Source organism: Camelus bactrianus, chromosome 3, assembly GCF_048773025.1.
Source record: "Camelus bactrianus isolate YW-2024 breed Bactrian camel chromosome 3, ASM4877302v1, whole genome shotgun sequence".
Classification (NCBI taxonomy): domain Eukaryota; kingdom Metazoa; phylum Chordata; class Mammalia; order Artiodactyla; family Camelidae; genus Camelus; species Camelus bactrianus.
This window is the reverse complement of record NC_133541.1, coordinates 103989188-104131825: the sequence shown is the minus strand read 5'-3', so window position 1 is coordinate 104131825 and position 142638 is coordinate 103989188. Positions and strand designations below refer to the sequence as shown.

Below are 142638 nucleotides of genomic sequence, written 5' to 3'. Positions count from 1 at the left end.
AGTATGTGTCTGGATTAGGATTGTGATTGTGGGATGGGAAAAACAGGATGGATTTGAGAGATGTTCAGAAGGTGAAAGGGACAGGAATTTGTGATGAATCTAGTATCGATCTGGCATTGCCACTTATTTCTTAGAAGGTTCATGATCTGTGCATGGTCATTGCACGAGAGCGCAAAGATTGCCAGTTTCCTTGTGATGTCTTAGGGGAAGAGCATGATAATAGCCAATGGGCAGATTCTGGTGTCCCTGGGAGGTGAGGTGGGGAGCTGAGTCTGGGACTGGAGACTTATCGCAAAGCTTAGAAATAAACTAACTTTAGTGGAGAACCTATAATGTACCAGATAATATATTATGGCATTTACATATACTCTCGTTTAATATTCCAGCTACTCAGAAAGGTAAGCAGTATTGCTCCCAGATCACAGGTACAGAAACAGACTTAGGGAGGTGAAGGGAACTGTCCAAGGTGCGCAGTTGGTGTTAGAGGCAGGCCTCAGTTCCAGGCTACCGGCTCCAGAGCAGAGCTCTTAACCTCTGGGCCTTTTCACAGTTCTCAGAGTACAGACAGAGTGCTGCAGGAATTCAGGGCTAAGCTTTGAAGGATTGTAACGTCCATCCATTCCTCTGCTCCGACTCTCGGTCACACCGAACAATCCCCCTTGAGCGCCTGCTATGGGAGACCTATGACAAGGGGCTGCTGGTTGTCACTAGGAGCTTGAGCTCTGGCATCTGACTGCTTGGGATCCAAACTGGCCTTCGCCTCTTCAAGCTGTGCGACCCCTGGCGCACAGCTGAGCTTCTCTGGGTTTCATGTTCCCATCCGTAACATGGGGATGGTAATACTTCCACCATCCACTGGGATGTTGGGAGGATTAGATGCACTGATACAGAGAACGCTCTTAGGACAGCGCCTGGCAGGTCCTAGGCGTTGGACAAGTGTTCGCTCTGAGTGTTTGGCAGTGAGGAACATTAAGTCCTGCCCTCACAGTGCGTACAGGAGTAACATGTCAGAGGGGAATGAGAGATGAAGATCAGCTGGTGGAGTGCATGCCCTGGAGGCGGGGCTGCTGTCTTAGAGGGGTCCAGCAGGGAAGTCTCTGATAAAATGCGGGGATTATCCTGTGCCTCCGGCCAGTTCTCTCCTTGGCATTTGTGGAAGCATTTCCCTCTATTTCTGCCCCAGCCTTTGGCCGCCTCATACTGTTTTGACTTGTGTGTGAACGATGGCCTTGCACTGCTGCTGTAACTTAACCCTGACCTGTCTCTTGCAGGAAGGGGAGCTTCCCGAGGACAGCTGTTTTCACTGCCGAGGGTCGGGCAGTGCCCCCTGCTCTCTCTGCCACGGCAGCAAGTTCTCGATGCTGGCCAACAGATTTAAGGAGTCCTATCGGGCCCTGCGGTGCCCTGCCTGCAACGAGAATGGCCTGCAGCCTTGCCAGATTTGCAATCAATAGCCCGTGGCTTTGTATGTCCACTTTTACCGCATCCTCCCTGAAGTCTTTTCTAATAAACTGCCCCTCCTCCACCTCCTCCTCCCTCTCCTGGCAGGGAAGCCACAGTGGCTGCGATCACTTCCTCCCCTGGTGAAACTCCATTGCTTGATGACTTTTTGCGAGGCTGGTAACATTTCCTTCTGGGTCTAAGTGGCAGAGGCATTTTTTAATTAGAAACTGGAAACTGGCTCTAAAATGATCCGTCCAAGACTGTGTTCAAGTATCTCACTGGAAACAAAGCAGGATGTCCGTGCTTCTTGCTGTTGAGGGGGCCTTTCTTTCAAAGTCCTGAGTCTCTCCTGTGTGATGTGTTTGGGTAATGCGCATGCAGGCAATGAACAATGCTACTTCTTAGAACAAGATGAGAGAAGACATTTCTGTGTGCCTCCAAACTCCTGAGGTTGTAAGCCAAGTCAAAACTATTTATGATAAATTTGGTGCTTAAATACATGAGTGTGTGTGATATGATTTCTTCCAGCCCCCAAGTTATTACCAAATAAATAAATCTATTTTAGGGCTAAGTTACAGCCACGATGTCTTCATAAAGGACATCAGGTATTTTATAAATATCTATTGGAAATTTCTAGAAGAAAAACTAAAAAAGGCTGATTTTTAGCAATTTAGTTTCTACTGACTATATATACTATTTCTACTGAATACACATACTAAGGATAATTTTTCCTCTTAAAGTTGTTTGTAAAATTAGAAAAATACTTTTGTTAATGCACTTTTGTAGCCCTCCCAGTCACTCCCGTATCCCTTGAGAATAACACTGTAAAATCTATCTGTTGAGACACGTTGCTTTTCTATGGTAATTATTTTGATTTTCATAACTTAATTTTGTCAAGATTTGTTTGTTATTCTCTGATATTTGGCTATTAAAATAATTTAACAGTGGAGTGATTTTCAGGCAACATAAATACTTCCAATAAAAAGATTAAAATATTTTTTGAAATCACAATCATTTTGCTTATTCCCTCTTAGCCAGAACAATGGAACTATTGTTCTCCAACATTCTTTGCTTCCTGTTCTTAACTATTTCCTAACTCTGTTTATGTTTCCTCATAGCTGTGGACTCTTCTGTCTTTCCAGGATACCGCAGAAAGGAACAATGTCAAGAAACCTTAAGTAGTCTTCTGATTTTTAACACGAACTCTCGACAGCAGAATCTGTTGGTTGGATGTGCAGGACAGCATTGCCAGGTTCACGATGTGCAGTGTTACCCAGATGGGTACCGCCCTTTGCTATCTCATGAGAGTTACAGCTATACAGACAGATATTTACAATATAGTTTGACAAGTTCTGGGAGCGGGGAATTACAGGGAGCATTTGGACCATGTAGAAGGGGCACCTAGCGTAGCCCAAGTGGGGTTAGAGAGGTTTCCCAGAGGAAGAGGTGTGAGCTTGTTGGCTTATTTTCCTTACCCTTTAATACTTTTCATCTCATAATAAACACACCTACTAATGATTACGTTTATTTATTCCGTCAACAAGTATTTATTGAGGACTGCAAATCTGGAGCTTACATTTTGGTAGGGGGATATTGACAACTAAAATATATTTATTTAGAGACAACTAAAAGATATGTATATAATACAGAATAAAAACATATATCTGATAAAAGTATCTATGTATGTATATAATGTACAGTGTGTTAGAAAATGATAAATGCTTTAACACAAAAAAAAATCCTTCTGGATGCAGGCGTGGGGAGTTGGGAGGGGGTGCAATTTTAAATTAATTTTGAGGGAAACCTCATTGAGAAGGTGTCCTTTAAATAAAGGCTTAACGGAGGTGAGGGAGTGAGTTGTGAAGGTATCTGGGGTAGGATTATTCTAGTCCATGGAAACAGCACAGGAAGGAGAGTGACGTGTATTTGAAGAGCAGCAAGGAAGCCAAGGTGGCTGGAGCGCTGTGAGCAAGAGGACAAGTGGAGGTCAGAAAGGAAAGCGTGTGTGTGTGTCTGTGTGTGTGTGTGTCAGTGGGGCAGGCAAGCAGGGAGACAAGGTAGGGGGCCTTCCTCTGAAACCACTATAAGACGTGGGTGTTACTGTGAGTGAGGTGCTGCTCTGGATGGGGTCTGTTTTCTGAACCCCCTCACACTCTCCTTCAACCCCCTCCTCTCACTGCTGGGGCAGGACACCTGCAAACTACACTTCCCAGAGTTCCTCGCGAGCAGGCGTCCTGTTAGTTTCTGCACTGGGAGGTACTGGCAGGACTGGAAGATGGGAGGAGGAGGAGCCTTCTGTGTCTTTCCCGATGAGGATCCTGGCAGCCTTCCCCACGTGGCAGCTGCACTAGCAGCAGGGGCAGCTGGGAACTCCGGCAGCTTGCTCCCAGCCACAGTCGCTTCAGCGTCTGAGTGCAGATTTGATGTTGCGCCATATTCCTTCTGCTCCACATCCTGGGGGAGGTAGTGGCTCCCTGCAGTTACTAAGCTTTGTCAGCAATTCCCTATAATATATATTCCCTCTCTTTGAAATACCTAGAGTGGTTTCTGGTTGCCAACTGATACAAATGTTTTGAGCAGAAGAGGGTCACCATCTGACTCATGTGTTAATAAGCCACTCTGGCTGCTGTGTTGAGAGAAGACTATAGGGCAAAAGTGGAAGTGGGAGGCCAGTTAGGAGACCACTGCAATAATTCTGGTGACAGCTAGCGGTGGCCTGGGCCAGTGTGGTTCCAGGGGGAAGTGGTAAGAATGGTTGGATTGTGGCTATGTTTGTCAGGTAGAGCCGTGAGTTCGACCTGCTGTCCTTTGTACTAGAAATACTGCTTATGACCTACTGTATGCAAAACATATCTGAGGTTTTTGCCTATGAGTGGAAATAAGTTTGCACAAAAAATCCACTTTCTGATTTGTGTACCACAAACATTGCCAGTGTGGTGGGCAGTGTCAGGGGTAAGTTTAGGGTAAGGCTAGTCAATGAAGACTCCTCTGACTATAGGAATTCCTTCAGCCTTAGAAACAAATGAGGTTAAAAATAACATTGTGATGCTGTGGTCAAAATAAAAAGAATGCTGTATCCTTTTAAAAATGTTTTTTAAAGTTTTTTAAAATTTCAAAACATTTTAAATGAATACATGTTTTCAAAAGGCACAACATTTATCCATTCATTAATTTTTTGAGCAATTTTTCACTGGATTTCTACTGTGTTTCAGGCATTTGTACTAGTTCCTCCGGACTCAAAGGTAAAAACACACTTAGTACTTATCGTTAATGAGATTACAATCTCAGGCCTCTAGTCAGCATAATGAATGAATCTGGCTTCACAGCTTGCAGAAGGCACTGTTGCCACCCTTTGCTGCTTCCTCCAGTGACTCTCGGTTTCTCTGCTTGGCTAGCTTAACTGGGCCAGTGTCGGGGCTTTATTGCAGAATTTGTTTACTTTCTTTTTTTTTAACAAGCCTGTATCAGCTGTACTGTGTGCAAGACACTCTTCTAAGCACTCCACACTTAATAATACCTTGAATCGTTCCAACAGCTGAATTAATTCGGTTAAGAGGTTACCTCCTATTCTCACACATGCTGTTCCCTTCCGTTCCACACCTACCCAGACTATAAACCCGCAGGCCCTTTCTGTGATCCTCAGAAACATCTTGCCTTGCTAGGCCTTTGTGAAAGTAAGAGCCTGTATGAAAATGGGAGCTGATACTGTCTGGTAGTAATGAGACAAACTAACTTGGCAAGGCCTTTTTTTTTTTTTTTAACTGAAGTATATAGTAGGTTACAATGTTGTGTCAGTTTCTGGTGTACAGCATAATGCTTCAATCATACATATACATACTTATATTTGCTTTCATATTCTTTTTCATTGTAGGTTACTACAAGATATCAAATACAGTTCCCTGTGCTATACAGAAGAAACTTGTTTATCTATTTTATATATGGTAGTTAGTATCTGCAAATCTTCAACCCCCAACTTATCCTTTCTTACCCTCCTTTCCCCCCAGCAGCTATAAATTTGTTTTCTGTCTTGAGTCTGTTTCTGTTTTGTAAATAAGTTCATTTGTGGTATTTCTTTTTAGATTCCACATATGATGATCTCATATGGTATTTTTCTTTCTCTTTCTGGCTTACTTCACTTAGAATGATAATCTCCAGGTCCACCCATGTTGCTGCAAATGGTATTATTTTATTCTTTTTCATGGCTGAGTAGTATTCACACACACACACACACACACACACACACACACACACACACACCCCTTCTTTATCCAGTCATCTGTTGATGGGCATTTAGTTTGCTTCCACGTCTTGGCTGTTGTAAACAGTGCTGCTATGAACATTGGGGTGCATGTTTCTTTTCAAATTAGAGTTCCCTCCAGATACATGCCCAGGAGTGGGATTGCTGGAGCATTAAGTAAGTCTATTTTTAGTTTTTTATAATTCAGCAAGACTTCTTTTGCTGATGGTGCTGGCCGCTTTCAACCATCCTGCTGGTTCCTCCTTCCTCTTCTGCTTTTCCACCCCTGTTCACCCTCTGTTTGTATTGCTCTGTTAGGTAGAATGACTCATCTTCAGGGCCCCTGTTCCCAAACATGGCTGGGCCTCAAGGCCCATCTTCTCCTCCACACAAAGAACTGCAGGGCCAGGGGTTTCCCTTCAAGACCCCATCCTTCTTGGAAGATACTTGTGATTTAAAATGGTTTATCTCCCCCTCCCTTCCTGTCCAGAAGATTCTGTCGGGTGGGGAGGGCAGAGTCCATACTCCTTAAACCGTTGTCCCTAAAACAACTCTACCTTTTTTGTTTTTATTTTGGCTTCTTTTTTTTTTCCCAGGTAAGATCCCTTTTGAAGAGAATGTGGCATGTTTAAAATATTTTTTGAAATCCACATAATTTACCTTTCCAAAGACATCAATTAAGCTTACATTTATAGGAAATGTGATGTTGTTCTTATGCTAAGTCTTTTGAAAATATGAACCACTGTATAAAATATTCATTTAGACCTGGGCCAGTGACATTTATAAGACATTTCTGGGGTTCACCAGAGCTTAATCTGAGTGAATTTTATGGTAAAGGTAAAGTTGAAAGAAATGTTCGCAGTTGTTTTTATCACCTGTCCTCATAAGTTGCTTCTCCTCATTTTCTAATTAAACACAGTAATTACAGAGTGTTCACATTCATGCAATTATGTGAGGGAGAAATGGAGTTATGTCAGGTGTTGGAATTACGGCATGTAATTACTGCCTGTGTTAAGGGACATGTACAGCCCAGAGAAGAAAAGACCTGGAACCATGATGCAGTAGAACTTCCTCATTGCTTGGGGTGGGAGAGCGGGGTAGGAGGTGGGAATGGGGCAGTTAAATTGAGCCTCGACAGAACTAGACTCAACACTATCTCCTTTAGCACCACGACGTTCCCCTTAGCATCCCTTTTGTCCAGCGGCTAAGCACTTCTTTCCCTGTCAACGATTGTTTCTCAGAAGATTGGGCCACTAATTCACACTAAAATGTGAATGGCTAGTGGATTGTTGACCATGTCTGCTTTTAGATTCAAAGTGTTTTATTATTGAAGGTGTCCTGAGAGTCAGGCCATGTGCAAGACACAAGGAGCCAGAAGATGAAACAGACAGTGTACCCTCTCTCAGGCACATTATAGTCTCACAGGGAACCAGAGATATAAATAAAACGTTGTGAAATAAAATTAGAGGTGCCCTAGGAGAGGAAGAGAGCAGAGAGTGAGTGACTCACCTTTACTTATGGGTCTCCTTCTTTCAGCCATGAGCTCCTTTAAGGGCAAGAAGCGTGCCTCATCTATCACCGTATCCCCAGCGCCTCCTACAGCGCTGGCTGCATGGACGGTGTTCAGTCAATATTTGGTGATTTGGTGTTTGCAGAGACAGGACATTTGGTTGCACACACAGGGCCTTCAGTGTCTTGTCTTATGGGCCAGTGACTTGGGAAATTTCACAGGTAGACAGCTTCTAAAATGGGTCCTAATGGTCCCCACCTCCTGGTATTCCTGCCCGTGTGCAGTCATCCCCTTGAGTTGAACTAGACTTAGTGATTTGCTTCCAACAATAGAATAGGGCGAAAATGATGGATGCCACCTCTGAGAATGGGCTGTAAAAGACCATGACTCTTCTCTGGCTTTCCTTGCTCTCTCACCCAGTGCCCAGCTGCCATGCTGTGAGCTGCCTTGTGGAGAGGTCACATGACAAGGAACAGAGGGTGGCTTCCTGCCAATAGCCAAGAAAGAATGGGGGCCCTCTGTCCAACCACCTGCTAGGAACTGAATCCTGCCAACAGCCAAATGCATGAACTTGGAAGGGGCTCTTTGCCTCATTGAGCTGGAGACTCAACCACACCTGATGTCTTAATTGCAATCTTTGTGGGAGACCTGGAGCCAGACCCACTCAGCTAAATGCTGCCCGGATCCCTGGCCTCCAGGATGATAAACGGAAGATCATAAATGTTGTTTTAAGCCAGTAAGTTTGGGGACCATCAGTCCCATAGGGATAGATAATCAGCCCAGGGTACGTCTACCTTCTGTCTAGGTCCTTATTAATAGATCCAAAGGGTTTCCCCATGAAGATGAATACTCACAGTCATTTGTTCTTTGTTTAATGCTCCATTTATTAAACTCATAAATCTAATACCCCAAACTGAAAACCAATTTTTCTTGGGGCTTTTAAACATTGATTACAAATTTATTAAGCGTATCATTTTAAATAATTTGAACTAACTGCTACTATATATTTAGAATGGCAGATCCTTTTAAACACTTCAAAGCCTTAATTCATAAACATAAAACGAAGACTATAGAACTTGTTGCTATAGTTTCACTTAAATTTACTCTGAGGCATTCATATCATGGGTTTTAATGCCTTTCTTATTTCCCTTCTTGTTTTTCTATGTTTGTTTTGACATACTGTCAGGGAATCAGTATTATGACTTTTATTCCTTTCCTTGGGTCACAAAATTCTTAGCGGCCCCTGAAGAAAAGATTACCTTATCAGAACAGCTTAGACTGCAGGACTTGGTTTATCGACTGATTAGTTCTTGGTTATACTTACTTGTTTCTCACAAGGTGATTCTAACCCAAACCACCTTTGTTCAGTAAGCTTTTCTTTAGTTAAATTGTATCTGTTAATGTCAGTGAGACTATTTCAGGCCTTATCTTATGCCTCAGGTTTTAATTTTGCAACCTGATATCTAGCTCTGGTTTTTAAAAATTATCGCATGGCCATTGGGATGTAAGCCATTATCTTGTCACACTCGAACATTGATTTTGTCTCTCGGCATTTAAACCTTACATCTCCCTTATTCTCATTGAGACTCAGTCTCCTAGGACTTGGGAGGTTGAGTCTGTGTAGTTAGCGCTCCTTTGCAGGTCACTGGCCGATGCATCCTACTGGCCGACACCGCGGAACCGGCTTTCTGGTTGCGTACCGTGGGCGCCCACCCAGACGGAATAGTCCTTTGTGTTGTTGGCATCTGCTTTTTCTGGGGCTACGTGGCTTACAGTTTCCAATGTTTCTTCTTCTTAACAGGTAGAGCAAGCATATGACTGTGTTCTACAAACATACAAGATTAATCGAAGAAACAGCAAAGCCTCCTAATTATTAAGCTCTATACAAGATAAACATGATCTCGTACAGCCACCATTTTCTATTGCAGTGATCTCTTGGGCAGGCATCATATTGACTTTTCTATTTTGAGTCATTTTGAATTCATGCTTGTTCACAAGACTCGTCCTATAAACCATGATGATGGTGGTGATGATGGTGATGGTGATTTTATTGCTCAAATTGTACCTTCATCTTAAGACATATTATCTTTTTTTCAAACGAACCAGACTAAACAATAGTTTTAGGGTTGTACATTTGGGTGATAAAGACCATAAAAGAATACAAGAAAGTCATTATTCTAAAAGTGAGGATGTGCAGAAGGCGAAGGGGGTGGGGTCAGAATGAGGCTCATGGAGGGACCTTAGGGAATAGGTGGCAAAGTTCTAGTTTTTGACCTGGGCAGATATTTGATGTGTGTGTGTGTGTCTGTGTGTGTGTGTGCGTGTGCGTGTGTGTGTGTGTGTGTGTGTGTGTTGTATCTGTGCTTTATTTTTACAATAAGAATTTTATTTTAAAAACTGTCACCGTATGGTCAGTAGGGAGCCCTTTGTGTTGACTTCTTTATCCTTTATTATTATTATTTTTTGACTCCTTTGTCCTTTCTAGATTGCTCCTGACATTCTTAAAAACATTCTTGCTTTTTGGCAACAATAGGATGTTGGAGAAGTGTTCTGAATTTTTTTTCTGTCCTGCATCATGAAATTAGCTGTCTTTCAAAGGATTCTGTTTCCTCTTAATAGGAAATAATTCTAAAGACCAGGAGCTAGGCTCTGGGGGTGCACACGAGAACGTGTGGTGAGCAAGAGTGCCTTGCTGCTGCTGCTGGGCCACTGAGAACTGAAAACACGCTTACTCAGGGCATCATTTCACAGTGATATTTCCAATTTAACTTATGGTATTGCTATTCTGTACTTTTCTTGTATTATATAAGGTTTCATCAACTATAAGCCTTAATCCTGAATTGACTTTTTTTTTTTTTTTTTTTTTTTTGGTATGATGAAACTTCTGAAAGGAGTCAAGACATGTTTTATATCACATTCTCCTCTTTGGTACAGTAATTCAGAAACTTCTGTCATTCATATAATTCCTTTTTTTTTTTTGGCAAATTTGCCAAGATCATCATTTTGTATCACCTATGTTATCGTTTTCTTAATATTTTTATTGAATCAACATTAAACTGACCCCTTAAGAGAATTATTTTCATAGTAAGCAGTAATATCTGTGGAATTATAGGGTTTCCTTAATGAGATGTATACTCTTCTAGTATCCATTAAGATGATGATATATGAGTATTGGAATTTGAGGGGACTCAATAAATGTCATCTTCCTCTCTCAAGTTTAGCACCACCTGAAAGGTAGACAAGAATCAGGAAAAAGGTACTCAAAATATGAGGTTTATTACTAATAAAATACGTACATGGGAATTTGCTTGGGTGCTGGACGATTGTGGTCTCCCTAAGAGTGGACCTCAGGCCTGGACAGACACAGCCTCCTACAGGTCATCCTGCGTGTGGCCCCATTTCCCTCACAGCCAAGGACAGAGCACAAGTGTCTTCCCTGGAGGAAACAGACTCACAAAAACGAGGAGAGAAAGACTGAGCTACCAAACTCACCAACTGGGCAGGAGCGAGTGAGGGAGCAGCGAGGGGCCGGGAACACTAAGCTGATGGATGCTTCTATAAATAAAACACAAAGTCAGGGGAAATAACTACCAAGTTGCATGTTTGTCCATGTATTGAGTCAAGACATCTAAATACACCTTTTGGGGAGTCCTGCTCTTGTGAACTTTATCTGTTATACTTAGAGGGACAGATTTAATGTAGAAGAATCTGTCTGAATCCAAACCAGAGTGAGTCATATTGACAACATACGTATACCATCTGGGCCACTTTTCAGACACTATCGTTACAAAATCACAATCAAAAAGTTCTAGCCCTTCTTATGTCACTGGTTGTTTTTTGGCTACACTTGGGCAAAGTCTTACGAGTTTTCATTCTTCACTTCCTTAAATGAGTCAGGAATATTTATCCCATTTGTACATTTTGATACGGTAGCTTCCTATGATCAAGCTCCATAGAATGACAGTGCTTAAAGGAAACAGTAGAGACACACTAAGTCTCCCTTGTACAGAGATGAAGAAGCGAAGGTCTGAAGAGGCAAAGGGCTTGTCCAAGATCACATCCTACTTAACTGACTTAACCCCAGAATTGGAGTCTCATTAATTTTTTAATGCTGCCCCTGGGCCTTTTAAACATTAAGTCAAAATGGGAAAGCAATGTGTCTTGGCAGAGAAAAATTATTTCATATCATTTTCTATCTCTTATATATATATAGTATTTTTCCTCTTTAACGGAGGCACTGGGGATTGAACTCAGGATCTCGTGCATGCCAAGCACATGCTCTAACACTGACTTACATCTCCCACTCCCCTAAAATACATTTTGAATCTCTCCATTCTTTTCCTTATTCCATACCATTACCATAGTGCAATCAACACCACCTCCTGTTTGAATCACTGCAATAACCTCAAAACAAGTCTTCCCCATTTCAACCTCCAATTAAATTTCTTCTCTTCACATGAGTTGTTCACTGGGATTTTTTTTGTTGTTGTTGTTGTTGTTTTTCACCACCTTCCTTATACTCACTGTATTTCTGTTGCAAAAGACAGAAAAATACAATTCACACGGTGGATGTAAGTCAATTTGGGCTAAGTTACGCTACAGTGAAGACCAACTCCAAGATGTCAGTGCTTTTATTTCTTCATCTTGGTTGATGGGAGCTCTGCTGTCGGTGATGTGAAGATCTTGGGTTGACAGAGTCTCCACTGTTGGGAATGTATGTGGTTGCCGTGGCCAGGGAAATAAACGTGATGGGGTGTGTGCCAGCTCTTAAGGACTTCTGCCTGGAAGTGACATAAGTTGTCTGCTCACATTACATTGGCCAGATCAAGTCTCATGTCTGACTTAAAGGATTGAGGAAGTGCAGTCCTACCAAATGTCCAGGAGAAGCAGAACCAGGAAAAAAAAAAAAAAAAAGACTAGCACTAATGACTCTTTCACTGGCTTTAGCTAGAAAGGAATGTGCTGTGTGTGTTCACATGGCTGAACAGTTCATGGGTAGATACCATCAGGCACAGTCTAAACCAGAGCTTGAAGAGTGACAAGGGGATCCGTTTCTTGATGGAGCCGTCTCTCTGTTGTATGTCATCCCCCTCCTTTAGTTTCAAGGTTGTATCTTCACAACACTCAGTGCGGTGGATAGGATAGCTTAAGCCAAACCCCTAGATGGAGACTTGCTGCTACGATTGGTCTCACAGAGGTCAGGTTCCCATCCCTGAACCAACTGAATGCATCACTGGCCAGGGAGGTGGAACATGCTGTTTGGCTTAGCCTAGGTCTTGGCCCCATCCTAGCACAGAGGGATGGCAGAGATGTCTCCAAAGTACCACTGCAGTGAGTGTGGAAAGACTGTGCCAATATTCTCCGGGAAGACTTGGATTATGGTTATAGAAGACTGTGGACTGATGCTGGGTGAGACACTAACCAAAGATATCTACTGCTCTTTTCTTTCAGGTCCCATGCTTAATGTCACTTCCTCATGAGGGCTTTCTTTGGCATACACACCAACCGTACTAGATTCTCCTTTTACTGTCTCCCACCAGTCCCTTTACTTTTCTTTCTAGGCAAAGTATGTAATTTTGTATTTATTTGTGTGATGATTTGTTTCATATTCGTTTCCCTCCCTTGAAGGTGAGGTCCTTGAGGGCGGTAACCACTGTTGACCCTTGAACAACATGGGTGTTCAGGGTGCCAGCCCCATGCGGTCAGAAATTTGCGTACTGCTATTTCTCCCTAGAAAACAAAGGAACTGGTGAATAACTCCCCCAAGAGCAGGAAGCTAGAACAGTTTGGATAGAATCAGGACTCAAACCCTGGTTCTTTTTATTCCCCATACGGTGATCTTCAATAAAACACCAACTTTCCCCTGCAATTGGTTAATTTGAACATCTGTAAAATGAAAATACAGGTACTGTATTTAATGAAAAAAATCTGCCTGTTAAGTAGACCCACGCAGTTCAAACCTGTGTTGTTCAAGGGTCAACTGTATATCTATTTTGTTGGGTGCTGTTTCCTCAGCATCTAGAAAACTGCCTAGCATGTCATAGCTCCCAAAAAACATTTATCAAGAGAAGTAACAGCAAACACTGCATGTTGGGTATTAATAGATTTTCTTTATTTTTTTTTTAAATTGAACTGTAGTTGATTCACAGTGTTAGTTTCAGGTGTACAGTAAAGTGATTCAGTTATACAGATACATACACATATATTTTTTCAGATTCTTTTCCATTAAAGCTTGTTACAAGAAATTGAATATGGTTCCCCGTGCTATAGGTAGGTCCTTGTGGATATTTACAGATTTTAAGATAAAGACCTGGGGCAGAATTTTGGAGACTTGGGCTTAAAGATACAGGGCGTGGTTTGTCTCAGTTAACAAGTAGGTACATTTTGTTAAGACGGTAGGTAACAGACTGGACTAATGGCATGGGTTCTCAGATACTTCTGCAATAACCTTTAGACTGTAACAAGATGAGAAAAAAAAACAAGTCTGTAAGAATCTATAAATCAACATAGCATATTAAAGTGTTATAAAAAACTAAGCACATCTGTACTTTTCACCCTTCATCCTGTCTAGAAGATGAAACAGAGTCCTGTTACGAACTGGCTTGGGTAAGTCCTATTGGTTGACTTACCTAAGATTTTAAGAGACTTTAAGATTTTATTTTTATTAATCACTGTTGTTTAACTACTGAGAATTTTCATCTTAATGCAAACTTTCTTGTATGTATCTGAGTAAATGTGTTGGGCGTCAGCTTCTTCATCTGCAAAACGGGTAATGACGGTGTCTGGCTGCTGTGGTGAGGATGAAGTAAGTTAGCTCATGCAGAAGACTGCTCAAAGCAGCTCCACAAGGAACAGTGCCTGGCTTGCATCAAGTGCCCAAGGAATGTTACCTGTTATTGTGAACAGCTTGTATTAGTGCTTTATTTCCTTTATTATTTTACTTGAGTAGCAATTTCCTATACCAGAGAACTTGTTTATATATTGTCTTATCTGAATTGCAGAAAAGATTCAGCACTTAGGGTTTGTAGGCTGCCAGAAATACGTGAAATGTTAGACCGAGCCCCATCTTTGAGAAACTGGCAATCGTGTTTCACCAGAGTACTTTATCCTCTGGCTTGATTTTAGAAAATACCTCTCCAGGGGGCTAAATTTGGATTGTTAGGGTTTTGGGGGGGTTTTTTGGTTTTTGTTTTATTTTTTTGTTTTTTTTACGAGTTAGGATTCTCTAGGTTGTAAGTAAGCCAGCTCAGACTGGCTTAGACTACAGAGTGGATTTGTTAGCTTATGTATGGGGCATTGAAAATTGCGTGGTATTCGGTCCACAGTGCTCACCGAAGGCCCAGGTTTTCCCATCTGTTGGCTTCTGTCATCGCAAGAGTGGCATCAGACCAAGGCTGTCTCCCCATAGGATGTCTGCTGGCCAGAGTGAGAGACACTTCCTTGCTCATATTCCAGGGGAGGAGGAGTTAATTAACAGAAATCCCCAGTAAACCTCTCTTCATGCCTCATTGGTCCATTCTGGGTCAGATGCCCATTCTATTGCTCATTATTGGCAATGAAGGTCATCCCTAGGCCAGTAAGGCCCACCACTGAAGCTAGGGGTGCAATGAAGACCTGAAGGAAATCAGGTTCTATTTTGAAGACAGAAGGACAGAATGAAGTGGGGAGGTTATAGCTCAGTGGTAGAGCAGATGCTTAGCGTGCACGAGGTCCTGGGTTCAATCCCCAATATCTCCATCCCATAAATAAATAAACAAACCTACTTACCTCTCCCAGAAAACAAAACAAAAAAAAAGAAACGCAGAATGAATGCAGAGTAAACCAGTTCCAAGCCCACCACCCTTTGATGGGAGAACCAAATCCTACTTTTCCTTATGTTCTAACATGTTCTCTGCCAGCTGCACCAGAGATGCTTAATGAACACTGCTGGAAAGAACGGATAGTAAATAGACCTATGGAAGAATTATTTATTCCCCTTATGTAAGCCTCTAGAGTCCTAGGAATGTTTGTCTCAGGAACTAGCATGACCAGTTTTTTTCTTGTGTAACCGCCTTCCTTCTTGGCAACAGGACCACAGGCTCCCTCCAGTCCCAGGAGTGCTAGAGGGGAGGTTCGCACTGGCCCTTTCTTCTGGCGTCCCCTGGCTGACTAATTATAAGCTGTGATGATCCTCATTCGTTCCCAGGTCATGGGGCATCTTTTGGCTGGTTGGTATCGTATGTCACAGTAGATGAGTCGGTCTCTTCAGATTTATGCCCAGAGAAAGTGGCATTTAAGCTTCCTCTTTATTCCAGCTCAGAGGTCAGGGAAGCAGATGCTGATGGTCTCATTAGCATCTTGGGAGGACTAAGAATGATCTCCTCATCCTTTACCTGTCGTCTAATCTGTTGTCCCAGGGAGACCGTGAGAGCCTCACTGGAATGTTATCTCATGGAGAAACAACAGGCCGGCCTCGCCTCCTCCTCACCATATGTAATCACAGTGGTAATAACTACAGGTAAAAAAACACAAGTCTGTTTTGCTTAGTCACAAGTAACGATAATGTTAGGGTGCATGTGCCATAAGTAAACTGGTCACATCCCTGGAATTAACCCTTTGACTTGCATGCTCAGTGTCTGTTTAATTTGTCAGTTTGCTGGGGCTGCCATAACACGTAACAAGGAAGAGTCCATGTCTTAAGGGCAGGCTTGGGATGACCAAGTCCAGACAACTACTGCGTAACATCACTGGTAATAGTCATTTGAGCTCTTGGGAAGCTGAAAGCAAAGTCAGGACGCACTTTATTTATTCTGAGACATCACTACCACACCAATTAGATATGCTCTTACTGGTGAGATTAGCCTGACTGGTGAGCAGACAGAGGTGGGAATCAGGCAGTTGCTTGATGGCTTAGGTTAATCCTGACCTGACCATTTTAGGAAAAGAGTATTTTTTCCAACCAGGAAAGAATTATTCAAAGTCCTTGTACGAGTCATCTGTTTCTAGGGGCAGTTTCTCCAATATCTATGTTTCCCTCCTGAATTTCATTTTCTCATGCTTTCAGAAGTCACTGATACCTCTTTCGATTGACTTACTCTTTCTATAGAAACGTCAGTGCCTTTAATCGGAAAGCTCTTGCGTGCTCTACCATCAAATCATTTCAGTTTTCTCCCAGTGACTTTGTATCTGTTAGTTCATACTTTTGCAGATAAAAATTTGAGGAGACAAGATTCTCCTCCCTTCGGATGAGTTAATTCACCTCTCCAAGCTTCAGTTTACTCGTCTGTCAGCTGTGGATAATAATGTTGATGGATGGGGTGGTGCTCCCCCCAGACCCCCTCTTGAGGTCCTGGGCTCCCCCCAGCCCCCATCCAAAGCTGTGCCCCTTCCTGGGAGCGGTCCTCCACTGTGCCTCACCCAGCTCCCTTGCCTCAGTGGGGGCTACCCAGCACCGCGGCTTCCTGTAGGGCTGGCTGAGATGTAGTTGGAACCATATTTTGGGGTAGTTTATCTCTTTGCCCAATCCTGCGTTCTTCACTTCTTTATGATTTTATCTCCTCAAGGTACTCCCGGTTGTCCTGTATGTCACTGAATGAGGATAGTCTCATTTCTGCCTGGTCTCATCAACCAGACAGCCAGTCCTTTGAGAAAAGCAGTAACTAGCTCAAGGCTTAGTTCAGCTGTGTTAAGTTTGCTACTTGTCTCTAAACCCACTCTTCCTTTGCCCTGGGGCTTCCGTGTTTGCTTCCTTTCCCTCCCACCATTCCAACTCTCCAGTGCCTCACTGCTCACACCTTCCCCTAGAAAAATAGGTGGGAAGGGAAAAGATGGTAAACTTACGCACCCCAAGGCTGAGTAACCAACAAGGTCCTACTGTATATGTGCAGCACATTGAACTACATTCAATATTTTGTAAAAGCCTATAATGAAAAAGAATATATATATATATATATGAATCACTATGCTGTACACCAGAAAGTAACAACAGTGTCAACTCTATTTCAATAAAAATTTTTTTTAATTAAAAAAAAATGAAGCACACTGAGGCTATTATGTTACCCCATAGCTTTCTAAGTTACACTTGTTTATGAATTCTTTCTGTGTGCCTTTGGTTTTATTGTTACTATTCTCTGTATTAAGACCACAATGGCCCTTCAGTAATTTCCAGTCTTTAGCCTGGTGTGAGATCAGTGTTTCAAAACTGGTCTTTCCAGACGGGAAATATCTTAGATTCTTTTAAAATGCATGTCATTAATTGCTGCTGCTATCACAAAGAAAATTTCCCCTTTGTACTAATTCCCTGAGGTGAATTGGCCTTAAAGGATGCAATTTTACCAGAAAAAGTGAATAAAATTCTTGTTGGATTTCTAAACAATCAAGGTGGAAAAAGTAAAAACAGAGAGTTGAAAATATAAATGTGAAAGCTCCGATTTTGAAAGTCTCAGGAGTTGGGTTGATTCGCAGATGGAATAAGGCCTGGCAGGCAATAAAGAGTTCTCTTTTCTTTTCTTTTTTTCCCTGGCATATAAACTCATAACAGTTACATTTTCCCCCCACGTCATATTAGGTGTGAGTCTCAGTTAAAAGTGATAGAAAACTCAAGTTAAGTTAATCACAAAAGGAGATTTACTGGAAGGATTCTGGAGAAACTCAGAAAATGCAAAGAACTGTAGGACACAAGGATTCAGGGACTAGAACTGGAGATCTGGTTCCACCAGACCCTCTCTTCATTGTTTATCTGTGCTTGTTTACGTCTGGTGTTGTGGGTTGATTCCATCCTCCAAAAGGTGCTGAAGTCCGAGTGCCCAGCACCTGTGAATGTGACCTCCTTTGGAAAGAGGACTTTAGCAGATGAGCAAGTTAAGATGATATTTCAGTTTGTTGGGGCCACAGATGGGGTGGCTTCAACAACAGAAATGTATTAACTCACATTTCTTGTAGCTAGAAGTCTAAGATCAAGGTGCTGACAGGGTTAAATGGTCCTCAGAAATGATCCTAACTTTTTACCCAGTAACTACCCTTCAAGGACTCTAAAAAAGAGCAATGAAACATGCTGATAAAAATTTACCCACAAGGGTTTTCATGACAGCAAGAGTCCATATCCTGTCCCTCCCCAGCTCAAAGTTCTCAGTAGCTTCCCATTTCGCACAGAGATAAAGCCGAAATTTTCGCCCTTGGCCTAGAAGGCTCTCCGAGACTTACATCCTTATTACCTTTCTGATCTTATCTCCCAGGGTCCTGCTCCAGCCACCCTGGCCTTAGCTTTCAAATGCTCTGGGTAGAGGAGGGCTGTCTTAGGACCTTTGAACTTGCCACTCCTTCCCTCTGCCTGGAGTGATCATGCCTCAAATATGGGCATAACTTTCTCTCTTCTTTCAACTCTTCTACGTAAATGTCACTTTGTCTGGGAGGTCTTCCCCTCTGTCCTATCCCAATTTATCATCCTTCTCCCCCATTTTATTCTTTCTCCTTAGCCCTCCCACTTGGGTAATACTAGATGTTTTCGTATTTCTTTTGCTAGGCATTGGAATTTGACGACCTTCTAGGCCCTCGGTAACATATCAGATGGTAGGGTGACCTGCTGGCTCTTTGCCCTGAAACGTTTCCTCTCTGCCTGACTAAAGTTCTCACACTTACTTTGTGTTGGGCTGCACCCCACAGGCCTGCAAGCCCCGTGCTTGCCCAGCTTCAGGACTGAAGAAGGAGCCCGGAGTCAGTGACAGAGACCTCAGTGGTCTATTGCACAGGGGATCTTACATCTTGGGAGGCAAGGTCCTGGAGTTACATCCCACCGTGTGCAGCAGGTGGAGGGTAGGACAGGGCAGCAGTCTGGGAGAGGGAGAGTAGGGGAGTGTGTCTTATCAGTTATAGAGGGAACTGACCTCAGGTTACCAGGCACACCAGCACAGGGGCACACCCCTTTGGTAAACTCTCTTAGTGGAGATAGTGCTGATCTAAAGATCAGAACTCTCTGGGGCTAGAGGCAAGTATGTAGGCATTTACTGATTAGGCTCTATGATGTAGAGGCAAGGGAGGCCATGTGAGTAGGGTGTAGGTGAAGGAGGGACTGGTCGAGCAGGGGATGTACAGAGAGCAAGAGAACCACCATCTTGGGTGGCCTGATCATATACTTTGACTGTCTGATCAACTGCATCCTTACCCAGGGAAACAGAAGTCTGGTTCAGTGGTGCCATGGGCCTGACTTACCCTCCATTGTAAACTTGTTCTGAGGTTTTGCCTTGTTCTCCCTGCAAATTTCTGCTTTGTACCCTTGTACCCACCTTACCTGCCTGGAGTTCCTGGTCCACTTCTGAAATCTCAGAGAGCTAGAGGGGAATTGAGAGATCATGTTGGTCCACTTGGTCATTTTGTTGATGGAGAAACTGAGGTGCAGGGACAGGAAGGAATCTGCTCAAGGTCATAGTCTACATTAAGTACATTCATGAATTTATTCAATATATACTGTGTGCCAGGCACTTTGCTAAGCACTTGTGAAATAAGAGGTAAAAAATCCATATTGGTTTCTGCCGCCCTCCCCTGTACCTCTCTCTCTCCTGTCTTGACCTTCTTGTGGTATGAGTTCCTAAGACCCTTGTAATATCCTCAGTGATAGGAACACTAGGAGCATCCTTTACTCTAATATTTGGTCTTTGCCTCCATTCCTGACACCAAGTTCCTAAATCCCTTGGAATTTCCTGGGTGATAAGGGTGTCTTTTGTTCTGATGAGGTGACTCTGGAGGAACTCCTGGATGGGAGTTGATCACCAGAAAGACCAAATCAGGATTAGAAGCTTGGAATTTTCAGCCCCCCCCCCCATTCTCCAGAGAGAGGAGAAGGGCTGGAAATGAAGTTAATGATGGGTCATGCCTACCTGTGATGAAGCCTCCATAAAAGCCCCCAAGGTATGGGGTTTGGAGAGCTTCCAGGGAGGTGAACACATGGAGGTGCTGGGGCAGTGGCATTCCCCAAGAGGGCGTGGAAGCGCAGCGCCCGTCCCCACCTAGTCCTACACATGTCTTCTATCTGGATGTTCATCTCTATCCCCAAACATGTCCTTCTACAATAAACTGGTAAACAGTAAGTAACCTGTTGTCCCCCCTGACTTCTGTGAGCTGCTCTCGCAAATTTAACCAAACTGAGGAGGAGGTCGTGGGAATCTCCGATTTACAGCCCATCACTCAGAAGCACAGGTAACCATCTGGACTTGTGATTGGCATTTGAAGGGAGCGGCAGTCTGGTGGGACTGAGCCCTTAACCTGTGGGGTCTGATGCTGTCTCCAGTTAGTGTCAGAACTGGATTAAATTGGAGGACACCCAGCTCGTGTCACAGAAGTGCTTGGTGTGGGGAACAACTCCCCCCAGTCTGGTGTCGGAAGGCCTGTGATTGTGGTAGTTGTGTGAAAATAAAGGAGAAACACAAGAGGACTGAGATTTTTCCTACTTGGCACTGGATAGGGAAGAGTGAAAAACACAGTTTTTTCCAGTTCAGTGGAGAATTTACATTATAAGACAATTATAAGATGGGATTAAAAAAGATCAGTGATGGTGATGGTCAGAAGAGAGAACTGAACCAGCATGAAAAGAGCGAGAAAAGCAAAAGGGCAAGAGGACAAGGAGAGAGGGTCAGAGCTGAAGCTCTCCATCCACTTAAACCTCACAGCATGTATAAAGGGCCAGTCATCCACTCATTCCACCAAAATGTGGATGTTCTACTACTGGGCCTCACCTTGAAGATACGAAGATGAGTTTGGTATCTTAAAGACCAAATAAGGTCATGAACTTGTGAGGCTGGCTAGCAGATTTCCAAGCTGAAGTCCCTGACTGCTTAAGCCACCCAATTTCAAAGCAAAGGGAATTTGTTTCACAGGCCTTCTCTCTTCCCTGGGGACACAGCAAGCAAGATGAAGGCGGTGCAAACTTGCTGTGATTCTGACCCACAAGATTACTTGATGGTGGCCTCCCTTGTCAAGCCTAGCACTCTTTTTCAACTTCAGGATTCCCAGGTGTCCTTGGGACGGGCAGGTGGCATTTGTTTTAACACATGTTACTCAGCCAACCAGTCCAAGTACAGCCAACAGGTGCTGGGTCCTTTAATCTTTCAGGACATGGCTTTGGCCTTCTGTGGCCAGATAATCAGGAGTGGGTGAGCAGCTGTCCAAGGACACATTCTGGAAGAAATTCGTGGTCAAGGTGGAGTAGGGGCAAAGGGCCTAGCTTGGCGGAAGGGATTCCATTTCACACCCAATCTCCAGCTGCTGTCGGGTAGCAGAGTCAGATAAGGACATCATAATCTCTCCAGGTAAATAACCTCTCTTTTGTGGGCCTGTGTAATCCCCCAGGGAGAGTGGTGTTTATTTCCTGTAAGGAGGGGTGGGTGCTATAGTAGAGTTGCTTTATACATACATTCAACATGTACTGGCTTTGGTATCTGACACTCCACCCCCACTTCATTCAGTATTTCAAAGAAAAGCTGCTCATAGGTTTAGTAAGGTGGGGATTAAGAATTAACTTGTGGGTTTAGCAATTTGGTCATTGGTGACCTTCACAACAGTAGGTTCTGTGAAGTGACAGGGACTCGAACTGACTGGAATGGGTTCAAGAGATCATAGGAGCAAAAATGGAGCAAAGAACTGGAATAGAGCTGGAAGAAGATAAGGGATTAGCAGTGGGTTTGTTTTTTAAGATGGAAGAAATCACAACGTACTTGTACGCTGGGTGTAATGATCCAGTGGAGGCAAAACTGATGATGCAAAAAAGTGGGTTGGATATGGCTCAAGATGTCCTTGAACAAGAACGAGGACAAAGAACCTTCAGGAATTCAGTAGAGCTGTGTAAGGGAGGAGGAAGAATTATTCCTTGACCTTGTTAAGGTCCCTGGCTGGATCTGAAAGTTAAAATGACAAGGATGGAGTAAGAGGAAAAAAGCATACACATTTATCATAAGTTTTTTAAGTAAGTGTAAGTGACATGGGAGCCTTCATAAGGAAATGAGACCCTGAACAAATGGTTAAATCTTAGTGTTCTTATTCTAGGTCTGATGAAGAGTGGGCAGCTGTGGAGAAATATGACAGGACAAAGGGTGTGAGCTAAGTGCAGCAAACTGTGGAAACTTGGCAGGGCCTGTTTGTTCGGATTCCTCCTGGTGACCCTTGATCCTGGAGATAAAGATGCTTCTTACCTCCAGGTACAGAGTGGGCTCCTGTCACAAGAGCGTTTTATGAGCTGCTTCAGGGAAAAGGGCAGGGGAAAGCCAGAGAGGTCTTCCTGCTTCTACTGTTTTGTTTTGTTTTAACTCTTTCAGCTTAAAATATTCAATATGCTAAGGTGCCACATTTTAGGGTACTTTGTTCTGAATGCTATCCGTTGTTTTTTAAATATTGAATATTAACATATAATTTTCCAACTAAATAAACTATATTTAAAAAGGTAATAGGTATTCAAAGGCATCGCTTCCTAGTTACGTTATTATGTTTCCAGGGTCTGTGTTCTCACAGTTAGGTGTATTGTATGTAGTTGGTAGAAATAACACCATGCCAGTTGTTTGGAATTGGCCATGGTGGCAGTATTGACACCACAGAAATCATAGCCATTAGAAGTCAGGGACCTTTTTTTTTTTTTTTTTTTTTTTTTTTTTTAAAAGGAGAGCTGTTTGCTAACCATCTGCCTGCCCACAGCTGGATTTGGTGGACACGTGGAGAGACTGGCCCTAAACTAAGTGCTGAAAGTTCGTCCACAAGAGCAGCATTGAAAGCAGGGCATTTGGACAGGTGGGTAGATAGATGTGGTAGAGAGACGTTCCCTATTTATTAAGTGGAAAAGGAAGCAAGGTCATCTCTTGAGAATAAGGCTGGGAAGGGAGGTGTTGGAGGTTTGAGGTGAGAGGAGCCTAGGACAGTAAGTGGATTAGAGAAAGGTAGTATTTTTGTCTCGCACCATTAAAAAGCCCCTTGAGGTTAATGGTTATGAATTTAAGGAGAGGCCTGTTACAATGGCTGTGTATTTTCCTCCAGTCTCTTTCAGTGGCTTAGTCGAGTAAGCGGAGAGTGGATTTATCCAAGGCTAGGGTTTTGCCAGATAAGTATGCCAGGGCCCAGGCACAAGCGAAATTGTAAAATTATAAATGTAAAAGCCACCACCAGAGACCTTCCTTATTCATCCTAGCCAAAAGCATGCCACCCACCTGTACCTTTAACATTATCCTGTTTATTTCCCTGTTTTGTTTATTGAGTGGTAAGTCATCTGGCTCACTCATCTTACTGACAGCAGGGGCTGTGCTTTACTTACTGCTGAATCCAGTGTCTGCGACAGCGCTTGGCACATAGTAGGTGCTCAGAGAGCAGTATGTTGCATAAGGTATTGGATTAATGGATTCACTTGCTCGCTCTCCTAAAATCTGTATGGTTGACTGAAGAATACTCAGAATTCTTTTTATACCCCTGTGTTCTTGCTCCATGGTGTTTAAACTTTAGTGAGCATAGGAATTTCCTTACGGAGTCAGATGCAGATATGGACCATTTTTAAGTACTTGAGACTCAACCTAAAGCCTTAGAGGCAGCTGCCCAGGTCGTGCGAGTAACGCGTTTGCTGTCCTTTGTCATTCCGGATTTGGCAACCGGAGGAGGGTTATATTACAACCCCTAAACTTGGACGGCGGGTAGTTTACGTATTTATTATTACTTTTTCATTGCTGCAAATAGCGGCTTAAAGCTCCAGGCGAAGCTATGACAGAAAAGCCCCAGTAGCAAGGTCCAAGGCTCAGGGATACGTAGTGGCGGCTCGCGAGCGGAAATTTGGGTCTGCGAGCGTGGCCGGGGCCGGGGCGTGGTCTTCCAGGGGGCGGGGGCGGGGCGGGGCGTGAGCAGCCGGGGCGGGGCGTGAGCAGCCGGGGCGGGGCGTGAGCAGCCGGGGCGGGGCCGCTCCCGGAGCCTCCAGGCCCCTCCAGCCGACACCGCCCGCGGCCCCGCGTCTTGAGCGCCTTCCGCGCGGGTCGCCCAGACTGTACGCCGGCGGAAGGGGGCGGGGGTGTGACCAGCTGTCTGTTTCTCTGAGTGGACAATAAAGTTTCGAAAGTTTGAAAAAGGAGGAAAAAAAAAAACCCCCCCCCCCCCCTTTGGCTGCCCGGGCGTGGACGCCTGCAGCCAGGGACAGACAGCTCGCGCGCCGTGTGCTCGCGGAGGCGTGGTTCGCGCGCGGGAATGGGGATCACCGTGGACGTGCACCAGGTGTTCAAGTACCCCTTCGAGCAGGTGGTCGCCAGCTTCCTCCGAAAGGTACTCGCCCCACCCGGCCGGCCGGGGCTCGCGTTCTCGGGCGCTGCCCCCGTGGGCCCTGTGTCTGCGCGCCGGGCGCCCGCAGCCCGCCGCTCGCGTCTCCTCCCTCCCGCTCCCCTCCGCCCGCGCGGAAGTCCTCACACACCGTCGGCCCCTCCAGCTACGGGTTTCGCTTCTGGAATGTGCCAGGCGAGGGCGGCGGTGGATTTCCTCGAAGGCGCCCCTTCCAGGATGAAGGAAAGTCTCCGGGCATGGCACCACGTTCACACCCTGCCGCAGCTGGAAAGAGAGGCTGCAGGGGAGGGAGAGTCGCGGGGAACCGAAGCCCTGGAGCCCCGTCGAGGTTGCACACGACTTGTGGATCTTTCCAGTGTATCGTTAACTCCTTCAAAGCCCTGGGCGCCGTTGAAGCCTAGTTTACGCAGCGCTGTTCTGCCACCTCACTGCTTTCTCTTTTATCAAACATTTGTGGGTGTTTGGGCAGATTGCTTAGCCTCTCGGTGCCTTAGTTTTGTAACCTGTAAAATGGGGGAAATGCTAGTACCAACTTCAGGGGTGGTTGTGAGGATTCAAGTGAAATAATTTCTGTCAAGTGCTTATTACAGTGACTGATGCTTAATTAGTAAGTTCTTCAGAAAACTGTTAGTGTCTTTTCTGCTGCTGTAACTCTGAACCCTCGGCTCAGTTTTCAGTGGTCCCAGGGCTCCTCCTGGGACTGTGGCTCCTGGTGATGGTAGAATGGGAAATTTCTTTGAAAAATCAGAAGCACCCAGGTCTGGAAGGTGGGACCCCCAGATTCTATTCTGGTATCTGCCTTTAGTTGGTTCACTTGATGACCTTGGTCAAGCGTCATCTTCTCTGGGATCCACTTTCTGCATCTAAGATGTGTTGACGTAAAAAAATGCACCACCTAAAAGTTGAGAATTATATTTTATTTAGCGGACTTGCCGAGGACTTCAGCCCGGGTTACCGCCTCTCAGGTAGCTCTGAGAGACTGCTCCGAGGAGGCAGGGAAGGAGCCAGGGTATGTAGGAGTTCAGACAAAAAAATCAGGTAGTTAGATACTGAAAGATTACTGCTAATTAAAGAAAACCAGACATCTCAAGTTAAATGAATTTAATGCTTTTCTGTGTCTGGGAAGATGCAAGAGCCTGGGCTCACTGAAATCATTCCTTTGATGTGCACCTTCAGTATCTAGGGCCAGTGTCCAGTTTCTCTCCATCCTGAATCCCCTCAGGGTTCACCGTTGGGAGTGGCTGTAGAGGATGATGACTTAATGGCCACAATATACTTTGTTTACTTGAAATGGCATGTGGCATTCTTGGTCCACAGATAACAGTGTTGTATCTGAAGATCTTCTTTCAGCTTTCACATTCTTAAGCAAGATGTGCAAGAATTGTAATTTGCCTTGGGCATCTGCCACTGGCACTGCTCTCCAAGTGCAACCTGGAAGCTAAACTGAGGGAGATGCATTTTTTAAGTGATAAGACCTTTCCTCTATTAGAGGAAGTGATGCGGTTGGGAGCCCAGGTCACAGAGGAGTGAGTAGGATGCTGGTTAACATGGTGTTGCCATGGAAGCCTTTTGGGTGGGCAGGGGGAACATTGGCTTGTTGGTATTGTTCATTCATCTCTAGTATCTAGAATAGTACCTGGCACTTATTAAGTTCTCAAGACAAATCTGATGAACGATGAATGAATAAGTGAAAGAAAGCACGAATTACAGATCTGATGTAGACTTTGCCTTAGGCCAGGCTTCTGGCCTGAAAGAGAAACACCCCACACCCCATTTTTGTTAGGACTGGTACTTTTGAAGTGTGGAGTCCCCAGTGCCACTGCTCCTTTGGAAAGCCTTTCTGAATTGTCCTCATCAAAAGGTGATCTCTGCCTTGTCAGAGGGGCTCTTTCTCTGGGCCTGGGTGACCATCTTCTCCAGTTATGCAGTGGATAGTTACTTCTGCATGTGTCTTTTCCCTCATCAGACTCTATAAACTTTGGGGCTCACTCCTGCAGAAGCACGGGGCACAGTGCCAAGCTCTCATTTACAGAGTACTTGGCATGTGTCAGGCTTCCGGGCTAAATGCTTTTCTTTCACTCAGTAGGTGTTTAGTGACACTTTCCTGCTGTGTGCCAGGCTCTGTGCTGGGTGCTAGGGCATCAAAGACAGACCCTCTTCTCATGGAGCTGGTAGTCTCTAGTGGGTGAGACCAACATTAATAAATGATCAGCAAGCGAGCCCACACCTGAAGTTGATGATGTGAATTGACACAGGGCAAGTTCACGGTGCTGTGACTGAGGATGGGGGGAGACCAGCTGAGGTCCCCGAGGACAGCCATGAAGAAAGGCTTCCTCAAGAAAGTGGCATTTGCGAAATGATGGTGGAAGCATGAGTAAGAGTTACCTAGGCAGGAGGGGCAGGGGGAGGAAGTGCTTTCACAGACTGTCATGTTTACTCCTCACAGCAGCTTCAGGAAGTAGTTATGATTGACTTCCAGTCCATGGTCTGGAGAAACTGAGGTTCAGAGAAGTTTGAGCAACTTTTCCAAGTTCTGACAGCTAGAAAGTGGGAGAGCCAGGATTTCAACACATCTGAATCCAAGCCCACACCCCTAATCACCAGGCTGAGCTGCTTTGCACGCAAAAGGTACTCAGATGATTATTGAGAGACTAGAATGTTGCAGGCTCAGCTTTGCCATGCCCTTTACCCGTTCTCAGTTTCCTTTTGTCCGTAGTCTTCTCTCAGGGTTTATTCATCTTGGTGAACCCACTGTGTCTGACATAAGGGTGTAGCTTTGAAGCATGGCACAGTGAGAAAATACAATGTTTCAGTTATCTATGGCTGTGTCACAAATCACCCTTGTGATTGAGTGGCTTAAATCGATGAAAGGCTTTTAATTCTCATGACTCTGCTGGCTGACGGGGCTCAACTGGGTGTTTTTTGAGTGCCATGTGTTATAACTGAGGTCGTTTCCCTAGCTGCCTTCAGTTAGGGTCCAGAAGAATTCTTATAATTAGCAAAGTGCTTGGGACATAGTAAATAAAGACTGATGACGTTTTGGAAGGTATGGCTAGGTTTAGAGAGGAGAATATTTGCAGAAAACGTCTAGGATGGGACAGTGTTATCTCCTGGGACTCTCCTCATGCATTCTTTCTATTCGCAAAGCAGTCTTTGAGAGATCCTGGGTGGAGCTGTATGAATGTCTCTAAGATATCATTAAATCCATTTGCTGTGAGACTTTACAGCTTACATTGTTTAAAGCCATGAACTGGAAGTCAGTAGACCTGGATTCCAGTCATTGTACTTCATTAAAAGCAGTTTTGGGGTGGCTTTGGGAGACTGTTTTCAACAGTGTATACTATGCCCTAGTGCAAATTAGAAAGGGGCATCGTTTAGGCGGTCTGCCCCATAAGCTCACAGTAAATGGAACTAAGGGGAAGTATATGGGACTATTCATCATGTTAGAAAAAGGTTCTCCTTCCCCTAAGTGGCTGTAGCCTTGTGCCCACTAGCCTGCTTGACTGGAAGACCTTGTGCAGTGAGCCACATGCACAACTGTATAAGACAACCCTACTGTCTTAATTTCTCATCTGAGAAATGAAAGGCCTTGTACCCCACCCGACTCCCAGGATTGTTGTGAGGATCAAATGTGTAACAGTTTGACAAGCATGTGTTTTTTTTAAAGCATGAGGTAGTAAGAATGATCCTTTTGGCAAAAGACACTTTCATTTATCTTTTAGTCTTTATGTATTTTTTTTTTTTATTCAAGGGAAAGCACTTGGCAGAAGGGACAATCATATGAGGATACCTGGGAAGCATTTAATCTGATTTTGCACAATGGTATGTTTGAGGCTGCTGCAGCAATGAGGAAGTTCTGTTTTAAACAGAGTCTACTGATCTATGGCTTTTGGTATGTGAGGACTTGCGTTCTGAGTTATAATATACTACTGCTTTTAAAACCTGAGAAATGTTTGCTCCTTTTACACCTGCCTGTTGGATACCACAGGCAGACTATTAGCTGCGTGTTTTCAAAGCTAAGTGGCACCTTGAAAACAAATACCACAATAGTCTTTGTTCATGGAATACAGTTTCTCTCAATGAACTCTTCACGGAGGAATGCTGTGAAACCTGAAATGGTTTATTCATCAGATGCTAAACTGTGCTTTCCGTGAACTGTTGTGTCAGTGCTCTTGACAGTGTATTTTGGTTTCTTTCTTTGTATGACTCTTCGCTTTCTAGCTCTCATCACGTATACAGCTGTTTCCTTCCTTTTACTTAAAACCATCTGCAAGAGAACACACTGTTGCGTAGATGGGTTCACTCTTCTCTGGCAGCTCACGTGGGTCTGTTCATAATGGGCTTGCCTCATATCAGCTGGATTCAAAGACATCCTAAATTTTGACAATCTGAAGTTTAAAGTCATTAAAGGACCCAGAGAGCCATTGTCTGGCCTGGGCTTTTCTTGTTTATATCTCAAATGAGGCCGGAGGAGGTGTAATTTTCCTTACAATAGAGTTACTCAGGTTGATTTTCTTCTTATGCTGTAAGTGAAAGAGCCATTGTGAATAGTGAGTGTAAGCTTCATGGGCAAAGGTTTTTATCACCTGTTTTTGATGTACCCCGAGAACCCCAGGAGATCCTGGAACATAGAAGGTACTCAACGAATCCTTATTAAATGAAGGCATGAAACTGCACTCTCCTGGGATTTAGCCCTGCGTGGCTTCAGACGAAGTCATTGTGGGGTTCTGTAATGTGTCCTTACTTTGGGTGCTGTAATAAAATGGGCAGGTTAAAAATTTTCTTTGCTTCAACACAGTAGCTTCAGGTTTTGTTTACTCTTGCCAGGAGCCTGATGTTCTGAACAAAATGGTTTCAGTGTTTACCCTTAAACTCATAACGGGATTTATGAATGGCTATTTCCATTTAGAGTAGAAAGTGGATTGGGTAATTAATAATGTTTCCATTTCTGATCCTGTCTCTTCTCTTTTGCACGTCTGAGACTTCCACGTGTGGCATGTCTCTCCCTGCTGAGCTCTTGATATATTTGCAGGGGGAGGGGGAGCACCCACATTTCCAAAATAAGTGGTTTGAGAAATGATAGACCTAGCTTGGTATAATGGTTATTTATTCTTTTGCTCACACTGTAATAGTCTTTCTTCGCTTTTATCTTCCTTTCCTCAGTTCAACTAGAAGATTAGCACGACAGGAAGGAGGAGGTGAGGAAGGGAAGAACACGGGCTCTGACATCAGTTGAGGGACTGAGGGCTTCTCGCTGTGAGTTTGGGCAAGTCTGTTTATTCTCTGCTTCAGTTTCCTCATCTGCAAAGTAAGAATAATAATATCTTCTGGAGTTGTTGGGGGAAATTCAATGGGATAATGCCCACAGTTGCATACAATATACATAGTTTAATGTTGCCACACAGTAGATGCTTTTAAAGTACTTGTTAAAAATCAAGATAGTAATACTAACAAAAATAATTCATTACATGTATTCCATGCACTTGAAAATAAAAGGCTGAGAGAAGTAGTCTGTAGAAATCTTTACTAACTTGAAGTAATAAAGGGGAGAGTGAGCATGAATTAAAGGTGCACATTTGAACTGTGACGAATTTTAAATGTCATTTAAATAATATTGAAGTGTACCAAGTAAGTTACCGGTGGGGGCTGTGGCTTAATCAGCGCCTGAAAGATAGGAGATCTTAACTCTCAAAGTACTAGTGGTTAAATATTCATTATCTGCTTCCTAATAGACATTCATGCTAGATCTCTGCAACATTTGGCCCCTGCGAGATGAGCAGATAAATAAAACATGGCCCTGGCCTCAAGGAGCTCACTGTCAAGGGCGAACAGAGGGAAACAGTAATTTTTGTGATAAGTGCTTTCTCAGGGGCATATCGCAGATGCAGTGTGGGGCAAGGTATGCTTTAATTATAAATCGATAAGGGCTTTTAGAGTACTTAGAAAGTGTCTTGTTGCCTTTTTTTTTTTTTTTTTTTCTGAAGAGGTGAATATTCTCTCTAGTACTCTTAATTCTCCTGTGTGGTGCTTCCCCTAATGCTAGTGGAGAGGGATGTGTCAGGCGTCTTCGTCATGTCTCTCCCAAATTCTGAATTGGTAAAGCCTGAGTTATGAGGTTTTACTGCTCCAGGAAAAGAAGAAATACTGTCTGATAATTTTTGAATAATCATTTAACTTTATCTTGAGTGCAGAATGGGTACTAATAGTATACTTAATGTCACACCACAGAAAATTACAGGATAAAGGCTGAGGTCTTTAAAGTAAATTTTCAAAAATGTTGATTCATTCTTTAGTAGCAAAACCAACAAGGTGTTACACTTTACATAAAATTATTTTCTTTGATTTCTGTAACAGCTCTTTGAGGTAGGGTTTTTTGTTTTTGGTTTTGTTTTTGTTTTCCTTCTAATTTTACAGATGAAGAAACTAAGGCAGACAGAGATGAAAGTAATTTGCCTAAGACTTTCACAGGTGGGCTTCAGACAGAGGTAGCTTGGATTCTAAAAACCTGGATTCTTGAAAACTCATTGTTTTCAACACTTTTATTTTAATGAGGTTTTTTTTATTTCTTAGCTTTTCATTTAGAAATAATTTGAGTTGCAAAACGTTGCAAAAGCAGGCAAATAATTCCAGTATACTTTTCCAGCTTCCCCAAACAGCTGTATAACTTTTAAAACCAGGGACTTAACATTGATACCATGTTAACTAATCTACAGACCTTCCTCATTCAGATTTTGGCCGTTGTTTACTAATAGCGTTTTTCTGGTCTGGGATCCATTCCAGGATCCCACATTGCTTTTGTTGTTGTCTTAGTCTCCTCCAGTGTGGGACAGTTCCTTAGTCTTTCTGGACCATAGTGCTTTTTAAAAATCAGTGGTTAGTTAGTTTGTAGACTTTGTATCTTTAAATGCATTGGGTTTTAGATAAGAGGATTTTCTTTTACAATTATGTGAACTATTCCTTTCAAAAAACTTCATTATGCCATTGTCAGTTACTGGGGTATTTTAGAATGAATGAGGGTGAAGTGACCATGGTTGGCCTTTGTTTACAGTCATAACTCTTCCCAGGCTGATGGGCCTTCGAGGAGCATCTGGTGGTCCACTGCCCTGGCTTCCTGGATGGTAGCATCATGGCCTGCCTGTCTTGGCTCCTTATCTTTTGTTCTTTCTGCTTCATCCTCCTACTGGACCCCAAAGGCCAACGAACAGCCATTCAGAATATCTGTTGACTTCAATATGTTTAGTCTTTGATCGTCGACGTTTTGATTAATCATTTAATCTTGGTATAAAATCAACTTCGCTTTGTTTCTAAGAGACTATTGCTTGTAGCTCACGAAGGCAATCTGGCACAGCCCACGGTGATTTCTTTGTGTAGCTAAATACCAGATCTCTTTTCAGTAAGCTTTGTCCCTTTTCATACACGTGTTTGGCAGCAGCCTGGGTAGCGAAGATTCCCTTAATGCTTGTAAAACCAATATGTTGATATACCAGACTTGCTTTAGGTCCCTTTGGCCTTCTTTGCAGGACTGATACAGATGTCAGCTCCGTGGCTTCCTTGTGCTCTTAGATAATGTCGTTTGGCAGTAGGTAAACAATGGCTACTTGGGAGTTCACTGACTTTTTTTTTTTTTTTTTAATATTATATTATAAAAGGCAGGCTTTGATTTCTCAGCTTTTTTAAAAGTTGATATTTTAATAACTCCTTACTGTCTTAATAGTAGGCTTCATGACAACTTATATATTTTTCCCCCGGTAAATAAGAAAGGTAAATATACCCCATCTTCATGAATCTACTCCAAGAAATGCATTGAATGTGATTCCTGTAATTAATGGGCTCCGTTTCTTGGCCCCTCACTCTTCATAGCTGTGTGTTTGTTTTAATGTATGTTGTGTTTTTTACCCATTATTTTGCAGTTTTGGCCTCTTGCCTTTTACTAGGTAAAAAAAATATGAAAGCAAGGTCCATGACAATGCAGGAGAGTCTACATTTTACCCTTGTTAGACTGTTAATGTACATATACTGTATGCATGATATTTGCAGCAGATTTACATCTTGGGGAAAGGAGAAAGGAAAGGAGTTAGTTTATATGCTCTGTGAAGAACGTAAGAACTGTAAGTAAATCCAGAATGAAGTCAGATGTACCTTGAAAAATCCCTTGCGTCACCCAGAGTGTACGGCGTGCGCGGGGAATGTGCACAGCCCCCTGCAGTAATTCTTATGCCACTGAGCTGGGTCCAAGGATGGCAAGGGTTTTTGGCAGACATCTGGGTCATCAGAACACTTTGCTTCCATGAGAGTCCCTGGTCTGCAGCGGGGACTGGAGAATCCCGGTGGCAACCCACTTGTGTGCAGGCTTTATGCCATTATGTTTTTAACACGGAGACTCCTTTTGGGTGTACTCATTTGGGGGAGCATGAAATGAGATAATACACGTGGCAGCCTCTAACACAGCACCCTCCACTGGCAGTGGATGCTCAGTAAGTCTTTGATGGGCTTGATCCTGATCTAGCTTGATCCTTTCCATTGTCACACTGTGTTTGAAAAGGTGTCCAAAAAACCTGGCCACCTGCTTCCTGCCTTCCCCAAAGTGGCAGCCCTCTCCGAGCAGCCTGCCTTCTCTTGTGCCCTTATTATCTGACTTCAGATAAATTTTCGTGAATTAGATCAGGAGTGCTCAATTTACCCTAAGATGATGTCAGATCATTTCAAGTAATGCCAGGCAGGGGGCGCCTCAGCACAGTAAATCTTTAATTTAAAACCATTTAAAATGTATGCTTCTCATGTCACGGTGTTTAGCTACTGTAAGTAAACCTCTGATTTCTTTTCCTAGTCTCCTGCGGAAGGAAACTTGAGGCTCACATCTATTCAATTCCAAAAGTAGTTGCATAAGAAAATGACATGAATCTTGCAAATGGGTTTACTAGAGTGAATAGTAAAGGATCTCTTGTGTTTGGCTAAGAAAACTTCAGTTTTACTGTTGTAATTTACAAGCATTGTCTAATGAGTGACCCTTAAATATTTCACAGTGGCCCCCTTCATGATTTCCCATCCCCTTTTATATTTTATTTTAATTTTTAAGATTTTTTTGTTCATTTTCTTTTGGGAGGGGGTTGGTTTGTTTGTATAAATGAAAGTACTGGAGATTGAACCAGGACCTCATGCATACTGAGCATGTGCTCTACCACTGAGCTATTACCCTCCCCGCTTACATTTTATTTATTTGTTTGTTTTTCCAACTAACATGTGAACTCTAGGAGGCTACAGTTTTGTTTCATTACTGTATCCTTAGTTCCTGGAACAGTGCCTGGCCAGGTAGGTAGTCACAAAACTGTTAAATGAAGAACAAGTCGTTTTCACTATTTTTAAAATCAATACCTTTCACCTTAATAAGCAAATATTAAAGTTATGCAAAGTGTCAATAAACTGAGTTTATAATCTTTAGGAATTTCGCTGATAACTTAGCGAAGTAATCAGAACTTGGGAAATTTTTATCATTATCCTTCTCTGGTGATTACATTTCCACCCTCTTTCATAATTTAGTTCAGTAATCTTCTTACAATTTACAGTGTGTTTATAATACTCAGTCAGTCAGGGTATGTTGACGGACAGAAAATGAGAAAACTAGAACTGTAGTAAAGGCGGTACTTTCATATTCTCATTTTATCTTAGTATAAAAGTTCTCATTTACACACATGCACGCACACACACACACAGGCACACGCACAGAGGCACAATACAAATTCAGGGTCTCTTTGTGAGTCTCAGATTTCTCCCTAGCTTTAAGGGTGCTGTGTAAGTGAGGCTCCTTGCTGAGGAACAGAATAGCTAAACCTGACCCACTATAATGGACATTGTCTTCAAAAAAAATCCTGAAGGCTAAACTTCAAGAAGACAGTCATTGTAATTTTGAGCAGTTTTTTTTTGGCGGTGGGGGGGGAGAAATGTTTGAATGAGAGAATGAATGAATATTTAAAAAGCCATGTTTTTGATTAGTTCTCAAGATTGCAGTGGCCCGGAGGGAAGTGTGAATGGTAGAGTTTATGGCGAGTTCGGGGCCCACTGCTCACTTCTCTGATTGATCCCCGAGCCAAGTAAGGTTTGGTTTCCACATTGGTCCCTGAGGTCAGCAATATTTATCTCCAGATTGTTCCTTCATCCAGTGAGGATTCACCAGGTATGTGCCAGGCACTGTGTTAGGTGGTGGAGATACAGAATTCCTGCTCTTGTAGAGCCTGTCTTTGGGGCCTCAGATATCTCTAAGCACGTGTGAAGGTGATGGACCCTTTTCCCTGAAGTCAATCAAGTCAGCCAGGCAACCTCAGACACACAAACGTGTGTGCGCATATGTGCACACGGCTGCCGTGGGGTGGGGGAGACCCCCCCATGCACTGAGTTGTGTTACCATTTCCTGGGTTCGGAAGGCTTGAAGCTCAAGCTCACCAAGTGGAGGCTCCTGTCCCCTGCCTCCAGCTTGTTTGCTGCTCCCACGTCCCCCTCAGCATCTTCTGCTGTTTTGGGTAAGGCTTCCCTGTAACTTCTTTTCAGGTTCGATCACATGATGAAGCAGCAAGCCTTTGGGAATGGAGCCTGAGGTTCTTGTCCTCCTGCTTTGAGGACGATACTTTGTTACTTCTGCTCTGAGTCTCCTTTTGCGTCTGAACGGTGGAAAGGGGAGGATTTGAGTCACAGAGGTGTTTGAGGGTCGGTTAGGTGGGCGGGCTTTGGGTGCAAAAAAAAAATCTGTGGATAAATTACAGTCTTGATGCTCATTAGCTGGGTGATTTTGAGCAAACGGTTTATCTGAACCTTATTTGGCACATATGAAAGAGAAAAAGGCCAGCATATATCTCAAGGAACAGTCTGAGGATTGATTTGAAATAATGTATGTAAACTGCCCAGGAGAAAAATGATAGCTATTATCAGCTTTGTTACATCCAAATTGTGTTTCAGGGGAATTTCATCAATAAATAAACTATTTATTGAGCACCTGGCATAGACCACTTCTGTGATTCTACTCCCAGTCACCAGGCAGTAATAAAGAACGTTAGTGGAGGAATTTGCTCTGTATTACGCCTGATATAATTTCCTGGCTCTGCCACTAACTAGCTGGGTGACTCTAAACTCTATGATTTTACTTTGTTTCCATTTCTGAAAGGTGAGATAGTGACATCACATGACCCAGTGAGGCTGCTTTACACAAGATCATGCAAGCAAAGCATTTGGCACAGTGCCTCATACAGAGAACACTCTTGGCTGATGCACAGCTGATTGAGTATTAGTAGTATTAATTATTAATCAGCTTAAACTAACCTCATCTTCTCCACCCAGAGCTAGGTTAACTCTAAAGAAGGTTTCCGGGGGCAGGTATAGCTCATTGGTAGATCACATGCTTGACATACACACGGTCCTGAGTTCAATCCCCGGTACCTCCATAAAAGAACCCCATAAATAAATAAAGAATGTTTCTCCTAGATTTCATACAGGTCCAGTTGATGACAGCATCTCACTTACTTATGCCCAAGTAGTAAAATTAAGACTCTTGGCTGAAAACTGGCCTTACAGATTGCTTGGAAATTTTTTATTGTTCCTGCAAGTAATTGTGGTTACTAGGAAACAATTCACTTGGGCCACAAATGAATGGTAATTTTTCTTTATGTGTTTTCATTTAGTATCCGAATCCCATGGATAAAAATGTCATCTCGGTAAAAATTGTGGAGGAAAAAAGAGGTAAGTTCTCCAAACATACCTGACTTCAGGGATGATCGTTAAGGGATACTAATCTTTGTGAAGATGTGTATCTTTGTGTGTGTCTGTGGCCTGTTACATTTTAAACAGGTGTATTAACAGGCATGGTCACTGATGGAAAATAGTGCCCAGTTTTTCCAGCAGAAGACCTGTCTAATGCACTCTTGTCCCTTTCTCCATTAAGAATTGATGACAGTTGTAACAACTAACATTTTTGAACACTTAATATGTGCCTGGAACTCTTATTAACTTAGTCCTCAGAGCCATGTAAGAGGTTGGTGTTATCACTCCTATTTAATGAGTGAAGAAACCACCACGGAAAGAGGTTGAATAACTTGCCCAAGGCCACATGGCTATATCCCTTACTACATTCATGTGTGATTTTATTGATGGCAAAATAGATGTGACTGATAACCTGTTTATGAGATGTGACTGTAAAGTGATTAGATTATGGAATGAAAACTACGCTTAGTAGTATGGTTCAGTATTGACTAGAGCCGGGATTGACAAACTCTGCTTTGTGTTGCCTGTTGTTATAAATAAAGTTTTATTGGCACATAGCCGTGCCCATTTTTGTATAATCTGTGGCTGCTTCCTGGCGACAACAGTAGAAATGAGTTGTTGCGACAGAGACAAAACCTGAAATACTTCCCATCTGGGCCTTTACAAAAAATGTTTACCCACCCCCGGAGTGGAGCACGGGAGTCTTCCCTGTCCTCTGTCGTTCACATCTCCGGGGGAAGTGTTTTCACTGTCACTGTTTGAACTTGAGGACTGGGCAATGCGGGAAGCCATGTGATGCATATCATCCATGTACAACCTTTCGAGACACCCAGGCCTGGTCTAACATGCTTGTGAACCTTCTGAGAAAACAGGAGATGCAACCATTCATTGTGTGACTCTGAGGCCTTCTCTGTACTTGGTGAACAGAGAACTGTCTTTTGCTTGAGAGGGTATTTTCTGCACTTCCATAGCTCTATAAATAGATATTAAAAAAACATTTTCTCATGTACCGGCCCTCGTGGGAGAAACTTGTTATATGGTATTAGAAAAATCTGATTTCAAGTCCTGATTTCCTTACTGCCTGCATGACCCAACTTCTAGGAGGCTCCATTTCTTCATCTGTTAAATGGGAAAGTGATAACAACCTGCTTTTAGATGGTTGTGAAGATCAAATGAGAGAACAAGGTGCATATTCCAAAGTGGTTTATTCTAATTTCTACCACTGATGGGGGCATCTTTGCTCCCAGGAGGGGCTAATCCATTTTCAGTATGTGTGCTGCAAACGCTGGATGAAATGGCAAAGGGGTGCCAGTTCCTCACCCTACCAACCGCTTCTGGGCAGTCAGGGTGTTTGCACAAAGGTTCAGGGCTCTTAGAGCCAGAACTTGAGAAACCCTGTCAGAGCTGAGTCACAGTAACTCACAGGGCAAAGGACATTAGAGTTTATCTTTTTCTCTGATTTGGTTGCTTTTTTTCCCAACTCACATTTATTGTGTGTTTTTTATATCCCTGGTGCTATTCTGGAACCTTTATTCCAACACAGAATAGTTTCAGTCACAGGGAGTCTGCTGTCCTATGAAAGACAGCCATGCCTAATATAATTAATTACAGATATAAATTTGTAGCTGGAATCGGTGCTTGAAAACATGTTTGGTGTTGAAGGTGGCAGAATCAGATTCTCCATCTTTTTGGTAAAACGTTCTCTTAGTCGGAGCTGAGTGGGGGGCTCACTGGCCATTGTCATTGGCGTGTTGACATTGATAGTCCAGAGCAGTGAAAAATTTTCCATTCTTTTTTCTTTGACTTTAGAATGAGTAGTGTGAATGGCTAGCTGTTTTATTCTTACTCGTTGCTCACAGGTATTTGGAAAGTTTTGGACCAGAAACGTGGTCAGAGACACTGAGTTTTGAGTTAAAGTTTTTCTTTAGCATTTCTACTTATAGAAAGTTGAGGTTGACATTGGAAGTTTTGTTGACATTAAAACAGGAATACATTTCCTTAAATTTTTTTTTTTTTTGAGTGTAAACATTTTCTGTTTCTAGATGTGTCAACAGGGATCATCTATAGAAAGAGGATTGCAGTCTGTCAGAATGTGATTCCAGAAGTTTTAAGGAAGGTAAATTTATTTCAAAATTTCATCAGATTTGGTGTAACATTGGGTAATTTTCCAAATAGGCATGGAAAGAGATAGCATTTTCCGATGTAAAGGAACGTCAGAGCTTTCCCGGTTCTCCTGCCTCAGAGCCCTTCAAAGGAAGAAATCTCTCTCCTGTCCACTTTCAGTTTATACAGATGCACCAGAAACAGTTTTTTTCTGCTTCGTCTCTCTTTTGCGGAGGGCGCTTAGTGTACATAGAGATGGTCCACAATTGTTTTAAAAGATACTTTGGGCATTTTACATGAAGTGACCATCTTTTCTAATCTGTCCATGGTTAGCTATGCCTCTTAGGTAAGAATGATCAGAAGTGGGCAGATGGTAAATATTTAGTCTGGTCTTCAGTAAGGAAGAGAAAGCTTTCGTTTCCATTTCACTGTCAGAGAGAGTGGTTATTTCAGGGAGTGTTAAGGTTCTCAGTGCTCTATTTAAGTATTTTTTTGTTTGTTTGTTTCTGTAAAGCAGTGGCATGGATGATGAAAACTTCATGATATAGCACATTGTTTTCTCTCTTTTAAATCCTTAAGCACTCGGGTGATTGCTGGAGAAAGGTGAGTGGAAGTTTTTAATCACATTGCTTTAACCATCAAGGAATTATTGACAGGAGTCCTTTTAGAATCATTAGGAAATAAGAGGAGCACTTTTTTTTTTTTTTTTTTTGATGGCAGAAGCATTTATTTTCATTCATTTTCTGATTCAAATCTTCCCACAGCAAAAACTCTAGGCTGTAGATGACTTCGCTGATGAAGTCTATCAAAAAAGAGATAAAACCAAATGTGTGTAAATTTACTGAAATAAAAGGAATGCAACTTGATGCTCACTTTTAAAAAACGCTCAGATGGTCGTTCAACCCGGGAAGCGATTCGATTCTGTGTGTGATGTAGAACCTGGGCACGGGGGCTCCCACCGATCAGCTTGCAGATTACGCTGCTGTGCTGTATGCATTAAAAACGGCTGCTTCTGTCACTTCCTGATCCTGGATTAAGACTCTGTCACTTTCTTTAGTGGAAAGAAGGCTGATGTGACAGTGAAAGTGAACTTCCTTTTGTTTTCCAGATGGTAAAATATATTGTAGTATATGCCGCAAATTATTGCTGGCTTTTTCTACAGTGTGTACCCTGCCTTTGCCCTGTTTCCGCGCTTTGAATCTATTATTTAAAAAGGCGTTCAACTTTGTCTTGTATCTCAATTCTTAAATAATTTAAGGGCACCTCTGACTTGTACAATTCTGCCTTTGTAGTTTTTCCATGTTTCTTCTGCCTAGGAAAGCATAAATTTCTAGGTATTGGACAGAGTTTAAAATGAAGAAAGTATTTTATCTGATATTGTCCTGTCTGTGAGCCGGTAAGTGGGCCCAATTAGAACTTGCCAATTTAAGATGGCCATAACCAGCCCTAGACGAGACGCGAAGGAGGCTGATAATGTGCTTAGCATTCAGCAGTTGGGGAAATCAGGCCCAGGACTGTGCAGCCTGCGTAAATCCTGGGCCATCTGCATGTCCTCACCAGCATTAGTAAGGTCACAGTGTGTTTGATTATCAAGGACTTGCAGCCACTGGTGAGCCATCGTCCATACATCAGGGTCACCTGTCCGCTTAAATACACAAGGCTGAGAGCAACTCTGGACACAGTCCTTACGTCACTTGCTCTTCATAAATTCAGAAAGCCATCCTCCCTTTTTTGGACAGGTGAACATTTTAAAGGTACCTGATATCCGGTTAGAAGAGGAATCATGGCTCAATCCTCAGGAAAGGAACATGGCTATACGGAGTCACTGCCTTACGTGGACACAGTATGCATCCATGAAGGAGGAGTCTGTCTTCCGGGAAAGTATGGAAAATCCGAATTGGTAAGTTCGCCTCTGTGTGTGTGTGTGTGTGTGTGTGTGTGTGTGTGTGTGTAAGTTGGGTGCAGGGATGCACAGATGAGCACATATATGAAAAAGCTGTGATTCCATACTTATAAACCTGTTTACCACTTGTATAAATGATATACTATTAATTTTTAATCACACAAGTAATCGATGAGTAGATTTCCCTTTGGGGGAAAAATGACAGCTCAGCTCCTTTCTGACCACCCTGTCCAATCCTGGTGCCTTTGTGCCCTGTCCAGAGGCAATGAGTGTTACCTCTCTTCCAGACCTTTCAGAGATACCTTTAGATATTTACATGTGCCTGTATAGTATGGTTTTGTTTGTCTTTTTTCCTTACATGCTTTCATTCTGTGTAAATCATAATGTACTTACCTTTTTTGTTTAATAGAATGTTCATAAACTTTATCAATTTGATAGCTATAAAATCCAGATTATTCCTTTGAACTATTGCATAGCATGTGATCCTGTGATTATTCTACATTCTATTTAACTTTTTTCTTTTCTGACAGATGCTCAGATGGTTTCTAGTTACTCTTTATTATACATAGTACTTTACTATTTGTGAAGCATGTGATCCTTGTATAATTATATTGAAGGTTTCTCTAAAGGAGAATTTTTTTATTATTTAAATATAGCTGGCAAATGATACTATGTTAAAGGAGAATTTTTAATTGTTAAGTTTATTGAGTTATTACTTACAACAAAATGTATTCTTCTTACTGTACAGTTCAGTAAGTTTTGACAAATGCACACGTATACAGTTGTGTAACCACTGCCGCAGTCAAGCTATAGAACGTTGAAGGTAGATTTTAAAAAGCTGTATGCCAAGGGGAAGGAATATTCTTTTCAACACATGATATTGGTATAACTGGATATCCACATTCAAAAGAATGAAGATGGACCTCTCCCTCACACCAAATACAATATTAACTCAAAATGGATCAAAGACCTAAATGAGTAAGTTAAGACTATAAACTCTTAGGAAAAAACATAGGTGTAAATTTTTGTGATCTTGGATTACACGGGGATTTCTTAGGTATGACACCAAAAGCCCAAGCAACAAAAGAAAAAAATAGGAAAAACTGACTTCGTCAAAATAAAAAACTTTTGCACTTCAAAGGACGCTGTCAAAAGTGTGAAAAGACAGTCTAGAGAATGGGAGAAAATATTTGCAAACCATATATCTGATATGGGTCTAGTATCCAGAACATACAGAGGACTACTACAACTCAGTAATAAAAAGACAACTCAGTTAATAAACAGGGAAGACTTTTGAGCAGATACCTATCTGGAAAGGTACACAGATGCCAATAAGTGCATGAAAAGATGCTCCACATCTTCAGTGTTTGGAAAATGCAAATCAAACCCACAGTGAGATACGACTTCAAACCTGCTGGGCCGGCTGTATGAAAAAGGACACACAATAACAAGTGAAGGAAAGGATGTGGAAAAATTGAAACCCTTGCACACTGCTGATGGGAATGTAAATAGTTCAGCTGCTGTGGAAAATAGTTTTTCAATGCCTGGAATAGTTAAACATAGTTACTGCTTGACCCAGCAATTCTACATTGTACTGAAACATGTGTCCACAGAAAAATTTGTAAAAGAATGTTCATAGCACCATTATTCATAATTGGCAGAATGTAGAAACTAGCCAGATGCCCATCAATTGATGAATGTGGTATATCCATGCAATAGAATTTGGCCATAAAAAGAAATGGAGTAATCATGTTACAACATGGATGAAGCCTGAAAACACTGTGCTAAGTGAAGGAAGTTAGTTACAAAAGGCCGTATTTTGTTTGAGTCAGCTTATTTAAAATGTTCATAATAAGCAAATCCATAGGGATCAAAAGTAGACTAGTGGTTGCCAGGGGCAAGGAGGAAAGGGGAGGAGGGAGTGACTGCTAATGGTGCGGAATTTCTCTTTGGGGTGATGAAAATATTCTGAAACGAGTGTTGATGGTTGCACAGCTCTGTGAGTATACTAAAACCATTGACCTGTACACCGGGAAGGGTGAATTGTATGGTATGTGAATTATTTCTTGGTAAAAGAATATAGCTTGTTCTCAGGATGTGCGTACATTTAGTTTATACAGATTCTGTCACCAGTGTGTTCATGCATTAATTTACACTCTCATGAACAGCACATGAGAGTGTGTTTCCCTGCAACATTGCCAGGAATTAATATTAACATACTTTTTTATTTTTGTCAGTTTAATGGGTGAGAAATGATTAATTCCTTTGAGGTAGGCTTAAAAACAAAAGCAAACTGTTTAGCAAGCACCGAATGTGGATAGTGATTATTGCTGTGAACTGTGATTTTAGAGGAAAATTTACTGTGTGTTTTGGCATCATTCTGTATGGCTTGAGTTTTTTATTCACCTATCATTTAAAGATGATATAATCTGAATAACTAAAGGTGACTCAAATCTGAATAACTAAAACCGAGAAATCTAAAATCCATTCTGAAGCCCCATCACGTGTACAGATCATTTCTGCTCCCCATAATTTTGGTCCTGGAGTGACAATTCTAGAATGCTCCAGTAGCATGCTAAATGAGTGAGAATGCCAAGTCTTATTAGCGTCAGAGGTGGGTTTGCTGTGAAACACCCATGAGTTTTTTTTTTTCCCTCAGTGTCCCTCATGACAAGAGCTTTGCACAGAACATGGATGTTTGTTGGGATTAACTTAAAAGTTGTGGGTAAAGAAGAGAGCTTTTTTTTAAAGTACATAAAAGTCGTAAAAGGACAGAATTCTGATTTTATACAAAAAATACGTAAGTCTTTCAGTCCGTCTACCTCTTTTCAGCCTCATTTTTCGCAGGTATCTGGGCTTTTGGCTAGTCTGAAAAGCTATACTAAACCTTCATCAGTTCCTTATAAAATGATAATTGGCCCTGGGAATCCAGGGAAAACATCCTTCAGGACCTTTTCCCTTTGTGTATTTTTAAAAGTTATTTTTTAGTCACTCTGATTCTGGAAAAAAAATGATATATGTATTTTGTAAAAAATACTAAACAATTCAGGAAGAAAGAAGCAATTTTGATCACCTAACATTAGTGTCTGTTTACATAATTTTCTTGCTCCAGTCCTAATGGCATTTAGATCGTTTCTGAAATTTTTGCTGTTATACACATTGCTGTGGTGAAATCCCTATGGTTACATATTTCCCCACTTACTCGATGACCTTTTAAGGTAGATGGACAGTGTGGGATTCCCGAGTCAAAGGTTATGTGCATTTTGTATTTCGATACGTATTCCCAGATTCCTCTATAAAAAGGTTTGACCAAGTACACTTTTTCCTTTCTTTGGTTTGTTATATTCTCATCCTCTCCAAAATACTCTCTTTTCCGTTATTGACACAGCAGGACGGTATTTATTGACTCCTAGTATGTCAAGATCAAAGCTAGATCCTTCACCCGCAGTATTTTGAAGCTCGGGTTCAGTAACTTACCCGAAGTGATACAGTTGCTAAGCTGCTGAGCCAAGATGAGAGCCCACCTTGAGCCAAGTGCTGAGGCCAGAATATGGGCATTTATAAAGGATGGACTTGTCCCAAAACTGGGGACTCCAGGTTATGGACAATGGGTTTTATTCTTTCAGCAACAAGCAGCCACACACAGGTTTCTGAGCAGAGGTGACGTGATGAAAGCTGTGATTCAGGTGCTGGGAAGTTTATATTTTGTTAGGTCATGACATGGATTTAGAAAGGCATTTTAGGCAGGCATTCTAAGTGAATGGGTAATTTTGGGGGGAGGTCAGAGAAAGAAGGACACGTTATTACTTCTGTCCCCCTCTTTGCAGGGAATGTGAGAGTAATGGCTAGCCACTGTACCCAGAAGATGAAATATGGACAATTTTTTTAAAAGAAAAAAAAGCTGTCATGGCTGCTCACTCTGAAATTAGACCTTCAAGCTGTATGTTGCTTGGCAGGTGTGGGTGTGCGGTGGGAAACCAGATGTCATTCCGTCCCCGTGCGTGGCCTGTCAGCTCAGTTCAGAGCTGGCTCAGAATGCGTTTCCTGTGGAATCTGACTGAGCCTCGCTCTGTGTCTCTTTGCAAGGATCCAGTTTTGGCTTCCTGCCGATGTCTCTGTAGACGAGGCCCCTTCCTGGGCAGCAGCTCTGTGGGTCTTTCCGCATCTGTGTGTCCCACAACTGGATGTTTCTAATGTGCTTTCTTCCTTTGCTGAGTTCATCAGACATTTTCTTCCTGCAGTTTTCCTAGAATGGAATTGACACCTTTTTTTGGAAGACAGAGTGATGTGATGTTTTGCACTCAACTCCATTTTTCCTGAGTCCAGCATCGCACTCCATGCCTCAGAGAAGTCCTCCTATGTTCTGTCGCTTCTCCTGTACCAGTCAGGCCACCTTCCATAGCAATTGACAGACACCCTGATTAGATGACACCAGCCATCACTTACATGTGTTTACTCTGCCAGGCACTGTTCTTCTTCTTTTTTTAATTATTCTTTTGTGGGGGGAGGGAATTAGGTTTATTTACTTACTTGTGTATTTATTTAGTGGAGGTACTGGGGGTTGAACCCAGGACCTCGTGCATGCTAAGCACATATTCCACCACTGAGCTATACCCTACCCTCCAGGCACTGTTCTAAGTGCTTGACATTTGTATGTGTGTGTGTGTGTATTTATGCATTTAATGTATGTAATTTCATTTAATCCTCATAGCACGCCATGGGGTTGAAACTATTATTACCCCCATTTTACAGCCTGAGGCATAGAGAAGTTGGGTAACTTATACCAGCTAATCTGGCCAGTGAGTGTCAGAGTCAGCTACATGGTGGTTGTTCTTTTGGCTCCACCTTTCCCTGTGTATCCAATTATTATTATTATTATTTTTTCAGGTTGGGTGTTCTCATTGGCTACTAGGGTCAGCACACTTCTTATGTCCTCATTCAGTGAGGGAAGGCGATCTGTGAGAGCAAGAGAACCCATCCTAGCGCTGAGGGGCAAGGCCTTCCTCTGAACCTGTTTGAGTGACCTCGATCACCCGCTTCCTCTTGGACTAGTGAGAATGGTCAGAGGCTGATATGGGCTGAGTGGCTGGCCCTCCCCAGTCAGGATCTGCCCCTGGAGCCAGGGGTGGGTCTCTTCCCTCTGAAGCACAGGGCTGCGTGGCAGAGAGACGGGCCCCTGGACACATCACTGGAGTGTAGGAGCAAGGACCACTGCACACCTGTTTCCCTCTCACACTTCCGCTTTGGCAGGCACCCGTGTTGTCTTTGTTATGCTTCAGAAGTAACAGAAACTTATTACAGCAAATGAATACAGGGATATCTCTGTACCAGTGATAGGGCCTCCCAAAGGACAGGAACCAGGAACTAGAAAGCCAGCAGGAACTAAGGCAGCCTCACAGTCTCTTGTCTTTCCGTACCCGGCTCCTTTGTCTACAGTACAGGTGTACTTCATTCACACAGCCAACCTGGCTCCCCTGGCCCGGACAGGGTATCTCATGCCCTACATCCCAGGAACTGGATTCTTTGGTTAGAAACTCACCTCTGAAACTATCATTATATGTCCTTCCACAGTTTACTTCACTTCTCTGAGCCTCAGTTTCCTCATCTGTATGATGGACATAATATCGCTACTGCAGAGGGTGGTTGTGAGACTTGAATGAGTTTGTACATGTAGAGAGCTAGAGCAGCGCCTGCCCAGAGTGGTCGGTAAATGTTAGTGTTGTTAAGCATTATGACGTTTTTTGTTGTTATTATCCTCATCTTCTTAAAAACTCAGACCAGACTTTTGGTTGTAATCCTTAGTGTGTACAATTTAAAGTAGAAACAGCATTTATGGTTATTTACCATTACACTGAAGAAAGATGGTCCACATTGTTAATTTGCATTCCCTTGGCACACCATTTCTGGGAGTGTTAGCTCCCAAATTTGAGAGCCATGGGGGTGAGAACCCTTCTTTTCTACTTCCAGAGTGAGATTTAATCGCTTGAGAGCATGACATCCAGAGGTCAGTGTAAGCAGTGGGCATGAACTGCAGTCCCGCAGATTTGGTGTCCTCTTCTCGGTGCATGGTGTGACTGTGGCTGTTGTAAGCTCAGAGCCTTCATGCACAGAGGACCTCCTGAGCTTCCAGGGTCAGACACCCTGGAAGTGATGTACTGCTTTGCCTTGGGACACATGGGCCAAACCGGGAAAATGACCTTAATCCAAAAATAAAAAAATTAAAAGTTAGCTCTTGTGGGAATGTGCTTTGTTTATTATGAACAGCTGGACACAGGCATTCACTTTTGAAAGCGGAGAATGGCATGTATTGTTTTAGAATTTTCAGAAGGAAGAGAAACCTTACATTTCTACGAGAAGCTTATTCATTTCTTACTCATTTGTGTTTGCTTCTAGACTTTAAAATATATTTATTTGTCAGTTTCTGGTTCTTTTCCTCATAAAAATAGATTTTTTTATTGTACTGTGTGGGAATATAATTGATATCCACTTGAGTTGGCTTTAATAATGTTACTTTACCCGTGTAATGAAATTCTAAAAAAAAAATCATCTTGTAAAAGTATTTTCTTAGGCTTTGCCCTTTCACCATAACTATGTGTGTTTTGGTGGTTAGTGAAAACTTTTCTGTGATCTTGAAGCAAGATTTGAGTTACCACCGTCAGTGGAGACCATTCTGGTCTTGTTGCACGGCTGGGTTTCTCTTGCTTTTTTCATTTAACTTAATTTTTTGGATTTGTTTATCTTTAAAAAATCTTTTAATTTAATTTTTTCTTTTTTTATTTGCCAATTATTTCTTTTTTTAAAACTTTTTAAATTAAATAATTGTCATTTTACAATGTTGTGTCATATTCCAGTGTAGAGCACAACTTTTCAGTTATACATGAAGGGAATACGTATATTCATTGCCACATTTTTTTCACTGTGAGCTACCACAAGATCTTGTATATATTTCCCTGTGCTATACAGTATAACCTTGTTTATCTGTTCTACATTTTGAAATCCCAATCTGTCCCTTCCCACCCTCCTGCCCCCTTGGCAACCACACGTTTTTATTCTATGTCTATGAGTCTGTTTCTATTTTGTATTTATGGGGTTTTTTTGCTTTATTTTATTTATTTTTTTATTTTTTAACATTTTTTTATCAATTTATAATCATTTTACAATGTTGTGTCAAATTCCAGTGTTCAACACAATTTTTCAGTCATTCATGGACATATACAAACTCATTGTCACATTTTTTTCTCAGTGAGTTATCATAACATTTTGTGTATATTTCACTGTGCTGTACAGTGTAATCTTGTTTATCTATTCTACAGTTTTGAAATCCCAGTCTATCCCTTCCCACCCTCCGCCCGTCTGGTAACCACAAGTCTGTATTCTCTGTCTATGAGTCTATTTCTGTCTTGTATTTATGCTTTGTTTTTGTTTGTTTGTTTGTTTGTTTTTGTTTTTGTTTTTTAGATTCCACATATGAGCAATCTCATATGGTATTTTTCTTTCTCTTTATGGCTTACTTCACTTAGAATGACATTCTCCAGGAACATCCAAGTTGCTGCAAATGGTGTTATGTTGTCGGTTTTTATGGCTGAATAGTATTCCACTGTATAAATATACCACATCTTCCTTATCCACTCATCTGTTGATGGACATTTAGGCTGTCTCCATGTCTTGGCTATTGTAAATAGTGCTGCTATGAACATTGGGGTGCAGGTGTCATTTTGAATTAAGGTTCCTTCTGGATATATGCCCAGGAGCAGGATTCCTGGATCATACGATAAGTCTATTCCTAGTCTTTTGAGGAATCTCCATACTGTTTTCCACAGTGGCTGCACCAAACTGCATTCCCACCAGCAGTGTAGGAGGGGGTTCCCCTTTCTCCACAGCCTCTCCAGCATTTGTCATTTGTGGACTTTTTCATGATGGCCATTCTGACTGGTGTGAGGTGATACCTCATTGTAGTCTTGATTTACGTTTCTCTGATAATTAGTGATACTGAGCATTTTTTTTCATGTGCCTATTGATCATTTGTATTTCTTCCTTGGGGAATTGCTTGTTTAGGTCTTGTGCCCATTTTTGGATTGGGTTGTTTGCTTTTTTCTTATTAAGTTATATGAGCTGCTTATATATTCTGGAGATCAAGCTTTTGTCGGTTTCGTTTACAAAATTTTTCTCCCATTCCATAGGTTGTCATTTTGTTTAATTTATGGTTTCCTTGCTTTGCAGAAGCTTGTAAGTTTAATTAGGTCCCATTTGTTTATTCTTGCTTTTATTTTTATTGCTTGGGTAGACTGTCCTAGGAGAACATTTTTAAGATGTATGTCAGATAATGTTTTGCCCATATTTTCTTCTGGGAGGTTTATTGTATCTTGTCTTATGTTTAAGTCTTTGATCCATTTTGTGTTTATTTTTGTGTATGGTGTAAGGGAATGTTCTAGCTTCATTGATTTACATGCTGCTGTCCAGTTTTCCCAACACCATTTGCTGAAGAGATGGTCTTTATTCCATTGTATATTCTTGCCTCCTTTGTCGAAGATTAGTTGACCAAAAGTTTGTGGGTTCATTTCTGGGCTCTCTATTCTGTTCCGTTGGTCTATATGTCTGTTTTTATACCAATACCATGCTGTCTTGATGACTGTAGCTCTATAGTATTGTCTGCAGTCTGGGAGAGTTATTCCTCCAGCCTCTTTCTTTCTCTTCAGTAATGCTTTGGCAATTCTAGGTCTTTTGTGATTCCATATAAATTGTATTATGATTTGTTCTAGTTCTGTGAAATATGTCCTGGGTAATTTGATAGGCATTGCATTAAATCTGTAGATTGTCTTGGGCAGTGTGACCATTTTTAACAATACTGATTCTTCCAATCCAGGAGCATGGGATATCTTTCCATTTTTTAAAGTCTTCTTTAATTTCCTTCATCAATGGTTTATAGTTTTCTGTGTATAATTCTTTCACCTCCTTGGTTAGATTTATTCCTAGGTATTTTATTACTTTGGGTGCTATTTTAAAGGGGATTGTTTCTTTGCTTTCTTTTTCTGTTGACTCATTGTTAGTATAAAGAAATGCAACTGATTTTTGAACGTTAATCTTGTAACCTGCTACCTTGCTGAATTCTTCGATCAGCTCTAGTAGTTTTTGTGTGGACCTTTTAGGGTTTTCTATGTATAGTATCATGTCATCAGCATATAGTGACACTTTTACCTCTTCTTTTCCAATTTGGATCCCTTTTATTTCTCCCTCGTGCCTGATTGCTGTGGCTAGAACTTCCAAGACAATGTTGAATAGGAGTGGTGATAGTGGGCATCCTTGTCTTGTCCCAGATTTTAGTGGGAAGCTTTTGAGTTTTTCACTGTTGGGTACTATGCTGGCTGTAGGTTTGTCATACATAGCTTTTATTATGTTGAGATATGTTCCCTCTATACCCACATTGGTGAGAGTTTTTAACATAAATGGGTGTTGAATTGTATCAAATGCTTTCTCTGCCATCTGTTGAGATGGTCATGTGATTTTTGTCCTTTCTCTTGTTGGTGTGATGTATTACATTGATTTGCGTATGTTGAACCACCCTTGTGTCCCTGGGATGAACCCCACTTGGTCATGATGTATAATCTTTTTTATGTGCTGTTGGATTCTATTTGCTAATATTTTGGTGAGGAGTTTTGCCTCTATGTTCATTAGTGATATTGGCCTATAATTCTCTTTTTTGGTAGTGTCTTTGTCTGGTTTTGGTAGCAGGGTGATGGTGGCTTCATAGAATGAGTTTGGGAGTATTCCCTCCTTTTCAATCTTCTGGAAGAGTTTAAGAAGGACTGATATGAGTTCTTTGTATGTTTGGTAGAATTCCCTGGTGAAGCCGTCCAGTCTTGGACTTTTATTTGTAGGGAGGTTTTTTATTGCTAATTCGATTTCATTTCTAGTGATCGGTTTGTTCAAGTGGTCAGTTTCTCCTTGATTCAGTCTTGGTGGACTGTGTGTTTCCAGAAACTTGTCCATCTCCTCTAGGTTATCCAGTTTGGTTCCATATAGTTTTTCATAATATTTTTGTATGATATTCTGTATTTCTATTTTATTTGTTGTAATTTCTCCATTTTCCTTTCTTATTTTGCTAATGTGTGCTCTCTCTTTTTTCTTCTTTGTGAGTTTGGCCAGAGGTTTGTCGATTTTATTTACTTTTTCAAAAAAACAGCTTTTTGTTTGATTGATTTTATCTGTTGTTTTTTTAATCTTTAATTTATTTATTTCCTCCCTGATATTTATTATTTGCTTCCTTCTGCTGCCTTTTGGGGTTTTTTGCTCTTCTTTTTCTAATTCTTTTAGCTGGTGTGTTAAATTGTTTATTTAAGATTGTTCTTCTTTTTTGAGGAAGGCCTGTGTCACTATAGACTTCCCTCTTAGCACTGCCTTTGCTGTGTCCCATAAATTTTGTGTAGTTGGGTTTTCATTTTCATTTGTCTCAAAGTATTTTTTAATTTCAACTTTGATTTCCTCATTGACCCATTGGTTTTTTAATAGCATGTTGTTTAATCTCCATGCTTTCCTTTTTTTCTCCTTTGTTTCCCTGTAGTTGATTTCTAGTTTCATGGCATTATGGTCAATAAAGATGCTTGACATGATTTCTATCTTCTTAAAATTGTTGAGGCTTCTTTTGTGCCAAGTACATGATCAGTCCTAGAAAATGTTCCATGTGCACTTGAAAAGAATGCATATCCTATTTTTGGGGAGTGTAATGCTCTGAAAATATCCACCAACTCTAGTTTTTCTATTGTATCATTTAATTTCTCTGTTGCTTTATTTATCTTCTGTCTGGAAGATCTGTCTAGTGATGTAATGTAGTGTTAAAATCTCTGACAATGATTGTATTCCCATCAATATCCCCCTTTATCTCTGTTAGTAATTGTTTTATGTCCTTAGGTGTTCGTATATTGGGTGCATATATATTAATGAGTGTAATATCCTCATCTTGTATTACTCCTTTAATCATTATAAAATGTCCTTCTTTGTCTTTCTTTATGGCCTTTGTTTTAAAGTCTATTTTGTCTGAAATCAGTACTGCTACACCTGCTTTTTTGGCTTTTCCATTTGCATGGAATATCCTTTTCCATCCTTTCACTCTTAATCTATGTGTGTCCTTCACCCTAAAGTGGGTCTCTTGTATGCAGCATATTGAAGGTTCCTGCTTTATTATCTAGTCTGCCAGTCTATGTCTTTTGACTGGAGCATTTAGTCCATTAACATTTACAGTTATTAATGACAGATGTGTGTTTATTGCCATTTTGAACTTACTTTTGCAGTTGATTTGATATTTCCTCTTTGTTCCTTTCTTCTTGCTTTTGTAGTTTGATAAGTTTTCTTTGTACTGTCTTGGATTTTATTCAGTTTTTGTGACTCCCTTGTGAGTTTTTGGCTTGTGGTTACTCTTTTCTGTAAGTCTATTGACCCATTACTATAACTGTTTGTATTAAACAGGTAGTAATATAATCTCAAACCCATCCTACAGAGAACAAAAAATTTAAAAAAGAAAAAAAAATACTCTATATATTTCCTTGCTTCTGTCTCCCACTCTTAATGATTTAGATGTCTTCTTTTACAATTTTGTGTTTATTCTATTTGTAATTCATGATAGATATCACCTTTCCAGTTATGAGTTTCTCATTTTTGTAGCATCCTGCTTCTTTTCTATTTAGGGTAGACCTGTCAATATTTCTTTTAGCATGGGTTTAGTTTTGCTAAACTCTTTTAGTTTTTGCTTGTCTATGAAATTCTGTATCTCTCCTTCTATTCTAAAGGATAGCTTTGCTGGATAGAGTATCCTAGGCTGCATCTTTCTTTCATTCAGGACTTTAAATATGTCTTGCCACTCCCTTCAGGCCTGTAGTGTTTGTGTAGAGAAATCAGCTGAGAGCCTTATGGGAGTTCCCTTGTAACTCACTCTTTGTTTTTCTCTTGCTGCCTTTAGGATCATTTTTTATCTTTGACTCTGGCCATCTTGATTATGATATGTCTTAGTGTGGGTCTGTTTGGGTTCATCCTGTTTGGGACCCTCTGAGCTTCCTGTACTTGGATATCTGATTCCTTCTTTAGGTTTGGGAAGTAATTTAATTTTTAAAAGTTGTTTTAGTTTATTTTTAATTTTTTGTATTTTTTTTAATTTTTCTTTTTCTTTTCTTTTCTTTCTTTTTTTTTTTTTTGGCGGGGGGTGGGGGGATTTCTCTTGCTTTTGCATAGTAAGACTATTCTCCCATATTCAGTGCTGAGCATCTCAATGGCTGGATGTCTTCACCTTTCCATGTCTGACAGCTTCTGATTATCCATTGATGCTTGCAAACCTTATTTCTGAGATTTAAAGATGTTCATTCTAGTAGAATGTGTGTTAATAACATTGGTTATGTTGACTCTATGTTTATAAAATATCAAAGTCAAGTCCTTCCTGAAATACAGGAAAAGAAACCAAAAAGCCCAAATCAAATTTTACACACAGTTTAAATTAATAGGATGAGCAGCTGTTCTTAGTTCAGTAAGTTTAACTTTTCATTATTATTGAAGTTGCTTGTGTGAATAATCTTCATTCTGTTAAATAAGGTATTTTGAATTTCTTATTTTTCAATTTCAGGATTAAAACAGCCCGTGTCTGGAGTATTTATCTGGTGAATCACAGATAGCGTAATTTACATGTTTTGAGGGCCTGATTTTTGGGCATTTTCCTTTGTGTATCTGTTTTTCCCCTGCTCCATCTTTTTCTTCCCTGGGAACAAATTTGACGGTTTGGTGGCTTCCATGTGTTTGACAGTGGCCTTTTTAGTCGACTTCCCAACGTGGTTTTACTGAAGTATTAGAATATTCTGGCTTTGTCCACTTTCTTTAGGAATTATTTTTAAGCCTCAGTCGTGATGATAAAGGGCTTGAGTGTGCAGTTATCTAATAGCCTGAATAAAAACTCTGTATTCATCCCCAAACAGGTCTCCCTATGCTCATACTAACCTTGATTTCCAGTGCTCCAGTGGGTGATGAAACAGTTACAGAACACGGAGCAACATGGCCCTTTCTATAACTGTGACATCTGGGCAGGAGCCCGATTTTTGGCTCAGGAAGACTGCCCTCTGAAAGATACATGTGTGTCCATATAATCAGCATCTTTTCTGCTTTTCCATCCTGCTGGAGCCCTGCATCTAGCCCAGGGCTGGGCTCACCGAGGAGGCTGTGTAGGAGGAGGCTGCATGGCTGTTGAATGAGTGGCAGATAGGCTTCTTATGGGCTAACATGGGGATGTGCGGAGGGAAGTGAAAAGGGAGGGAGCTGGCAGGGGGACAAAGTGCAAATTGGGAAAGTCTGATAGAACTTGGTAGGAAATTCATTGCAGACGGAATCTTGATTTCAGTAACATAGATGCTTCTCTTCTGGTTTCTGCTACTTGGTTACTTACGTGTGGTGCCGTTTGACTCTGGGAAAAGCCATAAAGCTGGCCTGAGCTCCCCCACAGAGTGATGTGAAGATTTAATAGGATAATAAATGGGAATGCTCTGCACTTGGAGAGTATAAGGCGTTAGATAATGTAGGTTCTTATTGGAACTAATGGTGAATAAATGCTGTTTTCAAGGTGGCCTGATCCCTTAAAGGTACTAACTTTGTAAAGTGGAGTAAGTTGTCTGAACTGGGAACAATGGTGTTTAGCCAAGACAGCATCCTGTGCCGTTTACAAGTACGAACTTTCGAAGTGTCTTAGTGAGTGCTTGTTGATTTTTTTCCTTCCCATCCTCCTTTGCCCTTTGGTTTTGAGTTTGAATTAGTGCAGGTTTTGGGAGGGAGAGACTAAACAAATAGATTCATTGTGGTGATTCTAGTTTTATAGGCCTTGGTTGGCCTCTGGTAATCAACATTTTAACATTTTTCCTGGTGAATCTGTTGAGCAGCCAGGTTTTGAAATCCCTGATAACTAGTCAGTATCCTGTGGTTCTAGTGGAAACCAGACCAACAGCTGGCATCCCTTTTGGAACTCCGTTTTGTGCAAAGTTCTTATTAATCTTATAAAGCATGACTAGTTGAAAATCTGGCTCTCCAGCAAGCAGTAAACACTCTTTGGCAGAAACACCCTGCCGAAAAGTTTAGCAAAATTTGGATGAACTCTTCTTGCATCTCTTATGGAACAGAGATGCCAGTTTAATTTTCTTCCTTCCTCCCTCCCTCCCTCTCTCCTTTCCTCCCTTCCTTCCATCCTTCTTTTCTTTGCTTCTTGCATCTGTAGTAAATAAAAAGTTTGAATATTAAAAATTCCAGTGTTTTATCAACCAGGGATTGATGTCATGCAGAGCAACCTAAAGGTCTTGAGATGACAGCCAGGAACCTGATGACAGTCTAGCTCGTGTAAGGATCCATCTCCTCTGTCAGGTCGAGGGTCAGTGCCAGGTTAGGTTGATCGCCATTTTTCTAATCAAGGCTACGGTTGGTAGCTGAGCAAAGAGATGGAAAATGAAACAAAACAAAGCAAACACTGACAAGCTGTGTTCTTTCTCCTGGTTTGCATACACAGCTACATTTTGAGACATCTTCTCTGCTGGAGGTGGGGGCTATTCCATTTACCTGTGTCTGACCCCCAGAGGGTTGTAGCATTGTGAGGAACTTAGATGGTAGTTGCTGTCTTATTCTGTTTGATTCTCCCCTCTGCTCTGGGACGGCTCAACAGCCTCCTGTCTGAAGGTAGGAAAACCATCTGGCCCTCACATAGGTCTCGTTTGGATGAGTCTTAAACCAAATAGTCTATATTATCGTATTTAAAAACAATGTTTCCTCTTTTTTCCCCCATGTATTACATACTCACAGTTACAAGATTAATATAAGAGAAAACAGACTATATTCACCCCCTCTTCAGGTGTGTGCTCTTTCTAGTCTGTTATCCCAGAGGAAACCAGTACTCTGACCTCCATCCTTGTAGATTAATTTTGTCTCTTGTTGATCTTCACGTGCTTTGGAATCATATAGTGTGTGCTCTGTTGTATCCTTTTTTGTTTCTTTCTCAGTATTGTGTCTGGAGGCTTCATCTTCTGGGTATCAGCAGTTGAGTTTGTTCTTTTCCCATTGCCGAGTAGGATTCCATGGAAGGAGCAGACCGTGCCTGCTACAGTTTACTTACTCGCTCTGCAGAAAAATCACTTTTACAAACATAGAATCATACTGTATGTGGTATTCTCACTTTTACATTGACTTTACATTACTTTGGGGACTGTCTTTCTTTGTTAAATGTGATTCTTAAATAACTTTTTCTTAAATGACTTTTTAATGGGTGTCCAAGTATATTTTTTGGATAAAATTATTCCAGTATGTTTTATTAAATGTTATCATTATGGGGCATTGCATTATTTGCCTTTATAAATAACAATGTGAAAAGTATCTTTATAGGCTGGTCTACACCCTCATCTAAGGTTCTTTTGCTTAGAGCACATTGTTAGGGGTTCCAGAGGTTTGACACTTTTGCTGGGTATTGTTAAACTGAAGTATGTCTTCCTGAACATCTCAGAAAACTTTCGAGGATACGGCAGCATGGGATGAGGAGCAGCTATGTAATTTGCAGAAGCCAGTGCAACATGAAAATGCAGAATCCCTTGTTTGAAAATGGTTAAAAATTTCAAAACAGTGACAGCAGAGCGTTCAACTAAGTGTGTAGCCCTACTGATACCTGAACCTGTGCCACACCAGAGATCGCACATCCTCGAAGCCAGCCTCAATGAGATGCACGAGCTAGTGGGCTTCTTACCCCAAGGGAGGCCTCCAGTTGGGCCAGTTATGAACTGTTGTGTATTTTAAAGCTTTGTCCACCACTCAGGATGTCAGTAAACTGGCACTGAGTTGGCAGTTTTCTAATGGCAGGGTTGTGGGAAGTGATGTAGGAGCTGAGGTTAACTGTGTGGATTCAAAAAGTGCCCCTGCCACTTATTTTTGTGTAACCTTAGCAAACTTGCCTCTTTGAACCTTCAGTTTTTTCATCTGTAAAATGGGGTTAGTGTTATCTACCTCATAAGATAGATGGTGAGAATTAACTAAAATGTGTGTGTTTTAAAGACTTCATACAGAGTGCTTCACCACAATAGGCTATTTAGAATTATCTGTTACTATTGATTATCAATTCTCAAGTACTGTGTTTTAAGAGATGGAGTTACCCTGTAACGTATACTTACAAAGTATGCTCACACTAGGCTGCCGGGGTCCTGAGAGTCCACCATTTACATATTGCCCTCTGCTGCTCATGGTTAATTGTTTAGACAGCAACACATTGATTCCTGGGATGGGTTAAAAGAGAGCAGCTTGGAGGGGATGGGCTTTAGGAGCGGAGGCTGGAGAGGCTGACGGGGTGTTTGGTCTCTGTGGCCAGTGTGCTGGTGTGTGATGGCAGTGTGAAGAGAAGGCTGGGAAGACAGGGGTTCTGGAGCTCCGAGGGCTTCGAATGCTGTTGTGGGGAGGGAGGGACTCATTGCCAAGTGGTTTATGGCAATCGAGTGCCACCTGGATGCTAGTGAAGTAGAGAGATTTTGGAGTTTACTGGAGCTGGATTTCCTCTGTGGGCATTTAACATCTCAGACGCTGTTTTTCTCTTTCTGCAAATGGGAATAGTAATGGTGGTAATAGGAAGTAGCAGTATTATTACTACCACCAGTGTTACTGTTATTAACTAACATTTATTGAATGCTTACCTTGAGTGCTCTACACATATTACCTTAATTTGCCTTTGAAACAGTCTTGGAAATAGGTGTGATTAACCCCATCTTACAGAGGAGACTGGGCTCCAGGAACTTGCCTACGTGGGCCGGTCCCCATTTCGTGTTAGAGAGGAGATGAGTCCAAGTCATCTGGCACGCTTAATCCATATCCTGTATAAAAATATATATAAATACATATAAAAATATATGTAATTCTGTATGTTTGTGTTAAGGCTAAAAACTGCTTAGCACTTATTGAGAACCCTGTAAATTGAATTGGGTCTCTGAGGAAGCACAGTTCTCAAGGTGGGTTTGGCGGGATGGGGTGGGAGGGGTGGCACGTTTTGGCGTGCTGGAGTGCATACACGGGCCGGGCTCCTCCGCAGCTGTGTTGGGCCCAGGAGGTCAGGAGGGCCCTGCAGACCCTGCCTGTCCCTTGGGCCACCACCCCTCTGTGTGGTTACAGGAGAATGCTGACAGCATCACGATTAGAACTGGGATGTCATCTCAACAGGCGTATCTGTGGAACCTTTTTTCCTCCTCAAAGACACTTTAATTAAATTCCCATCGTGAAAACAATTAGGCGAGATTTGCCATACCCGGCCAGTCAATAATTCAAGGACAGGATCTCATTAAGAGCTTTTGCTTTCCTGGAAACTGCTGTTTGGAGGATTCAGACTTGGTGGCTGTGCACTCTGAGGATTAATTCCTGATCCGTGTTTTCTCTGAACTTTTGTATTTTCTCCAATCCAGAAGGAAACACATCATCAAATGACCCCAGAGCAAGAGACTGATGTATAAACTGTCATTCCCTTTCACAGAGGTGTTCCTAGATTTGAGCTGTGCTGTCTCTGTCCTGATTCCATTGTGTTCTGTGTTGAATGCTGTCCGTCTGTGCACTCAGCGATAGATGTGACTCAGACACAGGCACCCTGTGAGAGAGTGAGTCTCCTCTTTGAGCATCGTTTTCCAGATGGTGTGGTGGCTTACCTTGCAGCCAGGTTAAGGCTGCCCCTTTCTGATACTAGCAGGTGGTACTCCTGAGACATTTGGTTCCATTTCCCTGACAAAAATATTGAGATGTACTATAAGTCTCCCCTTCTTTTGCTTCTTCCCATCTCTTCTCTCCCTTCCCTCCTTCTCCCCATCCTTCTGTTCCTAATTCATTATTGATTCCCTACCATGTGCTAATCATTACAATTGAAATTGGTGCAATGAAGAAAAAAAAATGCAGGTACAACCATTCAGAAAAATATTTGGCATTTTTTAAAAAAATTAAAGTTGAAACTGCATGTCCCATGACCCAAATATTCAGCCGCTAGACACTCTAGAGACACTCATGCACATGTGCACATATGTAGCTGGATGCATAATAAATATTTTCTCTACAGCACTACTGATAATAGCCCCAAACTGAGTCCATATTAAATATCCATCTTCAGTAGAGTGGATAAATAATTTGGAGTATTTTCAAGCAATAGAGCGGTATGCAGCAATGAAAATGAACAAACAACAGCTACGTGCCAACAGTATGGGTGAGCCTCTACTGAGCAGGCAGGCTTTATTCTCTGTGCCTTCGAAAACAGAGACAAGATCAGAGTGTGTTTAGGAAGCTGAGTGGGGGTTGTGTGGATTAGGGGGAGTCCACCCTGGAGGCCAGGACCCCACTGGGAGGCAGATGTGGTGGTCCTGGAGAGAGAGAGTGCCGTGCTGAACCCAGGCAGTAGCCGCAGCAGCACGGGAGAAAATGACATGGACTATCGGGGGACATTGGAAGTAAAATAAACAGCCTGGTTTCGGATTAGAAAAGGAACCATGTAGCATGTTGCTAAGCTTTCTCATCTCATGGATGAGGGTGATGGTTGTGTCCTTCACTGAGACAGGAGCAGGGCTAGGGTTTTGAGGCAGTAGGTGTGACTCTGCATGGCATCAAGCTGTAGGGCCTTGGGCAAGTTGTTACTTGTCTTCTCCAGTTTCCTCACATGTAAAAGAAAAAACATTTTAAAAGTAACAACCTCAGAAGATAATACAGCGTCTGATACATAATATATACTGTTACTATACAGTTTTTAAAAATTGAAGTGTAGTTGATTTAGGGTGTTTCTGGTGTACAGAAAAGTGCCTCAGTTATATATACACATATGTACTCTTTTTCACATTCTTTTCCATAATGGGTTATCCCAAGATACTGAATGTAGTTCCCTGCGCTATACAGTACATCCTTATTGTTTATCAGTTTTATATATAGTAGTGTGTATCTGTTAATCCCAAACTCCTAATTTATCCCTTCCTCTCCCCCTCTTTCCCCTTTGGTAACCATAAGTTTGTTTTCTACGTCTGTGATTTTGTTTCTGTTTTGTAAATTCATTTGTATCATTTTTTTAGATTCCGCATATAAGTGATATCTTATGATACTTGCCTTTCTCTGTCTGACTTACTTCACTTAGTATGATAATCTCTAGGTGTATCCATGTTGCTGCAAATGTCACTATTTCATTCTTTATTTTTTTTAATGGCTGAGTAATATTTGTGTGTGTGTGTGTGTGTATATATCTTTTTATTCATTCATTCACATCTTTTTATTCATTCATCTGTTGACATTTAGGTTGCGTCCATGTCTTTGCTATTATAAATAGTGCTGCTGTAAACATTGGGGTGCACGTACCTTTTCGAATTAGAGTTTTTGTATTTTCTGGATTTATACCTAGGAGTGGGATTGCTGGATCATATGGTAGCTTTATTTTTAGTTTTTCCAGGAACCTTCATACTATTTTCCATAGTGGCCGCACCAGTTTACAGTCTCACTAACAGTGTAGGAGGGTTCCCTTTTCTCCACACCCTCTCCAGCATTTGTTGTTTGTATGCTTTTTGATGGCAGTTGTTCTGACTGGTGCAAAGTGGCACCTCATTGTAGTTTTGATTTGCATTTCTCTAATAGCAATGTTGAGCATCTTTTCATGTGCCTACTATACAGCTTTTTGAAGAGTAAATGTGACCCTGAGTGTATAATATCCTAAATGGATGCAATCATACCTCTAGGCTTAACAGATAAGACAGATATAGAAAAACTTGAATCATCTTTATCTTTTTTGAGTGAAACATGGAACACTTAAAGCTTGGGGGCAGGAGAAAGTCTTAGGACAAAAGGCACAAAGAACTCGAGTTACATCGTATAGGAAGAGGAAAGCCAAGAGGTGTTTTAATGGGACTTTAAATGAAAGGCAGAAGTTAGCTTGTACTTTTGCTGAAAATGGTTGTTGGTAGCACAGAACCTTTTAAAGAATAACTTTTTATTTATATAAAAATGACCCTCAAGGATATATTTGTATTTTTTTGGTGATTGCCAAGTAGCACATATTTATTACAGAACATTAGTAAAAGAAGAAGAAAATAAATAATTAACACCTATAATTCAAATACCCAGGGGGTCTGTTTGTATTTCAGCTCTGTGCATTTGTCCATCTGTCCATCCATCCATCTTATCTTTTTCTCTCTCTTTCTTTTTTTAAAGAGTTGAAATTGAACCATATATTGTTGTGTAAGCTGCTGTGTTTTGCACAGGAACTTAAGTGAAGGCTTATCTAGCCTAAGGGATTTAGGTTAGCTATGTGTATTAAGAAGAAACTGTCTGATGTGCTTTGCCAAGGAGTTATTGAGAGAAAGTACAGCATTTCCTTCATCTGGCAGCCTTAAAATATAATAGGATACACTCTCATCTCATTCATGGCAAGGGCATGACCCGGCCTTCCTGCCCTGCTATTCTCTGATATGTGGGCAAAGCCTGAGAGTGCTATTCTGAGCACTTACTTCTCCCAAATGTGGCAGAAAGAAATATTCGTTAGAGTATGAAGTAAGCGAGACTTTTATTAATCCCTCACCTACATTTGCCTTGAAGACTGAAGAGTGCTTCTCTCCCAAGGGTGTGAGACTGCTCAACTTTTCATTTCTAAATATTAAGATCACTGTAAAATTCCACTCTGACTAATCTGGAACAAAGACAGGAAAGATTAGTGTCACTAGGATACAGTCTTACATGAGCAAATCATTTTAAATAGGCTTAAATCTAAGAGGTGGAAGCTGCTTTTCCTAGACTGACTGTTCGCCTAGACTATTTATGCCAGATTGGCTAGGATAACTCTGTGAGTGTGTGTGAGTGTGAGTGTGTTTGTGTGTGTGTGAGAGAGAGAGAGAGAAAGAGTGAGAGAGAAGGAGGAAGAAGGGAAGAGAGATGAGGGGGGGAGAGGTGTTCTGAGGGCTTACTTTTACTGTGTACATGACCCAAATGTGGAGACTACTGCTGTTAGAGCATTAGAGAGCATGTGTAAGTAAGAGGCTATAATAACTCTTTTTACCAAAATCATAGCTTTCTGGTTTCATAATTTTCTCAATATATTTTGTAGTGTTGGTGAGTATGCTTGTATATACATGTACACATACACCCAAACACACATATAGGAGATGTGGTTCCCTTTTCTTTTCCATAGAAATGTAAGAAGGTAGGGGGAAAGTTTTTGTTGTTGTTGAATATTTTTGATTGTAAAGAAACTTGACATTAATTAATTTATTCATTTAACAAATACTCATTGAAGTCATTGAGTGTAAACACTGTTCTGAAAATGGGGGATAAGAGATTGTCTAAAAGTATTAAGGAATGGCAACAAGCCTTTTTCTGTTTTTGTTTTGGTGGGGGGAGGTAGGTAGGTTTCTTTGTGTATTTTTAAATTAATTTTAAATTTTATTTTATTTTTTAGTGAAGGTACTGGGGATTGAACCCAGGACCTTGTGCATTGCTAAGCATGCACTCTAGCACTGAGCTATACCCTCCCCCGAAGAATGGCAACAAACCTTTTAGTCAATGATGCACATGTAGTTGTTAATTTGTACCTGTTACGTGGTTGCCTTAGATGAGAAGTCCTTCTTGCCTTCATGATAAAGTCTAAACTCCTCACCCTGGGAAGACCATTTGTAGTCTGGTCTCCATCTGTCCGTCCAGCCTTATCTCCTAACATCTCCCACACCCACATTATGCTCTGGTCATTTTTAAGGGAAAAAATTTACCAAGCCCCTTACTTAATTTTGGGCATTTTCAGGCAACATGTGGCTCTGTTCCTTCACATCTTCCTGCTTGAGTTTCTGTGGTTTTTCTCTGGTGGAGGGCCTTGCGTCCATTTGCTGGGTGGATAGGGGCTATGGCAACAGACTTTCCTATTCACTTTGATGTGGCTCTGCTTGCCTTTTACTTCCCTGGGGTGCTGCAGTCTCTTAACTGGTTTATGGACTTCTCCCAAAGGCAGCCTTGTCCATATGTTGTTGTTAAGTTGGGGTCTCCATGGAGGAATGAGTGCGTGAGGCTTCCTATTCTGCCATCTTTCTACATCATTCTCAAGTGTTATTCAAATCTCTGTTTTATGAAATGGAGATAATTAATATTGGTAGAACTTTAAATAGTTTAATGACACATATAATCTGCCTCACCTCCCTTTCTGATCAAGGATTGAAGAATTCATTTCAGGGTTATTTCCTGTCTCTGTCTCTGTCTGTCTCTCTTTAGTAATAGTGGCTAACATTTAATAAGTTCCTTATGGTGTGTCAGGAACTGTTCGTGTTTCTGTTATATGTATTTATTCACTGAATTCTGACAGTAGTTGTAAAAGGAAGAAACTGTAATTATTCCCAATTTACAGGTGAGGTACTGAGTTAAGAGAATCTAAGTAATTTACCTGAGGTCATAACCCTGGTAATTGTCTCAGACTCAGTTTTAACAAGACATTTTGCAGCATGGAACAAGACTATATATATATATATACTTAGAATCAGTTAAATTTATTTATTGTGGGTCAAGTAGACATCATTGACTATAATGACTCTCAGTTTGATCACGGACTTATTAGTCGGGTATGACTAGAGATTCTATGCTCTGCAGTTTTTATAGTTAGAATGATGCATCCATATATTTTCTCTTCTTTCCAGCTTTATTGAAATGTAATTGGCATGTGATATTGTGTAAGTTCAAGATGTACAATGTAATGATTTGATATATGTACATATTGCAAAATAATTACCACCATAAGGTTAGTTAACACATCCATTACCTCACATAGTTATGGTTATTTTGTGTGTGGTGAGAACTTTTAAAATCTACTTTCTTTTTTTGTTTTATAAAGGGAGGTAGTTAGGTTTTTATTATTATTATTATTTATTTAATGGAGATACTGAGGATGGAACCCATGACCTCATGCATGCTAACCATGTACTCTTCCACTGAGCTATACCCTCCCCCCTAAAATGTACTTTCTTAGCAACTTGAAATGAACATTCTTTAATTTGAATAAGGCTGTTACTTGTATAAACTGTAAGTCTTCTTTTAACAAAACCTTTTGTTGTAACAGGCAATTACTGAGTTACTGTGGGTTTTTTTGTGTGTGTTGATTCTAAGTGGAAATTACGCTGCTGGAAATCCCTGTAATTTAAGTATTCAAATGTAGAATGACATCAAAGATGTATATTTTTGTTTTTCGTAGGACAGAGTTCATTCAGAAAGGCAGAATTTCAATCACAGGGGTTGGCTTTCTCAACTACGTTTTGGAAACTTTTGCCAGCACATTCTTAAGACAGGGTGCCCAGAAGGTAAGATTGTTTTCACTTTGAACCAACATTAATTTTAAGAAGCCATGGAGATTCCCATTGGATTCTTGAACAAGGCTCATGAATAGACATAACAATGTTAGTAAACAAATATGTACAAAGATAATTAGCTTCACTAATTATTATATAAATCCAAATCAAAGTAAAGCTAAAGTGCCATTTGTGGCCCATTTAAGTTAAAAATGTGCCAGTGAAGAATATGTGATAATATGGAGAAGATTTATTGTCTAATGAAGAGAAATAATCTGAATGAATAATTATATTTACAGTATATGCAATATGATGACAGCTACTTAATAAAAAAAGATAATAGTAGCTAATGTTTATTGACTGCTTACTATGTGCTACTCACTAAAAAGAATTTTTAATCATTAACTCGTTTAATCCTCACAAGCCCTGTAAATAGCTGTTATTGCTGTCCTGATATGGATGGGGAACACACGGAGATCTGGAGCTCCTAGTTGTCCTTCATTGGGGCTTTCAGACTCTATACTTGTGGGAGCCTAGGCTTCCATGAATGCTATTCACAGGACACCTTGGCGTTCAGAGCTCCTGTATTACCCTGTTTTAAGTAGAACCGTTCTGTTTTTCATCTGTCTTACATAGCATTGCATATGAGGTTGATATATCCTATTTTCTTGCCTAGGAAAGTCCATTCCTTATGCACCTTTAGATGCCTTTTGCAGGTGTACCAAAATGTTTTTAATTAATTAATTGATTAATTAATTTTATCGAAGTACAGTCAGTTACAGTATATCAATTTCTGGTGTTCAGCCCAATGTCCCAGTCTTGCATATACATACATATATTCACCAAAATGTTTTTAAATTATTTATTTATTTTTTTTGACGTATGTAAAAATTATGTAAATGTCATTATTTTTGTTATTAATTGTGATGAGGAGCATAAGCAGTCATTTCCAGGGTTTACTCAGGACTGATGCATATGCTACCTGGTTTTGTTCTGTGGGACAGGCTGAACGGCTGGGCTAAAGAACTACCATTATGACCCAGAGATGTTACGAGTAATGGACCTTTGTTCTTGTTTGGCAGATCTAGGTTCAGGAATGAACCTGGACCACCGCGTGTTAGTCTGGGAAGCTGAGGGTGATGAATGAGTATTTGGTACTGTACTATGCTACAGAGACTGACTGTCAAGGTCAGTAATATGTTCCTGACCCTGGTGAGCGTGTAGCCAGGCTGGCCTAGCCTGTTTACACCTGGGCTTGAAGAGGGTCGTTGAGCTTCTGGAAGGTCTGATGCGACTGTTACTTACTCAGACGTTATTCAGGATTTTCTGCTATCTTGCAAAATATGCATTTGTGAAAAAAACCTCATGTTCTGCAAGTTGCACTCTAAAAACAATAGGGCTGATGAGAAAAATAACTTTGCTGCCATGTCCCAGTTCTCCCTGGCTGTCGTACCTTGGGCAGCGCTCAGTACTTTTACGAGGAAATGAGTGAAAAGGAGTTAGAATGCACAGCGAGATCCACAGTTGGTTTCTGATGGCTGTTATCTGGAAATCATCGAGTGACTTTAAATTTTTGAAATGAGGAACCCAAATGATTCCTCGGAATTCCCACCTATTATGCTGAGAAGTAAGAATATATTTTTCCTGCTAGCGTTTGTCTTTCCTGACTTAAAAAAAAAAAAAAAAGGCTTAGTTTAATTAGCTTTTCAATTTTAGAAACCACTCATATTTAAGTGTCTTTTTACCTTTTATCCAAGTGGTGTTTCCCAGTATCGGCCTGACTTCTGATAAACCTTCACAACTGAGCCTGCATAAATGGCTTCTGTGGAAGTCATCATTAGCATGCTGTAGGTGGCCCTTTTCACTTTAGAAACTTACCCCCGAGGCTCTTTAGTGGTGGTGTTATTGAATTGGTCATATGGACCCCTCACTTAGACGCTAGCCAGGCTGAAGCCCCCTCCCTTGGCAGGGAATGTTCTTTTTCCTTTCGAATTCCCATGGCCAGTAATGAAACCAATGCTGAGACTGAAACAGCAGAAGCTTTATTCAGTGGCCAGAGAATGGAGAAGTGGGAACTTAGTTCGCGCATCAACTTCTAGGGGTAAGGAATGATGAAGGCAAGGTTTTTAAGGTCAAGGTTAGTGAGGTAGGGAGGATGTGCATTGGTTTTCTGGGAAAAGGCAGGATTCTTCCTGGAACTAGGGTGCTACCCTTTTTTCTTCCTTTTATGGTTGATACTTCCTCTCATGGCATGGGTGGGTGTGGCATTTAGCATGCCAGTGTGTTACAGTGGGCGTATAATGAAGTTCAGGGTCTACTGGATGGCAGGTCTTCCACCATCTTGGACTTGGCTATTTCTAACCAATTCTGGTGGCCTCTTGTTTTTCGCTTCTGGTGGTTTCCTATAAGACAAAGATAAAACTTTCCAGCAGTTTAAGTTCCTTCAAGGAAGAGGGAGGGTTGGAGATAGAGGCTAATAGCCATGGTAACAGTGGTAAAGGTGGGATCTGATATCTCTTTTTCTTCCAGAAGAAGAAAAACTAGGTGCTCACAAAGTTTATATCTCTGTGTGTATAAATTAAAACTGTGCCCTAGATATGGACCCCCACATCCATATCTAGCGAGGTTGCTTGGGTTTTTGTGCCTCTGGGGGCTTGTTCAGTTGCTTTTCTCTCTTCTCTTTGGGGGCCTTGCAATTTGAGGACATAAACTAGACTTACTCTGATGATCATTTCACAATATATACAAATATGGAATCATTATGTTGCATACCTGAAACTGATAGAATGTTCTGTGTCTGTTGTACCTCGGGAAAAACACATCCATGTGGAGATGATGTTGGGACTGGTGTGGTTGGTGACATAACAAAGGATTAAACAGAAAATGTCACTCATTAGTTGGAAAGTTCAGGGAGTCATGGAGTCTCAGAGTGGAACTGACCTTCCCTTCCTGGGCTGCTGATCACATCCAGATTCAAGCGTTGCCCACAGGACTTTCTGACTCATAGTCTTGGGGGCACAAGACAGGACAAGCTCCCGCACACGTGATGATCTGCAGTTTTGGGGAGCAGAGACTTAGACAAGAGGAAGCATGAGTTCCCATGATGTTATTTGACTTGCCAAAATCGTTAGTCAAGAAGCAGAAGTAAAACTACAGTACATTATATAAGACATACCATTTTAACCATTTCTGAGTGTGCAGCTCATTGCAACCATCATCGCCATTTGTCTCCAGAATCTTAACAAATTCTGTAGCCATCAAATAATCACTCCCCATTCCTGTCTCATCCCAGCTGCTGGGAACCACCACTCCATTTTTTTGTCTCTATGAATTTCACTACTTTAGAAACTTCATGTAAGTGGAATTATACAATATTTGTGCTTTTGTGTCTGGCCTATTTCAGTTAGCAAAATGTTTTTAAGGTTCACCCATGTGGTAGCATATGTCAGAATTTCCTTTCTTTTTAAGGTGAGTAATATTCTATTGTATATACGTACCATGTTTTGTTTATCTCTTCACCCATCAGTGGATACTTGGGTTGCTTCTGCCTTTTGGCTCTTGTGGATAATGCCGCCATGAACACGGGTGTTTGAATATCTGTTCATATCTCAGCTTTCAATTCTTTAGGTGGATTATTTGGTAATTATATGTTTAATTTTTTGAGAAACTGCTTGAAAGTTTGCTTTTGAGATAGCTGTCTATCTTTGTCCATGACAGCAGTGGATTTTACCATTACTGTGGATTTTTCTCAAGTCTGTGCAGTGAAAATGCACAGTTTTAACATTCCTTTTGCTAATTACCAAAGCCTCTGGTGGTTTCAAGGATGAAGATAGCCGACGTTCTGGAGAGTGAGATTGCTGATTAGAACGCTCATAGCCAGCCCCTGGGGTGTGAAGCCTGTATTGGGGCAGCTGACTACCTGGTGCATAATTAACACAGGCACCATACTATGGTGCTGCACGCAGTGAAATATTTTGAAGCAAACTGTAGACATCCTAATAACCGTATACCAAATACCAACTCCTGAACTAAAAGCCTAGTACGTTCTGCCTTTAGAAAGATGATTCAGTGTGAGACAAGGACTTGGCTGTGTGTTTATTGAATGTGAAGTTTTAGAGAAGCACCCTTTGGTGCATGATCTGGTTTTCTCACTTCCCAGATGTCACATTTCACATCTTAGACCCTCAATTTTCTCATCTCTAAAATGGAGTGATGATAGTCCTACTTCACAGGATTATTTTAAGGATTAAGGGAGGGCATACATATGAAACATGCCTGGCACATAGAGAAACTTAAATAATTACAAGCATGAAGAGAAATTCTCTATACAAAGTATTCTTTTATAAGTAAATAGCCTTTTAAATACTTATCCAAGCAAAAATTTAGGTAGCCACACTGTAGGTAAGGTTTTGTTGTTTCTTTAAAAATTATTTTATCATTTTTTAAATCCATAAATTTAATACTCACTGTATCCACATTTAATCCTTCCACATGTCTTTGTGTATATTTACCTGTGTATGTATATGTATGTTTTTTAAAAAACAAAATTAGGATTATTCTGTTTATTTAGTTTAACTTTGTCACTTATGGACACACTTACGGAACATTTTTCTGTGTCATTTATATATTCTTGAAAACATGATTTTTGATGCTTTCATAATATTCCAATGGCATGATAGCGCTCTCTTGTTGGTTTTTGTTTTTTTCACTGCTATAAATAATAACTGGTGAATCCATGAGTATATAAATACTTGTGTATATTTCTGCTCACTTCCTAGGCTAAAGAGTATGCACATTTTTAAAGATCTTTGCACATCATCAAATTTCCTCCCAAAAGAATTCTACCCATTTGTAGCTGGCCCCAAGACTTGGTTCTGCATATTCTCAGTTTTCTTGCTCTATTACTTGAATGAATGACTTTTAACCTCTTAGAACTTCCACTTGTCATTGGGAAAGCACAGCTGATTATTCTACTTTTGTGGGATTGTTGTGAAGAAATGAAGTTGTTAGCTCCAGTCTTCTGATTTGTACTCCAAAGACGGTGAAAGTTAATACTTCTGTCGTTAACTAGTTTGTGTGACCTCAGGCCTCCTCCAAGCTTACTTGTGTTACTTTGGCCTAGCTGCTCACTTCCTTATCTGTGACTTCAGTGTCTTGTGTACACACACGCATGGTAGTCACAACCCTAGAAAAGAGTGGATGTTTCAAAACCCAACAATAATTCCAAGATAGAGAAAAATAGCAAATAAAACTGTCATTTAAAATAATAAAGTCGCAAAAATACAACATAAGAAGACCAGTGGAATATTCTGCTGACTATATGTTGGAGACATATTTCCTGCTTGGTATGTGACTTCTTTGCATTACTTGCATCTCTTGAAGCACTGATGAAATATGTTCTGTCCCTCCGGTTCCACAGGGTTTTATTTCCCAGCTTTCAATTTAAATCTGTTGATAATACTTTTTAATCCCACCCTTGAGTGCTCAAATAGATTGATTTACTTGATATTTATTCATTAGATGCTGTGAGAATATTACTAGGATTCTGGTTTTTAACTACTTATTTCTAGACCAGTTAAATAATAGTAGCTGCCCTTTTTTTTCGGGTCTCTCTCCCCATCAGCTCATCTCAGCTGCTCTTACCTCTTAGAGTTTTAGTCCTGAAAAATGTAACCTTTGCAGTTACATCTTAGTGAAAATGAGTGTTCTACAAGTGATACGGTTTTTGTTCCTACCATTGAGTTTAAATCGATGCCTTTACCTTGACTGTGAGACTTGGGGATCCAAAAAATACCTCGGTGGCTCATTTGAATTCATCAGGGTTGCAACAGATGACTCATTGGTAAAGCTTCTGGGAATCCCTTAAACCAGCCAGCTGAAGTTCTGGGGTATTACTTTCTATGAAGCTAGATGACACCTGGGAAGTAAAGCTCTTTCCTGAAACGGCAGAAGGTGCTTTCATGAGCTCGGAAGGTGTGGGTGTCATTATTTGCGTAGTGATGAGAAATCATGTCTCTGCATAGTGCGGTGTGGAGTGCAAGGGCCAGGAATCAGGCAATCTGGGCTCTGGCCCTGCCATCCTCCTGGCCATATTGCTTGGACTAGTTCCCTGGAACTTCACTATCATTTTTGTAAAATCAGACATTGGGCTAGGAGGTCATTTTCAGTTCTGAAGTTGTGTGATTTTTTTTTTTTTTTTTTAGCTCTCCTTCCTTTTCCCCAATGTGTAAATACCAGGATTTTTTTTTCAAGATTTTAAAATTTGTCTGGCAGATAGTCTTTAAGCCTGCATAAAAATTCAGAAGTTGAAGCTAAGTGGGGATCCAAGAGCGTAAGAGATAATTCATGTAACAAGTAGATGGTCGAGTTGAGGTGGTGGCAATAAAATATTTTAAAATAAGACATATACTTAAAAAGGTACTAATTGGCAAGAAGGGGTGGTAAGCATGTGGTAGGGATGGTACAGTTTCATTTTATAATCGTATTCACATGAGCTAAGTATACTGCATATTACAAAGATTTGTAAGTCTTGTAGGTGTCTTTGAGCTTTGGTGCCAGTAATAGATATGTTGGCTTATTTTCAGCCAATGCCTTCTGTAAACACAGACTGTTCTGGACCATTTGGAGAAAACCAGATACAACACTAATAGCAGTAGCTAGGGGGAGGAGATAGCTCAAATGGTAAAGCGCATGCTTAGCATACATGAGGTCCTGGGTTCTGTCCCCAGCACCTCTTCTAAAAAATACATAAGCCTAATTACCTTCCCCCTGGGGGGAGGAAAAAACACATTAAAAAAAGAAACAAAAAATTAAAAAAAAATAGCAGTAGCTATAATTTCTTGAGTGTTTACCAGGAGCCAAGCTCAGCTCTGTTTTATGAATATTGAGTTCTCCCAATAACCCTCTGAAAGAGAGATGCTGTTGTCAGTCTTCCATTTTACAGATGAGGAAACAGAGGCACACGGAGGTTGAATCACTGGCCCAGTGTCATCACCTGCTGCTGCTGAGTGGCAGAGCTTGGTACATGCATGACCTAGAAGTAGACACTTGTGCTTGAAGCGTGCACTATGCTACTTGCTTTCCTAGTGCTCTTTTATGCTCACGCCCAGCCGAAATCGTGGGAGATTTGGGATCCGTGTCTCCCCACTGTCCTGGATGGGATTTCCAACTCATCTATTACTTTTCTGAGCCTGTTCTCGTATTCTGTTGTGCTAAATTCAAAGACAGTGAGAAAATAGGAATTTGTGGCACCATAAATCTTCACGTACCTCCTGTACACTGAAGGTGGGCACAAAATTGAAAACTGAAACAGCTCTGGCCAGGCTGCGTTGAAATATCAGAAAAATAGGGGCTGTGTCCGCAGCTTGTGTGGACTAAGTGCATTTTGGGTGCACGTCGTGTGTGGGTCAGATCTATTGTAGGACTGGGCTTAGGTCCAGCTACGCTCTTGGTGCTAAGTAAGGCTTTCAGTTTGACTGACAAGGCCAGGAAAAGGTCAGACTCAGGCATCTCCGATTAGGGGTTAATACAGATTCTGGGTAGAGCAAGTTGAATTGCAAAGGTGATTTAATTTCTTGAAGGTACATCTAACAGTTAAACTTGAGTTGTGTGCTGAAGTCCTGGAGCACACTAATTACATGCCCTGTGAGCTCTCCAAGGTGTCCAGCTGTCCTCTTGGTCGTCCTGCCCCTCTCTGCCAGTGCTGATTTCTCCCCATTCTACGATAGTTTCATCTCTTGCTGAAGGACCCCTTTGGTGAGCGGACCCTTTGTGGATGAGGGGCACCGGCCAGAACTCCAAGCAGATGATGGAGAGGAGGCTGGGTGTTTGCTGTTAGGGAGAGAAGGCGGCTTGTGTGTCTCATGAACCTGGGTTTGCTGGACTGATACCTCTTTGTCACTTTCAGTTTCCTTGTAATTCCATTTGCTGCCTGGGATTTGACCCTTTTATTCCTTGTTTAGCTTTCTTCCGTAGAGTCTAGCTAAACCATTTTTCTATTTTTCTCTGAATCTCCTTGGTAAAGGAAAGTGGTGGGCTTTGGAGAGTTGATTAACTCCTTTCACGTTGACACCCCATTTAAGAAGAACTTAAAGGCTATAATTAAAAATTTTCTTGATCAGCAGCCTTTGGAGGGGATGAAGCTTTTGTTACTTCTAAAGACATTAACGTTTGCTAAAGCCCACCAGTTCTTTGTACTCTCTGCACTTCCTGATATGTGTGAAATATTTCACAATTTAAAAAATTGCTGCTCTCCCAACAAGGCTCTTTCGGTTTTTAAATAAATTCTAAACATTTTGTATAAAATGCTTTTGTGTAGGTATTACCTGCATGTACATATTTTAAATTGTTTTTCTGGCAGAAGCATTTGTGTGCTTTTGCCCTAGCTCTCTGTGGAGGCAGCAGCATCCCCTGCACTGCCGAGCTGTGTGACCTCGGGCGGGCCGTTCCATTTTCTGAGTCTCACTTTGCCCACATGTAAAATGAAGATAATACTGGAACCTACTTCACAGAGTATTCGTGAGGAGTGAGTGAATTACATACGTAAAATGTTTAGGACAGGACTTGGCACACAGTTAGTGATCGGCTGTTACTATTATTTAAAAAGGAAAATGCAAGGCAGTTACAGGCAAACTATAATTTTAAACTTAATTTTTTCATTATGATATTATAGACGAATATTTAGTGGTTATGATGAGGCTGTCTTGGAGTCAGCTCAACCTGAGTTTAAATCTCTCTGCCCTCTCTCACAGGGGGTATACGAACTTAACCTCTCTCTGGGTGAAATGTGAATATAGAACCTACCTTTGAGATGAGAATTAAAGGAAATAACATAAATAAGTGCTTAAAATACCTTGTCACACAATAAATACTCCATAAATAATTTTTATCTTTCCATTTAACCCAGATTGGCCTATTTCCTTCTAGTCTTTCATATGCAGATTTTAAGCTTGAGTAATGGCATTATAAGTACAATTCATGTCTCATTTTTTTCAAGTACTGTTTTATCGTACATGCGTTTCCCAGGAACTCCATAAACCACGGAGCCGTCATTTTAATGAGTACATAATATTTCATTAAGTGGTTATGTAAGAATTGCTTTCACCATTTCTTTAGAATTGAGCATTGGGGCTATTTCCAAGTTCTACCATTATAAAGGAGACCATGTGAAACATCTTTTATACAGAGTCTTTCATGTTTTGTATCATTACCTTAGGAATGATCCCCTGAAGTTCTCTAACAGGCATTGACGTTTTCATGGTCCTTTGAATGTATTGTTTATTTCTCTCACTGAACGACAGGCTTCTGAGTGGGGCTCCCAACTCTGTCCTTAGCACCTGGCACGCAGTTTGTGCTCAGTGAGTATTTATGGGAATAGTGAACAAGTGCACATACTATTGTATTATTTTCCAAAAGTAGTAAGACTTCTTTATGTTTCCATCCTATTATCTTTTAGAAAGTCTTAAAAGCAGAGAAACTTTTTACCTGTTAGGCTAATAGGGCAGGTAACAATAATGGGTAATACTTGTCGAGAACTCCATTCCCCTGTCCTCGTACTTAGCACGTTAAATGCGTTACCTCCTCCCGTTTGCTCAGTGACTCTTTGTGATCAGTCCCATTTTCATCATTTTATGGCTGCGGAGGCTCGGAGAGGTGGGTTGGCTTGCCCAAGCTCACACAGGTACTGAGTGATAGAACCTTCATTCAAACCAGGCCATCGGGCCCTTAGTCTGAACGCTCGATGACGAGGCTGCATACCCCCCAGACCTTACTTACTTTGCCAGCCGCCCACCCCTTTACACTTCAGCCAGTCTAATAAATTATTTCCCAGGGAGCCTGACTTTGTTGGCCAAATTCCAAACAAGGTGTGACTCAGAGTTGTCCCTCAGCCTTGAGGATTTTGCATCAGTCTCAGAACAGCCAGAGCTCTTACCACGCTGGTTATTTAAAGGGAAGTCCACCCTTGCAGCTCACCAAATGAAGGACGTGTGAGTATATGTTTTATAAGCCTTAGATTTTTTATTGAAGGGAAGGATTTTATTAGGTTGATTAACATTCAAGACAGCTGGTAGATTTAGAACATTGTCCACCTGGGAGTTACTAATCCACATGGGAATATCTGGGGCCGAACAATTCAAAGTGTGTGACCCTAGGGATTAACCAGTAACGTCCCAGTTAGCCAGCAATTGAAATACTAGGGCAACTTTTTAAAAGTCCATTTAACCCCTCCTTTTCCCTCACCAGTTTCTTATGGGGGCTGGGAATTTTAAAGAACATTTGCATCTATAAGCACTACCTTTTTTTTTTTCCCCTTTCTCTTTGCAAATGATTGGCTTTTAAAAACAGCAGGCGGTTTATCTTCAGACTGTTATTTACCTATAGAGATTTTATTTTTTAGTCATTCATATGTAGCTTTTGTTCTGGTTGCTCTCGTTTTGTGACATTAAATGCTTAGAGTTTTTTTAAAAAGCATCAGTTCTTAAACTTGCCATGGGCTTATGGCTTTGCCCTTCCACAGGTGATACAAAGAATAAGGGGTGAAGGTCATATATACGGTGCTCATGTCCAAGGGGACATGGTCTCTGAGTTGTAACCTGATACCTCGTTCACCCTCCCCCAGTTTTGTCCCCAAGAAATGATGATTGTGTTTAGCACTGAAAGGTTCTTCATGGGAAGTCAAGGGCTCTCCAGGCTGGCATTTGACAGTCAACCAAGGAATTCTTATGGGCACATACTGTGCTGAAGCAGAAGTGCTTCCATTGTGCACGTTTGTCCTCCAGCTTCTCCAGGGAGCATGAGGGAGCTTCACTTGGTATCAGCAGGAAACAAAATGGATTTGGAGATATGGTGAGATGCTTTAAGTCTTAGGACAGTTCTAAGAACTCCACATGGTTCAGTCTCACTTATCTCCCCTAAATTTATAAAATTAAAAGCACTCAGATGTAGATGGAAATAACTTTGTGATGACTGGAAGGATTATGGCAAAGGTGAAAAAGTGACAGACAAGGACCCTATGAACATACCTTTTTAAGGAGGTGATATGCTGAGGGCTTAGTCATGGAAACCTGGGTGTCAATCTAGATTCTGCACTTACTAGCTGGGTGCTTTTGATCAAGTTTTCTTAACCAGTCTGAGTTTTGTTTTCCTCATGTCTCTCATGGGCTGGGTGTGAGGATTAAATGAGACAGGGCATATAATGTGCACAGCACAGCCCAGTAGTGGCCTCAGCCTCTCAACAATCGGTTCTTCCCCAAGGCTTTGGTTCTGTCTTGTGCTGCCTCTGTTGCACACAACCCCTGGGACCTAGGGAAAGCCAGTGCACCCTGCTGGGGTCTGTGTTGTCAGATGGAAGGATTAGTGACTCTTAGAGGTGATGTGAAGAACAGGGACAGTATGCTCTGTGAGATATGAGCAGGCACAAGGTGAGCCCCTGCTGACATTTCCTCCAGGTCACTGACCACCCGCTGAGAGGGGGTCCCTACTTGTGAGAGTCCCACTGTGACGGCCTGGAGTCAGATCAAGGTCCATAAAGAAATCAGGGGTCAATTGCCAGGCGACAGGGGGGACAGGACGTCATGGTTAACGATAGTCTGTCATGTGTCAGTAGCTTTATCTGTTACCTCTTTGAATCCTCAGAGCAGTCCTGCGAGGAAGTATGTGTATTCTCCTCCCTCCACCTGCTTTACAGGCACAGAGACAGATTCAGGGAGGCAGCCACTCATTGTGGAAAGAGTGGGAGAAATCCAGGTTTAAATTCCAGGTTGGCTACTTCCTAGCTGTGTGACGGTGAGCAAGTTACTCACCTCTTTGAGGCCCGGTCTCCTTACCCGGATATGGCGAGAGTGAAAGTATCTTACCTCCTGGGGCTGTTTAGAGGGTTAAAAGCAATTATGTAGGCAAAACCCTTGGCCTCTATTAAGTCCGTGACCCATCATTAACCTCAGTATTGTTGAGATTTGGTGGGATCCGTTTTTGACCAAAATATGGTTTTGGAAAGTTATATTTTGTTGAAGGAGAATGTGTGATAGGAAGACAAAGTAGACTGGCACTGCCTGTAAAAAAGATCATTGACTTAGAGAAATTCCAGAATTTGAGGGCAGGAGAAGGGTAGAGATAAAAGAAGAAGAATTATCTGGGCAGCCATTGGACTTATTTAATATCTAGGCATCAGCTGGATTCTGATGGAGAATCCTATTCTGTTAGAGACAGTTTGTTGATAAAAAGTCCAAGTATGCTGCTAACTGGTTTCTCTCTCAGAATAGGGAAGAAACAAAGGGAAATTATGGCTGAGCTTAAATCTGATGAATAGTGAAAAAATGGCTAATGAAGGGAATTGATAGGAGTCTTGTTTTTCAGTTTGTTAGTTTAAGAATCGGTGTGAGCATTGGTACTAGGGCCCTTTGGTGCCAGGCACCGAGGCCGTGCTGTTTTCAATGTAAAGAAGATTGTCATATAATTAAGACAGAGACAGATGGACTAAGGCGTGGACAGTGTCCCATCAGCGGAGGTTTCTAAGCAAGATGATCAGTTGTCAGAAATGCCGTGAGTGGGTTGTAGCCCTGGGTGGGAGGCTAGCCATGATTTTTTTTAATTACTGATAAATTAATTATATCCAACAGATACACATGAACAAGCCATATTTTGCATGAAGTCTAAGTCAGGAAAGCTAAAATTACATGCGAGTCACATTTAAAAAAATGAAAAATGAAAATAGACTGATTGAGTCACATTAGAGGGTAGGGGACCAATGCCTTTTAGCCACTGAAGTGTTCATATCAGGTCAGGGTTTCTTTGCAAGTTGACAATATGGAAATGGCTTTGTCGTCTTTCATTCTGATATTTGACCCCAGGACAACTCCCTAAACTGGGATGGGCCATTTTCATTTCTTTGCTGAGAGTTTTCTGTTCGGACTAGATGATATAATGTCTTTTCCAATTTTTAGATTTTATTATTTTGGGATATATTCTTCTCCTTTACAAATTGTGAGAGTAAATATTCTCCTTAAGGAAAGAGGAAGCTTTATAACGTAAAGCAAGGACATCTGAATTAGTGTATCAATTTAATGTTCTGCAGCTTACACCTGGAGATTTTGTGTTACTCAACAAGATAAAAATGACTCTTACTAAAGAGTTTATTAGCCACTATGGGAAAATTATATTGAAGTCATAGAGTCTGTTAGGATATTCCTACTTGAAAAACATTGTATTTAAGGTAGTTTGTAGATGTGATTAAATATTGATTTGTATATTAAGAATCATACGGTTTAGTCTGGGAGCAGGGCTGAAATAGCCGACTTACTTATCAGGCCTTTTGCACGTAATCAATAGGGAAGGGAAGGAACGCTGTCACTGTGTACCCAGTGCCATAACAGGTGTCCACACGTGCAGTCTCATTAAAACCCCACAGCCCCCCAGTGTTGTCAGGTCCTGGATCCTGCTCTCTCAGCCCTGATTGCCGTGGGTCAAATCAAGGCTCTGCTTCTTAGCTGTCATGTGATTTTGGTCCAGATGCTTCATTTCTCTGAGCCTTGGGTCACATCCAAAAAAAGAAGATAAGACAGATAAGAGGGTAAAATCAGCCAATGCAGGTAAAGCACTCAGCACAGTGCCTGGCACACAGCGCGTGCCAGCACCTTTTAACAATTATCATTGTTCGGTGTTTTACAGTTTTATAGATGAGAAACCCTAACTATAGAAGAATTGGACAGCATCAGGTAAAAGGTACTTTATTGTGGCCAAAAGTCTTTTCCTGGAGAAGCACTGAGCAATGTTTCTCTTACCTTTTGATGAGAAAACTGGATGTGGATTCCTCCCTCCCTCCCTCCCTCTCTCCTCTCCTTCCTTCCTGTGGCTGACGTGGCTAGAAGCAGATCATACAGGGCCTCATAGCCACGATAAAGAAGGTGAATTTTATTATAAGAGCAGTGGAATGCTATTGAAGGGTTGAATACCTTGTATTCATACTGCTATGATTCTACATAAAGCACATGAAAAGAATCTGGGAAAGTTTTATGTAAGCCAGCTTAGTAACAAAAGTTTAGAATCCAAAGGAAAGTGAGGTTTTTAAAGTAAACTTGATGCATACCATTTCATCAAGAGATGAATGGTTTGACAATGAACACACTTCAGCATCTGAAATGATCTCGATAACTCCTCTTGGCTAATCCGCATTCTTCAGGACCCATTTTAAGTCCCACCTCTGCTGTCATTCTTTCCACAGCATTCCCTCCCTTTTGTCTTTCATACTTTACTTCTTTATTTTTTGCTTGTTCCCCCCCCCCCCCCCATTTCCTATGGCAGCCATTGTTATCCTGACCTTTCACCACACTTTCCAGGATGCTAACTACTGGGCAGAGTGCACTGTAATTCCAAAATTCAAACTCATCATTCAAAACCAGTCAGTTGATCAGTCTTGTAATTCATCAACAGTGAGCATGTACTTTGTGCCAAATTCTGCACTAGACAATAAGGATTCAAATGTAAGTGACTGTTGTTCCCAGTCTCTGAGTACCTGACCATCAAATGTGGTAGATTTGTAAGCTGATAATTGGTTGGTAGATTGATAGATTCATTCATTCATTCATTCAGTGGATACTTACTGAATGCCTTCTGTGTACTGGGGGTTATATCTTGAACAAGACAGACAAGGCCCCTAGCCTTTTGGGACTTTCATTCCTGTGGGAATAGATAGTCATGAAAGAGATTTAGATGAACAAGTATTTATTTACTGAGTGTTCACCAGAAGCTAGGTACTTTGAGCACCATATTAGACATGATTTTAACTAATTCTTAGGACAACCCGTATTACTGTTTCATCTCCGTTCCACGATGAGGCACAGCTTAAGGAAAATGCCCAAGGTTTCTCAGCTAGCTTGGTCTCAACCCTAAATCTAACAGTGTCATTGCATAATTACGGTGCTATTTGTGGCCACACAGGGGTGTTTTGTGTGCTGTTGTCTCCCCCAGGAAAAAGCAGAGCTAAGGTGGGAGGAAGAGTGTGTGTGAGCAGGTGGGGAATGGGGAGGGTGGAAACACCGGACTTGTAACAGCCTCATCTCCCCCTTCAAGAAGGCAAATGCTTAACTGCACGTGCGTTGCTGTTCCCGCCCCCATCCCCTTTCTTCATCTGCCCTCTGCTTGGACTTCCCTTCACTCTGTGCATCACACTCATAACCAGACTTGGGTCTTACTCAAATCGTTCATCTTCTAGCGGCTTCTGCAAGTCCTGCCTTCATGCACGATCAGTTCCTACTTTACTTGTTCCATTGAATTTTTTTTTAAACATGGTAATGTTTCTCAAAGGCTGTCTTGCATTTCATTTATTTTGCATTCCTCTAATTCCTTCCAAGAGACCAGTGATCCCTAGAGTAGAGACATCATGTTTTCTATGCATCTAATTCCTCATTGCATCAGTGCAGTCCCTTACACACAATGGGCGCTGCTCCTGTTAAAGGTACTTACTCCAAAGTCATGATCCGCTAGAAGCTTTATTTCCGGCGTAGGGGAGGGTGTCTTTCAGTGCTTAATCTGGTTATTACAGTACCTAGCTTGTGGTAAACACTCAGCACACGAATGGTTGTTCTTCATCTAATTACGGCTGATCTTTATCACTGTGATAATTAAGTGAGCAGTTCTCTTTTGTTAAGAGAGCCCCATAGAGGTGTCCTTTTGAAAACTGCTTTCAAACTCTGTAATTTTTATAAGGTCTGCTATTACTCTCTTCAGAGCCCCCTAGGTGAGTCAGAGCTTCTTAAGGAAGCATCAGTTTAATAAAATAAATATACTCTCTGGGTCTAGCCCCCTTAAGTTCCAGCTTATTCGGCCTCCTCTTTAGGCAGCCTTTTTGTTTTCTGTACCAATCAGCTATTTCTCAGACACTCTGAGAGTGGGGAATTTGTGAAGTATTTTGAATCTGAAAGTCTCTACTCTGGGACTCCTGTGGGGATGCGTTTGGCCAGCACAACCCTGGTATTAGGGAAATGAGACCGAGAGGGCTCACTTACCTGTCCATTGGTAAATAGAGAAAGATAGCCTTGTAATAGGGAAAAAAAATTCTCAGAGGGGAAGGAAATAATAAAATCAAGCTGGTTTATGATTTGTCAGTCCAAAAAGCTTTTATGTTAAGCTGTATCTATAAAGGTGGATCCATTTAATGTTTGTTCTGCATTTCAGGCATCATTGTGTGATAAGTGGTGTAAATTTAGCTCCTTTAAGCCTCATCTCCTGGGGGTTGAGTTTTAAGCGTTACAACTTTATTTGAAAGGACTCTTATCGGTTGGGCTTTGATTCAGCCCTTCCTTACCAAAGAGCCGTACTAAATAATGGCTTGGCCTCCCTGTTAGGGTTTTTGTTTTTAATCCATTTTATAGGTCTCTCTCTCCCTGCCCTGGTTCTCCACCTTCTGTTTCTAACTGTTCTGCTTAAAAAGACGTAAGTGGTATGAGAGAGGGGAAAACAGAGAAAGAAAAATCAACTGTCACGTTGTGAACATAATTGATCCAATAAATAACGTGTTTCAATTCCCAAGGCAAACCTCAAAGTCTTCACTTATGTCAATTAGCGCTCAGCTCAGTAAGTGGCCGCCTTGTTAATTTAGATGGATGGGGAGCGTTCACCGGCGCTCACTTCCTAAGGAAGGAGTCGGCTTTTCTGGTTGTAAAGATGTACTGTCTAGGCTTACGGGCTCACTCTGCAGAAGGAAGCTTGAAACGGAGTTCACCTGGCTGTTGTCACTCTCCCTGAAAATAGAAGGAAGGCGTTGAGTTACTGCTCAGGGGTTTGTTGAAACAAAAAAGTTGAAACAAAGGGAAGGAAATCTCCTAGGCTATAAGCTCCATGAGGGCAGGGACTTAGGTTTGTTCACCGTTTAACCTCTGGTGCACACAGTAGGTGCACAATAGATATTTGTTAACTGGTTCTGTTGTTGAATGAGTGAGAGCAGACATGAGCACAGTTCAGATCTTAGGTGAAGGATTAGGTTAATTTTCACTCTGCAGGTTGTTTCATCCCCCACCCCGTCCTTTCCCCCTTAACTCTAAGACTACACTACACATTCTGTATCTTTAGAAGTGATTAAGAAGAGCTGTTTCATCAGTTCCCTGACTGGCAAGGCTGTAAGGGATCTTGGAGGCAGCATCGAGCTGCTCTTTACATAGTCCAGTATGTAAATAGTTGTGCATCAGAACCACATGAGGTATGTTACAAATCTACAGATTCCATGCCCTAGCCTTGAAAATTGTTTTTTTTTTAATTATTAATTTTTTTTTAATTTTGGAGAAAGGAGGGAATTAGGTTTATTTATTTTTAGAGGAGGTACCGGGGATTGAACCCAGGACCTTGTACATGCTAAGCATGTGCTCTACCACTTGAGCTACACTCTCCTCACCCAGCCCTTGAAATTCTGATTACATCGGTCTGGGTAGGGAACCTGTATTTGCTTTTGTGGGTTCCCCTCGTGATTCTGTTGGGCAAACTGCCTGTCCAGCCAGCCTCATGGTCCTCTGAGCCCTCTAGTCTGTGACTTCTTGGGGAAAGTGATTAACCTAAGTACCCAGCAGACTAATTGGCAGGGCTGTGACCAGAACCCAGGTCTCCTGACTCTGACACTCGGGCTCCTGGTCCTGCGGTTTGCTGTTGGGCTCACCCCACGCTCCGTGCTCCTCCACGTGGTCGAGACCTTTTGATTAATACTTCTTCCTTTCAGGATTCTGGCAGTGTCTGGGGTGATGGGCCAGCCCGAATCTGAAGGACCTCGGGAAACCTCAAGGAAATGTCAGTTTGCTCAGTGTTCTTTTGTACTCAGTGTACTGCGTTGTCTTCTCTAAAGATGCACCCCCCTCCCCGAGCTCAGAACAGATCCCGAGTGGGAAGGCCCTGCCTTTCTCCGGTAGGCCCACCAGTGTCTCTCAGCCCTGTCTGACCATGAGAAGCCCCTGGTGCCCGTCAAAGGTCCAGTGCTCTGGGGCCTACTGGATTCCCAGTAAATCAGCGCCTTCCCTTGAGGGGCCTGGGGACCTGCATTTTAACTTAGCCTTGATCATTATATTCTGTCTCAGTTACACTCCAGTGCCTGAGAGCAGTGAGTCTCATTCCCCACCATCCAGCTTTGACTTCCTGAGTTCCTTAGTTCATAGTTGCATCACAGTTACTTTCCTCCTGAAGGTTTATTCTCTGGTCTACGAACTTGTCCCTGAAGGAGGAAAGAGGGCGTGTCTGCTTTCCTCTTTCCTCCAGGGTGGAATTTGGCCCGACAGACAGCTTGCTCTGTACAGTAGTGGAGTGAGCATTGCCACAAGGTGAAGGGGTGCCTCTGAAACCAGAGTTCCACGTCTGTGTTCTTTCCCTGGCTCTGTTACTTCATAGCTGTATAATGTTGGGAAAGTTAACCTTCTTGGAGTTTCTGTTTCTTCATCAGTAAAACGGGGATAGGAGGAGTACTTGCTCAGGGATTTGGTGTGTATTAAGCCAGCTGTCCTCGGTTGGCTCTTGGACACAGACTCAGGTGGAGCTTTTTGTGCAGAGGGTTACTGGAGAGGGCTCTTGGGAACAACTCTTGTGAGGGAGTGAGGGAAGCAGGATGAGGCAGAAGATGATGTTGAACTGTGATGCAGTTGTGATGAAGGTCTCAACTGAGCCCATGGGTAACTATGGTGATGAGATGCCCTTCAGGGTTGCCCCAAATTGAGGGCAGGGCCTGGACCTTTAATACACGATGCCCACCAGTATATGTGGGCTTCCCTGGGAGAGGGGGTGTGACCTCAGGTAAGGCATCTTGCTCTGGCTGAGGGTGGCTGTATGCCGCCAGCAGCCTACAGAGCTGGCAGTTGGGGAAGGAGTCCTGAGGGGAGATCTCTCTGGTGCACCCTGCACCCACTCCCCCATGGTAATGGACATACAGGGCTTAGCGGTGAGTGTAGCACACGTGCATGTGCTCGGTCAGCACAGGCTTACCTCGTTTTACTGTGCTCTGCTTTGTCCCGCTTCGTAGGCATTGCACTTTTTATAAACTGAAGGTTTGTGGCCACCCTGCAGCGGACAAGTCTTTTGGCACCATTTTTCCTACATCTGCTCACTTTGTGTCTCTGTGTCATATTTTAGTAATTTCAAACGTTGTCCGTACCATTACAGTTGTTACGGTGTCCTGGGATCAGTGACCTTTGATGTCACTATTCTAGGATTAACTGTCACCATTATTAATCCAGCTCTGGCAGTACCGCTTAGGAGCTGGGCCCCTTTTTGGAGGTTACTTAACATCGCTTGGACTTTCTTATGTTGAAAATGAGCATCCACAGCTCTGCTCTGCCCGTTTCCCCGAGTAGTTCCGAGCACGTGTGGAGATAATGTATGTGAAATTGCTGAGTGGAATATATTATATAAAAATGTAAGGTGTGACCATGAGCCTACTGTTCTGAAAGAAATATATGGCCATGGCTCGGCTTCGTTGAAGGGAAAGGTTGTGATAAACGTAAAAGTGCTTGTCCGTGAAATGTGGCATTTTGATTTTTCTTTCTTCTCTCCATAGGGAATTAGGATAATGGAGATGCTGCTGAAGGAACAGTGCGGTGCCCCCTTAGCCGAATAAGGCCTCATCAGTGAGTACCAGACGCAAAATCAGAATTATTTACTCAAGCCTTGTTTCATGCTTATAAGCCTGAGTGTCACGCGTCGCCTCCCCAGGCTATTTATGCTCTACATTTCCCAGTTCTGCGCACAGCATACTGTCTCCCAGGTGTTTTGTTATCTGTTCAGCCCCTTTATTTACTGGGTTCTTTGATTTTCAGAGCAGTTTTGTACCACGTGCTGGGTTACATCTGCATTCAAACTGTTTACACGGCTCAGCGCAGTCCACCGTGATTGCAACCCTCAGGGTGGCCTAGGTTTGTAGAGACTGCCTTTCAGAATTTACTGAAGCTCAATTCTGTTGTCCTGAGAACACCGAAGGGAGGGGTTTAAAGCTGTATTTGGAGCAGGAAGGAAAACAAGAAAGGGGCGTGTTGCTTGGCCAGAGAAATACATACATTTTACCAGTCATATATACTTCTACCAATTGGTGGTGGCTGCCTGGAATGCTGTTGAGAAGGACTGCAAGGCGTTGAGAATAATTCTTAGGCCCTGGGTAAGAGTGCTGTGATTTATTTGCAGTGTCTGCCATGGACACAGGATGGAAGAGATGACACTTGTGCTGGAGCACGGGCCACCTCTAGTTTAGGGCAAATGATACAGGGTTAACAGATGGATGACAGGGGGATTTCAGAATTATTTAATTTTTCATTCCTTAACTAATTTTATTGTCTGTGTCAAGGACAATGGTCTTCACAGTGGAACAGTCAGAACAGAGTTATTTGAGAGAATCAAAGCCTAAAATAAATGAGTATAGCGAATTTTTAACATCTGAGGGAAGGTAAAACCTTTAAGGAGCGCAAACATGGTCTTGGGTAATTCACAATTACCTCAGATTTCCTTATGTTGGCCTAAGGCTAGAGTACATGTGGTTTTGTGTAAGCAACCTGGTCTCTAATTGTGAAATACAGTAACGTCTGGGAACAGTTAACCAAAGAAGCAAAAGGAACATTCATGTTCAAGTACCTCCGCATTCAACGCATACCAGCCAGGCCTGTGGATGACAGCTGGAGGGTCATAAAGTGTTTCTGCTTGTTTGTGGGTTTCACTCCATGCTGACGAATATTAAGCCTTTGTATACTTCACACATACTAATGAATTTATTTATTACTGTAAAGGCTAAGGAAGATAACTCCATTTAGCACAGGCCCGGCATGTGCAGGTGCTCCAGAAATGTTGCTGTGGATCTAAGTGTGGTGTGCTCCCACGTCTGCTCTGTTCTTGGAACAGTTGTGGAGGAGAACTTGGCCACCCCCCCCCCCCTTTCCCCGGCTGGGCCTTTCGGTGAGGCTCAGCAGGCACCTCTGGTACTTCTGCCCGTGTGCACAGAGCCCATCTTCCCTGGGAGGCTGGGATCTAAAGCCAGCTCCAAGTCAAATGAGAGCATGAGGGGACTCCACTTACAAGTGTGTATTGGTTTCAGACTTGAAATTAGTGATTTGGAAACTTGAGTGAGCATCAGAATCATGGGTTTGTTAAACACAGACTGGTGAGTCCCGCTCTCAGAGTTTCTGATTCAGTAGTTCTGGGGAGAGCCTGAGGATCTGTGTCTCTAACCAGTCCCCAGGCGATGCTGGTGATGCCGGTCCAGGGAGCACACGCTGAGAGATGAGGGCTTTAAATGAGTTCTCATCTCTGAGTGGAGAGAGATGAAATGCAACGGCCCTGAGGAAGGCAACAGCTGAGGTCTGAAGTTGTCATGGAGTCCACTGACTTTAGGTTAATCAGAGGAGTGATTTTCTTTGTGTGGCTTTCCCCTGGTTTTAGCATCTCAGCCTCTTCTTGTTCGCCATTTTTTGTTTTGTTTTGTTTCTTCCCCCTGCTTGAATGTTGACAGGCTCCACCATGGAGCAAAGACAACTGAAAAAAAAAAAAAAAAAAAAAAAAAACAAGGGCTGAGACTCAAGAACAACTCATGTTTAAATCGCCAACTTGTGTTTGTGATTTAAAGTGTTGCTAGTGAAGAAGAGAAAGTTAAACAAGCGTTACCTGCTGTTTTAAATGACCCCTGTTCTTGTTCTTTGCTTGCTTTGTTTTTACTTTGGGGCAGAGCTAAGTCAAGAACTCAGGGCTTTGTATTGTTTTTAAAAAGCAACTCATTCTCCTCTCTGGAGTGAAGTGGTTGAGGTCTGGATACTGCGAGGAGTTTTAGTGCAGAACAGGTACATTTAATGCATTGGATGCAAGGATTGAATGTCCCTGAAGGACTTCCATAATTCTAATAATGTATGACCAGTTTTCTCAGGAGCAGATATGAAGGAATGTATACTCTCACCACATAAATCTATATGCAAATTAGAGGCTATTGCTGAAGCTTTAAGAGTTTTCAAAATCAGCTTCATTGACGTATCATGTGTGTACAGGTAAATTGACTAATGAATTTCAAATGTACAATTTGGTTAAGTTTTGACAAACATGCACAGGTATATAAGCATCACGAGAAACATGATGTGAAACATTTTGAGGCATTGATGATGTTGCTGCAGTTCTGTCGCCAGTTGATGGCTTCCCCCTATTTTCTTGGCCATTTTTACGAAGTTTTTGCAAGGTTGAAGTGTGCCTGTTTTAATCGAGCTTTTTATTTTCTCAAAATTAGCTTGGTGGGAAATGGGAGGCTGGTTGTAGGTGGGGGAACTCCCTTTTATGAGCAGTAAAATGCTGCATTAAACAAGAGGCAGGGGACAGGGGTGGTTCGCTCTGTAGCTATGGCAGGGGGGAGTCAGGCAACTGTAGCGCAAGGGCCAGGTCTAGCCTGTGGCCCAATTTTGTAAATAAAGTTTTATTGGAACCAGCTATGCTCCTGGCTGTATTCTAGCTACAACCCCAGAGCTGCAACAGAGATCTCACAGCCTGCAAAGCCTAAAATATTTACTACCTGGTCCTTTAAGAAAAGTTTTCTCTCCCCTGGGTGAGAATGTGCCCGCTCCTAAATTAACATCAGGTGGCCTGGTGGTGGTGGTTTGGCTTTTTTTTTATTTTAACTTTTTTTTTTTAATGTAGCATTTGATCACATGTTACGTCTGTTTCAAAGTTAATAGTGTGGGGGTTTATTTTCTCAGTATTAGCTCTGCTGTCACCACTTGGTTGGCGTTATTTTAAGGCATAAAAAAACACATTAAAATGATCACAATGAATACCAGCAATAGTGATCATTAAAATGGCTTCATAAAGTTCCAGTGCACGTGCCTACGGGGGTAGAAATACAGGCATTTTGTTTGGCAGATAAAGTAGCACTGTGATGTGGCAACAGTCTAGGTGCCATGTACAGTGGACTTATGTTTGAATTTTGGAATTTTGCAATTCTTAATGTTTGAAAAAGCGTTCCATGGGATTTGCGCCCATGTGCCTAAGGAGACATTTTTGTATTCTACCACATTTCAAATTCGCCTCATTTAAATTCACATAGAACGTGACCACATTGTGTAGGCTACCTTGCACTAAAGGTATTCCCTGGAAGTCTCTGGTCTGTGTGTCCAAGTGGGCGTTTGACAGTTAGAAAGCTTAGAAGGTAATTCTAAGGAGAAGCCAAAATGGGGGTGCGAGAACTCACTAACCAGCATGCTTGCGGTGCTGCTGCTGACACATCCATTTGATAGATTTTTGATTTCCTGTCATTTTTGAATAAAGCAAATAGCCCTGACATCTTTTTGTTCTTGCTGCTGGCAGCTGGGGGACCCCCTGGCTTGGTGAGGTTTGATAATAGAGTTTTTCCACATCAGAATGATTAAGACCTCAGTTTTAGCTATATCTTAACTCCCCTTTGAACCCGCTCCTCTGAGGTGCTTGCTTTGTTGGAAGATCATTAGGAGGCAGAAAGGCAGTTTCTTCAAGAATTATCCAGAGTGATAGAATTCAGGTGAGTCTTAAGAGCTGCTTCAGCAAAGAGGGCAAGTATGTATTGATTGTTGAGCCATGTTTATTAGTGATAAAGCCTGTTTGCTTTCTCTTGCAGGGAAGCTGTGTTGTGTCTACCGTTTGCTCGAGATTTAATCTTTTCTTGGACAGAGCACATCCAAGGACACAGTTTTCAAAATACACATTTAAGGACGCCGTGTTGGCAGCTTAAAAGAAGAGGAGACCTTCCTGCTGGGACATGGAATGATACACTCCCCTGGGAGCCTGCCTCAGACCGCAGCTCTTGTGGAGATGAGACCTTTCAGCTGCTTCTTAGGGCACAGCCTGTACAATTTTACAAATAAAGAACCCATAGGCGGTGATGTCCGCCCTCCTTCAGGGTGTCCTGTGGATTGTCTGGTGACGGTGCCAGGGCAGCCGAGGATGGGCCAGGGGCTTGGAGAGCGGGGCTTGTGCCCGGATGTTCTCTGCATCATTGCTCATAGGATTCATTTGAGGATTCTGGGACGAATAAAGGAGTTAAACCTGTTCCTGATTCTTAGGTGGCCTGGAACAGATAGGAAAGTGCCAGACCTGTGTGGAAGCTAAGTCATTTTCATAGTAATGTTTAAGATGCTCAGAAATGGGGAGCATTTGATTTGTACCCGTCAGTACCACCATGTAAGTGCCATTAGTCGTGTTTAAACTGGAACACGTGACCTGCCGTTTGGTACCCCAAGGAACCTGGAGGCGGGAACGCAGGCTGCATGTTCTTGGCTCCCACTCACTCCTTCTGCGCTGTGGAGAGCATGTAACCTCTCTGTCTTTCCCTGGGCAAATGGGGATAATTGGGCACAGATCTTTCTACTTGTGATGATGAAACAAGGGGGTGTGGTGTTAAAAGCTCAAGTTTGAGAGTCAAGCAGACAAGACGTGCGTTTGGGAGTCAAACAGACAGACGCGGGTTTGGAGCCAGGCGCGGCCGCCCACCAGCTCAGTGAGCATGTACGTAACTTTAAATCTTTCAGAAACTTATTTTTTAAGTTCATAAAATGGGGTTATAGAATTAACTTTGTGAGGGTGTTGGAATGATTGGGGGTCGTATACTAATAAGAGGGCCTAACTTGCTGCCTGGTACACATAAGTCCAGTGAGTAGCAGCTGTTACTACTACGTGAAACCATTTTGGAAATGTCCTTTTCTAGTGGAACGTAATGTGGTGTTTTACTGTTTGAAAATCAGATGCCGGTAGTCTGCATTTCTCATGGTGGGAAGCCAAGATGTAAATACGCACTATGTAAAGGGGAAAAAAAAAGCCTAAAGGGAGGCAATAATTTGGAATTCATCTTTTTAAGATAAAAAGTAGATCATTACTGGAACGTCTTGGGGAAATCATTCTTTGTTTAATATTTGAAAATTTTTCCACTTAGTGCATTGGTGAATTTTTCAAAGCAATTGTATTATTATTATTATTATTTTTTAAATACGAACCTGCCACTGTGAGCCTCCTCCTATCGTATTTGAGCTGTTTGCGCTGCTTGAGTTCTGTGTCTTAGGAATATTTCCCGATTTCCTTAGTGTTTCATTCTTCCATTGTGTTAGAGGGAAAATGGATAGTAGCAACCAGAACACACTGTGACCGCCTTTTCCAGTTTGTAAATAGCATTTGGTAGGCTTTTGGAATAATGGCGCATTTCCAGAAATAAAAGTTGGTGTGAATTATCCAGGAGGTGAGAGGCAAGAAATCTGCGTTTGAAGGTTGACACTGGAATGAATTTAACCCTTCGTACTCAATGATTTGCCTTTTCCGAAGGCAGGCGTTCTCAACCTTGGCTTTCCATTAGAACCACCTGGAAGCTTTATGCAATCCTCATACCTAGGATACATCCCAGGCCAATAAGTCAGAATCTCTGGGGGTGGAACCCAGGCTTCAGTGTTTCTTAAAGCTCCCTAAGAGATTCCAGCAGGCAGCTAAAGATGAGAAGACGACAGGGAATTCTAGATGATTTGCGGACAGTATCTGATTCCTTTCTTAACCCCTCGGAAGCAAGGAAGTATCTTTGTAGCAAGAATTTCTGTTAGAGAAAGTGAAGCACAGAGAGGCTGTTTGCCTTAATTGCTTGAGGCGGGGCAGCCGATGCAAATACCTGCAGGTGTCTGGCAGGAGATCTGATGAGTGAAGTAGGCTGGCGGCCACGGGGAGAGCCCAGGAGCCCATGGCTGGCTAGAGGTGGGCAGCTGCTGCCCAGCGCCAGCCCAGTTTTTCCAAACTGTTGGTTTTTCTAGTTCTTCCAATTTCCAATTTTCCAGGAAAAGAAGAGATTTTTTTTAAAAAAGAAATCTCCCTATTTTTTGTGCATGGGCAACGAATTCAGGATTGTTTAAAACATTGTGCTGGCCAAACAAAGTATGTTTGCCAGTAGCTTCCAGCCTCTGTTTCAAGAGCGTTAAGGACCAGCTTAAACATCTCAGCCAATTTTTAAAAGATTTGCATTTCCCTGTTATGGATGGAAGTTTCTTTCTGCCTCTCCAAGACCGCGTTTAGTATTTTCCTCCCCGTTCCCAGGCAGTCCTCTGGACTTGCATCAGACTTCCTCGCTCAGTATTTTTTTGCCCCCTGCAGGCATCCATTACTTCAAGCTTCACATATATAGCTTAGAAATCTTATGCTCCTTTTAAAATTAATTAGTTCTTGTTAGAGTTTATTTTTATTATGTCAGAAACCTTTCCTGGTGATAAAACAGTTTAGAAATCCACATCTAATTTTATTACCTATAGTCTCGTGTAAGAAATGTCAAAACCAGGAGTGTAGCCTTTTTGGGCACATTAGGAACCAGGGTGGGAAGGGTTAATTCACAGACCTGGCCAGTCTCCTCCTGGCTAGGTCACTGAGCCTACACTTCAAGGTGAGGATGTATTACAGTGATTCCCAGACTTTCCAGACCTCCCACCAGAAACCCCTGGGGAGAGGGGCTAAACTGCAGGTCCCCCAGGCCTCCCTCAGTGATGCTGATTCATGGGGTTTCAGCTGTGACTCAAGGCTCTGCATTTTAACACAAGTTAATTGGGAGATTCGGCTTTGCAGTTCCACCGACCAGATTTTGAGAAACGCTGATTAAGGGGAGGTGGTTGAGGCCTCTGTGTCTCCTGTTATTTAAGAAAGGTTTGCGGTCATTTGGGCCCACTGATCAATACAGCTGGTCACTCAGGATACGATATGAAGTTCTCACGCACAGAGAAGCTGACTTAAGCTATCCCTACATGATTGAGGTGCTTCTACCACGAACGGGCTTTTGTGGTTTCAATCATGTGGATAGAAAAGGTGCTGTGTTCTTTTGATATAAATTGTTCTGTGTATTTTCTAAGCAGTGTATGTGTAGTAACATCCCACTTCTCAGATGTCGTGGGTGGGTGGGTGGTAAAGCTGACTCAAGGCTATTCTTACAAGTCACATCTTTTTTGCTTGGTTTCAGCCATTTACACGGGACTCTTAATCTAGTATACATTTCCCTGCTTTGGCAGACAGAATCTACTGAAGACAGTGAAACCCTTTCAGGGTCATTATCATTTATGTTGTGAGTGCTTTCAGGTCCTATTCAGGTTGGTCAGAGCAGAGCCATTCAGTGGAGGGGGCTCTCTGAGTTCTGCTGTGGTTTTTACAGCTTTTTTCTTTCCCTCCCTGTTCCCTGTTGTCTCTCTCTGCTGTTAGTCTGCCTTCCTCTAGGAACTTTTCCTCTCATTTGCTACATGGCCTTGGGAGATGCTGTAATTGCATTCTGTAGGTCAAGTAACAGTAAAGGGGAGCTGAGCGAGTCTCTGGGCGGCTTTCCCAGCAGTGAGATGGATGAGCGATGCTGCGCTGACTTGGTGACGGTATTTCCACGGCTCTGCTGCTTCCTCTGCCGTACTTCCTGACACCCCCCCCCCTTTACTGCGGTTGCCACATCTGTGACCTCAGGATAAGTGAGATGTCACTACACATGACTTATTTACATCTGTAAGCCCTCGCCTCCCCCCCAAGTCATGTTAGTGTTTTTATACGTACCCTGCTACGATGTGAAACGGTCAGTGGATTAAAATTCAAATGAACATTTTTCTCAGGCCGAGTTTCTGTATAGGAGAAAGTGTTTTTGATTCGGTTTTATTATGATTGAGAGCTGTGAATTCTTTGTATACCTGTGCAATTCAGTCCTGCAGTCGTTCTGAAATAAAGGTGTCACAACTCAGATTTATGTGTGAATTTTAATCTTTTGAAGGGATCACGTCACCCGCCAGAGCTAGTGTCTGTCATTTGTAGTAGCGTTTCTAGTCCTTTTCAGCAGCCCCAGATAAGGGTGTTACACCCACCAGATGATGTTAGCTCCCCACCTTCCGCAAGGCGAGCTATTAACATTTTGTCCAGAAATAAGCAGAGGCCACTCTGTTGGGTGACCGGAGGTGGCTGTGTGGTAATGAAGCGAAGGACCAGAATCTGCAGAGCAGGAAGAATGAAGCGCAGACCACAGTGCCATGACGGTGTGTGGCCCCGCGGGGGGAGGGGAGACAGAGCAGCTGCCTGCTGACCTGCTTGTGAGGCTCAGCTCCGCTTTCTGTATTTGTTTCCATGACATTTGCTTTATCCTTTTGTCTCCCTTTCACTCGAATGTTACATTACGAGTAGATTTCTGTGCCTTGTTTCCAAAGTGCCTCATCCAAGCCCTGTTGATGCCTGGGTACCTTTAGGGGTAGAGTCCTTAGTCCACGCAGCACTCATTGAGCACCTGTTGTGTGCAAGAGGAAGGCAGGATTCATCTCTTTTGACTTGATCCAGTGGGTTTCCAAGAGGCTTGCGACTTGATTTTACTGACAGCAGTAGTGGGCACCAGCTGATGGCAAGACCAGACACGTTGACCTCTTTGGTGAGTGAAACTGATTGCTTATTTAAAGCATGCAGAAAATAGCATTGGGGGCTCACTGGAGAGATCAGCATGAAGTATAGAGCTTGCTGGCCTCACAGCCTCACTAGCAGGTTGCATGGTTGTGTCATCATGTCTCAGTGAGGGGCACATCACAGTTTTTGGAGGATTACTGGTTCTCTCCAGGCTTGGCCTTACATATATATGGAAAGGGGGAGGTGCCCAGCCTGTGGCCATGCCCTCCTCTGAGCCACGTGGGGAGTGCGCCGTGACTGCAGGATATTCTGGCATAAATGTCTTTTACTTATAGGCTCTTCTGACTATTACAGCCTGGTCTGAGGACATGCCTGAATTCAGGACAGCATTGCCAGCATCTTGTTGCCTAGATGTCTGGACAAGGCGTGCTAACTAGTTCTGGCTAATCCTGCAAACCCCAGAACCTTAACAAAAGCCTTGGAGAGACTGAGGCAGGTAGAGAGGTACATTCCTCCTAATGCCAAATGCAGTGCAGTGAGGACTCCGGACAGAAATGGAGTTACAGAAACAATTTATAGACGGCAGTATTCAACGCCATATTTAAATTTCAAAATGCAGTATTTCTTGTGTACCCCAACTGCCAGTTGGAACCCCATGGGGAGCTTTAAAAACATACTGACGTCTGGACCCCACCCCCCAGAGAGTCTAGGCTGCAGCCCCTGGCGTCAGGGTTATATCACATTCCCCAGGTGATCCTGACGCCTTGGGCAGCAATTCCCATCAACTTCACAAGTAATATCTGTTCTCCAAAAAGTGGTTACCCTTAAGCTAGCGGGCAGAGGGAGTTGGCAGTACGAGACCTCTTCTTCTCTAATGTTTTGCCTCTAGCCATTCAGAAATAAAATTCACTGTCCAAGAAAAAGATGCTCCAGTGTCTATTAAATGCTAAGAGAAGAAAAGAGAGCCTTAAAGGACTCCACCACGTGCAGCCTGCTTAGCTAGGATCAGAAGTTGGAGTTGCATTTGTTGGAACAGAACCCATGCAGAAAAATGATTCCATAATAACTTGAAACCCTTACTTGTCTGAAAGAGTTAAACTGAGTGATGGCATGGCCGGACCTTAAGATAGTAGCTCTCAGAGCTGTGGACAGGCGTGCTGTGCGGGAGGCAGCAGAGAGAGAACAGCATCCTCCATCCTGTTAAATTAAACTCCACGGAGCCATTCTCCAGCCTTCTCGGAGAAGGTTAGAGCCTTTTCGTGCCTGCCATCTGTTAGGCTGCTGATGGAATCATTACTTCTTTGTGTCGGTGCCAGGATGAACTTTTAGATCCAATGACAAAGGAGAAAATGTTAACTATTCAGTTGTATGTCTTTGTTTTCCTATTTTGGAGGTCAGGTGTCTCCTTGAATTCAGAAGTCCATCAATTGTTTAAACTTTGAAAAGACCACATTTCTAGTTGCTTTAGAGGTTTAGGGGAAATTATTCTCTGGACCGAAGCTCCTCTGTTACGTGTGTTTGTATAAGGATGTAGTTATTAATCTGGTCAAAACCAAAGTCATTCTTGACAGCCATTAAAAAAAAAAAATTCCCCTGATCCTCAGGACAGAAGGTTTCCAAAAAGCAGCCAGAAAGAATTTAATGAATGAATTACCCCAGAATATTGTTTTTGTAAATGGAAACGGGATATTGGGCAAGGAAAGAAAGAAATGGGAGAAACTTTCAAGATCATACCTGTCACTGATTAGGTGAGGGTGACTATGAGGGAACTATTGTCTGATAATTTCTTTCACAAATGACAGTTCTGAGAGTTGGAGGGTAGAGCATGTGGAGGTTTAGAACCTTAATTCATGCCTTAAATTTTTTTTTTAATGTATCCATATATAAGGTATATTGAACTTTTTTCTACTTTTTCTTGGTATCTTGGTGACTGGATCTAAAGCCTTTGGAAGACTTGGAGTCAATGTGCGGCACTGGATGGCTACAATTTTTAATTACAGTTTTAAATTGGATGAAACTATGCATCTGATTACAGTTGGAACTATTCCAGTACGGAAAGTTGTCTTTTTGTGTGTGTGAAGTTACAGCGAGCACTGTAACTTGCTTCCTTAGGTGTTAATTGTTCTGTCAAGTGCTGTGAGAACCATTTCTTCCTGGAAAAAGAAATGCCAACAATATTTTGGGACCTTATTAAAGGCAAGGATTTTGCAGAGAAGAATTGGGGAACAGCAAAGCACTCGCCAGGCATTGATTTATCCTGATCTGCCTCTGAAACCTGGGCGCTGGCACCTGCAATTCTCAAAGCAGCGTATTTGTACTGGGAGTATGTGGCCATGTCTGTGGGGGATGTGTGAAGCCACAGATAGATGGGCAAAATGCTCCTCCCAGAACATTTTTCTCAGAGATGTGTGGGAGAAACATTTTTATATTAAAGCAGATGTATAACTTGGTAGTGTGTGAAATTGGAATGGATTTTTAATTTTTAAAAAATGAGACATAAAAGACGTTTTGCTTGGGGCACTGCTTACAATGCCACATTGTATGTAGCAAGGATTACATTAGGTTGCATACAATGGAATCAGCAAAGGGTAACAGTTACATATGCTTTAGCCTGATACAGGCGCTTGCAGTCGGTACATCACCACACACTGCAGGGTCATGTTCTGCTGGTGGCAGGTCCCTGTCTGGAAAAGCTGGAGAAACCCTGATGGAGGCCACCTCTAGTCCCTGGAGCTCCTAGGATTCCTGTGTCCCTCAGAGTCAGTCTTAACTCCCAGCAGTGTGGCCTTTGCCTACCAATGTCTTGTAATACAAAACTGGGCAAATAGTAAACTGGGGCAAGCCTTGCCAAGGGGCATCACAGATTATTTCGAGGACTGAGTTGATAGAGCGTCTTAGTTGTTGAGAGGGAAATATATAAGTATGAAGAGCATTGATTGAATATTAAAAATTTAAATGATTTTCCACTTTTTTTGGGAGGGGGCAGTTATGTTTCCACTTTTATTCAGAGAAAACACTAGTCAGGAGAATTTTATTTGTCAATATAATTTTGACATACTGTCTTCCCCTAAGCAGAGGCAGTTCAGATACACTTCTGTACTGCAGCTTTCTCTAACCGGGCTGTCGATGGTGTTTAACCCAGGTGCTTGTTAAAATCAAAGGGAAAAGGTATAATTAGTCTTGATGAGGTGAAATAACAAACACAGGGGAAAATTAATGAAGCAGTGTTTTGATTCTTGTAATTATAGTGGTGTGACTGGTTCTGCTATAGTGAAGCTCTTACCATTTCCAGCAAGAAACGTCTTTTCTGGTTTATTCTCTCAGATACATTTTAACTGTCACGGAGATGGAAATTGTATGGCGTTTGCCAGCAGGAATAACCTTTATTTTTATTTACAAAACATGCATATTTCTTTTGAGAGTGCCAGCTTGGGTGTTACCCCGGCTTCTTTGTTGAAATAGCACATCCTGGTCAGATCAGAATTTCCCTTCCCAAAAGTGAAATTTGACAATAAATTTGGCGTTAGATTAAGATGAAAATACAAGAAATCTGTGCATCTGATTTGACCAAATATAGCCAGCATCTGATTTGTCTTAAACATAGCCCAGAAGCTAAAACTAGAATCCAGCTAGGCTTTGTCCTGGCTGTGTGCATAAGCTCTCTGGGCTCCGTTTTTCTCACATGGGATAGAGTAACATAATAACAGGGCCTATTCTGGTTTTGTTGAAAAGATTCAGTGAGTTTAAGACATGTGAAAACAGTTGGAATAGAGCACTGCCTGGCACAGAGCAAACCCTCCGCGATCTTTGGAAGAGACGATGGTGTTAATTCTTTAAAACGTTTGGTAGACTTCTCCAGTGAAACCATCTAGGCCTGAAGATTTCTGTTTCAGGGAGATGTTTAATTATACTTGTGATTTCTGTCATAGTTGTAGGGCTATTCAAACGTTCTGTTCATGCTGGGTGAGTTGTGGTAGTCAGTGTTTTTCGAGGAATTGGAGCACGTCATCTGAGTTGTCACATGTACGTGTGTAGAGTCGTTCATGGTATTTTCCTATTACCTCTTTCTTGTCTGCCTGGCTCTTGATGCTACGCTCTGTTTTATTCCTGATCCTGGGAGTCTGTGTCTTCTCAGTTTTCTTTGTCAGCCTTACAAGATGTTTGTCCGTTTTATTTTTTTTCAAAGAGCAAGCTCTTTGTTTCACTGATTTCTCTCTGTCGATTCTCCGATGTATTTAACGGACTTCTGCTCTTCGTTGTTCCTGTCTCCTGCTTGCTGTAGGTTTACTATTCTCTTTATTTTCTAGATCTTGAGGTGGTAGCTTAGATTATTCTTTGGAAGCTTCCCCACTTTTCTGATGTATGCAGTTAGTGCTATGAACTTCCCTCCCAGCACTGGTTTAACTGTGTTCCACAAATGTTTGGTGTATTTTCATTTTCATTCAATGTATTTTTTTTTAATATCCCATGAGACTTGCCCTTTGACCCATGGATTATTTAGAAGTGTGTCATTTAATCTTCGAAATGCAGATTTTCTAGCTGTTTTTTGCTATAAATTTTAGTGTGACTCCACCATGGTTGGAGAACACACCCTCTCTGATTTCAATTCTTTAAATCTGCTGAGGGTTGTTCTCTGGCCCAGGATGTGCAGACTGTCTTGGTAGGTGCTTGATGGGCACTTGAAAAGAACGGATATTCGACTATTGTTAGGGGAGTGTTCTACAAATGTTGGTTAGATCCTGTTGGCTGATGGGGTTGTTGAGTTCTATATCTGATGCTCTGTCTAGTTGTGCTGTCAGTTGCTGAGAGAAGGGTACTGAGATCTCCGACTACAATTGTGGATTTGTCTCTTTCTCCTCTTATTTCCATAGATTTTTGCTTTACATCTTTTGCAGCTCTGTTTGGTACATACACATTTAGGATCGCTGTGTCTTCTTTTTGGATTAACTCTTACTATTTTATAATGTCCCTCTCTATTCCTGATAATTTCCTTTGCCTTAAAGTTTCCTTGAGGTAGAATACCTTTAATAGGACTATCTGTATTTCTTTTTATTAATGTTTGTATGATAACATCTTTTTCAATCCTTTTATTTTTAATCTGCCTGTACTGTTACATTTTAAGTGAGTTTCCTGAAAATAGCGTATGGTAGGGTCATGTTTTTTAATCTGCTTTGCCAATTTCTGACTTTTAATTGGCGATTTAGCTCATTTACATGTAATTATTGATTTATTAGGGCTTAAGTCTTTATTTATTTATTTTTTGCCTTTGGGTTATTCCCACACATTATATAATCCTCATTTGATTTATCCATATATAGTGTTTTTGAGTGAATCTCTTTGTATATCTTTTTAAATTGATTGCTGTAAGTATTACACAGCAGTAATATATTTATATCTATATTTTACATATATATAGATATATATCCTATATACACATATATATATATATATCTCCAGTCTACTGGTATCATTTTACCAGTGAGTGTAGAACCTTATAACCTTATCTCCCTTTACATTCTTACCTTTCCATGTTTATAATTAATTACCTTAAATATTTCTTCTACATGCAGTTAAAACCACATCAGAAAGTATTTTAAATTTTACTTAACTATCAAAATTTAAAGGACTCATTAGGAATAGGAGAGTTTGCTATGTTTACCCATATTTTGTTACGTATCTTTTTCCTTCTTGATGTTCCAAGATTTCTTGTTTTATCATTGCTTTTCTGTTTAGAAAACTTACTTTGTCCATTCTTTTAGGACAGAATTACTGGAAACTAATTTTCGTAGTTTTTCATCTGAAAATGTTGATTTCCCCTTAATTCCTGGAGCACATTTTCACAGCCTATACAGGATTCTGAGTTGAGAGTTCTTTTCTTTCAGTGCATGAAAAATATTTGTGCCATCTCCTGTGGCCTCCATAGCTTCTGATGAGAAATCAGTTCACTCTTACTGCTTTCCATTTATTTTGTTTCTAGTTTTCTAAAATTGGGCCGTGATGTGTTTTGCTGTGGATTTCTTTGGGATTATCCTGTTTGGGATTTGTTCAGCTTCTTGAATCTGAAGACTTATATCTTTTGCCAAATTTGGGAAGTTTCAATCATTTCTAACGTCTCTTTCCTCTTGGTGTTGGCATCTATTAATTGTCTTTTGCTTTCAGTTTGAGATCCTTCTGGTTCTTGATATGATGAATGATTTTTTATTGGAACGGGGCACTTGGGATATTATGTTAGGAGACTCTGGGTCTTACTCAGTCTGTTTTTGCTGCCTTCTTGTGATACCATTCCAGCAGGGAAGGGTGGGTGCTGCCTCATCACTGCCACGTGGTGGGTAAAACTTCCCACTCTGCCTCCACTGACATCTGAGGGAGAGAAGACCCTTTTACAGGTTTACAGCTTGGTGCCAGGGGGATCTCTGGCTCCTCCTGGGCCCCAGTAATAGCTCCCTGGCTAGGAAGAATAAGAATGCCTCATTGCTACTCCCCACCAGGGCTCCGCTTACATACTATGGGATGGGTGAATGTCCTGACTCTTCACTAGGTCTTCCCTGACACCACCTCTCCAGGGAGGGAGAGGAGGACCTCCTTCCTGCCAGGTGTAGGTGGAAGTCCAGGTTCCTCACATAGTGTCCCATGGAAGAGGGGATTTATTACCACTTGCTGGGGATGGAAATCCCCGCTCCCTACTCATTCTTTGATGCCTTCCTGGCAAGGGGATTGGGAATTCCTCTTAAAGCCCAGTGAGAGTAGAAGTCTAGGCTCCTCTTTTGGCCTTTATTGGCATTGGGTGGGGTAGCAGCCATAGTTTTTCCATGGTATTTGTCTGGAGCACAGTGATTATCTTGTAAATGTTTTCTTTCTTGCTAGACTGCCCCTTTTCTGGTCCTCTGCATAGGCAAGGCAGGCTTTTATTAATTAGTTTTTTCTTCTTTTATCCATACCTTTTGGCATTTCTAGGTTGTTGGCTTCCCCAGCATTTAGTCTGAGATTCAGTCCAAAAAAAAACCTCAGGAAACTCATTGTCGTGTTGTTGTTTGGGTCCCAAGCTTCCTAGCTGGTTTGCCTTCTTCACTTGACTTTACATAGGATTCTTATTTTGTTTTATATATATGATGTAGGGGTTTCAGTTGTACCACCACTGACTTTTTATAAGTCCAAAGCCTTTGGGCTCCTTCGTCTACTTAAGTCCTACCTATCTTTCAAGTCTTAGCTGAAGTGTCACTTCTGGGAAGCTCCCTCTGAGTCTATACCCTAGGCTGGGTCTCCATTACCCTCCCCCATAGCACTCTGCACTTCTCCTCATAATAACTTTGTTCAGTGTCTGTCTCCTCCATCTGACAGCTTTTCGAGGGCAGGGATTGGTCCCATCTTAAATGAGTGATGTCATCATTTATAAAATGAGGGATTTGGAATAGATGAACTTGGAGATCCTCCATCTCTCCCTTCTTTATCTTCTCTCTCTTCTCTTTTTCTTCTACCCTCCAATCTCCCCAACAAATAATTTCCAAAATAGAATCATACCTGAAATCTTCTGTGCTGTGCCAGCATTGCATTTTATCATGAAAAACAAAATCAAAATTTGGTTATCTGTTGGATGAATAATGACATCTTGTTATGGTTTTATTTTGCACTTACATGAATTCATCTGGTCGGTAGACATCGAACATCTATTATGTTCCAGATTCTGTGGAAGAAGGCTATAGGGATGAAACAGGTCACAGAACAAAAGCCTTGCTCTCACGGAGCTGACAGTTGAAATTTTTTCATATCATTGATCATTTACTTACCTTTTGTGAATTACATCTCCATGTCACTTGCTCATCTACCCACCATCTGCTCTTCTTTTCCAGTGTTCTTTTAACAAATATTTTGCTCAGGAGTATGAGAGATGTAAAGTTAAGACAGTCCATTTCACCATTCACTTAACGTTTATTCTGCCTCACCAGTTCATACATTCAAACAAATGTTTTTCTCAAACAAAAATGTTTTTCTCAAATAGGTCTGGGCAGCCTACTTGTCACTATATTGTACACTCAAGAAAAACTTTTTTTTTTAAAAAAAGGCCAAAATGGTTGTGATTTTTGGCATTTTATTTTTATAATAAATACATGACCTCACTGTATAGCAATAGTTAAATACCATATATTGCAAGAGGAAATTGAACAGTTGGATTTAGTGAAACCATTTTAACAAGGACCCGTTGCAGTGTTAGGTTATAATTGCAAAGGAACCTGCCTGAGCTTTAATTTGTCATCTTGTTTTACTTAAAAACGATAGTCAGTTTGCATTTCCCAGACATCAGGTGCAGTGATGAGAGGTCCTGGATGACAAGCCTGTAACATCAGGAAGGTTTTAAACAAAAAACCCAGCATTTCTCTGATGATTTATAATTCTCAGTTCAGAGGGAGCCCTGAGTTAAGGCTGCTTTAGTCTAACGACACGTTTAGTCATGCTGATCAGCCACTTCATTTATTTCACATGTAACCATTTTTCATATCTGCAGAGGACATTTTAGTGTATTGACTAAGCACTTCCATATCCATTATCTCACTTAACCCCTGAAACAACCCTGTGGAGATGTAATGGGTGATACCCACTGTGAGCCTTGGATCCTCATCTGTGTAGGTAACTTGTCCGAGGGCACACAGCCAGTAAACGGCTGAGTTGGAATCATTGTTTAGCTACATATTTATCACAATCTCAAATGGAATTTCTTAGTAATGCCATGTGATGCTCGATACATGAAAGAGAAAAGTCTGTATATCCCTTGGTTTGTACTTCCTAACGGCAAGCTATTCTCTGTACCATGTCATGTCACTCTCATGCCATCTTGTTTGCCTTCTTTCCCTGATGTGGAGTAGGCTTCCATTTTGACTCACTTGATGTGTTCCTGAGTGTGTGTAAAAACAGATCTTGTGAAAAGTCCTTTATTCAGTTCCTTTCAAATTACCCTGTTTGATTATTCTGTTTCTTGCTGTGGTTTTGACTACTATGGGGATAGAGCTAGAATGGGTTAGACTAACTTAGTTTTTTCACCTGTAAAAGAAGCTGTTGGGGTTGGCATCCGGGAAACGTAGAAACTCAGGTTTGGGAAAGACCTTAAGAGTCTCGTCTTTGGAATCAGATGGATCACAGAGCGAGCGCTGGCTCGTAAGTCTGCCGCTCACTAACGAAGTGGTCTGAGACAAGTTATTTAAGCACTCTGAATTTAGGTTTTCTCATGGGTGAAATATAATTGAAAAGAATATTGATTTATAGAATTGCTGTAAAATAATTAGCACAGTGCCTGGCATATAATGACCTCTTTAAAAAGGTAGCCGCTGGAATAGACGCTTCCTTTCTGGATTAAGAGGCTTGTTGGCTGGATGAATGAATGCTCTCCATTTTCCCATAAATCATGCTGAGTGGTGTCCCCACAGCATCCTAAATAGTCACTGCCAGTATACCTCATCATTCACTTGTCGACTTCTGGTCTCAAAAGTTGAATTATATGCTGAATTGCAAGGGTAACTTGCATTTATTCCCCAATCGGTTTATGCTCATTACAGTTAGGATTACTTAACTATTTTGTGAACTGGTGTATTCATTTTCTATTGCTGCTTTAGACCCAGTGGCTTAAAACAATACAAACTTATTATCTTACTAGAGGTCGGTCTGAAATGGGTTTCATTGGACTAAAGTTAAGGTGCCAGCAGGGCTACATGCCTTCCTTAGCTCTAAGTGAGGATCTCTTCCTTGCTTTGTCCGGCTTCCAGAGGACACCTGCATTCCTTTTTTAAAAAAACTTTATTTAACATTTTTTTGTTGAAATATAGTCAGTTTACAATGTTGTGTCAATTTCTGGTGTACAGCACAATACTTTAGTGATACATTTACATACATGTATTCTTTTTCATTGTAGGTTGCTACAAGGTATTGAATATAGTTCCCTGTGCTCTACAGTAGGAACACCTGCATTCCTTGACTGTGGCTGTCTCCTTTATCTTCAGAGCCACCAGCATAGTATTTTCAAATTACTCTTCACCTCTCTGTTTCACAAGGAAACTTGTGATTACATTAGGCCCACCAGGTAATCCAGCACAATCTCCCCAGCTCAAGATCTTTGATGTAATCATACCCGCAGAATCCCTTTTGCCGTGTAAAGTAACATATCTGTAGGTTCTGAGGATTAGAGCATGGGCATCTCTGGAGGACCGTTGTTCTGCTTAGCACAACTATTGATGTCTGGCAGAAGGCGGGGAGAGGGTGTTTTTATGAAACCTGGTTTCTTCTACTGGAAAGACTCATCATATTAAATTGAAAAAAAATCACTTTGGAATTAGATGTGGGCTAGATATATGTAGAATTTTGGGGAGATTGTGAAAGTCAAGAGGGATGCTGCACTCAGATTGCTTCAGAACCGCCTCTGTGTTCTTCCTCCATTTAGATAGAAGTGGTATCTCAGTGTAATTTTATTTGCTTTTTATGAGTAAAATTGAAACAGTTCTGTATGACTAAGGACCATTGTATATCTTTCTCATGAGTTGTTTACTTATGCCTTTAATTCAAGGTTCTGTTGAAGTTGTGGTCATTTTCCCCTTTAACAGTTCTTAAGTATATTAAGAATAATATTTTCTTATCTGTGATACATTCTGCAAATGTTTTTTTTCCCAGTTTGTCTTCTGTCATTTTACTTTGGTTGTGCTATTTTTTTTCCATGAAAAATATTTAAAAATTTTTATATAGTCAAATTTATCTTAATTTTTTTTTCAACTGGATTTTAGATCTTAGGTACTTTTCTTAGACTCACGTTACAGATGAATTCAACTATGTTTTCTTCTAGTATTTGTATAGTTTTTTTCACATTTAGGTCTCTGGATCCATTTAGTTTATTTTTACATATAATGTGGATATTGCATTTAATTGTATATTTTCCCAAAAGACTATCTAGTTATCCCAGTATCATTTTTTAAAAGTCCATCTTTGCCCATGGGTTTGAGAGCCTTCTTTATTATATATTAAGTTTTCATATGTACTAAATTTCCATATATACTTGGTTCTCTATCTGGACATTCTGTTCTATTGCACCAGTCTGTCTACCTGTTTGTGGGCCAATACTATACTATTTTAATTATAGAAACTTTATAGAATGTTTTAGTATCTGGTAGGGTTAGTTCCTTTTCATAACTTCATTTTTTCATTGTTTTTCTGGCTATTCATTCATGTTTATTTTTTTCCTATGAACTTTTGTTGCAGCTTACCTAGCTTCATAAAAAAAAAAAAAAGCTTATTGGTGTTTTTATTATTGCCTTAAGTTTATAGTGTAGAGAGAAGTGATCTTTTTATGACGTTTAGTTGTCCTGTCTAAGAACAAGGGCTCCTTCTTCATTTGTTCAAATCTGACTTTGTGTCTTTCAGTTATTTTTAAGATTTTTCTCATATAGATTGTACTGGTTATCTATTGCTGCATAACAAATTACCTCTAAACTTAGTGGCTTAAAACAATAATCAACATTTATTATGTCACATGTGCTGTAGGTCAGGAATTCAGGAGTGTCCTAGCAGGGTGATTCTGGCTTGGGGGCTTCTGATGAAGTAGTAGTCAAGATGGTGGTTGGGGCTGCAGGTACCTGAGGCTTCACTCACTGGTGCTTCTAAAATGGTTCGCTCGTGTGGCTGGCAAGTTGGTGATGACTGTTAGCGGGAGGCCATAGTTTCTCACCATGTGGTGCTCTCCGTAGGGCTGCCTAAGTGTCCTCACAACATGGCAGCTGGCTTCCACTGGATACAAGATCCAAAAGGGAGAACAAGATGGAAACAGTTGTTTGACATCCAATGATAAGTTATAAAAACATCATTTCCATAATTTGTGTAATTGGGTAAACAGATCAGCACTATTCAGTGTGGGTGGGTGGGGTCTATTCAAAGAATTGAATACGTGGAGACGGGGATCTTTGGGACCATGTGAGAAGTACAACTCTTGTGTGTACCTGTAGTGCTTTTATACTAAGTAAGATTGTGGCTTTGGGGTCATGGTATGTGTGAGTGTTGACTTTGAATACTATGAATAGGTGTTGACTTTTTAAAGAGAAGTTTCTAGAATTTATCAAAATAGTAACAATGATTTTTCTCAGACTTGTTATTTTATGCTAATAGATTTCCTATATTGAGTGTACCTTGTATTCATAGAAGAAATCCTGTTTGGTTATTGTATATTCATAGTGTGATGAATTCTGTTTGCTAACAAATAACATTTGCATAGATATTTGTAAATTATACTAGTTTCTACTTTGAGTTAAAAAAATTTTGAACTATAGCTTATTTGGGTATCAATATTTGCTTCATAAAATGACTTTGAAAGTTGTTTTTCTTCATTTTCTATGTTTAAAACAGTTTATTTGTTTTTGTTTTTTTAACATTGGCACTATCTGGTTATTGACAGGTAAAATTTCCTTGTGAAACCATCTGGGCCTGGTGCTTTTCTTGGAGTATTGCCTTGATAAAATTTTTTTTTCTGTAAACATTGGCCCATTTAAAATGCTTTGTAAGTCTACTTGAGTCAACTTTGGTAAACTGCATTTCATCAAATTATTTAATACAGGTTTTCAAATTTATTTGCACATAGGTATGCAAAATAATCTGATTTTAGAAGTTTTTTTGGTCTCAGTGTTCTGGTCTTTTTTTTTTTTTTTTTTTTTTTTTTTTTTACTTTTTATACTTGTGCCTTCTTTTTTCTTAATCAGGTGATCTAGTATATCTACTTGATTAATATTCAATAACAAGGATTTGATTTATTAGATTTCTTGGTTTTTCTCTTCTACATTAATTTTTATTTTTATCTATTTTCATCATTGTGCTTTATTTTGATTAACTTTTTTATTCTTTTAAAAAACAATTTTTGGGAATAACCTCATACTATTATGGCAGGCCCCCTTATGTCTGGGTTCTCTTAGAGTTAAAAAATACATTTTTAGTTTGCAGTAAGTTTTAGAAATCAATTATTTTCTTCTGATTACTGCTTGAATGTATTCCATACATTCTGCCATGTAGTATTTTCATTAACATTACATTTTAGGAATTTTGAAATTTGAGATTATATTTCCTCTTTCATTTAATTTTCTTTAAGAGAAAAATTTTAATTCCCAAGTGAAAGTTTTTCTTATTTTTAAATATTGTTATTAATTGCTGATTTAATTGCATTTTAATTAGGGAGTGCTGTTTATAATATTTTTTCTCCATGTGACTTAGTGATGTTTTCTTTGTGACCTAATAGTTGATCAATTTTGTAAATATTTTATGCATGCTTGAGAGGAATACGTATGTTCTTTTACCAGGATTTAATGTTTGATATGTTTCGATAAGATCTATTTCAGTGAGAATGTTGTTTATGTGTTCTATAGCCCTATTGATTTTTTGTTCACTTGATCTGTGTTATGAGAGGAGTTTGCTGAAGTCTATCAGGGTACTTTCGTGTATTTTGACTTGATTTTCCTGTAGTTTCTGCTTTATAATGATGATTCATGTGTTATTTGTTGCATAGATGTTTCTAAATGTTGTATCTCTGTTTTGAATTATAGCTTTTAGCATTAACATTATCCTTTTTTGTCACAATTTTTTTTTATGGCTTATATCCTACTTTTTGTGTGATACCAGGATTATGAACACTTTCTTACTGATGTCATTGGCTGATTATACCTATATCCATCCATTTATGTTTAGCATTTCGGAATCACTTTTTCAGTCGTGACTCTTGTGTACATCATAGACTTGATATTTCTTTATCAGTCATTTTGGAAATACTCCTCTTTTGAAAGATGAATTAAGCCAGTTTCCTTTTATTAATATGCTTGTTATGTTGGGTCTCTGTGCTGTTATTTTATTTCAGTTGTAATTATTATATCATTTTATTAAAGTTTCTCTGTTTCTCGAGATGGTGTGTTTATTTTGGCCTTTAATTGAAAAAACCTTTTTTCATATTAGGCTTAGGTATTTATTGATAACCTCTGTACTTAGGCCTTTTTTAAATGCCCTTCTCCGCTGTTTTCTTAGCCTTTATCTGGCGTGTCAGTTTTTTTTTTCTTTTTCATTGAAGTGTAGTTGATCTACAATGTTAGTTTCAGGTGTACAGCAAAGCGGTTCAGTGATATATATATATATATGTTTATTTATATACACAGATGTATACATACAGATACTCAGATTCTTTTCCATTATAGTTTATTACAAAAAATTTGAGTATAGTTTTTGGGCTATACAGTAGGTTCTTGTTTATCTGTTTTACATATAATAGTGTGTATCTGTTAATTCCAATGTATTCCTTTGACTCGTCACTTTTATCTGTACAACAGATGTTCTCAAAGTGTGGTTCACTGGCGGCCCCTGAAACCCTTTCAGGGAGGCTGTGATGGCAAAAATATTTTCCTAATAGTGCCAAGACTTTGCTGTTCCACTCTTGCTTTCTCATGAGTGCACATGAACTTCACCTTCCAGAGGCTGCATGATGTGTGATTATGTTGTTCCTCTAGTGGCTGATGAAAGGTGTGAAACACATATGAAAGTCCAGCTGTCTTCTAATAAGCGAGACTTTAAAGGAATTTCCAAAAATGTGAAATGATGCCACTCTTCTCACTGTATTTTTTGGGAACAGTATTATTTTTCATAAAAATGTTATTTATGTTTTCATGTAATAAGCTTATTATTTTAAATAAATATCTTCTCAGTTTTAATTTCTAATATGGAAAATATTGATACATGTAACTCAGACAAAGATTTTCTGAGATTCTCAAAAATTTTAGAAGTACAGGGATTTATTTGGGAGGCCAAAAGATTTGAGGACCACTTCTGTATAATGTTAGTGAATTTATCTCCTTTCCAATTCCCCTCTCCTTTCTCTACTTTGATTCACATATTCACTTTGTCAAAACATACGGCATTTTATACTTTTCTGCTCTTTTCTCCAATTTTGTTTTAATCTTAAATCAAATTAAGTATGTTAAATCCTCTCCATCACTTCTTTTGCCTCAATTTCCTCAGTCATAACTTGGATGAAATTCAGCCTCTAGCAGATTCTTCAAGGATTCATGAATACAGAATTCTCCATGTTCTTGAATGTGTAAAACTGTTTTTTAGTGTTTATTTCTTACTTATGTCTTGATACTGAACAACAGCTTAGCTAGATATAAAATCCTTGGTTCACATTTTCCCCCTTGATTTTCTTGGCTAATGTTGCTTGCTTCTTGCCTTGATTTGTATGTTGCTCTTGAGAATATTGATACCAGTTGAATTCTTTTGCTGTTTCAAAAATTTTAGTCTTTTTGCCTGCCTGGAGACCTGAGGTTTTTTTCCCTTTATCTGAAAAGTTGAATAGGTTTATTAGGTAGATCTGAGGGTTGATCATCCCGGCTGAACTTTTCCAGGTTCCTGGTGGGCCCGTTTAGTATATTGATTGAGATATTTTATCATTTCCTGAAACTTTTCATGGATTATATTTTAAAATACTAGTTCTATTCCATTGGGTTTTTCTTTTCTTTCTCAGAAAGTCTAATCATGTGTAATCAAATCTCCTTTGTGTGTCTTCCAGCTAAACTACTTTCTTTTTGACCCTTTTAAATGTTTTTTTTTAATCTTATTTTTATTGGTTGTTTTTCTACTTTTCTTCATTTCCTCTTATTAAGTGTTCGTTCAAATATAATCTTCCCAGCACAACTTGTAATTTAATTTTTCATTTCCGAGATGATTTTTCTTTTTCCATTTCTTTCTGTCAGCCTTTATTTCTTCCTGTTTTATGGCCATTTCTGATCCTTAGATTTTGATCATGTGATTTAAGGTATTTTTTCATATTCCCACATGCTTGCTTGAAAATACTGGATTTGGTTTGGAATGTTGTGTTAGTGTCTTCTGCTCTTTGTTGTTTTTAGGCTGGTGTGGGGGAAATTTTACTAGTTTAATTGTTTCAATTTTAAGTTTTGATTTTATTCCAAGTATGTATAAATGTACACTAGTTTGGAATCTATTTTGTGGATCAGCTTGAGAATTTGGGAAGATTACAGGTGTTAAACTCAAGAGCTTTCTCTTCTGTGTGAAGTACAGCTTCTTTAATGTCTGTCTGTCTGTCATCTATCTGTATCTGTCAGAGTGGCACAGTTGCAGTGTATTCCCCAATTTTTAAATTTTCGTCTGTCAGCTAGAGTACCACATTTCTTTCGTACGCTTCTTTTATCCTCACCGCTGCAGTCTCTAAAGTGGTTTCTTTTTTTCCCTCTTCAAATGTTTTGCCTTTCTGAGGCTGCCACCTTGGGCCCTGCACACCTTGAAGTCTCTTCCCTATAGTCATTACTATTACTAAGTTTTCTCATGACTAGTGTGGACTTTCTTTTTCTGGAGGTGATTTTAATTCAGTTTTAGGCAACCCACCCCCGTTGGAGGAGATCGTGACTGCTAGTTGACCCTCCAGCCGGACCGGCAATGGGAGAGGCCGTGTCCCCTTCCCTCTCCCTGGAGTGTGCGTTTTACTGTGTTGTTGAGACTGGGTGGTCCACATGACTGAATTCAGTTAAGGCCTCTACATAAACATTTAAGATTCTGGCAGGTGGGGATAGAGATCTTGCCTTGTGGGCTGCCCAGGACAAACCTCATGGGTAAGTTCTGTATTGGGGGCTAGTTTTGAGTTTCAGGGGAACTTCCAAGGATGTGAAACAACAACACTTCTCTCTCCTCCCCCGGTTTTCTTGGACTTCTTTCCCTCTCCACAAATGCTTTCAGTGGGACCTGGTGTCCCCCATCTTCTAATTAGGCTGAAGAGATGGGTTTTCTGTGGTAGTATTTGTTCTTCTGGTTAATATGTATAGTTAGTGGAGTGATTCTGATTTAGGTGCCACTGTTTCCCTCAGCTCACCCAGAAGCAGAGATCCTTAAATGTGAGGCAACCAAATAAAGCACCTCCCCCTCCATAACATAGACCTTAATTTATTTCCTTTATTTACCAAGTCCAAGATACTTTCTTCAGTTAACCTTATATTTCTGTTGCCTTTATACATTTTTAAAAATTGAAGCTTAGTTGATTTACAATATTATATTAGTATATTAGTTCAGGTGTACAGGATAGTGATTCAGTGTTTTTGCAGATTATACTCCATTTGTTGCCTTTTTATCTCAAACTGTCAAGAGTTTCGCTTTTTAAATGGTGTTAGGAAGGGATCCAGTTTTATTTTCCTCCATGTAGTGGACGAGTTTTTCTTATACCTTCTCGTAAACAATCAATTTCTTTTATTTATATGCATTTTGTCATACATGGGGTATTCATATACACATGACTGTGTTTCCAAGATACTTATTCTGTTCCATTGGTGTATTTTTCTATTACTACAACTTTATGGTGTGTCTTTATATCTGGTGGCCAACTTTAAAATTTTCTGTTTTATAGTTAGCTATGCATTGACCTTTTGTCTTCCATGTAAATTTTACAGTAAATATGATAAATTTCTCAAAGGTGTTCAGGTTGAAGTTTGGGAGTTTATTGGTTAGTGATGGGAATAGTTACATTTTAAAAATGACTATAATTTCCATTTATTCTGATTATTTTTGATGTCCTTTATTAGATTTTAAAATTATTTTTCTAGAGAGGTATTGAATTTTATTGCTTAGCTGAATTCCTAAATATTTAAGGTTTATTGCTCTTCTTCCTATTCACTATATTTTCTGTTGGTTATTGCTGGTGTTGAGATACACCATTGATTTTTGTAGGTCACTCATATATCAACAACACTGCTAAGCTCTGATTTTTTCTAATAGTTTGTATTTAGATTAAGTTGGTTTTTCTAAGTAGGTGATCATATATAATCTATCAACAATGCTTCTCTTTCTCACCATGGCATTTTGAGCATTTTATTTTATATTTGAGTGAAATAAAAGAAAAGACAGCAGTGTTAGATTTGTTCTCTGCTGCCCACGAACTTCAATTATTCTTACATGTACTATCCAGTGTGATTATTAGAGAGTTGAGCAGCACCTGTGTGTGTGTGTGTGTGTGTGTGTGTGTGTGTGTGTGTATGTATGTATTTTAAGATAGTATTGTGTTAAAACTTATTATGAATCCAAAAAAAGTCATTCTTCGTAACAAAGAGGAGAAAGTATTCAGCCTTCGAAGGCCAAATGAACTAAGGAGGAAAAACATTTCTCTGTAATCTTCTCTTTTGTATAGTATCTGTTGATCTTGGTGAACTAACAAAACTCAAACATTGTCTAATTTACTTACTCGATTTGAATTAATTTTTTCTTGTCATTGTTTTTATTACACAATTTGTTATTTTAAGTAACACATTAAAACATTTTAGTTATAAATGATTCAAGTCATATGATTCAAATGATGTAAAACTAGACAGAACACAAGCCTCTCCTTTTATCTTATTTCTTGTGTCCACTTCCCTTTCCTTCTGTTGACAGTTTTTTCTGCATCTTTCATCCCCCTTTCTTTATATTTAAATACATAAGTATATCTGTTGCACAATTTTTTTCTTCAGTTACTTTTAAGATACATTCTTTATTGACATACAACTCACATACCACAGAATTCAGCATTTTAAAGTGTACAATTCATTGGGTTTCAGTATTTTCAGAAAGTTATACAACCATTGTCACTACCTACTTTCAGAACATTTTTATCACCCCCAAAGAAACCCCATACCTGTAAATAGTCACTCACCGTTTCTCCCTTTCCGCAGCCTCTGACTGCCACTAAAAAACCTGCTGTCACTGTGGATTTGTGTGGTTTGGATATGGCATGTAAGTGGAATCAAACAATACGCAATCTTTTTTTACTTAGCTGCACATGACTTTTTAAAATAATTAGTAATGGGGTCATAATAAGCATATTCTGATTCTTTCTTTTTCCTCTTAATATTCCTTTCGCATCATCTTAGGTATTTCAGTGTGATTATTTTTAATGGCAATATAGTATACGCAGACCAGATGCATCCTAGCTGACTCAAGCGTTCCGTTATTGATGGGTGTATGAGTTGGAACCAATCAGTTTTATCAGCCATCCCACATTGACATTTGTTTTTGATACTAGTAATGTACACGTGCAAGAGCCTTACCTACCAGGGGAATCTACAAAGTAATAATAGTGCCCACTTTAAAAACTTAATGGGCAGATAAAACAAGGTATTACCAGTGCTTTGAACAATGTCTGGCAAATAGCAGACTCTCAATAAATGCTAGCTATTCTTACTATTACAGAAATACTCAGATCTGCAGTAGCATGGAAGAGGTTTTGTGATACCATAATGAGTATAAAAAGCAATGCAGTAAAATAGTGTATATTCTTTGGTTGCAATTTTGTGAAAATTCTATCTGCTTATGAATAAAAACTCAAGGAAATACTTATATGTGGAAAGAATTACTTTGCTATGATGATGGTGTCATGGGTTGCCTTTTTATGTTTTCAGAATGTCTTTCAAAATGTTGTATCAGTATAAAATTAAAAGAAATGTAGACAGAGAAGAAGAAATCTTGACTTGCCCTTGAAGGAGGAAGAGGTTCCCAAGCATCTGCATACTGGGGTCCCCCACTCCAGTGTGGCTCTGATAGGAACGAGTCAAGGCTGAGGTAGCTCACCATGGTTTTTTCCAACATAATCTGAAGGCTTCATCATGGTTTTCTCTCCCTTCATTTTAAATATCTTTGCTTTCTCCCTTGGGTTATGCATCCATCCTTTCAACAGATAGTTACTGAGAGCCCACCTTGTGCTAGGCACCGGACAGACATTAGTGAACTCTGGTGAACAACGTAGAAGTTCTTGAGTTTTGCATTAGAGTGCAAGTCTTAGACCTAAACCAACAAATAAAGAAAATATCAATGATAAGTGCTATTCAGACAATTAAAATGCAATGATGTGATGATGTCTGACATGCTGACAGCTTTAGACTGGTGGTCAAGAAGTCTTCCCTGTAGAGACGTTTACCTTTTAAGGCTCAAGTGATAGGATGCTGTCCATGGGAAGATCATGAGAAGGAACATTTCAGGAGAGTGAATTGCAACACCCGAAGGCTCTAGAGCAGAAACCAGCTTGTTGGGTGCGAAGTACGGAAAATGGACCAGCATGTGGCTGGGTCAGTGGTGGGTGAAGTGGGAGCAGGATGAGGTCAGAGGGGGAGGCAGGAATCAGATCCTGTGGGACTTCATAAGCTAGGGCAGGGAGTTTGTTTTATTCTAAGCAGGGTGGGAAGCATTGGATGGTTTTGAGTAGGAGAGTGATTTGCTTGGATCTGTTTCTAAAAACATCTAACTGGCTGTTGTGTGGGAAATGGTTTTAGGGAGAGTGGAATTAGGGAGATCAGTTGGGGTTTATAGCAACAGTCTAGGCAGGAGAGATGAAGATGACTCAGGATAGGGTAGGAGCGGTGCAGAAGGAAAAAAATGGTCGTTGGGGCTCTTTTGAAGAGTTGCCTGGACCTGCCGCTGAATTGTGGGGCCTGGAGGAAATAAATGAGCCGAAGATAAGTCCTAGAATTTTGGCTTGAGTCATCAGGTGAATGGTGATGCTGTTGACTCTCAAGAAGACAGAAGACTGTCTGGAGAATAAAAACAAGTTCTGCTTTGGTTGTAGTAAAGATTCATATTAGATGTCCAGCTGGAAATGACAAAGATTTGATTATGTGAGTGTGGATTTCCAGGAGAGAGAGAGAGGTCCTTAATACGTGGTATTAAAACCTTGGGTTTGGGTGGGCTTAGCTAGAGGGAGTGTGTAGCTAAAGAAGAAAAAGAGGCCCCATCTTGTACTTTCAGAGTGAGGCAGTTCTGATGTCTGACTTCACATGGACCCAGAAGCTCCCCCTGCTCCTGATGAGAGAGATGACAGGAAGCTACATCGTTTTATTTTCGAGTGACTGTGGCTAGGGTCCCTTCTGGACTAAGGTATAAATGAGGAAGGAGGAGAGAGGATTAGTGATGGATCCACGGCAAAGCAGACCTGAGCCCTGCTAAGACTGACAGTGGTGGGATGGAGCTGGTACGTTCATGGACCAGGAGAAGATACCAAAAAAGTGGAGACTGGAGGTCTAAAATCAGACCTGCTACACTAGTTTTGCTCAGGATGGTGTTGTAGTCAGCTCGGGAGGTGTCAGCCGTGTTTCCTCCATGAGATCAGAGATAGAACAACTTTCTCACTCAGGTACTGGGCCCAGCAGAGCTCACGGCACCATATCACAATCTTTGCATGGTTTTCTGGCCATGCATAGAGGCTGCTGTACGCAGTGTCCTTGGTGCTGATCTGCTGGGAATTTTCCACAAAAGCACACGAGGATTTGTCCCACCCGACTGAGAAGGCTGTTTTTCTGGATGGATCTCTCTTTATGCATGAGGAAACTTGGCACTGGCGAAGCAGTAGCTTATTTTTCTTTTTTGTTTGGTTTCATTTTGTGATTCAGAAATAGAACAGATTAAGCATTACTTGCTTTTAAAGGCTCCAGCTCTCCCTACAGCATGACTTTAAATTCTGTTCTCCCCAGGCGAGAATGTGGAAAAACATCTCTACTAGCTTTTGTTAAAAGCAAATGCAAATGCAGGGAAAACTTGGGAGGGACTTTTTTAGTTTAATTTAATTTATATGCCTTTGAAAATAAATCTCTTCTTCCCACCAAAAAATACATGCTCATTGGTAAAGAAATTAGAACAAATTAGTAAAAATGCAAAGAAGGAAAAAAAATTGGATGATAATGAAAATGATGAAATAAGATTACGTTAGAGCTGGAAGGGTTCTTAGACATAATCTAACCAAACTCAACAAACTATTTTATAAATGATAAAACCGGGCCTCAGAGAAGTTAAGTGACCTGCTTGAGGTCACATGGCTAATAAGAAGAATTAGAATCTTTTCTCTTCTTGATTAATCTTTTTCTGTTGTACCAGGGATTTAAAAAATCATTTTCCCTTTGAGTGATGAGACTCTTTAAGAAAAATCTTACTTAGGTGCCCAACATATAAAACAAGGATGTTCTAGTTAGGTGGGAGCAGATTGGGATGGGGGTTGCAGGTCTGTTGTCCGCACCCCCCATGACCCCAGATTCTTTGGAGACACCCCTATAGAACACCTTAGATTTTCTGGGGCAACATTTGATACATCTCATACTCATAGCCTGATGCCATTCATTCATTTTTTCACCAGTTATTTATTGAGTGTTGATATGTGCCAAGCATTGTTTGAGGTGAAAGGAATACATACAGTCTTGAACAGAACAGGCAAAAGGAAAGGCCAGTGAGTAGGGCGCGGTGGGGGTGGTGTAGCATACAGGCTATCTCTCCTGGGCTCTGTCTCCTTCTGGTCTCTCGCAGCCTTTTCTGTTCCTTCCATGTAGTTTTCGATATCCCTTAGCATTTGAATCAGGGACAACGCTTGATCTAAAACATCCAGCAAGTCCTATTTTTTTTTTTCTGACTTAATCTGAATCACTGGTCTTTGTTCTGAAAAGACCCAACGTTTCTGAATGTCATTCGGAGCCACCCATTTCTCTGATAGCAGGCTTAGTAGTCACCCTGAGACTAATTTCTGTTTCTTTTTAAAAAAAAATTTTTTTTGGTGGGGAGGTAATTAGGCTTATTTATTTTAATGAAGGTACTGAGGAGTAAACCCAGGACCTCATGCATGCTAAGCATGCACTGTACCCCTGAGCGATACCCTCCCACACTCCCCCTTTTTGCTTTTATTAGAGATGAGGAACTTGTCAATTCCAAAGACTGCCATTTCAGCATTTTTTTGACAAACTTAGTAAGGAATCTACACATCCTAATTTAACAGAGATTACAACAAAATCTCATGTCTGGTGGAAATGTTCCATGTTGCTGCAAATGGCATTATTTTATTCTTTTTTATGGCTGAGTAGCATTCTATTGTGTATACATACCACAACTTTATCCAGTCATCTGTTGAGGAACATTTAGGTTATTTTCATGTCTTGGCTATTGTAAATAGTGTTGCCTTCCTTTCTTCCTTTCTTCCTTTCTTCCTTTCTTCCTTCCTTCCTTTCTTCCTTCCTTCCTTCCTTCCTTCCTTCCTTCCTTCCTTCCTTCCTTCCTTTCTTCCTTTCGTCAGCTGCTTAATGATACATCTTAAAACATCTCCCCATGTCAAAACTCTTCTCTCCAAAATAATATTTTTTCATTGAAAAACAGTACATTTGTTTTGTCCAGATCTATTGTCTTTGTCAGTCACAAATTTTATTGTCCTTACCAGCTTTTATATTACTTTTCATTTACAAAGCATTATTATCTCATTTAATTCTCACAGCTACCCAGTGAGTTCATTAAGATTATTTGTGGCAAAATGGATGACCCTGAAGATCATCATTCTAAGTGAAGTCAGCCAGAAAGAGAAGCAAAAATACCATATAATATCAGTCATATGTGGAACCTAAAAAAAAAAAAAGAGGACACTAATGAACTCATCTACAGAACAGAAACAGGCTCACTCGCAGACATAGTAAACAATCTTACCAGGGGAAAAGGGATGGGAAGGGATAAATTTGAGAGTTTGAAATTTGCAAATGTTAGCCACTATGTATAAAAATAGATTTAAAAAAACCCCTAATTTCTTCTGTATAGCACAGGGAACTATATTCAATATCTTGTAATAACCTTTAGTGAAAAAGACGATGAAAATGAATATATATGTATATGCATGACTGGAACATTGTGCTGTACACCAGAAATTGACACATTATAACTGACTATACACTTCAGTTAAAAAAAAAAAAGTGCTTGCAAGTCATATAAACCAACTTAAGTGTCTTAAATAAGAAAAGGGGATTGAGGAGGCCTGATGGAAGATTATGGGATTTGCCATGGAACCTGTGAGCAGGGCTGTAGCTGGGCATCTGGGAGGGCGCGAAAAGCAGTCACGACTCTCTTGGTCCCCTCTCAGCGTCTTTGTTTGTCTGCGTTTTAGTCGTTTTGTGCAGATCGTCTTCCTGTGCTGATCAGCTTAAGTGAACTCTAGTTGCTAATAGTGTGAGGTTCCATGTTTCAGGCTCAGTTCTAAATATCAGGAAGAGAAGTGTAGTTGGCCAAGAATTGACCAGATTTTACTCCTAGTCCAATCACCTGTAGCTTCTGTAGAAAACAGCTGCTGGGGAATCATTTACAAAATGGTACCCATGTATGTTGGTGAGAGTTAAGAGAGGTCACTGTGAACTACAGATACGTCAAAATGTATCTACTTCATTAAATTACTCCCATTTTACAGAGGAGGAGATTGAGTCTTAGAGGCACCAAGTGAATCTCCCAGGTGGTAAAGAAATTCATCTCGTATAAGTCTACAGACTCCAATCCCAGGCGTGCTGTGAGTACAGCGGACTGCTGCTGGTTAACTCCTTGCACCTGGAAAGTTGCAACAGTAACATCCTATTTGGCTGCAGATCGTGCTTCACTCGTTTATCATCTGGTTGCTTAATACATCATAGAAACGGAATTTCCTCGCTATCTATTGCTCTGTCCCAGGCTGGGAGCTGGATGGACAGATTCAGGTTTTGGAATTTTTTTCCCGGTTGACTGCTGTGCTCAGATGCTTTGATCCATCCACAGAGGGAAGTTGAGTGAAAATGATCCACATGCCAAAGTGGGCTGGCATCTCATCCCACAGCCTGGCTTTTGTCTCACATCTCTGTGTCTAATGCCAGCAAGGAAATTTCCAAGCTCAATTAGAAATGGTTACAGCCCAGTGAACATGCATCCTGAAACCGCTTTGCCATGATGTTTCATCAGTGAGAGCTGTAGCCACCGAACCCACTCCTGTGCCAACCAAGGAGGAGGATGCCCTGGGTACCATGACTGTGATTCAAGGCACTTGTTGAATAAAATAGGTCACAATTTTACAGATTTTTTTCCCTTAAGTTGAAGGAGTAAAAAGAGCCACGTGGTTTTGTAAAATACAGCTCTGGAATAACCCTGCAACCTGGAGCTTGCTGGAAGTGTTCCTTTACCTAGAGGAGCTCAGGTGTGGATGGCAGGTGCTGTGGAAATTTGTTGTCTGTCAGTCCAATAACCATTCCTGTCTTCTCCCCTTCTCCCCCTGACTATACCGCCTTTCTTATGTGGCTTGTGGGTGGGACTGATCCCACACACGGTTCAAAAGATAGGTCCTGATTTATCCATGCCAACCTGTGTATTCTTTCCGCTGGGTTGTGGTTATTAATTTGGGTTTAATCACGTGACTCATTTCAGGACAGTGAAAGATCCTGAGACCTGAGTATATGCTGTTGGAACTGGAATTTGCTTTTCCATAGATGTTTTAGGATAACATCAGGTGGTGCCTGAAGTTAAGGCCACCGTTTTGTCAGAAGAGTAAACCTCTAGCTGTTGTGTATGTGTGGGGTGTATCTGCCTTCTGGAGTCTGATAAGGCCGACCCCATGGGACGCAGAGCTGAGACAAAGAAGACCAGACACTGAGGGTCCTTGGTAATAATATCTGAGCTGCTGAGTCATCACGCTTCATTGAAAGCCATTTGAGTTGAGTTTTAAATCATTTGCATTAAAAAATTCTTATCAGATGTAAGTAGTAGCAGTAATTGTCTGCCTGGAATGGATTATGTTTTCTTGGTAGTTGGGCTGCTTCCCAAGGCTTCAAACACTTGTGCTGGACGGCCAGTGGGTGCTGCACAGACCAGTGAAAGGAACGGCGGTTCTCATCCCCAGCGTGTTCCCAGCTTCCCGTTTGTGTGGCTTGTGTACATTTTTGTCAGGGTTGAGAGATGAGTGATTGCTTTATTTTGATGGTGTTTGCTATCTTTTGATAGAAAGGGAAATAATTCTGTATCGCTCTGTTCAGTGACTCCCTTTCCTCCCTTATGGTGCACCTTGATGAATTTGTCTAGTGAAAGTAGAGCTCAAAGTGGTATCTTCCCTGACTCTGGGCAGAAAAAATTTCATTAAGTGTGCTCTGGAATACCAGGAGTGTCTTGACGAATCTGCATCACTGAGACAGTTCCTGTCCCGTGTGAGTACGTGGCTTAGAAGGGTGTGCATGGCTCAACTCTGACTGAGGAGACATGAATGGAGGAAGTCTGCTGGGGGCGAGATTGCTTCAGGGAAGTGTTCCTCAGCTCTTTGAAGAACAGGGGACCTTGATGTTTCTGAGTTGCTTTGCTTTTTGTCTTATGTTGTGAGATTGTTGTCTCACAATTCTTACTATGTGAGGCTGGTTGTTAGGTTTTTTTTTCCCCCCCTCTTTTCCGTTGTTCATTTAAGTCACAGAAAGCATCCTGATGCTGCCAGGACCACATGGAGTGAAGGAGAGTTGATTCCCCCAAGGAAGGATGCTGAGAGCACCTCCACCCCATGCCCCCAACCTCGATCCCCTGCACAAAAAAAAAAAAAAAAAAAAGAGAAAGAAAGAAGGAAGGTAAAGGAAGACTATACCTACTCTAGTTCCTTTACATTTATCTGAATGTCCCAAATCTCTGTGTGGCTCTACCCCCAGCTGTAGACAAGGAGTGTTCTGTATGATGACCAGATCTGGAGGGCCGTTTTGGGCAGAGCAGTGGTGCTTGAACACTGTACTCAGATGACCGTAAATTTGCTAGCTCACTCTACTACATACTTGGGAACCATCCTTTTTATAAGTGACTGCAGGAGTGGTATTTAAGAAAATTTAAGAAGCATTATAGTAATATAAGTTAGTGTGTAAATCAAGCTATATGTACAAAAAATTAAATATCCATTTCTTTTTATTCTCTGAACTGAACTTAAAACTGCTTACCAAGCGACAGAAGTTGTCGTGCGCACAGCTCATTAAAATGAATGCTTCATGGATCAATTGTTGATTTCTCAGATGCTGTTGGTGTGGTCTTCTTTGACATGGCTGTCACATGCTTCAGACACCATGTGGTGTGACACGGGGAATCACATCCAACTCTTCTCTACAGCTTCCTTTTAATTGATAGTTAGATGGCTTGCTGTCTTAAAAAGTAGAGAATTTCTTAAAAATCTGTAATACTGTTCATGGTCCTGCGACCCTTTCCAGATTCTGCTGAACTAAGCAATTACTTTAAAATTTTTTTCTTGATTTTATAATGTTGCCAAAGATTTTTATATGGTCAAATTCTGTCCTATCAGCTAAGCCATGGAAATCGTTTACTGGAACGTTACTTTTAATTAAGTTGAAACTATACTTCAGGCCCAATGAGAGGTGGTCCTGTATTATTACATTGAGCGCGCACCCTCTGTCACTGGGGTGCCTGGTTTAGATTTGGACTCCACCACTTACATTTTAAACAGTCTCTTCGTTCCTCAGTTTCTTTATCTGTGAAATGGGGGAAATCATTGTAATTATAAACATTATAATAAGTGACTTCAAAAACTACTCTCCTTTCCTGCTGTGGCTCTGTCTCCTGGCCTCACCATGTGCTGGCCCCACAGAAGTGATTCTAGAGAATGCTGGCCCAGGGTGGGTAGGCACAGCCTCTGTGGTCCAGATGGACGGGCATGGAGGGCTTGCTCACCCGGGTGTGAGCAGTGCCACCAAAGTCATCCCCCACCCCAAGTCTTTTGGATCAGTTCACGCTCTGGCAGGTGAAACAAATATTATGGGAGTCTAGTGAATTGGCTGTTCTCATACGTAGGTGTCAGGATGGCCAGGGCTCCCCAGGGCCTGGAGAGTGCATGGATAGAGCATCACTAGCCCTCAGGGATTCCTGGTGGGATCTGCGGTGGGGGGCAAGTACAGGTATGTTTGGGCACTTCCGCTGTCTTGGGCGTGAACCTGACAGGCAGGATACCAGCTGTGGGGCCCTAGAGGTAGCAGATGTGCCAGTTACTAACCCTTTTGCTGCTGGGGATACTGGGAGGGGGCCTCCTTAGAGAGCTCAAGGGAGTGACTATTTATTTAAACAACAGATATATTTAATATTTCATAAACTGCCAAAGTGTGGAGGATTTGGATTCGGGTCTGTTGGTTCCAGAATCATTACAGGTTAACGTCTAGAAGAGAGGGAATGTTGGCAGCCCTGCTGATAACCAGAAACACCTCTGGGTTCCAGTGGTTCTTTGGAAATATCATCTAAATGGCTATTAGACTTACGGAGGTCACATCACTCCGCTCCAACCATTTTCCTCACCTGTCAAGTGGGAATGAAACGACCACAGAGAGATGTGTGGCTGTGTCTACCCCTCTGTTGGCTCTAAAAGGAAAGTGGCTCTCTGCCTGGAAGTTCCCAGGCGGTTGCTGAACTTCCGCTCAGCTTCCTGAGCTCAGTATTGTTTTCTCCAGGAGTGAGGGGCCCCGTTGGTATCAGGAAGCAGGTGAAGGAGGTTGCAGGTCACAAAGCTTCAGCGTCTGTTTCTGGCATCTCCACATGTCCGAAGAAGGGATGGTGATGTTCTCCTTGCAGAAAAGAAATTTGAGAAGCAGCTATGTTACCGAGGGTGGGGTGAGTGGGTTGCCCCAGTGCTGAAGAGGGTGGAGTTGAGTTTAGTATGAAGGACAGCATCTGACATTTCTTCTCCCTGAACCTGGAAATCTGAAAGCAAAGTCACATGGCTCTGAAACCAGTTTCTCCTTAGAACAGCCCACAGTAATGTGAACTGAAATGGGAGTGAGGAAGTGCTGCAGGGTTCCCCAGGTTTCATTAGCGTCGAGGAGCAGGGAAAAGATGTGTGCGTGATGGGGGCAGTGACAAGCTCTGGCCTCTGAGCCCTTGGGAAACTGGTCCCTAGAAGTGCCATTTACTGCCAGACAAACGGGTGAATTGGCAGTTCTCCCAGCCTCAGTTGGCCCCTTTGTAAGCTGGGTGGGATGTGTGTGTAGAAGTGTAATAATAATACTAATATTCAACTTGCATATGTTAAATATTATTTCCTGGTCCCACTTTCCCCGCATCCTAAGCATTTCAGCGTATAACCTCTGTGGCAGGGGTCAAGGTACTCTTCCTGCAGAATTCCCTTGGCTTTGCACTGCTCCTCCTCTGGGTCCCACCTCAGGTGCCACTTCCTCCAAGGGGCTTCCCAAGTCTTCCAGTGGCAGTGAGGCGACCTGTCACTCTCTTTCCTAGAAGCCTGTTCTTCACACATGCTGCACAATTGTAATGATCTAACCTTTTTTGTTATTTGTGTTCTTTTCTCCAGTAGACTACATACTGCAAAATAATAGAAACAATCTATTTTTCATCTCATTTAAAGATGAAAATATCATTTCACTTAAAAGGGAGTATGTAATACTGAGCACGCTACTGTCGCCTGACAAGTAACTGGTCTGTAAGCCACAGCAGTGCCTGACATATGGTAGGTCCTCAGTAAAAAATTGTTAAATGAATGAATACTTGAGATTTTGTGGATTGGAAATGAAATCTAAACTTCCTCTAGACTTATAACAGAGATTTATATGATGTAGCTGCAAAGAAGCATGGATGCCATTTTTAGTTAATAATAACCAGTCTTGAATTCATATTTTTCATTGCCTTGCAAACCATAACATCTCTAAAATGAGTTTTCATCTTTGAGGGGCATCAGGAGAATCATATGTGAACCTCGAAGTAAGTAGGCTGCAAATTTTTAGTGATTTTTATTTTGGAGTGTCAGATAACAGGCAGCTGAAATTGAAACAGCTTCAATGTCACACAATGTCTTCCTGTACTTCTCTTCAAGCGTTCAGTGCCTTAAACCTTACAGGCACCCTCTGCATTTCCCAACTCACTGTAGATTTAAACTATCTAAGCAGGCACAGCCACACCCAAGAGACTTCTGATCTAAATGGACTATAGTTACTTCTCCTAAATTCTCAGTTTTTCAGATAATGGGTAAGAACAGGGGTTGGGAAACTTTTCCTGCAAGGGGCCAGGTTGTATTGTGACGGTAAGACTGCACACTTTGTAAATGACGGCAGAGACAGGGACTGCTCGGACACTGTCGCCTCCTTAACATGCAGCCCAGGACCTGGCACATACTGAGTGCTCAGTGACGCCTTGGGGAATGATGACAAGCATATTTGTCTGCATTTATGAAAGGACTTTTCATCAGTTCTGGCATGCACCGCCTGCTCAGGGAGGCTTAGTATGAACACTCTTTGAAAAACGGTAGCCCACTCTCCTATTCCCCCTAAGTCCCTGCCACTCCACCTTCTTTCTTTCAGACCCAATGATTGTATTCCAACATGCTACATGATTTACTTGTGTATTTTGTTTCCTGTTTGTTTTCCTCCACTAGAATGTGAACGACAGGAGGGTAAGGATTTTTGTGTGTTCTGTTCACGTCGCAGGCACTTGAAGTATTTGGGTGGATACATGAATGACATTTCTAAATGCTGTATAGGGATCGTCGGGCCTAGGAGATAAAACATTCAAAACAAACAAAACAAAACTGCAGTCATACCTTACTTCGTATCATGGACTTCAGATTCTTCGACTACAGTGGATTTGTACTTAACTTCAAGTGAAATCTGCAACTGTGTATTATATTGTAATGTACTCTACTTATTTTTAAATGGTGTTCAATGAGTAAAATATTTGAAGAGCAAAAGCATATCAAAGGTGCTTTCATTAGAAGTTCACTTTTAAAATTACAGAAATGCTACATCTTCTAGAAAATTTTGGAAAACACAAAGAAAAAGCCCCCAAATTACCCTTAATCCCATTGAGATAATCATTGCTGATATTTTGGGGGCATATTCTTCCAAGGTTTTCCCTTGTGTGTAATACTTTTATAAGTTGTGTATAAAAGCAGAAGCATACTGTAAAGGTTGAATAAGATCCAGTGTTTGCATTGGACTTTGAGGCACTGTTCTAAGTGCTTGATTTATATTTATATTAATTTCACAACAACCTTATAATCTAGGTCCTAGTATTACTCACATTCTACAGATGAGGAAACAGGCACCAGGAGGTTAACTTGCCTGAAGTCATACATCTAGTGAGTGGTGGAACCAGGATTTGGACCAAGGCAGGTTCCAGAAGCCACGCTCTTAATCACTGGTTTTGTGGCCTCCAAGTATTGCTTATGACTTGCTTTTTTCCTCCTTGCTTTATCACTATGTCAAGAAAATTTTCACAACTGTTATATGTTCTCCTCCAACATTATTTGTAAAGACTATATAGTATTCCAATACTCAAGTACTCTTAATCTTCTGTTTTTTAAAGAACTGTTAGGAATTCTCCTTCTGTCCCTCCTCCCTCCTCCTCACCTACTTTCCTTCCTTCGTTTCTTCCTTCTTCCCCTCTCCTCCCCTTTCCTCCCCTCCTCTTTCTCGGCTACTATGAATAATTCTACAGTAAAGCAACCTGAAGATAAACCATTGCACACCAATATGATACCTTCCTTAGGTTAAATTGCTCAAACTGGTACATGAAGTTTAACAAAGTCATAAAATAAGGAATCTATGGGGAACAATCTTGAAAAGCAGATAACTTTTCGGTTTTATAATCTGGGGTATTGGACAGTTGCCTCACGCGTTTTTTTTAAGTGAGGTCCACCTGTATTCGCTCTTATCAAACGGTTGCTTCAGCTGAAAATCCACTTGGTAACTAGCCTGTACAAGTAAAAATGTGTTCCTAAGTGGAAATGTTAAAATGACTATGGGAAGAGCTATAAATGATAATGGAAGATTCAGAATGAAAATTCAGGTAAAGGCTGAGCAAGTAAAGTAAACCAAATCTGTATACTTAACACTGCAGGCAAATTAGAGTGTATTTGGGGCCAAATTGGAGTGAAACAAAAGATCTTGCTTTATGAAGACACAGAGCTAATTAATCTCTGTCAAATTGTTTTTAAATACTTGTCTTCTGGATAATTCAAACTCACTGTTGCAGGAATGAATCTCTCTCTCCTTTGCCATTTGTAATTGTCGACCTGACAGGCATTTGCTTTGGGGTTTTTTTGGTAAAGTGTTTATGGTACAAAATTACCATCATTAGACAAAATGTCATCCTTGGGGTGAAAATACAGAACATTCTTAACTCTTGAAGGGTAGGCTCAAACTCTTCTGACTGATGCATGGTGCTATTCTGGGAGCAGGTCTCTAGCTGGCCAAGTGTTCTCTTTGCTAATATTCACAGACACAGCATGGTTACATCTGAACCCTAGGGGGTGTGTGTGTGTGTGTGTGGGTGTGTGTGTGTGTGTGTGTGTGTGTGTGTGTGTATGTGTACGTATAAGCTTGTGGAACTGGCTGGACAAAAATACATGTAAACATTTTCTGCCCCATCAACTGGAACTTTCAAAAACATTCACATTGAGTCACTTTAAAATTTACTAATCAATTCATTAAGCATCTATCAAGTATGCTGTGTCTGCTCTAAATTTTGGCATACAAAGATGAATGAGAACTTCAAAAAGTTCATGGTATTGTAGAAACCTTAGCCGAGTATGTATTCCCAGGAAGACATTTATTATAGTCTCTTGTTTTTCCATCACCAAATGTTCATGGCCTGGCACTAGTTACTGTGTACAGTTTCTACTTCATAGAAGGTATGTTGTATGTGTTTTTTGACTGATGTGTTGTTGGACGGTTATAAAGATGACAGCTAGTACCTGAAGGAATTTCCAGTCATCTTCTCATCATCTTTTTTTTTTTTAAGAATCAACAGAATGCAGTAATCCAATCATAAAGGACAGTCAAATGTGCTTACACATATTCAAGGAATCAATAATTTAAGCTATAAATAATAAGTAGTTCATTTGTGTCCTTTTTTTGTATTCCATTTATAAGTGATATCATAGGGCATTTTTTCTCTTTCTGGCTTATTTCACTTAGAATGATGATCTCCAGGTCCATCCATGTTGCTGCAGATGGCATTATTTTATTCTTTTTTATGGCTGAGTAATATTCCATTGTGTGTGTGTGTGTGTGTGTATATATATACACACACACACACACATACACACACATATATATATAACCACAGCTTCTTTATCTAGTCATCTGTTGATGGACATGTGAATTGTTTCTATGTCTTGGCTATTGTAAATAATGCTGTTATGAACATTGGGGTACATGTGACTTTTTGAATTATATTCTTCTTGGGATATATGCCCAGGAGTGGGATTGCTGGATCATATGGTAGGTCTATTTTTAGTTTTTTAAGGAACCTTTGTACTGTGCTCCATAATGGCTGCACCAATTTACATTCCCACCAATGGTGTAGAAGGGTTCCTTTTTCTCTGCACCGTCTCCAGCATTTATCGTTTGTGGACTTTTTAATGATGGCCATTCTGACTGATGTGAGATGATATCTCATTTTAGTTTTAATTTGCATTTCTCTTACAATTAGTGATGTTGAGCATCTTTTCATGTGCTTGTTGGCCATCTGGATGTCTTCTTTGGAGAGGCGTCTGTTAAGATCTGCCCACTTGTTGATTGGGTTGCTTATTTTTTCGATATTAAGTTGTATGAGTTCTTTGTATATTTTGGAAATTAGTCCCTTGTTGGTTGCATCATTTGCAAATGTTTTCTCCCATTCTGTAGGTTGTCTTTTTGTTTTGTTGATGGTTTCCTTAGCAGTGCAAAAGCCTACAAGTTTAATTAGATCCCATTTTTTAATTTTGGCTTTTATTTCCATTACTCCAGGAGCTGGTTCAAAAATATATTGCTGTGACTTACTTCTAAGAGTGCTCTGCCTATGTTTTCCTCTAGGAGTTTTATAGTCTGTGATCTTACATTTAAGTCTTTAATTCATTTTGGGTTTATTTTTGTATATGGTGTTAGAGAGTGTTCTAATTTCAGTCTTTTACAGGTAGCTGTCCAGTTTTCCCAGCACCACTTACTGAAGAGACTGTCTTTTCTCCATTGTATATTCTTGCCTCTGTTGTCGTAGGTTAATTGACCATAAGTGCGTGGGTTTATTTCTGGACTTTCTATCCTTTTCCATTGAGCTATGTGTCTGTTTTGTGCCAGGACCATAGTTTTGATTACTGTAGTTTTGTAGCATAGTCTGAAGTCAGGGAGTGTGAATCCCTTATCTCCGTTCTTCTTTTTCAAGATTGTTTTGCCTGTTAGGGATCTTTTTGTGTTTCCATGCAAATTTTAACATTTTTTGAAGGACTTTCTAGTTTTCTTGAAGAGAGAAGCTGTAAATGTGTAAAGGACTCACAATACGAGATTTAAGTAACAATTATATACAAAAGAGATTTGACAAGATTATTATAACCCCCCCCCCAAACAAAGGTAACCCAAGCTCCATTAGTATACGTAGCAGTATTATTCAGGGTCTTGAGAGTGGGTAGGAACACTGTATTATACCATTCTACTGTGTGTAGAGTATGGTGTACAGTTTTAGTAATTAGTCTTTAAATAGGACATTGAACTAGAGTTAGACGAGGAGGAATCAAGCAAGATAAAAAAATGGTCTGTGCAGTTATTTTCTTAGGATAAGTTTATAAGAGTATGATTACTGGGTCAAAGGTTATAAACAGTTTTAGACTGTTAATGCATATTGCAGTATGATTTCCAAAATAGCCATATCAATTTATACAGTCACATGCATAAATGTACTTGTTTCATCATAACTTTGTTAGAATTGGTCACTGTCATCTTTAAAGTTTTTTTTTTTTAGGGGACAGTTTTAATTGAGATTACTCTCATTGTAATTTGCATTTCTTTGTTTACTAGTGAAGTTAAACGATTTTCACTTTGTTTAATAAAGGTATTTTCTAACATACGAAGTCATTTTCCTGCCAGTACTGTGATCCAAAAGGAGGGCAGGAAAAGCCTATTTTGCAAATAGAGTGGAGAGACAAGTTGCAAGACAGTGGTGCTACATCAGTATATTTATTAATTTTTGTAGCAAGTGAAAGGAAACCTCACTCCAGATGGCTTACATAGGAAAAGATAATTTAGTAGTTATACCTAACTGAAAAGTCCTGACACTAGATTTGCCTTCAGTTACAGCTCAGGGCTCACATGATATCACCAGGACCCATTTCTGTCAGTGCTCTGCATCTTGAGGTAGTAGTTCCCAATTCAAACAAGTTCTCTACGTGTGATTATAATGTAGTTGCAACACACTCTTTAATTCCAGATTTAAGTTCCTTATTGTAGGAGTAGAGTCTGTATCCCAGTCTCTTGTGGGATCTGATTGGGTTATCTTGAGCCAATCACAGTGGCCAGGGAAATGTGGCATTCTGATTGGCTCAGGTCTGTGTCACGTGCTCCACGGCTAAGCTGAATTGGAACATCACACTAAGCACTAAGGTGTGGAGGAGAGGAGGATCCCTAGAGGGCAGTCGGAGGTGAAGCGCATGACAGTTACAGTATCCAGCTCCACCACAGAATCATTGTTTGGGAAAGATGGAATTTCTCAAGCGGATCCACATAGAGGGTTATAAGTGAACTGAAGGGCCCAAGGATAACCTGTCTGTTGTACTATGTGGCCTCAGACTGATGGAGCTGAGCTCTTCCAGGTGCAGTAGAAGTAGGGCTGCCGTTGTCTTTCCAGTGCCCACATTCCTCCCTCACATGTCACCCTGCCAGGGATGTGCTCCTCCTTTTGCTCTCCTCTCCCTGGAAGTTAATCCTTTGCTTTCTAGTGTGGTCCCACCCCAGGGCTGACCATGTGTACCATGAGACTGAAGCCTGCATACCTTTGATGTGATGGTTGTTCAGCTACTGTCTTTCTGCTTTGTGGTACTGGGGCTCAACTCTGCTAACCACATTTCCCACATGGCTCCTGTTAGACTCTGGCAGTGGGGGAGGGGAGCCAGAAGACACTCTGAAGCTGGAGGAATAAGAAGGGCTTTCTCTCTCTCCTCCCTGGTTATGTAACCCAGCAATGCTGCTTCTCCTCACCCATGACCCTTGCTTCTAGTAGCAGCGTGGTTGTTTTTCTAACTCTGAGAACCTCCCTCACAGTGCCCTCCCAGGTATCAGCACCTGCAAGCCAGCCTCTCCTTGGAAGTCTAAATCCCAGCTCTGCTGGATCTTCTAAACTTCTGAGAAGTTAGCACTAACCAGGCAGCATCTTCTCTTCAGGGATTTGTGTGGAACTCTGTAGTACCCCTTCTCTAAGCTTACATATTTTAGTAATACCTGCCTCTTCCCCCTGCTTCTCCAGCCTTTGAAGCTGGTAGTTGCTTCGTGCAGTTACGACATTTATGATACTTCCGTGTCTCTTTTTGGTCTTTTCAGTTTTCCAGCTTCTGGCTAGTAGTCCTTCCCATTAAATTATCTTTGTCAAAATAATTGGTGCAGTTTGTGTTTCCTGACTGGACCCCCAGTCCCAGTCTCTGTCCACCTGCATTTTCTCATTGTCATTTGAACTAAGCCTGCAGAAGATCGTCTTAATGGAAAATTAGTGTTAGCTTCCTGTTGCGCTTAGGGGATAAAGTCTAAACCCTCTAGTTGTCTTAATCTTGCATCTATACTCTAGGCACATGGGATGTCCTAAGTTCGTCTGATGTGCCATGGCGTCACCTTCGGGCACTTGAAGTACTTTTCCTCTGTGAAGGACACTGGTAACTTCTACCCTTTTATCTGAGTAAGTCTCACATGTGCTTTAGGTGCCACCAGAGATGTCATTTCCACTGGCAAGCTTTGATTGATTTCTCCCCCTTTCCCATGGTAACCTATACATTCCTTCCTATGGCACTCGTTTAATTGTTTTGATTGTCTTTTTCCCACCGGACTGCAAGCTCCTTGAAAGCAGTGCCGAGAACTCAATAGGTAGCTTAATAAATATTTGACAAGGACTTCTTTAGAAAAGCTCCATGCTTTCTTTTTACTTTTTTGGAGCAAGGACAAAAATCCAGCTACTATTACTGCTGATGCAAGTCATGCCCTAAATGATTACCGAGGGTTTCATCTCCCATCCAAAGGACAAGATAATGTTGTGAAAATTGCCAAAGTAGGACTTCAGGGCAACAAACAAGACACCTCAAAGACCTGAGATGTCTCTGAGGCTGCCACATGTCACTGCAGTGATGGAGGTGGACAGGGATCAGCTATTGATTCACCAGGTTAAAAGCCTTCCCATCACCTGCAGCCGCTGAAGGCACCGTGTCAAAGATAAGTGGCGGAAGAAAATGAAGCCCTGTCAAGTCCTTACACTGATGATTTCAGGATGCTAATGAGTGGCATTGGATGGGGTGGGGAGACTGAATGTGCCTGCTTTCCTGAGGCTACACCATGCAATGAAACAACAAAGATTTTGGAGTCAGAAGTTGGTTCAAGTCTTGGCTTTTGCCTTGGTGAGATTCTTAGATTCTTAATCTGTAAAATGGGACTGATAGCATCTACTTCACTCTATTTGTTTATTTGAAGAGAACTAAATGAAGTGATTGATTTGAAGTTACCTAGCACAGAGCTGGGACAATACTGGTAATTTGTGGAAAATGATTGGATTGGCAGAGCTGATCCCATTTATTCATTTGTCAATTTATTCATCCATTCAAAAACCATCATGGAACATCTGCTAAATGCTAGTGATCTATAAGCAAATAAATTTTTAAAAGTCTTTCTCTTCATGGAGCTTCTACTGGGAGGAGAAAAATCTGAAAAGGTAACACATCAATTAACAAAAGAATGGTAATTTTGTCATTTCACTTGATATTGTCCTTTTCTTTTTTTTCCCCCTAGCATTTTCTCCCCTGATCTAGGATCCAGTCCAGGAGCACAGATTGCATTCAGTTGTCAAATCTCTTGAGTTGTCTCTTCTGTAGAATAGTTGCTCGGCCTTTCACTGACTTCCATGACATTGACATTTTTGAAGAGTCCAGGCCAGTTGTTTTGTAGAATGTCTCTCAGTTTGGGTTTGTCTGTTTTCTGACAATGTGCTTTTCAAGGCCATGCAGCCAACAAATGGCAGAGCTTAGACTGACCCTATGTCACGTCCACTTTCCTCTTAAAAGCTGCCAAGAGACTTGGAGGTCAAACCCCAAAGTTCCACCCCCCAAAGAACAGTCGTGTGAACACAGCCAGGTTATTGAATACAACAGCAATGAAATGGTAGTAACCACAGACAACACCCCCTCCCCGGTAAACCTTGCTCTTTTCTTCATTGTCATCTAGCATCTCCAGATCTCAGTGACAGTTTTAAAAAATCTATATTTTATTAGGCTTCTTTCTGTCTTCATCTCTCAAGGTGATAATTTGTCCTGCTTTAATAGAGCAGCCATGAAGAATGTCAGGAAAATTAGACCAGAGGTGGGTTAAATGCCATAAGACCATATCAGTTCTGTTCTGATGTGTTTTTCAAAACTGTGGGACATGGAACAAAATGTACTAAAATTAAAAAAAAAAAAAACACTTTTTTTTTCTAATTTGGAAAATTCTTCTAAAAAGCTGAACGGTTGCTACAGCTAATCTATAATTTACCCAAATGTTGGGTACGTTATATTGGCATGCTAGGAGTTAGCTCATTAAGTTTTCTCAAAGAAGTGGGAGAGACAAAGGGGCAAGTAATTGGTGTTCTGAGCCCGTGTTCTGTTTCCTGTTTCTTGAATTGAAACTCAAGTGCATTTTAAAATTTGTCCGGATTTTTTTTTTTTTTTTAATCTGCAAACCAGCCCTAAGTGAACTCTGCCTTTTCACAGCTTGCTTATTTCTAGATGAGTACTTCGTCCGCTCTTTCAAATGTGGGATTAGGTTGATGTCACTAGGTGGAGCTGCAGGAAGACCCTCCCCTCTCTTAGCTCTTGTTGGTGCAGGGCATGGTGGGGGTGGGCACTGGGGGAAATAACGTCACATCTTAGGTGTCTTATTGGTGAGAAGTGATACAGAAGGGTGGTTTGTTTATTTGTATTGTAAACATTCAGAATTACTTTTTTTACATACATTAGAAGCCGAACACTGTGTTAGTGGATTTAGCAAATGAATAACTCAGACGTGGTCTCTACTCTCAGGGAATTTATAATCTTACGTACGTGGGGTATGGATGCGGTGGTTATGCAGGCTAGCACAGGGTGCTGCTGCAGGAGGCACATGATCAGACTTGGGAGGGAGGTGAAGTGGGTGGGTTCAGATATTTTTATCCCATGGAGAAGAACAGAGGCAGAAGAGAAGAGCCTGACTTGTTTAAAATTTTACCTATCTCCAAGTTGTTTAATCTAATTTAATATAGAAAATACTGACAGAATTTTTCAAAGAATGGTGATACCAGGGTGATCAGAGAAGTCAAGCAACTCTTGGAATCTTCCTCAGAAAAGCCAGAGTTTACTCAGAATTGTGAGAGAGACACTGTCCAGGACAGGGGTCCTGAAGAGTTTGAAGTTTTTGTTATTCCTCCTGAAGGTGACCCAGTGAAATTGCCCTCTGCTTTCCCCTGTGAGTTAATGGTTTTTTATCCTTCTCAAGACACTGAATCCCCTGCCTTTTCTAGTGGTATTTACTTAATATTTAATTATAGGCAATTTCTCCCTTTCTCTTTCTCTCTCTCATTTTGATTAATATACAGAACTTCCCTCTCTAATCTCAGAGCATTCAGAGACACTATTTCAAAGCACTCTGGGAACAGATACGATGTCACAAAGAAAGGGTTCTAGTTGCCTTTGTCATCAATGTTGAGGGTAGAAAGAAATGGTGGTGGGGGAGCTTCAATGTGATGAAGTTTATCCTCTAAATTCTTACCTGTCTCTGAGAAGGGTTCTGAGAAGTGATGTCTAATCTGAGACTTGAAGGCACTGGGATAGGAACTATGCTGTAGATAGCAGGTGTCATACTGGCAGAAGCCTGGAGACTAGAGAGAACATGGTGTATTACATCAGAGACACTGACGGAAGAGTGCAAACGCGGCAGAAGTGAGGTGAGGCTGGAAAAGGTTGACTGTGGAAAGCTTTGTAAGACTTTGTCGAGCTATCGACTCCATCTTGAGGGCCATGGGAACCTACTGAAGCCACACAAGTTGGTAAGTGGTAGGATGAGATTTATATTTAAGAAAGAAAAATCTGGCTGCTGTAGGAGAAAAGGACTAGATCAAAACTGGAAGCAGAGAGACCAGCTGGGAGACCTGGACTGAGAGGGTGGTACGTAGGATGAGGAGAGGTGAAAGACAGGCAGAACCACTTTGCGGGGGGAACTAATAGGACTTCATGATGACTTAGATGTAGGGAGTGAGTAAGGAGGCGGAATCAGAGATGAAAAGCCCAAATTTCGTCACCTCTGTCTTGTGCCCCAACCTTGGTCTTAGACTTGGAAACCCCTTGCATCCTCAGTGCTTCCTAATACCATGACCTCAAGTCCTGACATCAACCTCAGACGCCACATTAACTGTTTGTGCCCTAGGGTTGCTGACAGCACTCAGAGCCACGGTCCGTATTCTGATGCTGGAGCTGGTAATCACTTGGCCCCAGGTGTGGTCCTTCCAGTCTTGCTCTGTCCTGGGTGTACAGTCGCAGGATATCACAGTGGGTAAGAGCAGGGATTTAAACTGTGATAGATCTGGGTTCAAGTTCCGGCCCTGCACTTACTCTCTAGTGTGAGCTTTGGCCAGTCACTAAACGTCATCTGTAAAATAACGGAGCTCTTCAGGTTATGAGGATCAAACAAAGGCATAAATTAGAAGCCCGGGGCGGTTCATGACAAGCACAGCATAAAGGCTGACCAAGGAGAAGGAGACGAAGGAGGAGACGATGGAGAAGATGTGGATGGGTTTATTGGGGCTTTTTTTTCCTTCTACAACCTTCAGTCCAACACAGCACAGTAGGATAACAAAAGTAGCTATTGGGTAGAGAGGAAAAGAGTGAATCTTTTTAAGTAGGATGACATCAAGGAAGTATGCCAAGAGGAATGTATCTTGACGTTTGAAAGTTCTGACTGGTGAACCCTGGACTAGAACCAAAGCTACAGATGGGCCTACCGAGTCCTCCTCCCCCTGGGGCTGTCTTGGCTCTTTCCATGGTGGTTTTCCTCTCTCCACTTAAAGGTCTTCCTCTCTCCACTTAAAGGTCTTCTTCCTGGTCTTTGCCTTCAAATCTGTCTCGTGTGCCCTCCCTTCTCCTCCCCCTACCACTGTTCCCCCCCTGCCTCTTCTTACAAGGTAGTTTCCAAAGGCTTTCGGTGTTTTGTCCAGTTCCAAGGACAAGCAGCATATAGTAGCTTTAATTGCTTGAAGGCTGCTTCACCTCCTGAAATCTCACCTTTCAGAAACATTGGCTCACTCTGCCTGAAAATCTGATTGACCCCTGCGTAGAGGCAGTGTTAACAGAATGCAGTAAATGATAATAATCGTAACGGTGACAGTAACCTATTTGCATAAATTCACCATGTAGGTTTTGTGCAACCACCATCTGTTCTGATTGGCCAGTGATTAAGCAGCGTCTTTTCTGATTGGTCAGCTCTGACATTTATACTGGTTGTTATGGGCTGAACTGTGTACCCTCCAAATCAATTTTTTTGAAGCCCTAACCCCAGGACTTCAGGCGCCTTGGAGATTGAGCCTTTAAAGAGGTGATTAACTTAAAGTGAGGCCACTGGGATGGGCTTTAATCCAATCTACCTGGTGTTCCTCTAAGAGGAGGAAATTTGGACACACACACACACATTAAGGATGTGCACACACAGAAGGGAGACCCTGTGAGGACACAGTGAGAAAGCAGCTATCTGCAAGCCAAGGGGAGAGGCTTCAGGAGAATCCAACTTTGCTGAATCCTCCAAGAGCTGTGAGAAAATAAATTTCTGTTGTTTAAGCTGCCCCGTCTGTGGCGTTTGTTGACAGCCCTGGTAAATTAACACCAGTGTGATATATTTTGAACTATCATGTCTAATAATAATTGTACTGAGTCAGTGCTTACTAAATTCTAGTAGCAACGTGGATTACATCCTCCCGTCTTCAGGTACTGTCTAGGGTCTTAGTCCCATTTTGCAAACAAGGGAACTGAAACTTGGAGAGGGACATGGCTTGCCTGAAGTCAAAGTCACAGAGCTAGAAAGGGGCAGGATTGGGCTCAAATCTAAATCTTTTGGATACCTGGGCCTGGGTTCTTAACCGCCATGCCACACTGCCTAGAGATACTGTTCTCCTCTGCCTGTGCCCCTTCCCTAGTACAAATAGTGCCTCTTATTTTTTTTTTTTTCTCTACGTCTCTGTTTCTCTCCTTTGGAGCACTAGCTACACTTTGTAATCATAAATTTAATTCTATGATCATTTTTTCAATTTCCGTCCTCTTCACTAGTCTGCTAATGCAGCACTGTGCTTATAATCATGGAAGATGGGTTTGGTTTTGGAACCGGTGTCTTGATTTTTCTGCCAGGTAGAAAGGCAGCCAGCCCTTTGCATATGGTGAAATGATCCACATCGGTGGGCACTGGCAAGTAACGGGAGCTACTGCTGGGCTCTTTCATTTATACCTTAATATTGCGCCCATGTGTCCTCAGGAGTGGAGTGCAGTCACTTAACCTTCCCGCATGGCAAATGCCAGCGTTTGCACTGCTCGGCGCTCCCGTCGTGGAGAACGCTGCCTGGCCCCGTGTTCTTGGACTTGTTTTTCCATTTTGTGATGCACTTCAAGGCAGGAAGCTGTGAGGCACCTGATGCTCCATCAGTGGCTTTCGTCTGCTTTTCCTGACTCTCCACCCTATTAGCACATCTGGGTGAAGTGGCAGCTGCTTACTTTGGGAATAATGGAGTCTACAAAAATGGAGCCGGTCTGCTATACCAGAGTGTGAGTCCTCCATGAACAACATCCTGGCAGATACTTGTAGAGATCGCACCGAGTTAATCACCTCTTCAGCCAGTGTCGTATTATGAGCCATTATTTTCCCGATGATATTTCATCATCAGAGGTGGAAGCACATTGTATGCTTCCCACCACCCCGAACTAATAGAAAAATTCTGTATACTTCCCCAGGGCTGAATTTCATAAAGATACTCTTTTCCTCTGTGTGGCTTTTTATTTTTAGTTTCCCTTCTCCATCTTTCTCTTTCTCTCTTTTTAACCATTCAGTGCTTTCAGAAAGGATGAATAGTAGTCTGCATTTTTATATTCTAAACATCACTCCCGCATAATTCTCTTATTCTTTGTTGGTCTTTTTTTTTTTCAAGTTATAGTTTTAAAAATAATCTAGAACCAATTTATCTAATGAATATGCAATTATTGCAAGAGTCTTTTGAAGTTTTTGAAAACCTTCAGTCAGCATCTTTCTGGGACATGGTGATGAATGTACCATCAGGAGCTTGGAAGCCAAGTTTCTGACTTGGCACAAGCAGGTATAATTTTTGCACATTTCAAAGCTGGGCGTGATGCAGATATTTACTGTGTACTTAGTACTGTGGTTGGTTAGTGTGGTTGCTCTCTACCTAGCCAAGCTCCCTCTCCTGGTGGAATGATGCACCCTTTCTAGTGAGGCACTTCTGGGGTTGCAATAAAAGTCAGCTATGACAGTGATAATAGAATATGTGGGCGAGAAGGGGCACAGTTTGGTTCTGCACTGCTCAGGCCAGTACTTGCTAATAACAGCTACCATTTTTAGTGTGCTTATCCATGCAAGGCACTTGACATGTGGTCTTCATCTTCATTTAACCATAATCCAGAGAGCAAGGGAACAGTATCGCTCTTTTTTAAGTAAGGAGAATAAGACATGGAGAAGTTAAGATTTCCCAAGATCACACAGATAGTCAGTGGCAGAGCCTCTGTTCTTAAAAGCTTATCACCAAGCGTGTTTGTTATGCTATATGAGGCACTATGCTATGCATTTTGGCAAGTCTAAGTGAACTTGACCCGAATCCTGCTCAAGAGTGTTTATCTTCCGGTAGAAGAATGAAGACAAGCAACCATGATATGTACCAGGAGAATTCAGAAAACAGACAAGATAGAGGACCATGTCATGGAAGCAGAAGCAAAGGGAAGGGAACAAAATTTTATCTCAGTAGAGATGGGATTTATTCTCTGAATGGGACTGATACTTAGAGGCTTTTGCTCACAGCTTCCTGGTTCCTACCTACTGTGCACATTGTGTTTCTGAAAGTGGCCCTTGGACAGAATTTTTCAGTAATTGTTTTTGACCTGGGAAACCAGCTTCCTTCTGTGTTCTTTTTTCCCCCAGTACCTGAATGAAGAAGCCAGCTGGGCTTTCTCCACTGCTGAAGCAGGAAAAAGCATCTCAACCCCAACTGCGGGATTCATTAGCCTCTGCTGTCAGATTGCCGTGGTCAGGAGGGTGTGAAAGGCACAGTGCCTTCCCAGACCTAGTGGGGTGCAGGCTGTCATAGCCCCCCGTAAAAGCACACAGGGCCTCCTACTGAGTGCCAGGACATGACAGTTTGTGATCTGTCGCTTTTCTGTGGGATTGCTTTCGTTTGCTTAGGCAAATGGAACAAACTGATTTCTCCCAAACTCAGTCTGTGTTAAATGCTTTTCCTCCCTCTGGTCCCTTGTGAATATCAGTGCTCTGGTTGCAGATACTAGAAACACCCCAGCTAGCTTAAGCAAACAAAGAACTTATTGTAAGAATCTCAGGGACTAAATCCAGGAACCAGAAAAATCATCGGGAACCAAAGCAGTTACCCTCTTGGTAATTCTCTCTCTCTTCTTGTGCTTCTGGTTGTTTCTTCATATTTATTTTTCTCTCTCTCCGAACTGATTGTCTCCTCTCGTGCTCATTCCAGGATAAGGCATTCCATATGTATTCCTATTTTATTATCTTCATAGTATTCATCCTGCCTTCTCTTGATGATTAACTACCTCTATGTGCTAGTATGCAGTTTCCCCAAGAGCAGAGATGTTTTCTTGATTACAGTTTTATCCTTGGCACATATCAGGTGCTCAGTAAGTAGTTCTTGAATGAAAGAATTAATCATCCTGCCAAATTGTGATGCTAAAGGCAGTCAAAGAGCTGCTGACATGAATATGGCAAAATACATGTTTTCAGGTTGCTCAAACTGTTTTGAATTAATATTCATGAAACAATTTGAGGACCTACCCAAGGGGTAGGTAGAGAATCTTGGACAGGTGAGGTGGCAAAGGTACATAGTTAAGAAAAAAGTTCTTAAAATAGTAATGTTTGTATTAATAACATTAAAGGTAGATACAAGAGCTTTACGTCCCCTTTCAAAAGGGGACATGGATTTAAAGAGCTTGAGCACTATTGGTTTACATTCTAGTGTCAGAGTAAGTTCTGAGCTGACGCCATCTGAATTACTGGGAACTTGTTAAAAATACAGGATAGGGGACACCACCCATAGAGATACTGGTTCAGTAGTGATTTTGTTTTTTGAAGTATAGTCAGTTTACAATGTTGTATCAATTTCTGGTGTACAGCACAATGTTTCAGTCACACATATTCATACATACATTCTTTTTCATTATAGGTTACTACAAGATACTGAATATAGTTCCCTGTGCTGTACAGTATAAATTTGTTGTTTATCTACTTTATATACAGTAGTTAGCATCTGCAAATCTCAAACCCCCAGTTTATTCCTTCCCACCCACTATGCCCCTGGTAACCATTAGTTTGTTTGCTATGTCTGTGAATCTGTTTCTGTTTTGTAAATAAGTTCACTTGTCCATCAAGAGATGCCTGGATAAAGAATGACAATCTCCAGGTCCATCCATGTTGTTGCAAATGACATTATTTTGTTATTTTTTTTTTACAGCTGAGTAGTATTCCATTGTATAAATATACCACAGCTTCTTTATTCAGTCATCTGTTGATGGACGTTTAGGCTGTTTCCATGTCTTGGCTATTGTAACTAGTGCTGCTACGAACATTGGGGTGCATGTGTCTGTTTGAATTAAGGTTCCCTCTGGATATATGCCCAGGAGTGGGATTGCTGGATTATAGGGTAAGTGTATTTTTAGGTTTTTTTTAGGAGCCTCCATACTGTTTTCCATAATGGTTGCACCAAACTACATTCCCACCAGCAGTGTAGGAGGGTTTCCTTTTCTCTACACCCTCTCCAGCATTTGTTGTTTGTGGACTCCAGAATGATGGTCATTCTGACCAGTGAGTTTTTACCGTAAGTGCTTACCGACTTGAAAACTCTTGTCACACTTTATCCCCAGTGCCTGAGGTGAATGGTGGTAGTGCTGTTTTCCATTTTTCTGGTTTCATTTAAGCACAAAAATTTTATTATACGTAGAAGTAGACTGGCATAATGAGCCTCTGGTTATTCATCATCCATTATCAGTTATGACTGATTTTATTTCACCTGTGCCCTGACTCACCGCTGCCCCGCTCCCAAATTGTCTTGAGTAAATCTAAGGTGGGATATCATGTCTGCCACAAATATTTCAATCTATAGACATGAGGACTCCTTAAAAAACGTAGCCTCAAAACCATCAGCATACTAAAAACTGAAGGACTTCTTAATCTTGTCACACGCTACTCAATATTAAAATTTCTCACTTGCCTAAGAAAAGCTTTTTCACAATTAGTTTGACTTAGGATCCTGATGAGGCCCATATATTTTAATTGACAAGTGGGTCATTTAAGTGTCTTTTGGTCTATAGGTTTCCTCTCTTTCTTGTTATCTTTGCAATTTACTTATTGAAAAATTTGACTTTTTTTGGTAGTTTCCCACAGTCCAAATTTTGCTGATTTTATTCCTGCCGTGTCATTAAAAGCATTTTTCTGTCCCATGTATTTTCAACAAATTAGTAACCAGATTTAAAAGTTTAATAAGATGAAGGTTTGATTTTTTTTCTCAAGATTGTCTCATAAGTGATGATGTTTATTTTTATTAGGAGGCACGTGATGTCATGTTCCTCTTTTTGTTACAGTAGCAGCCACTGCTGATCATTGCCTAGAGACATTATTTTACGAAGGATGGCAGGAATGGTAATATTCTAATTTGATCATTCTTTCTTTATTTATTAGTTAGGATATTTCCTAATAAATAATTTGGTAACTCAGGAAAAGAAGGTTAACTGCTTGTTTCTTTCCTCTTATTTGCCAGTTTCAAAATAAGTTTGTTCCTTGACATGTTTCAGTCAACTTAGGCTGCCATAACAAAACACCATAAACTTGGGGTGGTTTTAACAACAGAGATCTATTTTCTCACAGTTCTGGAGGCTAAAAGTCTGAGATCAAGGTCCAGCAGGGTCCAAGTTCTTGTGAGACTCTCCTCTTCAGTTATAGATGGCACCTTCTGGCCTTGATGCCTGGTATGGGGAGAGACAGATTGAGCTCTCCAGTGTCTCTTATAAGGACATTAATCCTGCCCTCTATGGGCCCCACCTTTATGACCTCATTTAACCTTAATCACCTCCCAAAGACCCTGTCTTCAAATAAAACAACACTGAGAGTTAGAACTTCAACGTGAGGATTTTGGAGGCACCCAAACAGTCCATAACAACGTGCTCCAAAATTGACCAGGGCTCTGGTTTCCTTTTTATTTCTTTAGGATCATTATGAATTTCTGTATTTAAGCAGATTTTGAGTGTTTCAGCCCGTTGCAGTTTATCTGTAGTCCTGTCTCTTCTGTGTGTTAGTGCAGTACTTCACCGTGTGGATGGGCCATGTCCACTGGTCCAGTCCAGTGTTCAACAAGACGTTTTCTACAAGGATAAGCTAGAAATGTTTTTGTCCCAGCTCTACCCCACCACCCCTCCTTCCAACTCTTTACAAGTATAAAGCCACTCTTAACCTGAAGGCAGTATAAAAACAGGCCTGCAGATCTGGTCAAAGGTAGTTTGTGACTCCTGAGCCAGTTCCTGATAGATAGCTCTTTGGTTTGTCTGCAGACTGTTAGGGTAATAAATTATGCATCTGGGTACATCTTTTGCTATTTTTGCCATTGAATTGGAGTCCTGGAAGTGCTGAGTCAAAGGGTGAAGGCCGATGAATTTGGCTAGATACTGCCAATTTCTTCGTGGGCTCATTCCATTTTGCACAAGCTTTGTAAGAGAATGCTTATTTCTTCCAATCGTGCCCAAAGAGGAGATTGCTGAACTTTCAGATTTTTGTCACTTTGCATGAGTAATAAGAAAAGAAATGCAAATTAAGAGTATACTTAAGAGAAGGATTTAGCTTCTTTTCATAGGGGTTGAGTCACTTTTTTGTGTATAAACTGTCTTCATATTGCTTGCCCATTTTCTATAATTTATTTGATCTATTCTCTATTTTTAAAATATTAACTCATCCCTGCAAAAAGTGGTAAATGTTTTTCTCTGGGTTGCCATTTTTTTGTATATTTTTATTTATGAAGTTTTTGCTAGATAGAAGTTTTTACTTTTAAATAATTTGGGGTCAAATTTATCAAACTTTTCCTTTATTGCATCTGGATTTTGAGTGGTAAGAAAGTGTTTTTTACTTCCAAGTTTAGAGGAATTCATCCATGCTTTATTACTTATATAGTATTATTTTTATATTTAATTTTCTGACCCACTGGGAATTTATATTGGTGTATGTATGGAGTGAGGAATGCATCCAATTTTATCTTTTTCCATATGACTCAATAACTATTCCAGCACCACTTATTAAGACATCCATTCTTTGCCAACTCATATGAGATGCTGAACTTGAATTAATGAAAAAGTTCAATTATATAAATTCAATTATTACACACTAAATTTCCTTATGTGACTTGTTCTATTTCTGGATTTTTTTATTTGTTCCATTTGTCTTTTTGTCTATTCATGCACCAGTAAAACACTTACAAATTTAAAGGTTTAAAAAATATTTTTGTACCAAACTCACCCCTCCTGTTTCTTATAATTCTCCCCAACCCCCTTTTTTTTTCCCACAGTTTTTCCAAATGAGCTTTAGAATCAACTTTATCTCCAGGGAAGTAAAAACTTGATGGCATTTTATTTGAGCTCATTAAGTACAAAAATTAACTTTGGGAGGATTGACAACTTTATGATGTTGGCTCTTCCTAGGAAAGAATATGGAAAGACTTTCTATTTGTTCAACTTCACTTTTGTGTCGTTCAGAAATATTCTGCACTTTTTATCATGGGAATTTTGGTAAAGTATTATTATTACTATGGTAATTGTATCATTATTGTTCTTATAAATGAACTTTTCCCTTCCACTGTGTCTTCTAATAGGATTTTGCTTATATGTCCATCATTTTACTTTTAACCCTTCCTAATCTTTTTGATTTGGGTATGCTTTGTTAGCCATTCTGAAAATATTTTATAGGGGTGTTAAGCCCATTTACATTTATTGATGTGCTTGAGAGGTTTGATCTCAGATTTGTTACGTTATATGCTGTGTGTGTGCGTGCACACACACACACACATACATATATATATGTATGTATATATACATATATGTGTGTGTGTATGTATATATATATATATATATATATATATATATGTTCATATATATATATGAATGAGCTAGTGGAATGGAAACTTAAGATACTTAAGAACAGCAAGCTGGTTCAGGATGGAAGATAAAGGGCTGCCTGGAGCCATCCTCAGAAGTGCTGAAGTTGCCCATTGGAGTCTTGCGTTGAGTCCCTAAAACATTGGATGGGGAGAGATTTATTGGGCATGTGGCTGATTTGAATATATGTCTTTCCAAATATGTCTGTGGGACTTCAGAATCTCTGCACATTGTTTTTCTGAACTCAAATGTTTTCCCCTCTGAAGACTTATTTCTGACTTTGTATGAGCTTTTCTGGTACTTCATGTTCCCCAGTCTTCAGTCTTCCTCATCTCTCAGAGAATCAGGATGCTTGGTGTCCTGAACTGGGGAAATGAACCTGGTGAAGGATGCATTCTCCTGGGGTTCAAAGTTGTGTAGGGTACATATTTCAAGAAAGTTTTAGAATTCAAATAAAACTGGATGTCAGTATGAAAATTTTAATGACCCAAAGCTGGAGAAAAAATTTGGCTATCAGTAGAGAGATCAACATTCCTTAAAGTAAGGGAAATAACGTCTGTGAGTTATATTTTCTATGAGCCCCTTTTCTTGTTTTTATTGTATCTTTTATTGCTCAGAGCCTTTCTGTTTTGAGATTAGGTAAAAGCCAATGGATTTTTTTTTTCTTTCCTTGGTGTTAATTTTTGCTGCCTTTAATGAATGAAATCAGGGCTGACTCTTAAGCAACCTCTTTTTTTCTTCCACATTTTCTATTACATGAAGAAAGAAGAGAGAGAAGAAGCCGTACTGGCAAAAATAAGCTCTCATCATTTGAAGTGGCTAGTTTTTGTTTATTTTTCTCTTACAGACTCTGTAGGGAATTCTGCACATTAGTTTCAAAAAAACCCTTCCTTATGCCAAAGCTGCTCTTAGCTTTGGCTTGTTGGGATCTTTTTTGTGAACTCTAGCACTGATCATGGGTGGAAGGGTGAAGTAATGGCCCGAAATCATAGGCTAGATCTATCCAAAAATTTCTGAAGTGTGAGCGTTCCCAGTCTCCCTGCTGTTAAAGAGGATGCTGATTTTACCCTTTTCAGTTCTGTCCCCTTTTGTGTCATCCCAGAGTAGCTTTTCGCATTTTGGGAGTCCAAAACTGAAGGAAATGAGGAGGACAAGAAGTGTGAGAAGGGTTGTTACAAGGCTGGGTGACAAACATTTTGAAGAGTTTGACAAGTGAGCTGTGGCAGAAGCCGTAGATAAAGGAAATGGAAGGAAAAGAAAAGTGAAATTTAAAATAAATTATCCCTGAGCTCACTATATCCCACTCCTGGTATTTAAGAATGCAAGTAAAGAACCTGAGCTTTTTTTAAATTATTTTTTTGTTTCTGGCCTGTAGTTCTTTGTTTGCAATGATATTCTAAGATTACTCTTCATGGGTGGTGCCATTGCAAGGTTTACACTGGTGTTTCTTATGATGATAACTTGATTTCTGGTCTCTGGTGTAACATTTCCTTAAATCCAATATGGCGAATAGATTACACCTCACACATCAACTCTGACTGAGAGGTGTGGGTTCTGGAGCTCTGTGTTGAGAAGGATTAAGAAACCAAATATGAACTTTAGTGGTAAAGAACACCCTGACTGATTAGAAATGTCTGCACGAGTGTGAGATGCTGGTGAGTGACT

At 41.0% G+C, this 142638-nt stretch overlaps 2 protein-coding genes and 1 long non-coding RNA gene across 5 annotated transcripts in view; 2 read left to right on the top strand and 1 right to left on the bottom strand.

The window, feature by feature from the left end:
• GRXCR2 (glutaredoxin and cysteine rich domain containing 2) overlaps positions 1-2402 on the top strand; it is a 13421-nt gene extending 11019 nt beyond the window's left edge. The window contains exon 3 of the mRNA XM_010959597.3: positions 1272-2402. Coding sequence (XP_010957899.1) covers positions 1272-1454 — 183 coding nt within the window. The 3' untranslated portion in view covers positions 1455-2402. The remainder of the gene's footprint in view (positions 1-1271) is intronic.
• A 21421-nt stretch (positions 2403-23823) lies between these two features.
• On the bottom strand, positions 23824-26348 carry LOC141577104 (uncharacterized). Its single transcript, XR_012505677.1, has 2 exons — positions 24586-26348; positions 23824-24214 (listed from the first exon to the last, which is right to left on the bottom strand). It is a non-coding gene; the product is annotated as an uncharacterized LOC141577104 (long non-coding RNA).
• On the top strand, positions 24120-105725 carry PRELID2 (PRELI domain containing 2). 3 transcript variants are annotated; one of them, XM_074360872.1, is made up of 8 exons: positions 24120-24440; positions 36122-36179; positions 38243-38316; positions 38883-38906; positions 40043-40203; positions 63407-63512; positions 83020-83089; positions 87070-105725. In XM_074360872.1, exons 1-7 carry the CDS (start codon positions 24366-24368, stop codon positions 83077-83079), a joined length of 558 nt encoding a protein of 185 aa, XP_074216973.1. In that variant the 5' UTR covers positions 24120-24365; the 3' UTR covers positions 83080-83089; positions 87070-105725. The 3 variants fall into 3 exon arrangements, with proteins under 3 accessions (XP_074216973.1, XP_074216974.1, XP_074216975.1); XM_074360874.1 differs by lacking the exon at positions 24120-24440 and adding an exon at positions 28330-28347; XM_074360873.1 differs by lacking the exon at positions 38883-38906 and having other exon boundaries at positions 24208-24440.
• The last annotated feature ends 36913 nt before the right edge of the window (positions 105726-142638 follow it).

Bases quoted from the DNA above. Each gene is read 5' to 3' on its own strand.
- PRELID2 (XM_074360872.1), top strand. From the start codon at position 24,366: ATGGGGATCACCGTGGACGTGCACCAGGTGTTCAAGTACCCCTTCGAG. The intron at 24,441-36,121 runs GTACTCGCCCCA...GTTTTCATTTAG, and splicing joins TCGCCAGCTTCCTCCGAAAG to TATCCGAATCCCATGGATAA. The intron at 38,317-38,882 runs GTAAATTTATTT...TAAATCCTTAAG, and splicing joins TTCCAGAAGTTTTAAGGAAG to CACTCGGGTGATTGCTGGAG.